Consider the following 144,179-nt stretch of genomic DNA (forward strand, 5'->3'; position numbering starts at 1 on the left):
AAATTTACATTTTAGCGGTTACGTTGGTGTCGTCGTCAGATAACAAAGTAAAACCAATGGAGCAGCTCGCCAAATTGGTTGCAAGCCCACCGGAGTTTCTTTCTGTCTGACTGCTGCGCGTCTTTTGGAGACTGTTGTTGGGCTTTTAACCATTTGCGGATAATATCCATCTTAAAGCAGTATAGCTAAGCGAAAACTCATCCAGTTTAAAAAAAGTGCGGTAACTGTTGAGTGCATAGTTGAGCGGCTACACTGACGTAGGCTACGTCACGTACGTGTCGTACGTAGCCTCGTGATAGGCTGTTGCAGTGTAGCTAGATTCCCATCAATAAAACAAAATCACACCATTGTTTTTTATATTTTTAATGTTTTAATTATAAAGAATACATCATTAATGCAACACAAAATTAGCAACATTAATAATTTAAAATGACAATATTTTTTTAAATACTGGGGGGGGCACAAGCGTCCTTGAGGGTGGGCCCGGCCCCCTAAGGCCCGCCCATAGCGACGGGTGTGATGCTATTTTAAGGGCGAATGCTTGACCATAATGTATAGCGTGCACAATGCGCATACACTTTGCTTATCTAATCTACACAGATGCAACAGTTATTTTTGCAAATCATAAATTGTTACACTAAAGAATATTAATACAAGAGATAAGGGAAATCATAGTGGTGAGCATTGTGGTGATAGTTTTTACTTATTGTGTGGCTGCGTTAAAAAATTCTCATGCAAATAACGATTAAAATATTTTCATAAGTTTGTTGTGTGGCTGTATTACGTTTATTTTATGTAAATAATAATTAAAATGTTTTCATAAGAAACCTTAATGTATATGAACTTGATTTGTAAGAGTATTTTGGGGTTGGACCTTGCTTGCGTTTCTTGGGTCCGATTTCAAAGCCCCCAAACCCTTTCAGCGGTGAGGGTGGACGCAGCGATGTCCTCTGCTGGCGTCTGTGTAGAGGTAGATCCACCTCCCGTTACACGGCGTGCCCGATTTATGCTGGCAAGCTTGGGATTCCACCGTCTCCTGACATCATTGTAGTGCTTGGCGCAATGATGGGGATGCCAGCTGATGAGACTGTGGCTATTTCCTCTCACGCCTGTTTAACCAACGCTGATTTGGGCGGGTTTCTCCTATCCCCATAGACCAATTTAGAGTAGACGTCACAGTTACGTCACTGCAAGCTGCGCGCGCAATGCGGTTGCAGAAAAACGGTGGAAATGAATTAGACACGAGTGAAAAGAGCAAGATAACTCACTGGAAAATGTCCGGTTGTGCTGTTAAGTGTCAGAATAAGAATGCCAAAAAAGATGGCTTTCATTTTTATAGAATACCATCGTCAAATACATCATTTGAAGATAAACGTAGGTGTTTATGATTACAATAAGCCCTTAAACGGACAGAATGGAGCAAGGAAATCATCTGGAAATCTTTTAATAATTAGAATAGAAAATAAGTAGAGAAGATGTCCGGTGTTCTTTCGAAGTCTGTTCCCTCCATGTGTTTCTTATAGCGTTTTTATCATGTTACAATTATAATTTATTAAGGAAGAAATAATAAAAACTGTAAAATTATGAAATATTTAATAAACGCTATTATATATAATACATGATAGTATTGCTTTTACATGTACTTTAGCGATTCAGACTGTAAAAATATTTGATTTAGCAAAAAAGAACAATACATATACATTACATACATGCATATCAGTAGCCAAGCCATTAAAACTTTTGATCTATCTAAAAAAATAAACGTAATGTGATTAAAACGCTATAAGAAACATTGCACTAAAGGGAAACATAAAGGAATCAGACTTCGACAGAACACCGGATCCATAAAAATCACGGTTTAATGCTAAAACACTTCACAACCCTACTGCGGAGCAGTCACTTTCTGCAACCAGTTTGGCTCCGCCCACAAAAAACGTCATCTCTGTTTGCAAACACGAAATTGGTCTATACAAAACAACTTATCTGTCTTTGAATGCTCTTAAAAGAACGGGGGTCTCCTCGGATGTAAACCGCTCCTGGTGTACGCCTGGTAAATCCGTCATAATAATAGCAACCCGCCATGGAACTTGCGCCCTTGCGTTTAAAGGGAATGTTGGATAGCGTTCTGATTGGTTTATTTGACGTTACGCCCAAACCACACCTATGAATAATGAACCTACTTCAGACCAACCCCTTATTGATTTGCGCCCGGCGCAAGAGTTATTTCTCACGCCAGGAAAATAGCAACAGCGCCCAAGATCCGCCCACAAACTCACTTGCGCTTTGCGCTCCGTACTTGCGTTTCAGATCGTTAAAATAGGGCCCTAAGTGTTCATTTGTAGCAGAGAGGTGTGTGTTGATTGTGTAAAAAATTATTTATCTAACTTTAATATTTTTTTGAATGATAGAGCCAAAGTCAAAATGCGTTAGCATGTGCCTCGCTCTCCCCTACTTTCTACAAAAACCTTTGTTGGTAATGAATGCTTCAAGATGCCTCCTGTATGGAGAAACCTCCACACAAACAGTCTTCAAATCTTAAAGGTTCTGTGGGCGTCTTTTATGAACTCTGACCTTTAGTTCTTTCCATAGATTTTCAATTAGATTCAAGTTTGGGCCATCCAGCTTTATTTTAATTCTCTGAAACCAGTTGAGAGTTTCCTGGCTTTGTTTTTGAGTTAGGGTTTTCCCATTATGAGATGTTTCTTGGTTATGAGACACTATTTTATAGGCCATGAATCTTATTCCATCCTTTCAAAGATGGGGGTTTGTCACTGATCCAGGATATCAATATAATTTTCCTAGCGGTGAAGGATAGTATATTAAACAGCCGCTTGTTAAATTTACTTGACATACCAAGAATGAGAAACAAGGGGTCTTGCTGCAGCTTTAAATAAAAATATTTACTATATGATGAACAATTTTTGACCTTAAAGTGCCCGTATTATGAAAAACTCACTTTTTCTGGGTTTTGGGGTGTTCATTTGTGTCTCTGATGCTCCCACACGCATACAAACTTGGAAAAAAATCCATCCATGCTGTTTGGAGTGAGATACAGGTTTCTGAATGTCCTCTGCCTTGAGTCTCAGATTGCGCTAGTTAAAACTCAGCTCCGTTGTGACGCAACAAACCGTTTCGTCACATTCAGTTTTAATTTTCCCGCCCACCACCCCACTCGCAGGTCTCCACCCACTAGGTAGCTAGAGAGCACAGAGCAGTCACACCCTCTATGCTGTTTTCATGTCTCACGGAAATAACAGCAATTTGGATATTATCAGAGCCATGGATATGGCTCAGGATATTATGGATTATACTCCCGCCTACTTTTAAAAGCAAAGTTTTAACGCTTGGTTATTGGACCCGGAGTAATCTTATATACAGTGTGTTACCGAAATGTGATGTAAACAACAGACTATCACAGACTATCACAGACTATAACAGACGGTCTATGTATCTATATTTCACGGATTATACGCATTTGTGGACAAAAATGGTAATTGAATGTATTTTATTGGACTTTCATGGATCATTCACACATCTGAAACACACACTGGATTCGATTCGCGATCGTTGTATCAACAAAAAAAGGTAAGAAGTCACGTTATATTTTGCATGTTGTCATCTTCGGTCACAAAATACAACATTAGAGCATCTATATCTCAAAACAGAGATCATACATTGATGCTAATCCCATAAATTATACCTTTTAAATGTATAGTGATGTTAAAATTGTTTAAGTTAGGCTATATAGATATTTTTGCAGGCTAGATAGTTTGCTGCGTGGTTTCGAAAGTTAAAAAAAATATTTAACGGCTTTATTTTACAATTCTACAAGAACTAAGTAATAGTGCTTTGCCAAACTAAAAGTGTTTTGCCAAACTAACCGAGACCGGGCCTTACCGCCCCGGCTTTTCTGACGAGGCTAACCCCCGAGCCTCTAATAACTGTTACGGTCCGGACCTCCCGCTAGCTTTTAGCAATTAGCACGCGGTCCACAAGCAGTATACATCCCCCGCCGGGTCTTCATTTCTGTAATTTGTGAAAATAATGCGTTTGAAAATGTTTTATAACGGGAATATGTTAGCATTGTCCTGGGAAAACGAGTTTATTGTTGAAACTGCTACATCACAATTTACGCTGGAATCTTTGTGTGTCATGATGAGTTTGACACACCGAGACCGGGCCTTACCGCCCCGGCTTTTCTGACGAGGCTAACCCCCAAGCCTCTAATAACTGTAACGGTCCGGACCTCCCGCTAGCTTCTAGCAATTAGCACGCGGTCCACAAGCAGTATACATCCCCCGCCGGGTCTTAATTTCTGTAATTTGCGAAAATAATGCGTTTGAAAAAATTTTATAACTGGAATATGTTAGTATTGTCCAGGGAAAATGCGTTTATTGTGAAACTCCTACATTACAATTTACTCTGGAATCATTGTGTGTCATGAGTTTCTTCTCCTGTAGTGTAACGTTACTTATTAGTTATACTTTTCTGCTTGATTAGTCTGTTGGCAACATAAACCGTTAATAATAATAATATATAAATAATAACACAGTATGGTCTGTACTGCTCACGATATCACTATGCACGCGCACATGACGTTAGTAGTGGGGCGTGATCAAAGGAGCAGCAGCTCATAAATATGTAAGACTAGCTCAAAACGGCACAATCTGAACTGCCCTGAAACAGAGGCTACTAGAGACGGGTAACAATCTTTTCCTACAAGCTATTTCGAGCAAACAACTTTTGAAACATGCTTTATGGAACTCATACACCTATTTAACTTATGGAAAAGCAGTCATAATATGGGCACTTTAATTACAGAACAGGTCCAGATACAATATGTATAATCTCCCTGTGCATTATAAAAACAAGAGATCTGCCTGAATGACAGTGGGATTCTTAAGAGGATATTTTCAATGCCTGACATGAAGGGGTTAGTGATCAGATTAGTATTTTAAAAATATTATTCCTAATTTTGAGAAATTTGAAAAATTAGATCCGGGGAGTTTATACTTAGTAACCAGTTCTTCAAAAGCTATTAAAGAACCTTCATCCAACCAGGTCTGCATACCCCATACGTTTGCATACCCCATACAAATTTTAACGCCAGAGTTTGAGAGGCGGGGCATAAACTCTGAGTTATTATAAATGGGGGCCAGCATGGAGGACATCCCAGCCCTACCTTTGATCTTGCGTATACTGGACCAGGCCTTCCATGTGTTAATTACAATCATATTCTCACAAACTGACTTAAAGGAGCGGTGAATCAAATACTCAATTTTAACTTGATACTTTGTTATATAAGGGGTCATCATAGTTAAATGAACATTCTGCAAGTTTCAAAACTGAAAACGTCCGTGCTACTGAAATGTAACAGTTTTTGGCACCAAGCCAGTTTTACAACAAAGTGTGGAATTCGGAGAAGTATGACGTCAAAGTAGAATTGAAGCACCTCCCCATAGCCAAATACAAGGACCACTTTTGTAGCCCCGCCCACAGCTTCGCGTGACACAAGTGTGTCTCAATCAGTAAACATGTCTTTAAAGATTGCCAAATGAAACCAAAATGACTTTTAAATAAATTTTTTCTGATAGACTTTTATTTTGACGCAGTGATCTGTTATGATAGAGTAACCATGGTAACGAAGTCTTGGGTTGTGGAAGAACTGCGTGGGAACAACACAGAAGCTGAATACTTTAATTCGGAGGCTCGGAAAATAACATTAGGAATGCGTGGATAAAGGTTGTTTTTGAAGAGTTTCAGCTCGCGTGGGGAGTGTTTGATTACCTTGTGTACTGTGTGGATTCACTTGTAAAGAAGCAAGTCGATGCTGGATTTGCAGAGAGACTGTGATTTAAAGCACCACTAATATTGGATCTGACGAAAATGACACAGCAAGTAAGACATTTTACTTTATTTAAGTTACTGCGTTTCACTATTGCTTTGTTAGAAGAGATCGCTTGATATGTCCTGTTGTAACATCCGTGTCTAAACATGTATGTTTGACTGTTTTAATTTACTAAAAACATTAAACGATTAATAAAGGTGCAACACTTAAGAATACGACTGTAATTTAACTGTAGAAATATGCAAAGGTAGTGATAAGGAAGGACTTATCAGCCGCAATTTAGATTATGATGCCCGCTTACTGTGTTGTATACGGGAATTTAGGCAAGTTGCGCTTGAACGGTCAAACACTCAACAAAGCTTTTTTATCATATAACTGTGGTATGTAACGTTACGTGTATCTAAGAGCAACCTCACAAGCACAATAGAAATATACAACATTATTGATAAGAGCTTATCAGCCGCAGTTTATAATTTGATGCACGCTTACTGTGTTGTATACGGTAGTTTAGTCACGTCGAGTTTAAAGTTTTGTTTCTACTTTACTATACGTATTGTCATTTAAGTGTATCATCTTTAGCACCCAGAATCTTTTGTGGTTCAAACATATATGTGTTCGGCTGCTATTTTCACACATTAATGTTTTTATAACATTTCCCCACATGTAATGACGGGGAATGAAGCCGTCCAATCATAGCAGTGGGTGTTTACGTCCAGGTCTTCAATGCGGCCCGCCCCTTCAAACGAAGCTTTTCTCCGGAGAGCCACTAATCCATGTTACAAAATAGCCTATTACTTATTGTTTTGATGTTTTTGAATGTAAAAACCACGCGAACATCATAAGTAGACCTCAGACAACAGTATAAAACAATAAAATCGACAAATTCACCGCCCCTTTAAATATATTCTTACAAATAACAGAATTTGTAGGATTGCCTTTTTTATTACTGACTGTGTTGGCTTTCCATGCCTTTTTGCGCCTCCTTTTCTTCGGGTGTCCAATACTTTAGCCTTTGTAATTTTAGATAATTACATTGGCCCTCATTTATCATTCTTGCGTAGAAATGATGTATATGTTGGTGTAAGATTCTGCTTACACTCCTCTCACCGCCTGATTTATGAAATTCAGGTGTACACTATGCCCTTCATAAATGCCGCGGCTGAAAACGATCGTCATTACAATAACACGCCAATATAAATTCAAGTCTCCGCTTTCCCCACACCCTAATTTTATGCCATGGACACACGGAAGATGGCAAAAAAGATAAGCCAGGGAAGTGGAAAGAAACAAAATTGTTTTATTTGGGAGACTAAAGAGTGGGATTAAAACACATTAATAATTGCATGACAATTTGTAATATTCTTCTTATTATTATTATTACTATTAATGACGCTTATATTTAGAAGAATAATTATTTATTATTATTATTATTTACTGTTGCCTACATCTATGGTTCGGTTAAGGTTTTTTTTTATAATATTTTAAAATGGTGTAGTAACTTTTGTAGCGTGTTGTTCTGTATTTACATACAGTTGTTTGTTAGCTATATCTTAGATCCAGTTTGATATGGAGCTTCGGATATAATTCAAATTAAAAATTTGTTTCCACGACATCCATATGTTTTACTAGGCTAATTCATAATTTGAAGTAATAATATTTGTAATAGTAATTATGAAATATTATAATAATTCATTTCCAGAAACAAACTGTTGAATATTGAGAACAAATTCTAAATTTATGGCCATACTTTAGACTAAATAAGAAAAAGAATTGTTAATTTGTGCCCATAGTGTAGCATAAAAGAAAATTCGTGGCCATGATTTTGTTGGCATGTCATCATGATCAGATTCACGGCTGCATTCAACACAAGCATCTTACCTTACCTATTCATGTCCTTTATTTATCATCGAATATTTGCTAACTCTTACAGTCTCTCCGCACTCCATTTCAATTTATTCTCCCTGCTCAATCTTAACTTAGATTTGTACTTTACATTTATAAGGCTTGAATTCCATAACTTATTGCTAGACATTTTCACAGATTCTCGAACTAGCAAATTTTCAAAGTGCATTCTGGGTTGAGCGAGTGGTGCTGAGCGTAAGGAGCGAGCGGAGCGGAATTTTCGGAAAGGCGCTCTGCGCTCTGATGGTAATATTAAAGGCGCTCAATGCTACGCTCCCCCTAAGCTCCGTTCACATGCTCTGCCCTGAAACGTCAGGTAAAGCGCACAGGCTCTCAACTGAAGGAATACATATGCCTACAAATCAAATGCTTTGGTAAAGTCACACAAATTAAACATTGAAGTACATGTTGAATAAAAATAAACACTGATGTTTATAATTACTATGTTGTTGTTTTACAGTGGATCATAATACATCATTTCTTTTAGTTTGTCAGTGCGTTTTGTGGTGTTAGGAATTGTTTTTCTGCGCATTTCCGCAATTAAAACGTGCGTACACCACCTCCTGATTTGGCGTAGGATTTGAGCGTGCTGTACGCCAACGTCCATATTGATAACTCTCAAAGTCACCATGGTTTTGGGTGTACGCCAGGTGTATGCTGGAAGTTTGGTGTACGCACTTTTGATAAATGAGGGCCATTGTCATTTACTCTCACAGTGTCCCTAAATGTGAGCAATCAGGCAAACATCAACAACCCAGCCAGCAGTACATTTACAATGGTCAAATATATTTAGTCTGACATCCCCTTACACATGAGCATAGTAATTTTACAGTATTTACATATTGTCTGCCATGCAGTCAAGTATAACATGTAAATCAAAATGCTATATAAACTTAAGAGTGCCAGTGTCCAATGGAAGTAACTTCTATTTGAATGATCTTGTGACGTAGGCCTTTTTTATGCTGGAGACAAAGAAACTGCAAAACAGAAGTGACATTTTACTAGGTTAAAATATCTAATAACTGGAGATAGGCTTTATTTTACATTATTTTATTATATACACACAATATAATAAAATACACATCTGATGTAGTTTGTTTCCCTTAAACGCGTTTAACCTTTTTAGTAGTAAATACTGTAGAAAGTACTTTAGTACTATGGGAGTAATGAAATACTTTTAATATTCTGTGAAAATTAGTTTAGCTCCAGATAATTAGCAGTAATTATTTTTAAATGCTTAAATTACATAAACTCTGATCTTTGCATTATTCTGACTTATCAGACACAATATTTTCATTTCTTAGCAGGCATCATGTTATTTTGCTTGTGCCTTGTTCTCTTGCTTGTAAGAAGAAGCATATGTGCATATGCCATTGTTTATATATATATATATATATATATATATATATATATATATATATGGTGTCTACAGGAGCAGAGAAGAATGTAGACTGTTGTCTACAATTGACTGTCCTGTTGTGGAGTGTGGTAGGTAAATGCCCCAATGACCAAACAGACGAGGAAGAGGATAAAATATAACAATCTTTATTAAATATTTGAAAGGTAAGGGGAAAAAGGGGAGGGATTCTTAAAAGGTGAGTACGGAGACTTGGAATGTACACTGGGCACTTGGCTTTGGGCGTACAGGTGAGTATACAGGGAGGTACACTGGGCACTCGGCTTTAGGCGTACAGGTGAGTATACAGGGCGTTACACTGGGCTCTTGGCTTTGGGCGTACAGGTGAGTATACAGAAAGGTACACTGGGCTCTTGGCTTTGGGTGTACAGGTGAGTATACAGAAAGGTACACTGGGCTCTTGGCTTTGGGTGTACAGGTGAGTATACAGGGAGGTACACTGGGCTCTTGGCTTTGGGCATACAGGTGAGTATACAGGGAGCTACACTGGGCTCTTGGCTTTGGGCTACTTCAGTGAATATGTAGGGAGAGATACAACACCTCTTGACTTCGAACAGATGTACAGATGGAGGGACAGGCCGAGGCTGCTGCACGTTGGGCCTAACACGGCCACAGATGAAATCCTGAATGGTGGGTAAGATGGACTAGGACACCACACCAGATGATGTACTGTACGAGTGGGCCGGTCGCTTCCCTTTCCTCTCTTCCAACAACGGGACAGGAGATCTAGACCAGGGCGGGAAACTGCAAACACTCAACAGGCGTAAAATCATACACCGAGACAGCACATGTACTTTTCTTCCACACAGAAGCCAATTAAAGCTCTCCCTCCTTCAAATACTCCACACAATATTCACAGCAATACTCTTACTTCTTACAGTTGGCACGCCACCACTAGGTGGGAGAAGGGATTACGAGTCACAGTCGGGTTGTATAATAGATGTATCAGTCGTCCACCGACACCAGCTCACTTCCTTCAATCCAGGGCTCTCCTCTTCGGCCTAGTGAATGATCGCTGACAACATTGACACAGCACAACACCACAATTCTTCAAGTGTACACACGTCAAAAGACTCACCCACGGCACGCCACACACACTCACGGTGAATTAAGGTCTGATCACCACGTTGGGCCGGGAATTGTTCCTGAACAGCAGAAAGGGGTTGATACAGAGGATGACCAAATGGAGACGTCACATCCACGACTTGTAACCACACTCTTTCCTTTTCGTAGCTAGCTTTGGCTCGCCCACCACTCCTTTCTATGGGTGGGGCCGTATACACGCTGAGCGAGCGCTTAGGAAATGCACTAGGACACACAGTTAGCAAGCGATGTCACTGGCAAAACAACTACTCCACATACTCACAGTTTGTCGACTCTCGACGTTTCCCTCTCTCTTCCAGAGGAATAGCGTATACAAGATTGTTAGTAGCACACTCCCTCCTTCCTTCCAATGTTTTACACAATGACTCCTCAATATCCACAATCTCTTCGAAGTAAACAGCACAGGTCAACACAATTACTTCAGCAGGAATTTCCTAGATACTTAGCTTTGTTTTCATTCAGCTCAATCCTCCACTTTGTCTTCACTCAGTCTGCAATCTCCACAATAATACGCCTCTCCAACACACCAAACACTTCCGTCTCCCCCACAACGCTTGCTGGAATAAACTTCCTCTTCCTGTTTTCCTAATGCTCTATTTATACTCCTTCTCTTCTCAGAACTGCCCAATCGCCACGCTTAATAAGCCCTGCTGGACAGCGGCAAAGCTGCGGCGTGAATCCTCTGCTCGTAGATGGAGATAAGCAGTCTGTAATGTGATGGATAAAGCAGAGGACAGCAGTTGATGCGTGTGGCGATAATCCAAAGCTTCCAGGTAGCAGAGAGCACAGATGAACTGGGGAAATAACTACAAACAGACTAGATAAACTTCTAAAGCAAGACAGGACAGGGCAAGAATCTAGACGAGCTAGAAACGGGCGAGCACATACAAAGACGGACTTGCAATGAGACACAAAACACGCAGGGATTACATAGCAAACCGATAGGCCAACAAAATGAGGGGCAGCTGTGAAGTGACGCAGATGAAAGAAATAACACTAATGACACACGTGAGAGAGACGCGCACGTGTGAAGCTGTCAAAACAGGACACAAACACAAAACACAGGGAAACCAAAACATAGCAGCCGGTAAAACTAAAATCATGACAGGACCCCCACACGACCGGTCCAAGGGAGGGGTCACCTCGTCGCCGACGGAAGTCCTCAATCAGGTCAAGGTCCAAGATGTCCCGTGCCGGTACCCAACACCTCTCCTCCGGACCATAGCCCTCCCAATCCACTAAATACTGAAAACCCCTGCCCCGACGACGCACATCTAATAGGGATTTAACAGTGAAAACAGTGGCACCGTCCAAAAGCTGCGGGTGGGAGGGGTGGGAGCAGATAGGACAGGGTTAAGAGGAGAAAAAAACACAGGCTTCAGTTTAGACACATGAAAAACTGGGTGGACCCGACAGAGAGCAGGAGGCAATCTGAGCTTAACCTTCACAGGATTAATAACCTTAACAATGCTGTATGGCCCAAGGAAGCGAGGTGCCAGCTTACGAGATGGCCCTCGGAGAGGCAGATCCTTGGAAGAAAGCCATACCTTCTGCCCACAGATAAAGCGGGGCGCAGGTCTACGGTGACGATCAGCCGCGGCTTTGGTCTGTCTAGAAGTTTAGAGTAAAGTATTTCTAGCCCTCCTCCAGGTGCGTCTGCAACGTCGAACGCAGGCTAGCGCAGACGGAGACGCCACATCGGGTTCTTGAGCTGGGAAAAGAGGAGAATGGAAACCAATGGAAGCCTCAAACGGGGACATGTTAAGGGATGATACAGGGAGAGAGTTATGTGCATATTCTACCCAGGGTAACTGTTGGCACCAGGAGCTCAGATATTGAGATGTCAGACAGCGGAGCGCATGACCAAGATCCTGGTTAGCCCTTTCACATTGCCCGTTGGTCTGTGGGTGATAACCTGAAGACAAGCTGGCTGTGGAGCCGATCTGTCTACAGAACTCTTGCCAAAAACGGGAAATAAACTGAGGACCCCATCAGAAACTACGTCAGAAGGCAGACCATGTAAACGAAAGACGTGCTCTATCATAATCTGAGCCGTTTCCTTGGCAGAGGGAAGTTTGGGCAGAGGGACAAAATGAGCCCCTTTAGAGAAGCGGTCGACAATGGTCAAAATGACAGTGTTACCTCTAGAACTGGGTAAATTGGTAACAAAATCAATGGCTATGTGAGACCAAGGACGGGAAGGAACAGATAAGGGCTTAAGGAGATCAACTGCGGCTTGATGAGAGGCCTTATTACAGGCACAAACCTGACAGGCTAACACAAACTGTCTGACATCGGGGCCCATAGAGGGCCACCAAAACCGCTGACGGACGACAGCCAGCAATCTCCGAACCCCAGGATGACAAACTAATCTGGACTCGTGGCCCCACCGGATGACCTCGGAACGGAGCGATTCCGGAACCCAAAGTCGGCCCGCCGGGCACCCCTCTGGCACTTCCCCCTCCCGTCCGGCCTCCCTCACTCACTGTTTGAGGATGGTTTCGTCTCTAACGGTGCTGGAGACCTCGAACAAGCGAGAGAGGGCAACAGGTTTAGTGGTTTTGGAGCCAGGCCGGTATGAGAGGATGAAGTTGAATCTGTCAAAGAAGAGTGCCCAAAGAGCCTGACGAGATGTTAACCTCCTGGCTGAACGGATATATTCTAGATTCTTGTGATCCGTCCAGACCAGGAAGGGTTCAGAGGTCCTCTCCAGCCAGTGACGCCACTCGCCCAAAGCCAGTCTGACGGCCCGCAGCTCCCGATTCCCTATGTCGTAGTTTCGCTCTGCTGGGTTAAGCCGGTGTGTTTACTGAACACCTGACCGATGTCGCCATACTCCGCCGGGACCCCAGTCAAATCGGCCGCCGAATCCTGAGGGAGAGAAGAGACAGAACCCGAAACAGCAGAACCAAGACAAGACACATGACAAGACTGAGACCAAGCTAAAATAATATTGTGTTGCCAATCAATGTGGAGATTGTGCTGTGCCAACCATGCATGCCCTAAAATGATGGGAAAGAGAGAGGCATGCAGGATGTACAACACAATCTCCTCATGATGATTGCCGGAAATAAAAAGACGTACAGGGGGAGTGCAGTGAGTGATCTGTGCCATCTGCTGACCTCTGATGGACCAGACATCCAGGGGAGCCTCGAGAGGGACAGCAGGAATGCCTCAAGCACGAGTCAGATCCTCACTTATAAAGTTGCCCTCAGCGCCCGAGTCGAGTAACACCGTGGTGGGATGATCGAGACCAGCGAAGGACAGCGTGACAGGAAGTTGAGTGCATGAACCCCCTGGTTCACCGATGGGCGGAGCCTTTTACCGGGCAGAGTTTGGCAGAAGTGTCCCGGCTTACCGCAGAAGAGGCAGAGGGAATTCTGAAGGCGACGCTCTCTCTCTCTCTCTCTCTCTCTCTCTGCAATAATCACATCCTACCCAGCTGCATGGGCTCACTCTCCGCGGGCAAAGGATTAGTGGACTGACTGGACTGGGTGGCCTCGCTCAAAAAGGCCCGGTGACGGAGAGAACGGCGCTGGTCGCGGAACAGCGTCCGGGCTTCAACCCTCAGCCCAAGCTCGATGATGCCGTCAAGAGAGTGAGGCAGGTCGTGGGTCGCTATCTCATCTTGAATTTTGTCACTAAGGCTTTTAAGGAACTGCACCCGGAGTGCTGCCTCGTTCCAGCTGCAGGCAGCTGCCAAGGTCTTAAACTGGATGGAATAGTCCGTCACCGAGCTCGCTCCCTGGCGCGGCGGCATCCCCGCGAACGGAACGTTCGAAGAACTTCACCATTTCCTCCCGGAACTCCTCAAATGACTGGCAGCATGGATCCTGGGCGTCCCAAACAGCGGTGCCCCACTGGCGCGCTCTCCCCACCAGCAGGTTGATAACATAGGCAACTCGGGTGCGCTCAGTCGCGTAGCGGCGAGGCTGGAGAGCAAGCACCAGCGAGCACTGGGACAGGAACGCCTGACAGGAAAAAGGATCGCCATCGTAAGGTGGAGGGTTGGCAGCATGGGGCTCCGTATCAGGGAAGTGACGAGTCCGGTCGAGGCTTGAAGAGAGCTCGTTAATGCGAGCGGACAAATCTTCCACCTCCTGGGCTGTGGTGGTGAGCTGAGCAGTGTGTTGGCCCAGCCAGGCTCCCTGCTGCGCGAGTGCTGAACAGACAGAATCTGCATCTGCGGGATCCATGATGGCAAGTCCGTTCTGTTAGGCAGTGAAACACACAGAGAGATCCCAGTGCAGATGAACAGAAAATTTTATTGAAATAATAATGAAGTTAAAGTCAGTAGCACGTCTGGGCGCAAAGGCCACTCCGAGGCAGACGGCAAAAGGCGGAGAGCACACACACACTGGGCTAAGAGAGAACCTCACTCGTCCGGGCTCCGGCCACACAAGGGCAGAACACACAGCAAGGGAATCCGCAACTCGCCTGGGCACAACGCCACACTCAGCAGGCGAGAGGTGTAATCCTAAAGCGGGCAGAGAGAGAGAGAGAGCGTGAGAGGTGCTGAGTGCTGACAGGAGAAGCTGGACAGCTCCCGAGGCGCAGGATCGCCCTGCTGGACAGCGGCAAAGCCGCGGCGTGAATCCTCTGCTCGTAGATGGAGATAAGCAGTCTTTAATGTGATGGATAAAGCAGAGGACAGCAGATGATGCATGAGGCGATAATCCAAAGCTTCCGGGTAGCAGAGAGCACAGATCAACTGGGGAAATAACTACAAACAGACTAGATAAACTTCTAAAGCAAGACAGGACAGGACAAGAATCTAGATGAGCTAGAAACGGGCGAGCACATACAAAGACGGACTTGCAATGAGACACAAAACATGCAGGGATTAAAGAGCAAGCCGATAGGCCAACAAAATGAGGGGCAGCAGTGAAGTGACGCAGGTGAAAGAAATAACACTAATGACACCCGTGAGAGATGGCGCACGTGTGAAGCTGTCAAAACAGGACACAAAACACAGGGAAACCAAAACATTGCAGCCGGTAAAACCGAAATCATGACAGAACCACTGTCGTTAGATAAAACTCAGTCAAAAACACAAGTGATAGGCCAATGGCTGTTTGCAAAATGATAGTGATGAAGGTGATAGCACTGCAATAAAATACCGTGTGGGCAGATTTATTAGGTAGCTACGTCAATCATTTGATCACAGTTTTTATGATACATCTTTTACTAATTCCATATCAATAATATAATTCATCTTAATAACAACCATTATTTTGTAAATAATAATTTATAAGTAATATATTATTGTTAATGATGGCTGGAGAAAAACACCTTATATTCAGGTGTGCAGATTTATTAAGCAAGTTTTCTTTTACAGGTAAAATGGGCAAAAATATGTTTAACACACATTGGAAATTCATTATTAAGAAATAATAATCCATAAGAAAGACACCATGCTATAGAAATTGCAAAATTGAGGCGTGACCAGACAAGAAATCCTGATTGGGGCAGCAGGGTCACAAAAATAGAATTAAAGGAAAAGATGTATACAAAAATGTATGGTAGTTATTAAAGGACAAGTTCGGTATTTTAGACTTAAAGCCCTGTTTTCAGATTGTTTATGGTGAAATAGAATGGTTTTGACTGAATAGAATAGAATTTCGACATTTGCGGCTGCCCTGAGAATTTTAGCGTGTTTGTGTTTCAGCTCAGACCTCTACAATGGGTTCACACAAAAATCGCTCCAAAAGACGCATTCCAACAGGTTTTATCATAGTTTTTACCAACTCAATTGACTTGTATTAGATGTCCTGTGAGGTACGGTATTACTCCGTGCCGGGAAATTTGTTTCTATTCTTGCAATTGGCAAAGGCGGATTAGCGCCACCACCTGGGCTGGAGTGTTTTTTATTCAAGCTCTAAGCGGAAGAATGTACGGGTGTGAGGCGTTTGGAAAAATAGGTCCACAAGTTAACAACGAATGCTAAAACAGCTGTTGGAAAGCATCTTTTGCAGCGATTTTTGTGTGAGCATATCAGTGAACACCCCTGACCACTCGGTGAGTTTCACGTCTTTGTAAACGAAAGTTTAATGCATTTTAGGAAGGATTGTTCCAGTGCACCATTAAACCCATTGTAGAGGTGTGAGATGAAACACAAACACGCGAAAATTCTCAGGGCAGCCGCAAATGTCGAAATTTCAGTCAAAACCATTCTATTTCACCATAAACAATCTGAAAACAAGGCTTTAAGTCTAAAATACCGAACTTGTCCTTTAAAGGTGCAGTGTGTAATTTTTAGAAGGATCTCTTGACAGAAATGCAAAATAATATACAAAACTAAATTATCAGGAGTGTATAAAGACCTTTCATAATGAACCGTTATGTTTTTATTACCTTAGAATGAGACGTTTTATCTACATACACAGAGGGTCCCCTTACATGGAAGCCGCCATTTTGTGCAGCCATTCAGAAGCCCTTAACGGACAAACTTTTTACTTAGTTGTCTTCAACGATGACATGTTTGTCCGGTGGCATCTGCCTTAGCTTCTCTTATGTGTTTCAAAAGCAAGAGGTGAGCAGTGGACTGAGCCGTTGGTTGCAATTCGCAACCTCACCACTAGATGCCGCTAAAATTTACACACTGCACCTTTAAGATTGCTGAGTTTTGGAATTGGTAAAAGATGTTCAGAAAAAAAGTGATCAAAATATTCTGCATACACTGAAATGGGACTTATGGCTCTGCTGGGAGACTGCGACTTCATTGTAACATTTATCAGTTCTCAGTGTTATCATAAGGTGGTCAATTGGTTAGTTTAAACATTTTGCACACTGGCTAAAACAATTAGCAGATTTTTAAAAACCTGCAAAGCCTTTAACAGTACTTGCATTTATTGTATGTCACATGTCAGCTCTTATACTTTTGTACTTTATCATAATATGGTTTTAAGGTTGCACAAAGATGGGTGGTATTTGTGATATTATGTAGTGGGCCGGTCTGGGCCAAAATGCCAGGGCCGATTTTTTGGTCCCAGACAAGCCCTGGTCAGGTTACATTAATATATAGCATTTTTTATTACTATATGATTCACTTTATAAGACACCTCTCAAATACATACATATTCCTGTGAGATCAGATTAGAAAGTCACACTTCTAAATATAAAGTAAAACCAATCCCATCTCCTGGCAATTCGTACATATTTTACATTGGTACGACCACATGTATTAATTGGTACGACCACATTCATACATTGTATGATTTGCCTTGACCCCTGTGAAATTATTGGGGTTAGGGGTTGGGTTTCATTATTGTTTTTTCATGATAATTGTATAACAAATTCATACGAATTAGTAAACTTGTAAAACAAATACTGTACAAATTCTTGTGAAATCAGGTTACACTTGCAGGTTTACATTTTTAACGTTTAACTAAATTAAATTGAATCACAACATAAAACCCAAAGTAACAATTAAATTATTTCATATTTTTCATGAGATGACTTTTATTTTTAAATATGAATTTGTTGGAATAAACATTGGATAGATAATTAGAAATATAAATATAGATAATTTCTCAAGTTCTAACAATATTTCTGTCATGCATATGTTGCCTACATGTACACACCTCTCAAGACATTTTAATTTGGTAAACAAAACATACTACAGAACCAAACACAATCAAGCAATTTCAACATTGAGAATTTGATTATTAATTATTATTAAAGGTAACTATTGCATAAATTCTAAATAAAAAAATGCCACAAAACATAATTTAATGCCTTTATTAAATTCATTTATTTATGTTTTGCAGATAAGCAAGAACTCTAGAACTGACATCCTTAAGATGTAAACGGAAAATTTGATTTGGATGATAGAGGTGGAGCAAAAAAGGAAAGGTGAGTCCTGCAAGTTTAAATTAAATCACCTGCAATAGATAATCCCACACACCATCATGAAGACAAAGATGTTGACCAAAAGGAGTGACATTTTACAAGGTAACAAAATCTAAAATTAAATCACTGGCTTTAATTTATTACTTATTATAATTTTTTATCCTTGTTATACGTTGCTCTACTGCTTTATTCTAAATGGCCAGAATGCTTTTATGTTTATTTGTGATAACAAATGCCTGAACATATATTTTTCTTCTTATTACACGACTACTTGCCACATGGGTAAACATATGGAAACTAAATATTATAACTGAAGTACAATACAGTCATGTTTTGCTACTGAAAGACATTTGTCCCAGTGACTTAAAACCAAGCTTTAAGTCACGGATCACAAATAAATACATTTGATTAGAATGAGGTGTATACTAAACATGTTTACAAGTGTCAGCAACAGTATTTTATTACCAATTAATTTTTTTTCCACACATTTGGATTTTACCTCTAGTGCTCCAAACAACTAAATCACAGACTTAGCATTTATAGATGGGTTAAATTTTTCAAACTAAGTTTGTAGTGTCAGCCTCTAAGTGTAGTTCACATACTGAGAAAATTTTGTCCATAAGTCGGTTTGGTTAAATGTAAATGCCGAGATTAACTTTGTCTGCTGAGTCATTTGAGAGGAGGAGCAAAGAGGGCAGGTGATTCCCAGTTTAAATAAAAACATTTGCAAATTTTATTTTGCGGGTGGCACCAGCTGTGCGTAAACCTGGTCTTAAGACTACACTGGACTTAAAATGTGCTTCATGTAGCGCCCGTCTGTGACTTAATCTTATGTCTAGTCAAAGGTAGGCGTAAGTATAAAGTCTTGACCTGTTTCTATGGCAAAAATAAAAAAATAATCAAAATTTTAGCGAGCAGTTTGCTTTCATGAGGCTTTTTATTCATGCCCAAGCCATAATAGGGACAATATTAAAGCTGCAACCAGCGATGGAAGGGCCCTCGCACATATGTGCACCGCCACCTGATGGCCTTAGGAAAAACAGTGAAAAGTGTGGATATAAATTGTAGTGTGTAAATTTATGTGGATATTCTAATAAGACTGACCAAATATGATGTTGATATTGTTAAATCTCTTAGAGCAGTGAATCAGTGTTTCCTGCTGCATCTAGGTGGCACTATCACTGTATCTGTATTTTGCTATGTTGATGTTATCAGGCGGGGACCCTTATTAACCATGTGAAGTATGTGGCAGGTCAGACAGTGTATGCCTGAATTACAACAACATCCAGTTTCATGGTGAAACATCAAACTTTGCCAGGCTGCCACAGACACGCCCTTTCACAAAAAGTCAAGACCTTTGCAATTTATCATCACAAAGTCCTTAAGATCTGTCTGACCAAATAACATGATGAAATAATTACATTTCTTTGAGCAGTAAATCACAGTGTAAAACCTTACATTTCCTGCTGCCAGCAGGTGGCGCTATGACTGTCTCTGAATATTGCCATGTTGATGTGTTCAGGCCAGGACACTTATCAAACATGTGAAGCATGGGTCAGATTGGACGGTTTAAGCCTGAGTTAGAACAACTTTCTGTTTTATGGCGACAAGCAAAAATTTGGCAGGCCGCCACGGACACACCCTCCAACGAAAAGTCAAGATCTTCGCAATTTAGCATCGCAAAGGCCTTTAGATGACACAGACCAAATATGGTTTTAATATAATGAAATCTGTAGGAGGAGTTTGTTAAAGTACAAAGCCCAGAAATGGCAAAATTTGCACTCAAGCTGCTGAGAAAATTCAAAATAGCTGACTTCCTCTGGGGTTTAGAACTTGCTTCAAGAGACTTTTTTGTAGGTCTTGGGGTGATACATGATCCCATCACATTTCGTATTTTTACATTTACCGTAGCGGGAGGGCTGCTCTCTAAAGTTTTTGTAGGTGGCCCTATAGATCCATTCTTACACCTCTGGTTCTGAAGCCTATTTCAAAAATTTTTTTTAGAAGTGTGCAACATTTCATGACTTTTTGAGCTTGTTTAGGCTGTCAAAAATGCAATTCATTTAGCGATACTTTGCGAGGCCGCAACAGACATGCCCTTTAACGAAAAGTCATGGTCATCTCTATTTATCATCACAAAAGGTCTTTAGATTAGACTGATGAACAGTGTTGGTGAAGTTACTTTGAAAAAGTAGTGTTTGCTCGTTACTCGTTACTTTTTAAAAAAGTAATCCATTACTTTACTTAGTTACCGCCTTTGGAAATAACTTTTTACGTAACTCGTTACTTTTACGTTACTTTTATGTTGCCTGAAATTGGGCAGAACCCAATATCTGTTTCTAAATGTGTAGGCCTAAATAAAGTTATACTATGGAGGACATAACAGGTATTTCTTTTGTGCTCTTTATTATAAAAAAGTATCAATAAGTTCCTTAGGAACAACATGGTAACCTCAAAATGAGTCATATGTCTCAAAATAAATGTATCTGAAAGTCTGTTTCTTCTGGGGGTAAGCACAAGACCTACCAGGCTGAACAGCCTTTCCACCAGTGCACTGGATACTGCAGGGCGGCCCTGGCCAATTTGCTGCCCTAGGCAAGATTTCACCTGGTGCCCTTTAGAATCACAGAAACACAATTGTGTTCCAATCATTTTGTTCATAACTTACACAGAAACAAATTGCACAGCTTTGTCTTGTTTTTCTTTATTTTGAAAATATTTTGGAAACACACACAAACACACGAACACATACACACAATACCCTGTTACTCAGGCATTTGATCTTGACATTGTTAAAATCTTGTCTTTTTTACATGTTTTAACACTGTACATTTAACTTAAAATATTTAATTGTGTACAAGAAAACAGCTCTTATTAATGAATTATTAGTAGCATGTTGTAGTGTCTCGGGAGATTGTGCTTATTGTTAAATAGCTTTGTGGCTACTGCACTGGAGCGGCAGTTTAAAATATAAACCCAGAATTCAGCGAACGTCAAGAACAAGAAAAAAACAATAAGGCCAAGACGCGGGATTTAAATTACGTTACACGGACCATGTATAAATTTCAATGTTTCTGGACAGAAATACCAACTTTGTCTGGTATTAATAAGCTGCACATTGGAGTGCTGGCTGCTCCCCGCGGTGCTGAAGACGCGTGATGGCACATATACACAGATATCTACAGTATGTGCAATCTATCGGAAAGTGGAGGAGTTGGGTTAGTAAAATAACGAAATTACAGCTTTTAAATAGAAGAAAAAAAGTTTTTTTTGTAAAGAGATATATTTTTTTAAGTTTAAAAGTGCAGAACTCTTCTCAAGGGGAAGAAAGCTATACTTTTCCCCTTACGTGCAACCTATAGGAAAGCCCAGATGAGTTAGTTGGGTTAGTAAAATATTGAAATTATAGATTTAAGTACAAAATAGTATTTATTAGGGGTGTAACGGTTCGTGTATTCGAACCGGACCGTTTCGGTTCAGGGCTTTCGGCACGGTGCGCACGTGCACCGAAAGTATTTTGTGTGCGCCTGTGCGGAACATCATACGTGCGTTTCCGCACGAACATATTAAGTGGCGGAAGTCTCCGCGTTCAGCGCAAGTCTTCTGTCAAACATATAACATAATTCGGCCCGCAGAAAGATTTTTATTTACTTAGTTGTATATCCGTTTGATTATTGATGTAAACGTTTACGTGTCGTATCTAAAAGCGCATGTTAAACGCGTGTCAACGCGCTGCTTTGTTCTTTCAAAAGTGCGTGAGAGGATGCACGTCTTTCGTTGCTACGCATTCATGAGACGCGCTTTCTGTGACAGCAAGAATAAGGAATGCGTGATCAGATTTTTCATCTGCATATCACGTCAATCATATCATTGTCACAATGCGATCAGCTGGTCGGGACAGAGAAGAGCTGCGGGCTTACTCAGCTGTTACTCAGCTGCGGAGGGGTTCGTAAGTAAAGTCACAGCTTACATTGATGACACAAGCAAAGATTAGGAGAAACGTGCAAAAGATCAAAGATGGCTATGTATGCAGCTCACTAATCTCAAAATGAGTGTATAATAAGTATATCATCATGTTGCTTGCTATGCAGTTACACATAGAGCAGTAATATTATTTTTATACAGAGATGGTACATAGCCAATTCAATTCTGTGAGTTAAACAATCCAAAATAAATCAAAACAGAAAATTTTTAGTGGCAAAAATGTAGGCTAATAGTTCATAAATGTATTCAGGAATTGAATTTGTTAGTTCAAGGTTTTAGTAGAAAAAGTTTAAGAGAAGGTTAAGATAAGAGTTACCTTCTGTTATAAAATAATGTAAAAAATAACTTTGCAGTAGTATTTTATTTATTATTTTTTCATTTTATATATATTTTATACTTTAATAAAGTGTTTAAAAAAGTGTAAACAAATTGTAAAAAAAGTTTAAAGTAATAAACAACCTGCAGTTTAATGTTTGCATTTCTCCCTTACTGTACCGAAAATGAACCGAACCGTGGCTTCAAAACCGGGGTTCGCACCGAACCGTGATTTTTGCGTACCGTTACACCCCTAGTATTTATATAAAGAGAAATATTGAAATAGAAAGTGCAGAACTCTTCTTAAGTGGAAGTAATAAAGTAAAATAACGAATAATAATTATATAATAACGAATAACAGTTTCCAATAGGTTGCACGTAAATATCTGTGCTGCCACCAGTACTCCGTGCGAGCGCGTCTTCAGCACCGCGGCCAGCACTCCAATGCGCAGCTTATTAATACCAAACAAAGTGAACAAGTTGGTATTTCTGTGCAGAAACATTGAAATTTAAACATGGTCTGTGTAACATTATGTAAATTCCGCGTCTCTGTCTGATTGTTGTTTCCGTTTTCTTGTTCTTGACGTTCGCTGAATTCTGAGTTTATATTTTAAACTGCCGCTTCAGTGCAGTATAGCCACAGAGCTATTTAACAAGCACGATCTTCCGAGATACTATGCTAAGATACAATTAATACAAAACGAAATTCACTTCAAACGGAGTGGGTAGACATGATTTTGACCACTTTATTAAGTTTGTTTTCATAGAAACCTTTCTCTAAAGTGAATTTCGTTTTGTATTAATTGTATCTTAATTTCAATCAATGTTTTATCAACCAATTGCTTGAATTTAATAAATAAGAAATAAACAAAAGAAAACGATTTAGTTTTATATTTATGTTTAAAAAAATGTATTTCATTTAAACATAAATATGAAGCTGAATCATTTTCTTTAATTTATTTCTTATTTATTAAAATCAGGCAATTGGTTGATAAAACATTGATTAAAATTAAGATGCCTCCATCCCTCAAAAGTTAGCGTCAGCTGCTTCTTGCTTGCCATGATTTCTTTGCAGACTGATACGAGCCTCTGTCATGTGTGTGGACCTTGTGACTATTGCGCAAGCGCGCAGATGGCAGTGTCGGTGTCAAATCTAACCAAAAGTAACATTGCGCTGAATTGGAAAATGAACTACGTTACGTTACCAAATTTTCAGTAGTAAAGCGTTACACACAACACTGCTGATGAAATATGATGATGATTTGATTAAATCTCTAAGAGCAGTAAATAACGGCGTAAAACATGGCAATTCCTGCTACCTCTAGGTGGCGCTATGACAATAACTGAAAATTGTCATGTTGATGTGTTCAGGCCAAGACTCTTATCAAACATGTGAAGCATGGGGCAGATTGGACAATGTATGCCTTAGTTATAACAACTTCCTCTTTCATGCGAAAACGTTGAAATTTGTCAGGCCGCCACGGACACACCCTCCAACGAAAAGTCAAAAGCTCTGCAATTTAACATCGCAAAGGCCTTTAGATAATACTGACCAAATATGATGATGATCTGATTAAATTTCTAGGAAGAGTTCATTAAAGTATGAAGCCTGGAAATGGCAAAATTTGCACAGAAATCACAGCGAAAATTCAAAATGGCCGACTTCCTGTGGGGTTTAGAGCTTGGTTCCAAGGGACTTTTTTGTAGGTCTTGAGGTGACCCTACCAAATTTCTTATCTGTACGTTTTTCGTAGCGGGAGAGCTGTTCTCTTGAAATTTTGCATGTGGCACTATCGAGTCATTTCTACATGCCCACTTCTGACGCCTATACCACATGTAAATTTACGTCACTTCTGACGCGTGTGTAAAGTTTCATGAGTTTTTGAGCATGTTTAGGCCCTCAAAAATGCAATTAATTTTGGAGAAAAAAAAGAAAAGAGAAACTGATAAAAAACAATAGGGCTTTCTGGCCTGCTCCTCAGTGGTCGGGCCCTAATTAAAACACTTTTTAGTGTTGGTTCCTTCTTTGAAATGTAAACGATGCATGCAAATCTGATCCACGCGTCAGTTCGTACAGTCTAAATTGTTCACAGCTCCATGCACAGAGGGTAGATGCCAGGCGTACATTTGTCTAAATGGGTCTTAAAGCAACACCAAAGAGTTTTGGCTCTTTGCTCCCCCTACAGGTTAGAAGCGTAATTGTCCATTACCCACTGTCATAAATACTGAGGCATAGCTGGCTCTGATTGGATTGTAGGTCTGCCGTAAAGCAAGTTTTTGTAGTATTCACTCGGACTACAGGACCACTACCCGACGTTTGGAAACTTATTTAGTGCGGTTTTGGCCGATAGAGGGCTGCAAAGCGAATGTGAAAGTGCTGTTCACCCTGTTTAGAGTGGATGAATGACTGAAGCTGTTCTGGAAGCGTTATTTTAAGGTAAAAAAAAACTCTTTGGTGTTGCTTTAAAGTCGCTTGATGTAAGTTGACAACACTGCTTCAGCCAATCTCTTTTTAAGCAAGTAAACCCCACTCACTGATTAACATTGAATTTGCATACCGAATTTGAAGTTAAAAATTAAAATAAATAAATAAAAGACAACATAAAATTAAAACTGAACTTTGCATTTTAATTTTGTCCCTATTATTGCTTGGGCATGAATAAAAAGCCTTTAAAAAATTTATTTACAGATTCCATTTCAAGCTTGCCTTTTTATTTTGTTATTGTCAGTCTTGCCTTATAAGATTATATGGAAAATGAAATGTCACATCATCAATTTAATTTAGTTTTTTTAATTTGGCCGGAATGATTCATCAGGTTGAATGTAATCACATAATTTAATGTAATGTTTTAATTTTTATTTTAGCATTTAATTTTCAAATGTGGGACATATTTTGCAATTACATTTTTTTATTTTATCATTTAATTAATTAATTTAAAAAAGTCCAAAAATACCTTCCATAGAGGGAGAGCGCATAGGCAAAAATGTGAAAGGAGGGAAAGCTTTCTATTTTTATTTACTAGCTGGCAACATTAAATGTAAGTTTATAACCATAGTAATGCGAATGGAGTCTCAATAGCACTGCATTTAAATGCAAACGTGGGGACTTGCATCGTCTACGCTGAGTGATGCTGCTTCTATTGTAGTTTCATATGGTGCAAATAATAAACAAAACTTCCAGTGCAACGCTTTCATTTTTTCCAAGGCACGTCCAGACCGCATCAAGTTAAAAACATCTCAACTTTTCAGAATGCGGCAAGCACACCGCAGGTCATGTGACAAATACCTAAACTTCTAGTATTTTCCACATGTTTTTAGGCGCGACATGTGAACGGACCCTTATAGGGGCTATTTTATGGGATGTTTTTACTATAATTGTTTAAAGAGCCAGAGTAAGATGACGATTTTAAGCATCCTATCACTGTTTATAAGTCCCGGACAACAGGTTTAAATGCATGCAAGGTCAAAAAACACTGTAATCTTCTTAAAGTATAAATAAAAAATTACCCCATTTCTCAGAGATCCCCAAATGATTCGTGTGAAGTTGTTCAACGACTGCCTAAACCCCACCTTTCAGTAGCCTACTCTTCTCTGATTGGTCAACTGACAGAGTTTCTGGAAAGACCACAGATCAGTGGCACAGACCAACAATAGTGCAACATGTATTGACCTAGTGCTAACATGATTTACTTAGAAGACATTATCGACATCAATACATATCATTCATCATGAATCCAAACAATAAAAACGACGATAGAAACAAACGATTTTACACTCATTTAAGCATTTATGTAATAGGAAAACCGTAAGTGCAGCATAAGCCGCTTGCTATCGTGACTCTGACAGTATATAGAGTTTAAACAACGACATCATTCATCATTAATCCAAGCAGTAAAAAGGACAATAGAAACTAACATTTTACACTCATTTAGGCATTTATGTAAACTAACCGGGTCATGGCAAAACCATAAGTGAGCATGCGTTACGTTAACCGCTTGCTATTGTGAGTCTGACAGTATATATAGAGTTTAAACAACGATATCATTCATCATTAATCCAAGCAATAAAAATGACAATAGACATTTTACACTCATTTAAGCAAGTATGTAGCTATAATCATACTTACAGGTTGTGGTTAGGAGACGCATGTTGTTCCAAATAAAGTGGGTACTGAACCATCTTTCATTGTTAAACGTCTAAATCCCTCCGTTAAAAATTAATTTTAACCACTGATTCTTTACAGCCAGACACCTTTAGTATATCCCTCCTTGAAAAAGTCTCCTTTGGTAGTGAAAACAACACAAACTGAAAACACAGCGTGATATGTTGATTACACACTAACTAGCTGTGAGCAGGTCATAGTTTTCGTTTCTCCCGCGGACAAGTGATTAGTATCTTCTGTGACTTGGAAGCGTTTGTGTGACGTGGAAAATGCCAGACAGGAGATCCAATCCATATAACGACTCGTTTCAGCGATTCAGAGTTGACTCCCTATATCAGAAGCCAATAACTTTATATATCGTGCACTTTTTGGTTCAACTACTTTGCACATTTTTTACATTGATGGACAGCTACATGACACACTGCAATACGGGTCAGTTTCGATTTTGAATCTTTGTGGCTCTTTAATGTTTTTGTGTTTTATTATTACGTATGTAATAATGTGATACATTTTCTGATTTATATAAGTTACTGTTGTAGAGATTAGTAGTTATTTTCCTGTGAGTTAAATAATGCTGAAGAGACCATACTGTAAGTGCACACTAGGGGTTTAACGGTTCTCTCTCTGTAAAAATCCGAACTGTGCCGTTCAACCCCCTTTGATCGCTAAGCATTTAAACGTGTTTCATCCACAATTAATGTTTTGGGGAAGTATCAAATACAGCTGAAGCTCTGCTAACCAGTAACCACTACATGTACTGTACTATAGAAACAGATCGCCTGTGTCTTATGTCCTTTACAGTAGAGTAGAGCTGTACAGTCAACTGTGCTGTATGTCAATAATTTAGAGAGTTTGCACGTGACAACCAGATAACATCATTAATTCACTGTCTGGCTGCACACAGCAAAGTACTTAGTTACTTATTCATTTAGTAAGTTAAGTTTCTTAAGTGTAAGTTAAGTGTCTTTCTCAGGGACACAATGGTGTTAGAGTGGTTTCAAACCCAGGTCTCTCACACCAAAGGTGTGTGTCTTATCCACTGCGCCATCACATACAAAGTTATTCAAACACAATTAGCCTTTCGCCGAGCCCCGCCCCCCTTAGTTACTGTTGCTACTTCCGACAAACAAATGACCAGCCGACAGATTGCCATGACGGAAAGCGATATACCCGTGCGTGTCAGTGACCTTTTTTGGAGCAATACCTCCGCGATTTCCTCCAGATCGAGGCAAAAGGGGTTACAGTATGCAGTGGAGGGATATATTCAAAATATAAAAATACGCAATGAAGGAGACACGGCTACTATCGAGGCTAATGCTTACCGGTCTCAAGCAAAAAATTAGAAACCACATGACCGGTAACTCAAATGCAACCAGCACAGCCTTGTGGACCAGTCACTGCCGGGTAAGTTCTCTTTCATATGGTACGGTCTATTAATGTCTATTGCGAGTAGCTTTTATGTTCAAATACAAGGGTATGTTAGCTAGCTAAACCTACATGTGTTTCAAAGCTAACTAACATTTCTGTTGTTTTGAGGATAGCCGTTTTGAGAATCATAATGTTTTATTTCCTTTGGTGATAACCAGAATTCACAAATAGGAAACTGCTTTGGCTTAAAAGTTGCAGGACAGATAATATAATAAATAAAATGTATAATATAATAAAATTGCACAGCATTTACGGGATTGGGAAACTCAGGGGTAGGTTTTCCGTTCATAAAATGCTACATGAAAGATAAAAACAAATTATTTAAAGTTGATTGTTGTAAGGATTTTGTAAAGGACGAACCCAGATGCAGACAGCGGATGAAGTTGATAGATAATTTATTAAACTAATAAACAAGAAAACAAAAACCCACGAGGGGGCAAAACAGATCAAATGAACAAGACACTAAACGGACACTAAACTAGACAAGATATAAATACACTAAACTACACAATTAACAAGACAAGATTACACAAGGCACAAAAATACTATTTGATATAAACTTACAGGAAACAGGACTGGAACAAGAGAGAGACAAAACGCACGTGTAAAGAACATCAAACACAAGGACTTTAAATAGGGACAAAATAAATTACATACACCTGGAAATCATCACAAGTAAGGGATCGGGGAAAAAGTGACGAGACCCGGGAAATGCGTGGTCAGAATAAACCAATACTAAAACCACGCATTTCCCACATAAAACAAGATACTGCCAGGACCCCATCACACAGATTAGAAATAATTCAAGACATGATTCTGACAGGATCCTGACAGTACCCCCCCCTTAAGGAGCGGCTACCAGACGCTCCTCAGGGGGACACTAAACTCTGGACAAAACCGACTGACAGACAGAGAACAACCAAGAAAACATAACAAATAACATTAAGGGGAGACAAGACAAAATTACAAGCGGGTTGGGGTGAGATAACAAAAATAATAAACAAGGGAGGGGGGGGTGGGGGAACAAAAGAGTTCAAAGGTGGTGGTCCAGGGTGGGAGGGTGGGAAAGGAGTCCTGGGAGAAGCAGATGGAGTCCGTGGAGGTCTGGGAGGCTTGGCAGAGTTCTTGGAGGGAATAACAGAGGGTGACAGTACAAAAGGTGACAGGGCAGGAATAGAGGGTTGCAGGGGAACAGGGGCTAACATAGGAGGTGCTGCGGACAGCTGGAAAGCCGAGACGGGGAAGGCTGCAGCCGGCTGTGCCTGCGCGGGCTGCGCAGACGGCTGAGCTGACGGCTGTGGCTGCGCGGGCTGCGCAGACGGCTGAGCTGTCGGCTGTGGCTGCGCAGACGGCTGAGCTGACGGCTGTGGCTGCGCAGACGGCTGAGCTGACGGCTGCGCAGACGGCTGAGCTGACGGCTGTGGCTGCGCGGGCTGTGGCTGCGCGGGCTGCGCTGACGGCTGTGGCTGCGCGGGCTGCGCTGACGGCTGTGGCTGCGCGGGCTGCGCTGACGGCAGTGGCTGCGCTGACGGCAGTGGCTGCGCTGACGGCAGTGGCTGCGCTGACGGCAGTGGCTGCGCGGGCTGCGCTGACGGCTGAGCTGACGGCTGTGGCTGCGCCGACGGCTTAGCTGACGGCTGTGGCTGCGCGGGTTGCGCCGACGGCTGTGGCTGCGCCGACGGTGTGGGCCCAGGAGAAGACGGAGAACAGGAAGCTCCCTTCCTCCTCTTCTTTCTCCTCGGTCGCGGAGCAGAGAGTGCCGAAGGAGCTGTGGCGGGCAGGACAGACTCTGAGGAGGACCCCCCGGACGCCGACTCCCAGGAGATCCTCCTCTCACGCTTCCCACGGAGCGACACTGGTGGGGGGGAACTCTCTGGGATCGAAGGGGGAAGACTCTGGTCGCCAAAGGCCAACACTCCCAAGGCTCGACCCTCCGGGATGGATGACAGCAGGGCGGGGTGAGTGACTCTGGTGGAACCCCTGGACTCCTCCCGGTTCATTGTGAACCGGAGCTGATCCACAAAGCCCAGGGGTTTGAGCAACCTCATTTCTGAGGGAGTGAGAGGTTCGTTGAGGCAGCGGTTGAAGATGGTCTTTAATTCTGCCTCATCGAACCCGGAGTGTCTAGCCATCGCGTGGAAAATAAGGGCGAAGGATCGGACATCATCCTCCCCCTGTCGGAGGCTGAAAAGTTTATGAGCCTGCTGACTCCTTTGGGCGCCTGGTGAAGCAATCATCCTGGTCTGCTGGGTTCTGTGTTGACACGTGCGTTCTGTAAGGATTTTGTAAAGGACGAACCCAGATGCAGACAGCGGATGAAGTTGATAGATAATTTATTAAACTAATAAACAAGAAAACAAAAACCCACGAGGGGGCAAAACAGATCAAATGAACAAGACACTAAACGGACACTAAACTAGACAAGATATAAATACACTAAACTACACAATTAACAAGACAAGATTACACAAGGCACAAAAATACTATTTGATATAAACTTACAGGAAACAGGACTGGAACAAGAGAGAGACAAAACGCACGTGTAAAGAACATCAAACACAAGGACTTTAAATAGGGACAAAATAAATTACATACACCTGGAAATCATCACAAGTAAGGGATCGGGGAAAAAGTGACGAGACCCGGGAAATGCGTGGTCAGAATAAACCAATACTAAAACGTCTCGGTTACGGATGTAACCCTCGTTCCCTGAAGGAGGGAACGGAGACGTCACGTCGTGACCGACGAATTGGGAACTCGCTTAGAGAGACCAATCTGCTTCGTATACTACTAAAACGCCAATGAACTTGGCATTGAGATATTTGCATAATGCTGGCGCCGCCCCGCCAGGTGCCTTTATAAGCAGCAGGTGCAAATAGGGAAATTAGCTTCTTTTCGCTGAGAAAGCCGGGAAAATGAGACCGGCCGATAAACAGCAGGTGGCAGCACCTGTGGCGACGGGACGTGACGTCTCCGTTCCCTCCTTCAGGGAACGAGGGTTACATCCGTAACCGAGACGTTCCCTTTCAGTCGGTCACTACGACGTCACGTCGTGACCGACGAATTGGGAATCCCTACCAAAACGCCACTAGGGGCTGACCTCTTCCAGTGTCTGCGTAAAGCCCTCCGGTTCCACTTAAGGAGGAGAAGATAGGTTTTAAGGCAGAAGGCCGGGCACTAGATGTTCCTTTAACCCCACAGAAGTGCCAGCGACTGGGAAGCGCCCTACCTGAGCGGGATAGGAACGCTGCGGAAGCCACCGCCCGTCTTAAGGGCTAATGGTGGGCGAAGTCAACCGTAGTTGAGGAATAAAGACAGCCGTGACTGTGTAAGCAAAGCAGTGCTCTGCTAAGGGAAACGTGGGCTGGTAGGATTAACCCCACGGAAAAATACTCACAAAGGAACCCGGTGGGACACAATGTGGAGCCCGAGCCAGACACGTAGGTTCGCGAGGATACAGCTAGTGAAAGGCTGACAGCCAATGCTCCGCAACAAAGGCTGCCAAGGCAGCGGAGGAAGAACAATTCAAACCATTACGCATTTTTGTTCTGAAGGCCTTCCATACTGACACAGTTATGAAGCATCAGTTGGAGGCTGCAAGCCGACGTGCGAGACTGCTCTCCGTGCTCCCCCTGATGAGGAAAGAACACGAGAGGATACAGGCTCGATACGAACACTGTAAAATCTAGTGAACGTATTAGGTGTCGCCCAACCAGCAGCTCTACAGATGTCTGTTAGCGAGGAACCACGAGCTAAAGCCCAAGATGAGGCAACACTCCGTGTGGAGTGCGCTCTCAAATTAAAGGGGCAAGGAATACCCTGAAGATTATAAGCCAGGGCGATAGTATCAACTATCCAATGAGACATCCTCTGCTTAGTGACAGCTTTCCCTTTCTGCTGGCCACCATAACAAACAAAGAGCTGGTCTGAGGTCCTGAGGCTTTGCGTGCGATCCACGTAGAGTCGCAGTGCGCGTACGGGGCACAACAAAGCCATGGTTGGGTCTGCGTCCTCCGGGGGCAGCTCACCACCTTATCTCTGAAGGGAGTGGTGGGAACTTTGGGCACGTAGCCTGGTCTGGGTCTCAGTGAGACAGCAGGACCAAACTAAAAGCACGAATCGTCAACAGAGAATGCATGTAAATCCCCTACTCTCTTCATGGAGGCCAATGCTATCAGGGTCAGAGTTTTCATTGATAAAAACATCAGACTCGTAGACTGCAAAGGCTCAAAAGGGAGACCTGAAGGCTTCAGCACCATGGACAGGTCTCAGGAGGAAAGAGGGAGGGCGCGAGGGGTTTAGCCTGCGAGCGCCTCTTAAAATGAAATAATTAAATCATGCCGGCCAACTGATCTGCCGTTTATAAGAGAGTGATGAGCAGAAATAGCGGCGATATCAACTTTAATGGCGGAGGGACAGCCTACCATCTAACCTATGTTAAAGATATAAAAGCACAATGTTAATGGGCATTCTCTGGGGTCCTCGCGTTGCGAAGAGCACCGGGTGACGAAAAAGGTTTCTTTAAACGCGTAAGCCCGTCTTGTGGACGGTGCTCGAACCGCGTCGATGGTGTTAGATACCGCTTGCGATAAATCACCTAAACCTTGCGCGCGCTCAACGACCATACATGGAAATCCCACAGGTCGGGGCGCGGGTGCCATAATGTGCCCCTTCCTAAAGAAAGAAAGTCTTTCCTCAGGGGAAATCGTCAGGGAGGGGCTGTCGCGAGGAGCATTAACTCTGAAAACCAATCCAGTACGGGGCGACTAATAAAAGGCTCTCCTCGTCCTGCCTGACTTTGCACAGTGTCTGCGCAATAAAGCTCACTGGAAGGAATGCGTATTTACGCACCCCCCGCGGCCAGCTGTGTGCCAACGCATCCACGCCGAGGCTGCCCTCGGTTAGTGAATAAAATAGGCGACAGTGGGTATCGTCCGGCGACGCAAACAGATCTATCTACGCACAACCGAACTTCTTCCAAATTAGCTGGACCGTCTGGAGGTGGAGTCGCCATTCGCCGGGGGCGCAGCTCGGGAAGCGCGTCTGCCGCTGTATTAAGCGAACCCGGGATGTAAATGGCACGAAGGGACCTCAGATGCTTCTGACTCCAAAGGAGGAGATGACGAGCGAGATGCGACAGGTGACGAGAGCGCAAAACCGCCTTAACGGTAAATAACGCAACAGTCGCAATGTTATTGGTGTCGGCTAATACATCCTTCCCTCGCATCTCCATAGCGGAGCGTACAAGTCCCAGATATACAGCGCACCGCTCGCGGCAGTTGGGGTGCTATGCACACCCCTGAGACTGCAAGCCCGTCATACGTGGCTGATCATCCCGTGCTGAGGGCATTGCAATATACAGAATGCCAGGAGACCCCTCAGGGGCATATCTTCTATCGGAAATGCCGGGTCTACCACAGGGAAAAATTTAAATGACACGCAGGTGCAATGTTTACACGGTGTATGTCGGTGTGCCACGCTCTCCTCGAGACTCGATCGTAAGCCAAAGCTGAAGCGGTCTCATATGAAGCAGCTCAGGCGGCGTCACAACCGCAGCATGCTGTCATATGTCCAGGAGCTTCTGAAATTGTTTCAGAGGGACCGCGTACTTCCCTCGAATTAAACCGAGGCAAGTCAGAACTGACTGGTTGCGCGCTCTTGTTAAACACGTCAATTAGTCGACCGAGTCTTATTTCCATACTGAGAAAAAGGATCCTCTGCACGGGGCAAAGTTGCTCTTTCCCAGTCGACCTGAAGACTTAAACGAGCGAGATGCCAAAGCATTAACTCTCTGTGTTCGCGCACGTCTGCCAAGAACGGGCTATTATAAGTCGACGTAGAAAAAAGCAGAATGCGAACAACGCTCTCTCTCTGACATTTTAATGCCGTGACTAGCACATGGAGACACAGAGAGAGAGAGACAGCTCGAATGGTGTACTTCGTATTAATATGCCCACCCCACGACGCAGAGCGAAAAACGGTCTAAAGCGAGGGGAGATGGACACATAAAGTACACGTCTACAGGTCTAAGGCTGCAAACCGATCTGAATATTGAAATACGAGCCTCGGCGTTATCATCCAAAAAGAACACCTTCGTAGAGCCGGTGCGTAAATCAAATCGATCGTAACCCGCCGCGTATTTTGGGTACTATGAGATAAAGGCTGGAAAAACCCTATCATCATCATCTCGGTAAGAGGGACCGGCTCGAACATCCTTCGCCAACAGGATATCGACTTTTGCACGCAGTACATGTGCATCGGACGCTTTCACTACAGTGAAACGAAAGCCCGAAATTTTGGGGTGTGCCGGATTCGTAACCGAGGCGGATCGTGCGTAAAACCCAACGAAACGAAAATAATTCAAGACATGATTCTGACAGGATCCTGACAATTGTTAGGGCGCTATTTTCGACTTTGTCATAAACTGACGAAAAATAAAGTTGGGGAGCTGAAAGTCCTAACACAACAGCAGCTAATGTAGCTAGCGTTAGCTAACATGTTAACTAATGTTGGCAAAATAACTTATTAAATTATCTTAGAGAGTAGGTTAACATTCTGGCAATTATATTGATGGTAATCATAACTTTGTTCCAGTTTGTGTTCTTGCTTCTAGTTAGTAGATTTAGACCACACTGCAACTAGTTAGCTTTAAGCCTTACCTTTGTGCAGACGTATTTATGCTTCGTAAATGTTCGACACATTTAACTGGATGGGGCAGTCCACACTGTTTTATCCATTGTATGCACTGCTCACAAGCGCTGCGGGCATGAATGTTTGTCGGACGTGCTCGCATAGTAACGGTTGCTGTGATGTGTGATTGGACAATGGCCGTTTTGGGGGAGGGGCCGGCGAAAGGTCAATTGCGGGAAAATGACACGTATGGTCACCCTTACTACAAACTCTGACCTCAGCTTTAGACAAACTAATGGAATATATATATTTTTTATTTGCAGGCATCATGCTATTCTTCTTGTGCCTCACGCTTTTGCTTGGTAAGAGGAAACCAAGACATGCACAACACTCCTGTCACCAATATCTGCTCCTGAAAAATTCTCAGATCCATACAATTATTTTATGCAAAATTATATGTTTTGACATGATTTCCTGTAAATACACAGATTTTAAAAAAGGTCCCCAAGTTGAAGCTCAAGTTGTGAGGTTGGTTAATGGGAGTAGCAGCTGTTCAGGAAGAGTGGAGGTTCTTCATGATGGTCAATGGGGAACAGTGTGTGATGATGACTGGTATCTATCAGTTGCTGAATTGGTGTGTATAGAATTGGATTGTGGAGATGCTATAGACGCAGAGTCTAATGCTTATTTTGGAGAAGGATCGGGACCTATATGGATGGATGAAATAAACTGTGTTGGCAATGAATCATCACTGGTAGACTGTGGAATTTTAGGGTGGGGAATACACGACTGTGAACATAATGAAGACGCTGGAGTCACTTGTAAAGGTAAATGTAAACTTAATACAAATTGTACAGTATGGAAGTTTTTTTTTTTTTTGCAAATTTAAAAATAAGTCATTAATTAAATTATAAAATAAAATTGCAAAATATGTCCAAAATCTTAAAATTAAATGCTAAAATAAAAATTTTAACATTAAATTAAATGATTTCATTTTCAAGGTTATAATGCATCTTTCATGTCAAATTGAAATGCAATTGATGATTTGACTTTTTCGTTTTTTAATACAATCTAGAGGCAAGACTAACAATATTAAATGGCTAAATTAAATGCTTAGCATTTATAATCACTGACACTGTTTGTTTGTAGCACTAGCCTTGGTTAGGTTGATGAATGGCATTTCAAATATATGTTTTAGTATAAGTTTATCATTTTTAATTTGTTTCAAACCTTATCATTCCGAACCGGTTTGCTAACACAAAAGAAGACATTTTAAATAAGCTCTTTTTTTTTTCAAAAACAGGGAACGTTTCTCAATATGTGTTCTTGTCTATACTTGTGTTCTTGCGGACTTGGGAAACATCATCAGTTGCTGTCCAAGTACTGTTCTCATTCCAATTTCACATCAAGCCAAGTTCTTGATAATCCTGTTAATCAAGGATGTATGGAGCAGTAATATAGCACAATATTCAAACAATACTCTTTCTGTGTCACTGTAACAGTTGTATTTTAACATAACATTTTGTTTTATTGTAAAAATACATTTAAACAAGAATAGCCAGAGCTGCACATATTGGTTAGACTGAATGACAATCTCAAGTACTCTGCTCTTCCATTTATGTCCTTGCATCCTCAAGAATTCAGAGTTCCCGAGTCTGAACTTGCCAAGTGGGAATTCCAAAGGATGCAAGTCCAAACTTGGTGTTCTTGGTTTTGAGAAACGGACAGTGATTTATGATCTAATTGTAGATCATTCATTTTGAAAATCTCCCCTTTGACTACAGCCAAAAAATCTCATACACCATCGCAAATTTCTAAATTGTCATGTTGATTTGTCATTGTATAGAACAGAGCTATGAAGTTTTTCGAATGTCGGTTTTTGTGTTCTTCTTTGAAACAACATGAGAGTGATTAAATAATGACAGAGTTGACAAGAACATTTGAGCAGTTTTAATAACATATCATGTATTCATGTTTAGCTCCTGTTAGGTTGAATGGCAGTAACTCGTGTTCTGGACGTGTGGAGGTTCTTCATAATGGAACATGGGGAACAGTGTGTACAGATTATTGGGACTCTACTGATGCTGCAGTGGTGTGTAAAGAGGTCGGATGCCCAACCGGTGCTGAAGTAACAAGAAATTCATTTGGACCTGGTGTGGGAACAATATGGATGGATAATGTTCAATGTACAGGGACTGAATTATCACTGAAGGATTGCACATTTAATGGATGGGGAATAAACAACTGTTATCATTCATATGATGCCGGAGTCATCTGTCGAGGTAGGATAGATATTGTTTTCTATTTGGTCAACCTCTGCCTAACAGCTCAAGTGACTGCTTAGAATATTTGTGATGGCATACAAACAATGTTTCTGTTTCTATGGTGTGTAGACTGATCTGTTATCCGATCTACAGGAGAAAATTGTAAATATATTTTCAGTGTGCTGTGAATTTGCTCTTATGTTCATTTCTTATATTTACATCTCATTTCCATATCACACGATACTCGTTGCAATTAACATGCAATAGCAAGGCAATGGCAACACATATTATTAAGTAAGGAAGTCATGACCTGAATATTCAGCAGGGTTCATATGTTCTCTCATAACATTACATATGACAATAAAATAGTGTTGCGCCACTCGAACATTGCATATCTTTTGCACGTCTGAAAACCTTTTAACAACAACTTTCTCCGACCCAACTTTGACTTTGTATATTCATCCAGAGATGAAGCGTTAACCCGACAATAGATCTTGTGCGCTTGCGCAAACATTTTGTCGGGATTATATGAAATGCGCATGTGAAGTAACATTTGAATTAGATTGCAACATTTAGGGTGCAGGTACACTGCACTTTTGTAATCTGCAATCAGATCAAATTCAGTTACACTGATGAATTATGGTTTTCATTCATTCTCCTTTAGATGTTAGACTGGTAGATGGAGATAATCTGTGTTCTGGAAGAGTGGAGGTTTTATACAATGGTCAATGGGGAACTGTCTGTGATGCTGGCTGGGACTTAACAGATGCTGCAGTGGTGTGTAATAGCATGGGTTGTGGGTCTCCTATAGCAGCAGAGACCGGAGCATTCTTTGGGCAGGGTTCAGGACCTGTGTGGCTGGGTGATGTAGGTTGTTCTGGAAATGAGCCAACAGTGACCAATTGTTCATCAAATGCATTAGGGACAAGCACCTGCAGCCATGGACAAGATGCTGGAGTCATCTGCAACCGTAAGCTTAAAAACCTTGGACAAATATTGCTTGTTATTCAAACTAAACAAATATAAATGCTGTCATTATTTATTTGCCCTTGTTTGCTAACACAAATGAAGACATTTTGAAGAGTATTTTCCAAATTTATGACCTAATAATGAAAAAAAATCTTATTCACATCTCACATTTTTAAACTGGCATGTTGGTTTTAATTATATTATTAAGAAACTACATAATTTTTTTGTGTTCCACAGACAAAATTACAGCATACTGTACAATAATGTAAATAATTACATCGTGGACAAGAACATTTGAGCATTTTTAATAACATGTCTTTTGTTCATGGTTAGCTCCTATTAGGTTAGTGAATGGTGATAACTCATGTTCTGGACGAGTGGAGGTTCTTCGTGATGGATTATGGGGAACAGTGTGTTTAGATTACTGGGGTACTGATGATGCTGCAGTGGCATGTAAAGAGGTCGGATGTCCAACTGGTGGAGAAGTGACAAGAAATTCATATGGACCTGGTGTGGGACCAATATGGATGGATAATGTTCATTGTACGGGGACTGAATTGTCACTAAGAGGGTGCAGATTTAATGGATGGGGAATAAATGACTGTTATCATTCATATGATGCTGGAGTCATCTGTCGAGGTAGGATAGATACTGTTTTTTATTTTGGATCTAATTGCAACATTTATAGTGCATGTACACATACTTTCGTAATCTGCAATCAGGTTTAATTTAGTCAGACTGATGAAATTTGGTGCATTTAAACATAACCATTGACCATCTACTTAAGTTTTTCATTTACTACCCTTTAGATATTAGACTGGTAGATGGAGATAATCTGTGTTCTGGAAGAGTGGAGGTCTTATACAATGATCAGTGGGGAACTGTCTGTGATGCTGGCTGGGATTTGACTGATGCAGCAGTGGTGTGCGAAAGCATGGGTTGTGGGACTCCAATAGCAGCAAAGGTCGGGGCTTTCTTTGGGCAGGGTTCAGGATCTGTGTGGCTAGATGATGTGAGTTGTTCTGGGAATGAGCCAACAGTGAAAAATTGTCTATCGAAGGCAATAGGAACAAGCAGCTGTAGCCATGGACAAGATGCTGGAGTCGTCTGTAACCGTAAGCTTGATAACCTTTGACAAATATTGCTTATAATTAAAAAAATATATAAATGCTGTCATTATTTAATGAGGTAAAATAAGTATCGAACACATTACAGTGTTTTTGTAAATATATTTCCAAAGGTGTTATTAGGGGCCAAGCCCGCAGGGCGGTAGGCCACTATTGCAATTGATGGTTTTCTTATTATTAGGGGTCAAGCACCGAAGGTGCTGAGACACCTATTGGAATTGTTAGTATTATTAGGGGTCAAGCACCGAAGGTGCTGAGACACCTATTGGAATTGTACTTTTTTCTTCTTCTTAGCCATTGGTGCCTATGGCAGCCCTATGAACCGTACATAGGAAAATGATGAAATTTGGCACAGTTATAGAGGTGGTCCTGAAAAGTCAAGTGACCAAAAATTGGGTCTCTAGCATTAACTCTATAGCGCCACCAGCAGTGCAAAAATTCAATGTTCAAATGGTTATAACTCATGATCCATTTGCTCTATGAAAATTCTACTTAGTACACGTGATTGCTCTCCTCATGCTTATTGTTTTTAATACCTTACAGTAAGACTCCACCCATTACAGTAGCGGCCATTTTGAAATGTACAGTATTTCGTTTTTTCGCTACTCCTCCTTCAAATTTGGTTCAATTCTTATGAGATTTGGCACATGTGATCTTTGGAGTGAGCCGCATAGAAATGACTGAACAGAATTTTGATATTTTTCTTTATTTAAAAGTAATTCATGCGTGAACTTAACGAGATTGACGCAAAATTGGTTCTGAAGCTGTATCTCGGTCATTCTTTGATCAATCGAGATGAAATTTGGTACGCTTCATGTCGACCATGAAATGGGGGTCCATGCCAAATTTGGTGACAGCGCCACCTATGGGTCATGAGATAGGAAAAAAGGCTATTTTTGCGCATAACTTCTGAATCGTTTGTCAGAAAATTATGATCTTGGTGTCTACGGATTCCTTACCTCATGCCGCATCTGTCGATGTGTATTATGCCGGGTTTGACCGAACCGCCTGTCCGCCATTTTGAAATTTGTCATAAATTGTTATAACTTTTGAAGTATTGGATATATTGGCGCAAAAATCGGTAGGAAGCTTCGGCATGATGTCCTGATTGTATCTGGGAAGTCAGAATACAGCGCCACCTAGGGGTTATAAACTATAACAGTTCTTATAGAACTGCTCATAACTTCTGAATACTTTGTCGGATATTAATTTTCTTTGTGAAATTGTATTCACTGGTTTATGCCGATTGCAACGATACCTCGTTTGTCATTTTCCATCATTCTGTTCATGTGTTATTGTAAGGCATATGGTAAATGATTTTTTCGCTACTCCTTTTACAAATTTTGTTTATTTTATGCCAGGTTCTGCTCGTATAATGTTTGGAGCAATCCGCACAGAAATGACTGAACAGATTTTTCTTGCACCTAGGAATTTTTTTGAGAAAAACCTCTGTAAAGTTGATCGTCCCTGTGATGTTGTCTATTTGTCATAGTTAATTACTTTATATTACATTTTATAGCGTTACTCTACGGAATGTTCTTCTTGTCTTCAATCTCACTTGAGCTTTTTGATTCTCATATACATTGTATTTCTGTGATTTCTGCTCTGCGGTGTCATTTCTACATCTTTGGTGATTGGCATATGTCAATGCTTGCATTTCTGTAATCTCTTTCCTGCTGCCCCTTGAGCTGTGTCTGCTGAGTGGCGCATCCACTAAGTCGTATGCATAGAGATCCTGAGTTCATGGGTTCGAATCCCACCTGAGGCAGGTGTTAATTTCTTCTATTAAAGTTTTGTTCTTTCCCACCTATTCTTCTTGACCTGTCTGTAGTTCACATATGTTCTATTTTTGCCATGTTTTCTGTTGCTGCTCTGCACTGCGGTGGTTCTGCTCTGTCATTGCAACGCTTTGGGTACTTGCTGCGCTTTGTGTTCTTGATGCACCTTGGGTGGTCAGTGAGCATTGGGTTATTGATACCTTCTATGTTGCTTGCTGTGCTTTGGGTGCTCATTGCGCTAAAGGTGCTTGGCCCCGAATCGCTGCTTGCAGCTATATTTAGGGGCCAAGCACCTATGGTGCTGTGGCACCTATTGTTTCTGTTAGTATTATTATTCTTCTTAATCTTCCCCAATGGGAGTCTATGGCAGCCCTATGAACCGTACATAGGAAAATGATGAAATTTGGCACAGTTGTAGTGGTGGTCATAAATAGTCATTTGGCCAAAAATGGGGTCTCTAGCAGTAACTCTATAGCGCCACCATCATCTCAAAAATTCAATGTTCAAATGGTTATAACTCATGATCCATTTGCTCTATGAAAATTCTACTTAGTACACGTGATTGCTCTCCTCATGCTTATTGTTTTTAATACCTTACAGTAAGACTCCACCCATTACAGTATCGGCCATTTTGAAATGTACAGTATTTCGTTTTTTCGCTACTCCTCCTTCAAATTTGGTTCAATTCTTATGAGATTTGGCACATGTGATCTTTGGAGTGAGCCGCATAGAAATGACTGAACAGAATTTTGATATTTTTCTTTATTCAAAAGTAATTAATGCGTGAACTTAACGAGATTGACGCAAAATTGGTTCTGAGGCTGTATCTCGGTCATTCTTTGATCAATCGAGATGAAATTTGGTACGCTTCATGTCGACCATGAACTGGGGGTCCATGCCAAATTTGGTGACAGCGCCACCTATGGGTCATGAGATAGTAAAAAAGGCTATTTTTGCGCATAACTTCTGAATCGTTTGTCAGAAAATTATGATCTTGGTGTCTACGGATTCCTCGCCTCATGCCGCATCTGTCGATGTGTATTATGCCGTGATTGACCTAACCGTCTGTCTGCCAATTTGAAATTTGTGATAAATTGCTATAACTTTTGAAGTATCGGATATATCGGCGCAAAAATCGGTAGGGAGCTTCGGGGTGATGTACTGAGGGTACCTGGGAAACTAGAGTACAGCGCCACCACGGGTTATAAACTATAACAGTTCTTATCGAATTGCTTATAACTTCTGAATTCTTTGGCATGTAAGCTCTTTTCTGCTGCTCCTTGAGCTGTGTCTACTGAGTGGCGCTTCTGTTAAGTCGTATGCATAGAGATCTTGAGTTCTTGGGTTCAAATCCCACCTGAGGCAGGTGTTAATTTCTTCTATTAAAGTTTTGTTCTTTCCCACCTATTCTTCTTGACCTGTCTGTAGTTCACATATGTTCTATTCTTGCCATGTTTTCTGTTGCTGCTCTGCACTGCGGTGGTTCTGCTCTGTAATTGCAACGCTTTGGGTACTTGCTGCGCTTTGTGTTCTTGATGCACCTTGGGTGGTCAATTCGCCCTGGTTGATTGATAGGTTGTATGTTTCTTGCTGTGCTTCGGGTGCTCATTGCGCTGATGGTGCTTGGCCCCGAATCGCTGCTTGCAGCTATATTTATTATTATTATCGTCCCATGGGAGTCTATGGCAGCCCTATGAACCGTACATAGGAAAATGATGAAATTTGGCACAGTTGTAGAGGTGGTCATAAATAGTCATGTGACCAAAAATGGGGTCTCTAGCAATAACTCTATAGCGCCACCAGCAGTGCAAAAAATCAATGTTCAAACTGTTATAAATAGTGAACCATTTGATCTATGAAAATTCTACTTAGTACACGTGATTGCTCTCATCCCGCTTATTGAATTTGATACTTTACAGTAAGACTCCACCCATTACAGTAACGGCCATTTTGAAATGTACAGTATTTAGTTTTTTCGCTACTCCTCCTTCAAATGTGGTTCAATTCTTATGAGATTTGGCACAGGTGATCTTTGGAGTGAGCCGCATAGAAATGACTGAACAGAATTTTGATATTTATCTTTGTTCAAAAGTAATAAATGCGCAAACTTAACGAGGTTGACGCAAAAATGGTTCTGAAGCTGTAGCTCGGTCATTCTTTGATCAATTGAAATGAAATTTGGTACACTTCATGTCGACCATGAACTTGGGGTCCATGCCAAATTTGGTGACAGCGCCACCTATGGGTAATGAGATAGGAAAATAGGCTATTTTTGCCCATAACTTCTGAACTGTTTGTCAGAAAATTATGATCTTGATGTCTATGGACTGCTTACCTCATGCCGCATCTGTCGATGTGTATTATGCCGGGTTTGACCAAACCGCCTGTCCGCCATTTTGAAATTTGATATAAATTGTTATATTTTTTGAACTATTGGACATATCTGCGCAAAAATTGATAAGGAGCTTTGACATGATATCCTGAAGGTACCTGAGAAGTCAGAATACAGCGCCACCTAGGGTTTATAAACTAATTTGACATATGTTAATCCTTGTAGCTTTCTAATCTCTTTTCTGCTGCCTCATGAGCTGTGTCATCTGAGTGGCGCATCAAGTTAATCATATGTATTGAGATTCTGAGTTCCTGGGTTTGAATCCCACCTGAGTCAGGTATTTTGTTCTTCCTCATCAGTTCTTCTCAACCTGTCTGTAGTTCAAATGTGTTCTATTTTTCCATGTTTGCTGTTTTTGCTCTGCATTGTGGTGGTTCTTGCTGTGCTTTCTGTGCTTTGTGTGCTTTGTGTGCATGCTGTACTTTGGGAGTTTGCTGTGCTTTGTGTGCTGGTTGTGCTTTGTGTGCTTACTGTGCTTTGTGTGCTTGCTGTGCTTTGTGAGCTTGCTGTGCTTTGTGAGTTTGCTGTGCTTTGTGAGCTTGCTGTGCTTTGTGAGCTTGCTGTGCTTTGTGTGCTTGCTGTGCTTTGTGAGTTTGCTGTGCTTTGTGAGCTTGCTGTGCTTTGTGAGCTTGCTGTGCTTTGTGTGCTTGCTGTGCTTTGTGAGTTTGCTATGCTTTGTGAGATTACTGTGCTTTGTGTGCTTGCTGTGCTTTGCGTGCTTGCTGTGCTTTGTGTGCTTGCTGTGCTTTGTGTGCTTGCTGTGCTTTGCGAGTTTGATGTGCTTTGTGTAATTGCTGTGCTTTGTGTGCTTGCTGTGCATTGTGAGCTTGCTGTGCTTTGTGTGCTTGCTGTGCATTGTGAGCTTGCTGTGCTTTGTGTGCTTGCTGTGCTTTGTGTGCTTTGTGTGCTTGCTGTGCTTTGTGAGCTTGCTGTGCTTTGTGTGCCTGCTGTGATTTGTGTAATTGCTGTGCTTTGTGTACTTGCTGTGCATTGTGAATTTGCTGTGCTTTGTGTGCTTGCTGTGCTGTGTGTGCATTGCGCCGAAGGTGCTTGACCCCGTGTTGCTGCTTGCAGCTATATTTATTATTATTATTAGGGGTCAAGCACCGAAGGTGCTGAGACACCTATTGCAATTGTTAGTATTATTATTATTATTATTCTTACTCTTGTCCAATGGGAGTCTATGGCAGCCCTATGAACCGTAAGTAGTAGAGTGATGAAATTTGGCACAGTTGTAGTGGTGGTCCTAAAAAGTCATGTGACCAAAAATGGGGTCTCTAGCAGTAACTCTATAGCGCCACCAGCAGTGCAAAAATTCAATGTTCAAACTGTTATAATTGGTGAACCATTTGATCTATGAAAATTCTACTTAGTACACGTGATTGCTCTCATCCCACTTATTGAATTTGATACTTTACAGTAAGACTCCACCCATTACAGTAGCGGCCATTTTGAAATGTACAGTATTTCGTTTTTTCGCTACTCCTCCTTCAAATTTGGTTCAATTCTTATGAGATTTGGCACATGTGATCTTTGGAGTGAGCCGCATAGAAATGACTGAACAGAATTTTGATATTTTTCTTTATTTAAAAGTAATTCATGCGTGAACTTAACGAGATTGACGCAAAATTGGTTCTGAAGCTGTATCTCGGTCATTCTTTGATCAATCGAGATGAAATTTGGTACGCTTCATGTCGACCATGAAATGGGGGTCCATGCCAAATTTGGTGACAGCGCCACCTATGGGTCATGAGATAGTAAAAAAGGCTATTTTTGCGCATAACTTCTGAATCGTTTGTCAGAAAATTATGATCTTGGTGTCTACGGATTCCTTACCTCATGCCGCATCTGTCGATGTGTATTATGCCGGGTTTGACCGAACCGCCTGTCCGCCATTTTGAAATTTGTCATAAATTGTTATAACTTTTGAAGTATTGGATATATTGGCGCAAAAATCGGTAGTAAGCTTTGGCATGATGTCCTGATTGTATCTGGGAAGTCAGAATACAGCGCCACCTAGGGGTTATAAACTATAACAGTTCTTATAGAACTGCTCATAACTTCTGAATACTTTGTCGGATATTAATTTTCTTTGTGAAATTGTATTCACTGGTTTATGCCGATTGCAACGATACCTCGTTTGTCATTTTCCATCATTCTGTTCATGTGTTATTGTAAGGCATATGGTAAATGATTTTTTCGCTACTCCTTTTACAAATTTTGTTTATTTTATGCCAGGTTCTGCTCGTATAATGTTTGGAGCAATCCGCACAGAAATGACTGAACAGATTTTTCTTGCACCTAGGAATTTTTTGAGAAAAACCTCTGTAAAGTTGATCGTCCCTGTGATGTTGTCTATTTGTCATAGTTAATTACTTTATATTACATTTTATAGCGTTACTCTACGGAATGTTCTTCTTGTCTTCAATCTCACTTGAGCTTTTTGATTCTCATATACATTGTATTTCTGTGATTTCTGCTCTGCGGTGTCATTTCTACATCTTTGGTGATTGGCATATGTCAATGCTTGCATTTCTGTAATCTCTTTCCTGCTGCCCCTTGAGCTGTGTCTGCTGAGTGGTGCATCCATTAAGTCGTATGCATAGAGATCCTGAGTTCATGGGTTCGAATCCCACCTGAGGCAGGTGTTAATTTCTTCTATTAAAGTTTTGTTCTTTCCCACCTATTCTTCTTGACCTGTCTGTAGTTTACATATGTTCTATTTTTGCCATGTTTTCTGTTGCTGCTCTGCACTGCGGTGGTTCTGCTCTGTCATTGCAACGCTTTGGGTACTTGCTGTGCTTTGTGTTCTTGATGCACCTTGGGTGGTCAGTGAGCATTGGGTGATTGATACCTTCTATGTTGCTTGCTGTGCTTTGGGTGCTCATTGCGCTAAAGGTGCTTGGCCCCGAATCGCTGCTTGCAGCTATATTTTTATTATTATTATTATTATTTTTCCCCAACGGGAGTCTATGGCAGCCCTATGAACCGTACATAGGAAAATGATGAAATTTGGCACAGATGTAGAGGTGGTCATAAATAGTAATGTGACTAAAAATGGGGTCTTTATCAGTAACTCTATAGCGCCACCAGTAGTCCAAAAATTCAATGTTCTAACTGTTATAAGTGGTGAACCATTTGATCTATGAAAATTCTACATAGTACACGTGATTGCTCTCATCCCGCTTATTGAATTTGATACTTTACAGTAAGACTCAACCCATTACAGTAGCGGCCATTTTGAAATGTACAGTATTTCGTTTTTTCGCTACTCCTCCTTCAAATGTGGTTCAATTCTTATGAAATTTGGCACAGATGATCTTTGGAGTGAGCCGCATAGAAATGACCGAACAGAATTTTGATATTTATCTTTGTTCAAAAGTAATAAATGCGCAAACTTAACGAGGTTGACGCAAAAATGGTTCTGAAGCTGTAGCTCAGTCATTCTTTGATCAATTGAAATGAAATTTGGTACACATCATGTGGACCATGATCTTGGGGTCCATGCCAAATTTGGTGACAGCGCCACCTATGGGTCATGAGATAATAAAATAGGCTATTTTTGCCCATAACTTCTGAACTGCTTGTCAGAAAATTATGATCTTGATGTCTATGGATTGCTTACCTCATGCCGCATCTGTCGATGTGTATTATGCCGGGTTTGACCGAACCACCTGTCTGCCATTTTGAAATTTAACATAAATTGTTATATTTTTTGAACTATTTGACATATCCGCACAAAAATTGGTAAAGAGCTTTGACATGATGTCCTGAAGTTACCTGGGAAGTCAGAGTACAGCGCCACCTAGGGGTTATAAACTATTACAATTCTTATTGATATTATACTGTTATCTCTTTCTGCTGCCCAATGAACCGTGTCAACTGAGTGGCGCATCTAGTTAATCGTATGCATTGAGATTCTGAGATCCTGGGTTCGAATCCCACATGAGTCACGTATTTTGTTCTTCCTCATCAATTCTTTTAAACCTGTCTGTAGTTCACATGTGTTCTATTTTTCCATGTTTGCTGTTGTTGCTCTGCATTGTGGTGGTTCTGCTCTATGATTCCTGAGCCTTGCGTTTTTGATGCAATTTATGGTGCTTGCTGTGCTTTGTGAGCTTGCTGTGCTTTGTGTGCTTGCTGTGCTTTGTGAGCTTGCTGTGCTTTGTGAGCTTACTGTGCTTTGTGTGCTTGCTGTGCTTTGTGAGCTTGCTGTGCTTTGTGTGCTTGCTGTGCTTTGTGAGCTTGCTGTGCTTTGTGAGCTTGCTGTGCTTTGTGTGCTTGCTGTGCTTTGTGAGCTTGCTATGCTTTGTGTACTTGCTGTGCTTTGTGTGCTTGCTGTGCTTTGTGTGCTTGCTGTGCTTTGTGTGCTTGCTGTGCTTTGTGAGCTTGCTGTGCTTTGTGTGCCTGCTGTGATTTGTGTAATTAATGTGCTTTGTGTGCTTGCTGTGCTTTGTGAGCTTGATATGCTTTGTGTGCTTGCTTTGCTTTGTGTGCTTGCTGTGCTTTGTGTGCTTGCTGTGCTTTGTGAGCTTGCTGTGCTTTGTGTGCTTGCTGTGCTTTGTGAGCTTGCTGTGCTTTGTGTGCCTGCTGTGATTTGTGTAATTGCTGTGCTTTGTGTGCTTGCTGTGCTTTGTGAGCTTGCTGTGCTTTGTGTGCTTGCTGTGCTTTGTGAGCTTGCTATGCTTTGTGGGCTTGCTGTGCTTTGTGTGCTTGCTGTGCTTTGTGAGCTTGCTGTGCTTTGTGTGCTTGCTGTGCTTTGTGAGCTTGCTGTGCTTTGTGAGCTTGCTGTGCTTTGTGTGCTTGCTGTGCTTTGTGAGCTTGCTATGCTTTGTGTGCTTGCTGTGCTTTGTGTGCTTTGTGTGCTTGCTGTGCTTTGTGTGCTTGCTGTGCTTTGTGAGCTTGCTGTGCTTTGTGTGCCTGCTGTGATTTGTGTAATTAATGTGCTTTGTGTGCTTGCTGTGCTTTGTGAGCTTGCTATGCTTTGTGTGCTTGCTGTGCTTTGTGTGCTTGCTGTGCTTTGTGAGTTTGCTGTGCTTTGTGTGCTGGTTGTGCTTTGTGAGCTTGCTGTGCTTTGTGAGCTTGCTGTGCTTTGTGTGCTTGCTGTGCTTTGTGAGCTTGCTATGCTTTGTGTGCTTGCTGTGCTTTGTGTGCTTGCTGTGTTTTGTGAGCTTGCTGTGTTTTGTGTGCTTGCTGTGCTTTGTGAGCTTGCTGTGCTTTGTGTGCTTGCTGTGTTTTGTGAGCTTGCTGTGCTTTGTGTGCCTGCTGTGCTTTGTGTAATTTCTGTGCTTTGTGTGCTTGCTGTGCTTTGTGTGCTTGCTGTGCTTTGTGTAATTGCTGTGCTTTGTGTGCTTGCTGTGCTTTGTGAGCTTGCTGTGCTTTGTGTGCTTGCTGTGAGCTTGCTGTGCTTTGTGAGCTTGCTGTGCTTTGTGTGCTTGCTGTGCTTTGTGAGCTTGCTGTGCTTTGTGTGCTTGCTGTGCTTTGTGTGCTTGCTGTGCTTTGTGTGCTTGCTGTGCTTGGTGAGCTTGCTGTGCTTTGTGTGCCTGCTGTGATTTGTGTAATTGCTGTGCTTTGTGTGCATGCTGTGCATTGTGAGCTTGCTGTGCTTTGTGTGCTTGCTGTGCTTTGTGTGCTTGCTGTGCTTTGTGAGCTTGCTGTGCTTTGTGTGCCTGCTGTGATTTGTGTAATTGCTCTGCTTTGTGTGCTTGCTGTGCATTGTGAGCTTGCCGTGCTTTGTGTGCTTGCTGTGCTGTGTGTGCATTGCGCCGAAGGTGCTTGACCCCGTGTTGCTGCTTGCAGCTATATTTAGGGGTCAAGCACCGAAGGTGCTGAGACACCTATTGTTATTGTTAGTATTATTATTATTATTATTATTATTTTTCCCCAATGGGAGTCTATGGCAGCCCTATGAACCGTACATAGGAAAATGATGAAATGTGGCACAGTTGTAGAGGTGATCATAAATAGTCATGTGACCAAAAATGGGGTGTCTAGCAGTAACTCTATAGCGCCACCATCATCTCAAAAATTCAATGTTCAAACTGTTATAACTGGTGAACCATTTGATCTATGAAAATTCTACTTAGTACACGTGAATGCTCTCCTCATGCTTATTGTTTTTAATACCTTACAGTAAGACTCCACCCATTACAGTATCGGCCATTTTGAAATGTACAGTATTTCGTTTTTTCGCTACTCCTCCTTCAAACGTGGTTCAATTCTTATGAAATTTGGCACAGATGATCTTTGGAGTGAGCCGCATAGGAATGACCGAACAGAATTTTGATATTTATCTTTGTTCAAAAGTAATAAATGTGCAAACTTAACGAGGTTGACGCAAAAATGGTTCTGAAGCTGTAGCTCGGTCATTCTTTGATCAATTGAAATGAAATTTGGTACACTTCATGTCGACCATGAACTTGGGGTCCATGCCAAATTTGGTGACAGCGCCACCTATGGGTCATGAGATAATAAAATAGGCTATTTTTGCCCATAACTTCTGAACTGTTTGTCAGAAAATCATGATCTTGATGTCTATGGATTGCTTACCTCATGGCGCATCTGTTGCTGTGAATTATGCCGGGTTTGACCAAACCGCCTGTCCGCCATTTTGAAATTTGACATAAATTGTTATATTATTTGAACTATTGGACATATCTGCGCAAAAATTGATAAGGAGCTTTGACATGATATCCTGAAGGTGCCTGAGAAGTCAGAATACAGCGCCACCTAGGGTTTATAAACTAATTTGACATATGTTAATCCTTGTAGCTCTCTAATCTCTTTTCTGCTGCCTCATGAGCTGTGTCATCTGAGTGGCGCATCAAGTTAATCATATGTATTGAGATTCTGAGTTCCTGGGTTTGAATCCCACCTGAGTCAGGTATTTTGTTCTTCCTCATCAGTTCTTCTCAACCTGTCTGTAGTTCAAATGTGTTCTATTTTTCCATGTTTGCTGTTGTTGCTCTGCATTGTGGTGGTTCTTGCTGTGCTTTCTGTGCTTTGTGTGCTTTGTGTGCTTGCTGTGCTTTGGGAGTTTGCTGTGCTTTGTGTGCTGGTTGTGCTTTGTGAGCTTGCTGTGCTTGCTGTGCTTTGTGTGCTTGCAGTGCTTTTTTTGTTGCTATGCTTTGTGTGCTTGCTGTGCTTTGTGTGCTTACTGTGCTTTGTGTGCTTGCTGTGCTTTGTGTGCTTGCTGTGCTTTGTGAGCTTGCTGTGCTTTGTGAGCTTACTGTGCTTTGTGAGTTTGCTGTGCTTTGTGAGCTTGCTGTGCTTTGTGAGCTTGCTGTGCTTTGTGTGCTTGCTGTGCTTTGTGAGTTTGCTGTGCTTTGTGAGCTTGCTGTGCTTTGTGAGCTTGCTGTGCTTTGTGTGCTTGCTGTGCTTTGTGTGCTTGCTGTGCTTTGGGAGTTTGCTGTGCTTTGTGTGCTGGTTGTGCTTTGTGAGCTTGCTGTGCTTTGTGAGCTTGCTGTGCTTTGTGTGCTTGCAGTGCTTTTTTTGTTGCTATGCTTTGTGTGCTTGCTGTGCTTTGTGTGCTTACTGTGCTTTGTGTGCTTGCTGTGCTTTGTGAGCTTGCTGTGCTTTGTGAGTTTGCTGTGCTTTGTGAGCTTGCTGTGCTTTGTGAGCTTGCTGTGCTTTGTGTGCTTGCTGCGCTTTGTGAGTTTGCTGTGCTTTGTGAGCTTGCTGTGCTTTGTGAGCTTGCTGTGCTTTGTGTGCTTGCTGTGCTTTGTGAGTTTGCTGTGCTTTGTGAGATTACTGTGCTTTGTGTGCTTGCTGTGCTTTGCGTGCTTGCTGTGCTTTGCGTGCTTGCTGTGCTTTGTGAGCTTGCTGTGCTTTGTGTAATTGCTGTGCTTTGTGTGCTTGCTGTGCATTGTGAGCTTGCTGTGCTTTGTGTGCTTGCTGTGCATTGTGAGCTTGCTGTGCTTTGTGTGCTTGCTGTGCTTTGTGTGCTTGCTGTGCTTTTTGTGCTTGCTGTGCTTTGTGAGCTTGCTGTGCTTTGTGTGCCTGCTGTGATTTGTGTAATTGCTGTGCTTTGTGTGCTTGCTGTGCATTGTGAACTTGCTGTGCTTTGTGTGCTTGCTGTGCATTGTGAACTTGCTGTGCTTTGTGTGCTTGCTGTGCTGTGTGTGCATTGCGCCGAAGGTGCTTGACCCCGTGTCGCTGCTTGCAGCTATATTGTGGTCATTGTTTCTGTTAGTAAACTTTTCTTCTTCCCCAATGGGAGTCTATGGCAGCCCTATGAACCGTATGTAGGAAAATGATGAAATTTGGCACAGTTGTAGTGGTGGTTATAAATAGTCATGTGACCAAAAATGGGGTCTCTAGTACTAACTCTATAGCGCCACCAGCAGTGCAAAAATTCAATGTTCAAATGGTTATAACTTCTGATCCGCTTGATCTATGAAAATTCTACTTAGTAAACGTGATTGCTCTCCTCATGCTTGTTGTTTTTAATACCTTACAGTAAAACTCCACCCATTACAGTAGCGTTCATTTTGAAATGTACAGTATTCCATTTTTTCGCTACTCCTCCTTCAAATGTGGTTCAATTCTTATGAGATTTGGCACAGATGATCTTTGGAGTAAGCCGCATAGAAATGACTGAACAGAATTTTGATATTTATCTTTGTTCAAAAGTAATAAATGCGCAAACTTAGCGAGGTTGACGCAAAAATGGTTCTGAAGCTGTAGCTCAGTCATTCTTTGATCAATTGAAATGAAATTTGGTACACTTCATGTGGACCATGAACTTGGGGTCCATGCCAAATTTGGTGACAGCGCCACCTATGGGTCATGAGATAATAAAATAGGCTATTTTTGCCCATAATTGGTGAACCATTTGATCTATGAAAATTCCACTTAGTACACGTGATTGCTCTCATCGCGCTTATTGAATTTGATACTTTACAGTAAGACTCCACCCATTACAGTAGCGGCCATTTTGAAATGTACAGTATTTCGTTTTTTTGCTACTCCTCCTTCAAATGTGGTTCAATTCTGATGAGATTTGGCACAGATGATCTTTGGAGAAAGCCGCATAAAAATGACCGAACAGAATTTTGATATTTATCTTTGTTCAAAAGTAATAAATGCGCAAACTTAACGAGGTTGACGCAAAAATGGTTCTGAAGCTGTAGCTCGGTCATTCCTTGATCAATAAAAATGAAATTTGGTACACTTCATGTGGACCATGAACTTGGGGTCGATGCCAAATTTGGTGACAGCGCCACCTATGGGTCATGAGATAATAAAATAGGCTTTTTTTGCCCATAACTTCTCAACTGTTTGTCAGAAAATTATGATCTTGATGTCTATGGATTGCTTACCTCATGCCGCATCTGTAGATGTGTATTATGCCGGGTTTGACCGAACCTCTTGTCCGCCATTTTGAAATTTCACATAAATTGTTATATTTTTTGAACTATTGGACATATCTGCGCAAAAATTGGTAAGGAGCTTCGACATGATGTCCTAAAGGTACGTGGGTAGTCAGAGCACAGCGCCACCTAGGGGTAATAAACTATGACAGTTCTTATGGAACTGCTTATAACTTCTGAATACTTTGTCTGATATACATTTTCTTTGTGAAATTGGATTCACTGGTTTATGCCGATTGCAACGATACCTGGTTTGTCATTTTCCACATTATGTTCATGTGTTATTGTAAGGCATATGGTAAATGATTTTTTCGCTACTCCTTTTACAAATTTTGTGTATTTTATGTCAGGTTCTGCTCGTATAATGTATGGAGCAATCCGCACAGATGTGACCGAACAGATTTTTGATATTCTGTTCTCTTTCTTAGAAATACCACTCTAAAGTTTAGCGTGCCTGTGACGTTGTCTATTTGTCATAGTAATAAATTAATGTGACTGTATATTACGTTGTATAGCATCAATATACAGAATGATCTGCTTGTCTTCAATCTCACTTGAGCTCATGTACATTGTATTTCTGTTATTTCTGCTTCTGCTGTGTCTTTCCTGCATCTTTGGTGATTGACATATGTTAATCCTTTCAGCTCTCTAATCTCTTGTCTGCTGCCTCATGTACTGTGTCAACTGAGTGGCTCATCTGGTTAACCACATGCATTGAGATTCTGAGTTCCTGTGTTCGAATCCCACCCGAGTCATGACGTTTTGTTCTTCCTCATCAATTCTTCTCAACCTGTCTGTAGTTCACATGTGTTCTATTTTTCCATGTTTGCTGTTGTTGCTCTGCATTGTGGTGGTTCTTGCTGTGCTTTGTGTGCTTGCTGTGCTTTGTGTGCTTGCTGTGCTTTGGGAGTTTGCTGTGCTTTGTGTGCTGGTTGTGCTTTGTGAGCTTGCTGTGCTTTGTGTGCTTGCTGTGCTGTGTGTGCATTGCGCCGAAGGTGCTTGACCCCGTGTTGCTGCTTGCAGCTATATTTATTATTAGGGGTCAAGCACCGAAGGTGCTGAGACACCTATTGTAATTGTTAGTATTATTATTAGGGGTCAAGCACCGAAGGTGCTGAGACACCTATTGGAATTGTTAGTATTATTATTATTATTATCGTCCCATGGGAGTCTATGGCAGCCCTATGAACCGTACATAGGAAAATGATGAAATTTGGCACAGTTGTAGAGGTGGTCATAAATAGTCATGTGACCAAAAATGGGGTCTCTAGCAATAACTCTATAGCGCCACCAGCAGTGCAAAAAATCAATGTTCAAACTGTTATAAATAGTGAACCATTTGATCTATGAAAATTCTACTTAGTACACGTGATTGCTCTCATCCCGCTTATTGAATTTGATACTTTACAGTAAGACTCCACCCATTACAGTAACGGCCATTTTGAAATGTACAGTATTTAGTTTTTTCGCTACTCCTCCTTCAAATGTGGTTCAATTCTTATGAGATTTGGCACAGGTGATCTTTGGAGTGAGCCGCATAGAAATGACTGAACAGAATTTTGATATTTATCTTTGTTCAAAAGTAATAAATGCGCAAACTTAACGAGGTTGACGCAAAAATGGTTCTGAAGCTGTAGCTCGGTCATTCTTTGATCAATTGAAATGAAATTTGGTACACTTCATGTGGACCATGAACTTGGGGTCCATGCCAAATTTGGTGACAGCGCCACCTATGGGTAATGAGATAGGAAAATAGGCTATTTTTGCCCATAACTTCTGAACTGTTTGTCAGAAAATTATGATCTTGATGTCTATGGATTGCTTACCTCATGCCGCATCTGTCGATGTGTATTATGCCGGGTTTGACCAAACCGCCTGTCCGCCATTTTGAAATTTGATATAAATTGTTATATTTTTTGAACTATTGGACATATCTGCGCAAAAATTGATAAGGAGCTTTGACATGATATCCTGAAGGTACCTGAGAAGTCAGAATACAGCGCCACCTAGGGTTTATAAACTAATTTGACATATGTTAATCCTTGTAGCTTTCTAATCTCTTTTCTGCTGCCTCATGAGCTGTGTCATCTGAGTGGCGCATCAAGTTAATCATATGTATTGAGATTCTGAGTTCCTGGGTTTGAATCCCACCTGAGTCAGGTATTTTGTTCTTCCTCATCAGTTCTTCTCAACCTGTCTGTAGTTCAAATGTGTTCTATTTTTCCATGTTTGCTGTTTTTGCTCTGCATTGTGGTGGTTCTTGCTGTGCTTTGTGTGCTTTGTGTGCATGCTGTACTTTGGGAGTTTGCTGTGCTTTGTGTGCTGGTTGTGCTTTGTGTGCTTACTGTGCTTTGTGTGCTTGCTGTGCTTTGTGAGCTTGCTGTGCTTTGTGAGTTTGCTGTGCTTTGTGAGCTTGCTGTGCTTTGTGAGCTTGCTGTGCTTTGTGTGCTTGCTGTGCTTTGTGAGTTTGCTGTGCTTTGTGAGCTTGCTGTGCTTTGTGAGCTTGCTGTGCTTTGTGTGCTTGCTGTGCTTTGTGAGTTTGCTATGCTTTGTGAGATTACTGTGCTTTGTGTGCTTGCTGTGCTTTGCGTGCTTGCTGTGCTTTGTGTGCTTGCTGTGCTTTGCGAGTTTGATGTGCTTTGTGTAATTGCTGTGCTTTGTGTGCTTGCTGTGCATTGTGAGCTTGCTGTGCTTTGTGTGCTTGCTGTGCATTGTGAGCTTGCTGTGCTTTGTGTGCTTGCTGTGCTTTGTGTGCTTGCTGTGCTTTGTGTGCTTGCTGTGCTTTGTGAGCTTGCTGTGCTTTGTGTGCCTGCTGTGATTTGTGTAATTGCTGTGCTTTGTGTACTTGCTGTGCATTGTGAATTTGCTGTGCTTTGTGTGCTTGCTGTGCTGTGTGTGCATTGCGCCGAAGGTGCTTGACCCCGTGTTGCTGCTTGCAGCTATATTTATTATTATTATTATTATTTTTCCCCAATGGGAGTCTATGGCAGCCCTATGAACCGTACATAGGAAAATGATGAAATTTGGCACAGATGTAGAGGTGGTCATAAATAGTCATGTGACCAAAAATGGGGTCTTTAGCAGTAACTCTATAGCGCCACCAGTAGTCCAAAAATTCAATGTTCAAACTGTTATAACTGGTGAACCATTTGATCTATGAAAATTCTACTTAGTACACGTGATTGCTCTCATCCCGCTTATTGAATTTGATACTTTACAGTAAAACTCCCCCCATTACAGTAACGGCCATTTTGAAATGTACAGTATTTTGTTTTTTCGCTACTCCTCCTTCAAATGTGGTTAAATTCTTATGAGATTTGGCACAGGTGATCTTTGGAGTGAGCCGCATAGAAATGACCGAACAGAATTTTGATATTCATCTTTGTTCAAAAGTAATAAATGCGCAAACTTAACGAGGTTGACAAAAAAATGGTTCTGAAGCTGTAGCTCGGTCATTCTTTGATCAATTGAAATGAAATTTGGTACACTTCATGTTGACCATGAACTTGGGGTCCATGCCAAATTTGGTGACAGCGCCACCTATGGGTCATGAGATAATAAAATAGGCTATTTTTGCCCATAACTTCTGAACTGTTTGTCAGAAAATTATGATCTTGATGTCTATGGATTGCTTACCTCATGCCGCATCTGTCGATGTGTATTATGCTGGGTTTGACCAAACCGCCTGTCCGCCATTTTGAAATTTGACATAAATTGTTATATTTTTTGAACTATTGGACATATCTGCGCAAAAATTGATAAGGAGCTTTGAGATGATATCCTGAAGGTACCTGAGAAGTCAGAATACAGCGCCACCTAGGGTTTATAAACTAATTTGACATATGTTAATCCTTGTAGCTTTCTAATCTCTTTTCTGCTGCCTCATGAGCTGTGTCATCTGAGTGGCGCATCAAGTTAATCATATGTATTGAGATTCTGAGTTCCTGGGTTTGAATTCCACCTGAGTCAGGTATTTTGTTCTTCCTTATCAGTTCTTCTCAACCTGTCTGTAGTTCAAATGTGTTCTATTTTTCCGTGTTTGCTGTTGTTGCTCTGCATTGTGGTGGTTCTTGCTGTGCTTTCTGTGCTTTGTGTGCTTTGTGTGCATGCTGTACTTTGGGAGTTTGCTGTGCTTTGTGTGCTGGTTGTGCTTTGTGAGCTTGCTGTGCTTTGTGAGCTTGCTGTGCTTTGTGTGCTTGCAGTGCTTTTTTTGTTGCTATGCTTTGTGTGCTTGCTGTGCTTTGTGTGCTTACTGTGCTTTGTGTGCTTGCTGTGCTTTGTGAGCTTGCTGTGCTTTGTGAGCTTGCTGTGCTTTGTGAGTTTGCTGTGCTTTGTGAGTTTGCTGTGCTTTGTGAGCTTGCTGTGCTTTGTGAGCTTGCTGTGCTTTGTGTGCTTGCTGTGCTTTGTGAGCTTGCTGTGCTTTGTGAGCTTGCTGTGCTTTGTGTGCTTGCTGTGCTTTGTGAGTTTGCTATGCTTTGTGAGATTACTGTGCTTTGTGTGCTTGCTGTGCTTTGCGTGCTTGCTGTGCTTTGTGTGCTTGCTGTGCTTTGCGAGCTTGCTGTGCTTTGTGTAATTGCTGTGCTTTGTGTGCTTGCTGTGCATTGTGAGCTTGCTGTGCTTTGTGTGCTTGCTGTGCATTGTGAGCTTGCTGTGCTTTGTGTGCTTGCTGTGCTTTGTGTGCTTGCAGTGCTTTGTGTGCTTGCTGTGCTTTGTGAGCTTGCTGTGCTTTGTGTGCCTGCTGTGATTTGTGTAATTGCTGTGCTTTGTGTGCTTGCTGTGCATTGTGAATTTGCTGTGCTTTGTGTGCTTGCTGTGCTGTGTGTGCATTGCGCCGAAGGTGCTTGACCCCGTGTTGCTGCTTGCAGCTATATTTAGGGGTCAAGCACCGAAGGTGCTGAGACACCTATTGGAATTGTTAGTATTATTAGGGGTCAAGCACCGAAGGTGCTGAGACACCTATTGGAATTGTTAGTATTATTATTATTATTATCGTCCCATGGGAGTCTATGGCAGCCCTATGAACCGTACATAGGAAAATGATGAAATTTGGCACAGTTGTAGAGGTGGTCATAAATAGTCATGTGACCAAAAATGGGGTCTCTAGCAATAACTCTATAGCGCCACCAGCAGTGCAAAAAATCAATGTTCAAACTGTTATAAATAGTGAACCATTTGATCTATGAAAATTCTACTTAGTACACGTGATTGCTCTCATCCCGCTTATTGAATTTGATACTTTACAGTAAGACTCCACCCATTACAGTAACGGCCATTTTGAAATGTACAGTATTTAGTTTTTTCGCTACTCCTCCTTCAAATGTGGTTCAATTCTTATGAGATTTGGCACAGGTGATCTTTGGAGTGAGCCGCATAGAAATGACTGAACAGAATTTTGATATTTATCTTTGTTCAAAAGTAATAAATGCGCAAACTTAACGAGGTTGACGCAAAAATGGTTCTGAAGCTGTAGCTCGGTCATTCTTTGATCAATTGAAATGAAATTTGGTACACTTCATGTCGACCATGAACTTGGGGTCCATGCCAAATTTGGTGACAGCGCCACCTATGGGTAATGAGATAGGAAAATAGGCTATTTTTGCCCATAACTTCTGAACTGTTTGTCAGAAAATTATGATCTTGATGTCTATGGATTGCTTACCTCATGCCGCATCTGTCGATGTGTATTATGCCGGGTTTGACCAAACCGCCTGTCCGCCATTTTGAAATTTGATATAAATTGTTATATTTTTTGAACTATTGGACATATCTGCGCAAAAATTGATAAGGAGCTTTGACATGATATCCTGAAGGTACCTGAGAAGTCAGAAAACAGCGCCACCTAGGGTTTATAAACTAATTTGACATATGTTAATCCTTGTAGCTTTCTAATCTCTTTTCTGCTGCCTCATGAGCTGTGTCATCTGAGTGGCGCATCAAGTTAATCATATGTATTGAGATTCTGAGTTCCTGGGTTTGAATCCCACCTGAGTCAGGTATTTTGTTCTTCCTCATCAGTTCTTCTCAACCTGTCTGTAGTTCAAATGTGTTCTATTTTTCCATGTTTGCTGTTTTTGCTCTGCATTGTGGTGGTTCTTGCTGTGCTTTGTGTGCTTTGTGTGCATGCTGTACTTTGGGAGTTTGCTGTGCTTTGTGTGCTGGTTGTGCTTTGTGTGCTTACTGTGCTTTGTGTGCTTGCTGTGCTTTGTGAGCTTGCTGTGCTTTGTGAGTTTGCTGTGCTTTGTGAGCTTGCTGTGCTTTGTGAGCTTGCTGTGCTTTGTGTGCTTGCTGTGCTTTGTGAGTTTGCTGTGCTTTGTGAGCTTGCTGTGCTTTGTGAGCTTGCTGTGCTTTGTGTGCTTGCTGTGCTTTGTGAGTTTGCTATGCTTTGTGAGATTACTGTGCTTTGTGTGCTTGCTGTGCTTTGCGTGCTTGCTGTGCTTTGTGTGCTTGCTGTGCTTTGCGAGTTTGATGTGCTTTGTGTAATTGCTGTGCTTTGTGTGCTTGCTGTGCATTGTGAGCTTGCTGTGCTTTGTGTGCTTGCTGTGCATTGTGAGCTTGCTGTGCTTTGTGTGCTTGCTGTGCTTTGTGTGCTTGCTGTGCTTTGTGTGCTTGCTGTGCTTTGTGAGCTTGCTGTGCTTTGTGTGCCTGCTGTGATTTGTGTAATTGCTGTGCTTTGTGTACTTGCTGTGCATTGTGAATTTGCTGTGCTTTGTGTGCTTGCTGTGCTGTGTGTGCATTGCGCCGAAGGTGCTTGACCCCGTGTTGCTGCTTGCAGCTATATTGGTCATTGTTTCTGTTAGTAAATTTTTCTTCTTCCCCAATGGGAGTCTATGGCAGCCCTATGAACCGTATGTAGGAAAATGATGAAATTTGGCACAGTTGTAGTGGTGGTCATAAATAGTCATTTGGCCAAAAATGGGGTCTCTAGCAGTAACTCTATAGCGCCACCATCATCTCAAAAATTCAATATTCAAATGGTTATAACTCGTGATCCATTAGATCTATGAAAATTCAATTTAGTACATGTGATTGCTCTCATCTCGCTTAATAAATTTGATATTTTACAGTAAGACTCCAACCATTACAGTAGCGTCCATTTTGAAATGTACAGTATTTCGATTTTTCGCTACTCCTCCTTCAAATTTGGTTCAATTTTTATGAGATTTGGCACAGGTGAACTTTGGAGTGAGCCGCATAGAAATGACCGAACAGAATTTTTATATTTTTCTTTGTTCAAAAGTAATAAATGCGTGAACTTAACGAGATTGACGCAAAATTGGTTCTGAAGCTGTAGCTCGGTAATTCTTTGATCAATTGAAATGAAATTTGGTACACTTCATGTGGACCATGAACTTGGGGTCCATGCCAAATTTGGTGATAGCGCCACCTATGGGTCATGAGATATAAAAAAAGGCTCTTTTTGCCCATAACTACTGAATTGTTTGTCAGAAAATTATGAACTTGATGTCTATGGATAGCTTACCTCATGCCGCATCTGTTGATGTGAATTAACCGCCTGTCCGCCATTTTGAAATTTCACATAAATTGTTATATTTTTTGAACTATTGGACATATCCGTGCAAAAAATGGTAAGGAGCTTTGACATGATGTCCTGAAGGTACCTGGGAAGTCAGACTACAGCGCCACCTAGGGGTTATAAACTATAACAGTTCTTATTGAACTGCTTATAACTTCTGAATACTTTGTCTGATATACATTTTCTTTGTGAAATTGAATTCACTGTTTTATGCCGATCGCAACGATACCTCGTTTGTCATTTTCCAACATTATGTTCATGTGTTTTTGTAAGGTATATGGTAAATGATTTTTTCGCTACTCCTTTTACAAATTTTGTGTATTTTATGTCAGGTTCTGCTCGTATAATGTTTGGAGCAATCCGCACAGATGTGACCGAACAGATTTTTGATATTCTGTTCTCTTTCTTAGAAATACCACTCCAAAGTTTACCGTGCCTGTGACGTTGTCTATTTGTCATAGTAATAAATTAATGTGACTGTATATTACATTGTATAGCATCACTATACAGAATGATCTGCTTGTCTTCAATCTCACTTGAGCTCATGTACATTTTATTTCTGTTAATTCTGCTTCAGCTGTGTCTTTCCTGCATCTTTGGTGATTGACATATGTTAATCCTTTCAGCTCTCTAATCTCTTGTCTGCTGCCTCATGAACTGTATCAACTGAGTGGCGTATCTAGTTAATCGTATGCATTGAGATTCTGAGTTCCTGGGTTCGAATCCCACCTGAGTCATGAGGTTTTGTTCTTCCTCATCAATTCTTCTCAACCTGTCTGTAGTTCACATGTGTTCTATTTTTCCATGTTTGCTGTTGTTGCTCTGCATTGTTGTGGTTCTTGCTGTGCTTTGTGAGCTTGCTGTGCTTTGTGAGCTTGCTGTGCTTTGTGTGGCTGCTGTGATTTGTGTAATTGCTGTGCTTTGTGTGCTTGCTGTGCATTGTGAGCTTGCTGTGCTTTGTGTGCTTGCTGTGCTGTGTGTGCATTGCGCCGAAGGTGCTTGACCCCGTGTTGCTGCTTGCAGCTATATTTATTATTATTATTCTGCTTCTTCTTCTTCTTCTTAGCCATAGGCGTCTATGACAGCCCTATGAACCGTACATAGGAAAATGATGAAATTTGGCACAGTTGTAGTGGTGGTCTTAAAAAGTCATGTGACCAAAAATGGGGTCTCTAGTACTAACTCTATAGCGCCACCAGCAGTGCAAAAATTCAATGTTCAAAGGGTTATAACTTCTGACCCGCTTGATCTATGAAAATTCTACTTAGTACACGTGATTGCTCTCCTCATGCTTGTTGCTTTTAATACCTTACAGTAAAACTCCACCCATTACAGTAGCGGCCATTTTGAAATGTACAGTATTTCGTTTTTTCGCTACTCCTCCTTCAAATGTGGTTCAATTCTTATGAAATTTGGCACAGATGATCTTTGGAGTGAGCCGCATAGAAATGACCGAACAGAATTTTGATATTTATCTTTGTTCAAAAGTAATAAATGCGCAAACTTAACGAGGTTGACGCAAAAATGGTTCTGAAGCTGTAGCTCAGTCATTCTTTGATCAATTGAAATGAAATTTGGTACACTTCATGTGGACCATGATCTTGGGGTCCATGCCAAATTTGGTGACAGCGCCACCTATGGGTCATGAGATAATAAAATAGGCTATTTTTGCCCATAACTTCTGAACTGCTTGTCAGAAAATTATGATCTTGATGTCTATGGATTGCTTACCTCATGCCGCATCTGTCAATGTGTATTATGCCGGGTTTGACCGAACCACCTGTCCGCCATTTTGAAATTTGACATAAATTGTTATATTTTTTGAACTATTGGACATATCTGCGCAAAAATTGATAAGGAGCTTTGACATGATATCCTGAAGGTACCTGAGAAGTCAGAATACAGCGCCACCTAGGGTTTATAAACTAATTTGACATATGTTAATCCTTGTAGCTTTCTAATCTCTTTTCTGCTGCCTCATGAGCTGTGTCATCTGAGTGGCGCATCAAGTTAATCATATGTATTGAGATTCTGAGTTCCTGGGTTTGAATCCCACCTGAGTCAGGTATTTTGTTCTTCCTCATCAGTTCTTCTCAACCTGTCTGTAGTTCAAATGTGTTCTATTTTTCCATGTTTGCTGTTGTTGCTCTGCATTGTGGTGGTTCTTGCTGTGCTTTCTGTGCTTTGTGTGCTTTGTGTGCATGCTGTACTTTGGGAGTTTGCTGTGCTTTGTGTGCTGGTTGTGCTTTGTGAGCTTGCTGTGCTTTGTGAGCTTGCTGTGCTTTGTGTGCTTGCAGTGCTTTTTTTGTTGCTATGCTTTGTGTGCTTGCTGTGCTTTGTGTGCTTACTGTGCTTTGTGTGCTTGCTGTGCTTTGTGAGCTTGCTGTGCTTTGTGAGCTTGCTGTGCTTTGTGAGCTTGCTGTGCTTTGTGAGCTTGCTGTGCTTTGTGAGCTTGCTGTGCCTTGTGTGCTTGCTGTGCTTTGTGAGTTTGCTGTGCTTTGTGAGCTTGCTGTGCTTTGTGAGCTTGCTGTGCTTTGTGTGCTTGCTGTGCTTTGTGAGTTTGCTATGCTTTGTGAGATTACTGTGCTTTGTGTGCTTGCTGTGCTTTGCGTGCTTGCTGTGCTTTGTGTGCTTGCTGTGCTTTGCGAGCTTGCTGTGCTTTGTGTAATTGCTGTGCTTTGTGTGCTTGCTGTGCATTGTGAGCTTGCTGTGCTTTGTGTGCTTGCTGTGCATTGTGAGCTTGCTGTGCTTTGTGTGCTTGCTTTGCTTTGTGTGCTTGCTGTGCTTTAAGAGCTTGCTGTGCTTTGTGTGCCTGCTGTGATTTGTGTAATTGCTGTGCTTTGTGTGCTTGCTGTGCATTGTGAATTTGCTGTGCTTTGTGTGCTTGCTGTGCTGTGTGTGCATTGCGCCGAAGGTGCTTGACCCCGTGTTGCTGCTTGCAGCTATATTTAGGGGTCAAGCACCGAAGGTGCTGAGACACCTATTGGAATTGTACTTTTTTCTTCTTCTTAGCCATTGGTGTCTATGGCAGCCCTATGAACCGTATGTAGGAAAATGATGAAATTTGGCACAGTTGTAGTGGTGGTCATAAATAGTCATTTGGCCAAAAATGGGGTCTCTAGCAGTAACTCTATAGCGCCACCATCATCTCAAAAATTCAATGTTCAAATGGTTATAACTCATGATCCATTTGCTCTATGAAAATTCTACTTAGTACACGTGATTGCTCTCCTCATGCTTATTGTTTTTAATACCTTACAGTAAGACTCCACCCATTACAGTAGCGGCCATTTTGAAATGTACCGTATTTCGTTTTTTCGCTACTCCTCCTTCAAATTTGGTTCAATTCTTATGAGATTTGGCACATGTGATCTTTGGAGTGAGCCGCATAGAAATGACTGAACAGAATTTTGATATTTTTCTTTATTTAAAAGTAATTAATGCGTGAACTTAACGAGATTGACGCAAAATTGGTTCTGAAGCTGTATCTCGGTCATTCTTTGATCAATCGAGATGAAATTTGGTACGCTTCATGTCGACCATGAAATGGGGGTCCATGCCAAATTTGGTGACACCGCCACCTATGGGTCATGAGATAGTAAAAAAGGTTATTTTTGCGCATAACTTCTGAATCGTTTGTCAGAAAATTATGATCTTGGTGTCTACGGATTCCTTACCTCATGCCGCATCTGTCGATGTGTATTATGCCGGGTTTGACCGAACCGCCTGTCCGCCATTTTGAAATTTGTCATAAATTGTTATAACTTTTGAAGTATTGGATATATTGGCGCAAAAATCGGTAGGAAGCTTTGGCATGATGTCCTGATTGTATCTGGGAAGTCAGAATACAGCGCCACCTAGGGGTTATAAACTATAACAGTTCTTATAGAACTGCTCATAACTTCTGAATACTTTGTCGTATATTAATTTTCTTTGTGAAATTGTATTCACTGGTTTATGCCGATTGCAACGATACCTCGTTTGTCATTTTCCATCATTCTGTTCATGTGTTATTGTAAGGCATATGGTAAATGATTTTTTCGCTACTCCTTTTACAAATTTTGTTTATTTTATGCCAGGTTCTGTTCGTTTAATGTTTGGAGCAATCCGCACAGAAATGACTGAACAGATTTTTCTTGCACCTAGGAATTTTTTTGAGAAAAACCTCTGTAAAGTTGATCGTCCCTGTGATGTTGTCTATTTGTCATAGTTAATTACTTTATATTACATTTTATAGCGTTACTCTACGGAATGTTTTTCTTGTCTTCAATCTCACTTGAGCTTTTTGATTCTCATATACATTGTATTTCTGTGATTTCTGCTCTGCGGTGTCATTTCTACATCTTTGGTGATTGGCATATGTCAATGCTTGCATTTCTGTAATCTCTTTCCTGCTGCCCCTTGAGCTGTGTCTGCTGAGTGGCGCATCCACTAAGTTGTCTGCATAGAGATCCTGAGTTCATGGGTTCGAATCCCACCTGAGGCAGGTGTTAATTTCTTCCATTAAAGTTTTGTTCTTTCCCACCTATTCTTCTTGACCTGTCTGTAGTTCACATATGTTCTATTTTTGCCATGTTTTCTGTTGCTGCTCTGCACTGCGGTGGTTTTGCTCTGTCATTGCAACGCTTTGGGTACTTGCTGCGCTTTGTGTTCTTGATGCACCTTGGGTGGTCAGTGAGCATTGGGTTATTGATACCTTCTATGTTGCTTGCTGTGCTTTGGGTGCTCATTGCGCTAAAGGTGCTTGGCCCCGAATCGCTGCTTGCAGCTATATTTGTTAGTATTATTAGGGGCCAAGCACCTATGGTGCTGTGGCACCTATTGTTTCTGTTAGTATTATTATTCTTCTTAATCTTCCCCAATGGGAGTCTATGGCAGCCCTATGAACCGTATATAGGAAAATGATGAAATTTGGCACAGTTGTAGTGGTGGTCATAAATAGTCATTTGGCCAAAAATGGGGTCTCTAGCAGTAACTCTATAGCGCCACCATCATCTCAAAAATTCAATGTTCAAATGGTTATAACTCATGATCCATTTGCTCTATGAAAATTCTACTTAGTACACGTGATTGCTCTCCTCATGCTTGTTGTTTTTAATACCTTACAGTAAGACTCCACCCATTACAGTAGCGGCCATTTTGAAATGTACAGTATTTTGTTTTTTCGCTACTCCTCCTTCAAATTTGGTTCAATTCTCATGAGATTTGGCACATGTGATCTTTGGAGTGAGCCGCATAGAAATGACTGAACAGAATTTTGATATTTTTCTTTATTTAAAAGTAATTAATGCGTGAACTTAACGAGATCGACGCAAAATTGGTTCTGAAGCTGTATCTCGGTCATTCTTTGATCAATCGAGATGAAATTTGGTACGCTTCATGTCGACCATGAAATGGGGGTCCATGCCAAATTTGGTGACAGCGCCACCTATGGGTCATGAGATAGGAAAAAAGGCTATTTTTGCGCATAACTTCTGAATCGTTTGTCAGAAAATTATGATCTTGGTGTCTACGGATTCCTTGGCTCATGCCGCATCTGTCGATGTGTATTATGCCGGGATTGACCGAACCGTCTGTCCGCCATTTTGAAATTTGTGATAATTTGCTATAACTTTTGAAGTATCGGATATATCGGCGCAAACATCGGTAGGGAGCTTCGGCATGATGTCCTGAGGAAATCAGAGTACAGCGCCACCTAGGGGTTATAAACTATAACAGTTCTTATCGAATTGCTTATAACTTCTGAATTCTTTGGCATGTAAGCTCTTTTCTGCTGACCCTTGAGCTGTGTCTACTGAGTGGCGCATCTGTTAAGTCGTATGCATAGAGATCCTGAGTTCATGGGTTTGAATCCAGCCTGAGGCAGGTGTTAATTTCTTCTATTAAAGTTTTGTTCTTTCCCACCTATTCTTCCTGACCTGTCTGTAGTTCACATATGTTCTATTTTTGTCATGTTTTCTGTTGCTGCTCTGCACTGCAGTGGTTCTGATCTGTGATTGCTACGTTTTGGGTACTTGCTGCGCCTTGTGTTTTTGATTGGGTGCTCAATGCGCATTGGGTGATTGATACCTTCTATGTTGTTTGCTGTGCTTTGGGTGCTCATTTCGCTAAATCTGCTTGGCCCCGAATCGCTGCTTGCAGCTATATTTATTATTCTGCTTCTTCTTCTTCTTCTTAGCCATAGGCGTCTATGGCAGCCCTATGAACCGTACATAGGAAAATGATGAAATTTGGCACAGTTGTAGTGGTGGTCTTAAAAAGTCATGTGACCAAAAATGGAGTCTCTAGTACTAACTCTATAGCGCCACCAGCAGTGCAAAAATTCAATGTTCAAAGGGTTATAACTTCTGATCCGCTTGATCTATGAAAATTCTACTTAGTACACGTGATTGCTCTCCTCATGCTTGTTGCTTTTAATACCTTACAGTAAAACTCCACCCATTACAGTAGCGGCCATTTTGAAATGTACAGTATTCAATTTTTTCGCTACTCCTCCTTCAAATGTTGTTCAATTCTTATGAGATTTGGCACAGATGATCTTTGGAGTAAGCCGCATAGAAATGACTGAACAGAATTTTGATATTTATCTTTGTTCAAAAGTAATAAATGCGCAAACTTAACGAGGTTGACGCAAAAATGGTTCTGAAGCTGTAGCTCAGTCATTCTTTGATCAATTGAAATGAAATTTGGTACACTTCATGTGGACCATGAACTTGGGGTCCATGCCAAATTTGGTGACAGCGCCACCTATGGGTCATGAGATAATAAAATAGGCTATTTTTGCCCATAACTTCTGAACTGTTTGTCAGAAAATTATGATCTTGATGTCTATGGATTGCTTACCTCATGCCGCATCTGTCGATGTGTATTATGCCGGGTTTGACCGAACCGCCTGTCCGCCATTTTGAAATTTCACATAATTTGTTATATTTTTTGAACTATTGGACATATCCGCGCAAAAATTAGTAAGGAGCTTCGACATGATGTCCTGAAGGTACCTGGGAAGTCAGAGTACAGCGCCACCTTGGGGTTATAAACTATAACAGTTCTTATGGAACTGCTTATAACTTCTGAATACTTTGTCTGATATTAATTTCTTTGTGAAATTGTATTCACTGGTTTATGCCGATTGCAACGATACCTCGTTTGTCATTTTCCAACATTCTGTTCATGTATTATTGTAAAGCATATGGTAAATTATTTTTTCGCTACTCCTTTTAGAAATTTTGTTTATTTTATGCCAGGTTCTGCTTGTATAATGTTTGGAGCAATCCGCACAGAAATGACTGAACAGATTTTTGATATTCTGTTCTCTTTCTAAGAAATACCACTCCAAAGTTGACCGTGCCTGTGACGTTGTCTATTTGTCATAGTAAATTAATGTGACTGTATATTACATGGTATAGCATTACTATACAGAATGATCTTCTTGTCTTCAATCTCACTTGAGCTTTTTGATTCTCATATACATTGTATTTCTGTTAGTTCTGCGCTGCACTGTCAGTTCTGCATCTTTGGTGATTGGCAAATGTCAATCCTTGCAGCACCTAAGCTGTTTTTTGCTGCCCTTTGAGCTGTGTTAGCTGAGTTGCGCATCTGGTTAACCACATGCCATGAGATTCTGAGGTCATGGGTTCAAATCCCATGTGCGGTGATATTTTGTCTTAACTTTTTTCTCACTTAAGTTTTGTGATTTTCATACTATACATTGTATTTCAGTTATTTGTGCTCTCTGTTGTCATTTCTGCACTTTTGGTAATTGCTGGATATCAATGTTTACAGCTCTAAATCTCTATTCTATAGCTTGGACACACCAACTCAGTGATTTTATCGTTTACTCAGTGGCGCATACGGTAAGCTCCATGCTTTGGGAACCTGAGGTCATGGGTTCAAATCCCAGCTCTTACTTTCACTTATTGAGATTTCCTTTTGCGTTTCCTTTAACACGTTCTTCTCGACCTGTCTGGTTTTCCACACGTGTTATATTTTTGCCATCTTTACTGTTGTTGCTCCGCACTGCAGTGGTCCTGCTCTGCATTTGCTTTGCTTCGGGTTCGGGCTCTGTATTGTGTGCTTTCTGCGCTTAGCACATTTGCTGTGTCGTGTGGTTTTTGCTGTGCTTTGGGTGGTCATTGCGCTGAAGGTGCTTGGCCCCGCAATTGCTGCTTGCAGCTATATTTATTATTATTATTATTCTGCTTCTTCTTCTTCTTAGCCATAGGCGTCTATGGCAGCCCTATGAACCGTACATAGGAAAATGATGAAATTTGGCACAGTTGTAGGGGTGGTCTTAAAAAGTCATATGACCAAAAATGGGGTCTCTAGTACTAACTCTATAGCGCCACCAGCAGTGCAAAAATTCAATGTTCAAAGGGTTATAACTTCTGATCCGCTTGATCTATGAAAATTCTACTTAGTACACGTGATTGCTCTCCTCATGCTTGTTGCTTTTAATACCTTACAGTAAAACTCCACCCATTACAGTAGCGGCCATTTTGAAATGTACAGTATTCCATTTTTTCGCTACTCCTCCTTCAAATGTTGTTCAATTCTTATGAGATTTGGCACAGATGATCTTTGGAGTAAGCCGCATAGAAATGACTGAACAGAATTTTGATATTTATCTTTGTTCAAAAGTAATAAATGCGCAAACTTAACAAGGTTGACGCAAAAATGGTCATGAAGCTGTAGCTCAGTCATTCTTTGATCAATTGAAATCAAATTTGCTACACTTCATGTGGACCATGAACTGTGGGTCCATGCCAAATTTGGTGACAGCGCCACCTATGGGTCATGAGATATGAAAAAAGGCTATTTTTGCCCATAACTTCTGAACTGTTTGTCAGAAAATTATGATCTTGATGTCTATGAATTGCTTACCTCATGCCGCATCTGTCGATGTGAGTTATGCCGGCTTTGACCGAATCGCCTGTCCGCCATTTTGAAATTTGTGATAATTTGCTTTAACTTTTGAAGTATCGGATATATCGGGGCAAAAATCGGTAGGGAGCTTCGGCATGATGTCCTGAGGAAATCAGAGAATAGCGCCACCTAGGGGTTATAAACTATAACAGTTCTTATAGAACTGCTTATAACTTCTGAATTCTTTGTATGGCATGTACGCTCTTTTCTGCTGCTCCTTGAGCTGTGTCTACTGAGTGGCACATCTGTCTAAGTCGTATGCATAGAGATCCTGAGTTCATGGGTTTGAATCCAGCCTGAGGCAGGTGTTAGTTTTTTTCTATTAAAGTTTTGTTCTTTCCCACCTTTTCTTCTTGACCTGTCTGTAGTTCACATATGTTCTATTTTTGCCATGTTTTCTGTTGCTGCTCTGCACTGCGGTGGTTCTGCTCTGTCATTGCAACGCTTTGGGTACTTGCTGCGCTTTGTGTTCTTGATGCACCTTGGGTGGTCAGTGAGCATTGGGTTATTGATACCTTCTATGTTGCTTGCTGTGCTTTGGGTGCTCATTGCGCTAAAGGTGCTTGGCCCCGAATCGCTGCTTGCAGCTATATTTAGGGGTCAAGCACCGAAGGTGCTGAGACACCTATTGGAATTGTACTTTTTTCTTCTTCTTAGCCATTGGTGCCTATGGCAGCCCTATGAACCGTACATAGGAAAATGATGAAATTTGGCACAGTTATAGAGGTGGTCCTGAAAAGTCAAGTGACCAAAAATGGGGTCTCTAGCATTAACTCTATAGCGCCACCAGCAGTGCAAAAATTCAATTTTCAAATGGTTATAACTGCTGATCCGCTTGATCTATGAAAATTCTACTTAGTACACGTGATTGCTCTCCTCATGCTTGTTGTTTTTAATTCTTTACAGTAAAACTCCACCCATTACAGTAGTGGCCATTTTGAAATGTACAGTATGCCGTTTATTCGCTACTCCTCCTTCAAATTTGGTTCAATTGTTATGAATTTTAGCACAGGTAATCTTTGGAGTGAGCCGCACAGAAATGACCGAACAGAATTTTGATATTTATCTTTGTTTAAAAGTAATAAATACGCAAACTTAACGAGGTTGACGCAAAAATGGTTCTGAAGCTGTAGCTCGGTCATTCTTTGATCAATTGAAATGAAATTTGGTACACTTAATGTGGACCATGAACTTGGGGTTCATGCCAAATTTGGTGACAGCGCCACCTATGGGTCATGAGATATGAAAATAGGCTATTTTTGCCCATAACTTCTGAACTGTTTGTCAGAAAATTATGATCTTGATGTCTATGGATTGCTTACCCCCTGCCGCATCTGTCGATGTGTATTTTGCCGGGTTTGACCGAACCGCCTGTCCGCCATTTTGAAATTTCACATAATTTGTTATATTTTTTGAACTATTGGACATATCCGCGCAAAAATTAGTAAGGAGCTTCGACATGATGTCCTGAAAGTACATGGGAAGTCAGAGTACAGCGCCACCTAGGGGTTATAAACTATAACAGTTCTTATGGAACTGCTTATAACTTCTGAATACTTTGTCTGATATTAATTTCTTTGTGAAATTGTATTCACTGGTTTATGCCGATTGCAACGATACCTTGTTTGTCATTTTCCAACATTCTATTCATGTGTTATTGTAAGGCATATGGTAAATGATCTTTCCGCTACTCCTTTTACAAATTTTGTTTATTTTATGCCAGGTTCTGCTCGTATAATGTTTGGAGCAATCCGCACAGGAATGACTGAACAGATTTTTCTGGCACCTAGGCATTTTTTTGAGAAATACCTCTGTAAAGTTGATCGTGCCTGTGATGTTGTCTATTTGTCATAGTTAATTACTGTATATTACATTTTATAGCGTTGCTCTACAGAATGTTTTTCTTGTCTTCAATCTCACTTGAGCTTTTTGATTCTCATATACATTGTATTTCTGTTATTTCTGCTCTGAGGTGTCATTTCTACATCTTTGGTAATTGGCATATGTCAATCCTTGCATCTCTCTAATCTCTTTTCTGCTGTCCCTTGAACTGTGTCAACTAAGTGGCGTGGCGAGTAAGGCACACGCAATGAGAATCTGAGTTATTGGGTTTGAATCCCGCCTGAGGCAAGTGTTCATCTCTTCTATTACATTTTGTTCTTTCTCACCTATTCTTCTTGACCTGTCTGTAGTTCACATATGTTCTGTTTTTGCCATGTTTTCGGTTGCTTCTCGGCACCGCAGTGGTTCTGCTCTTTGATTGCTACGCTTTGGGTTCTTTGCAGCGTCTTGTATTCTTGATGCACCTTGGGTGCTCAATGCGCCCTGGGTGATTGATACGTTGTATGTTTCTTGCTGTGTTTTGTGTGCTTGCTGTGCTTTGTGTGCTTGTTCTGCTGGCTGTGCTTTGTGTGCTTGGTGAGCTTGCTGTGTTTTGTGTGCTTGCTGTGCTTGCTTTGGGTGCTCATTATTGCGCTGAAGGTGCTTGACCCCGTGTTGCTGCTTGCAGCTATATTGGTCATTGTTTCTGTTAGTAAATTTTTCTTCTTCCCCAATGGGAGTCTATGGCAGCCCTATGAACCGTACATAGGAAAATGATGAAATTTGGCACAGTTGTAGTGGTGGTCTTAAAAAGTCATGTGACCAAAAATGGGGTCTCTAGTACTAACTCTATAGCGCCACCAGCAGTTCAAAAATTCAATGTTCAAAGGGTTATAACTTCTGATCCGCTTGATCTATGAAAATTCTACTTAGTACACGTGATTGCTCTCCTCATGCTTGTTGATTTTAATACCTTACAGTAAAACTCCACCCATTACAGTAGCGGCCATTTTGAAATGTACAGTATTCCATTTTTTCGCTACTCCTCCTTCAAATGTTGTTCAATTCTTTTGAGATTTGGCACAGATGATCTTTGGAGTAAGCCGCATAGAAATGACTGAACAGAATTTTGATATTTATCTTTGTTCAAAAGTAATAAATGCGCAAACTTAACGAGGTTGACGCAAAAATGGTTCTGAAGCTGTAGCTCAGTCATTCTTTGATCAATTGAAATGAAATTTGGTACACTTCATGTGGACCATGAACTTGGGGTCCATGCCAAATTTGGTGACAGCGCCACCTATGGGTCATGAGATAATAAAATAGGCTATTTTTGCCCATAACTTCTGAACTGTTTGTCAGAAAATTATGATCTTGATGTCTATGGATTGCTTACCTCATGCCGCATCTGTCGATGTGTATTATGCCGGGTTTGACCGAACCGCCTATCCGCCATTTTGAAATTTCACATAATTTGTAATATTTTTTGAACTATTGGACATATCCGCGCAAAAATTAGTAAGGAGCTTCGACATGATGTCCTGAAGGTACCTGGGAACTCAGAGTACAGCGCCACCTAGGGGTTATAAACTATAACAGTTCTCATGGAACTGCTTATAACTTCTGAATACTTTGTCTGATATTAATTTCTTTGTGAATTTGTATTCACTGGTTTATGCCGATTGCAACGATGCCTCGTTTGTCATTTTCCAACATTCTGTTCATGTGTTATTGTAAAGCATATGGTAGATTATTTTTTCGCTACTCTTTTTACAAATGTTGTTTATTTTATGCCAGGTACTGCTCGTATAATGTTTGGAGCAATCCGCACAGAAATGACCGAACAGATTTTTGATATTCTGTTCTCTTTCTTAGAAATACCACTCCAAAGTTGACCGTGCCTGTGACGTTGTCTATTTGTCATAGTAAATTAATGTGACTGTATATTACATTGTATAGCATTACTATACAGAATGATGTTCTTGTCTTCAATCTCATTTGAGCTTTTTGATTCCCATATACATTGTATTTCTGATAGTTCTGCTCTGCACTGTCAGTTCTGCATCTGTGTTGATTGGCACATGTCAATCCTTGAAGCACCTAAGCTGTTTTTTGCTGCCCTTTGAGCTGTGTTAGCTGAGTTGCGCATCTGGTTAACCACATGCCATGAGATTCTGAGGTCATGGGTTCAAATCCCATGTGCAGTGATATTTTGTCTTAACTTTTTTCTCACTTAAGTTTTGTGATTTTTATACAATACATTGTATTTCAGTTATTTGTGCTCTCTGTTGTCATTTCTGCACGTTTGGTAATTGCTGGATATCAATGTTTACAGCTCTAAATCTCTATTCTATAGCTTGGACACACCAACTCAGTGGTTTAATCGTTTACTCAGTGGCGCTTGTGGTAACTGTTGTGCTTTGGGAACCTGAGTTCATGGGTTTGAATCCCATGTGCAGTGGTTTTTGTCTTAACTTTTTTCTCACTTAAGTTTTGTGATTTTTATACAATACATTGTATTTCAGTTATTTGTGCTCTCTGTTGTCATTTCTGCACGTTTGGTAATTGCTGGATATCAATGTTTACAGCTCTAAATCTCTATTCTATAGCTTGGACACACCAACTCAGTGGTTTAATCGTTAACTCAGTGGCGCATGCGGTTAGTGCGTTGCTTTGGGAACCTGAGGTCATGGGTTCGAATCCCAGCTCTTACTTTCACTTATTGAGATTTCCTTTTGTGTTCCCTTTAACACGTTCTTCTCGACCTGTCTGGTTTTCCACACGTGTTATATTTTTGCCATCTTTACTGTTGTTGCTCCGCACTGCAGTGGTTCTGCTCTGCATTTGCTTTGCTTCGGGTTCGGGCTCTGTATTGCGCGCTTTCTGCGCTTTGCGCATTTGCTGCGTCGTGTGGTTTTTGCTGTGCTTTGGGTGCTCATTGCGCTGAAGGTGCTTGACCCCGCAATTGCTGCTTGCAGCTATATTTAGGGGTCAAGCACCGAAGGTGCTGAGACACCTATTGTAATTGTTAGTATTATTATTATTATTATTAGGGGTCAAGCACCGAAGGTGCTGAGACACCTATTGGAATTGTTAGTATTATTAGGGGTCAAGCACCGAAGGTGCTGAGACACCTATTGCAATTGTTAGTATTATTATTATTATTCTTACTCTTGTCCAATGGGAGTCTATGGCAGCCCTATGAACCGTAAGTAGTAGAGTGATGAAATTTGGCACAGTTGTAGTGGTGGTCCTAAAAAGTCATGTGACCAAAAATGGGGTCTCTAGCAGTAACTCTATAGCGCCACCAGCAGTGCAAAAATTCAATGTTCAAACTGTTATAATTGGTGAACCATTTGATCTATGAAAATTCTATTTAGTACACGTGATTGCTCTCATCCCACTTATTGAATTTGATACTTTACAGTAAGACTCCACCCATTACAGTAGCGGCCATTTTGAAATGTACAGTATTTTGTTTTTTCGCTACTCCTCCTTCAAATTTGGTTCAATTCTTATGAGATTTGGCACATGTGATCTTTGGAGTGAGCCGCATAGAAATGACTGAACAGAATTTTGATATTTTTCTTTATTTAAAAGTAATTCATGCGTGAACTTAACGAGATTGACGCAAAATTGGTTCTGAAGCTGTATCTCGGTCATTCTTTGATCAATCGAGATGAAATTTGGTACGCTTCATGTCGACCATGAAATGGGGGTCCATGCCAAATTTGGTGACAGCGCCACCTATGGGTCATGAGATAGTAAAAAAGGCTATTTTTGCGCATAACTTCTGAATCGTTTGTCAGAAAATTATGATCTTGGTGTCTACGGATTCCTTACCTCATGCCGCATCTGTCGATGTGTATTATGCCGGGTTTGACCGAACCGCCTGTCCGCCATTTTGAAATTTGTCATAAATTGTTATAACTTTTGAAGTATTGGATATATTGGCGCAAAAATCGGTAGTAAGCTTTGGCATGATGTCCTGATTGTATCTGGGAAGTCAGAATACAGCGCCACCTAGGGGTTATAAACTATAACAGTTCTTATAGAACTGCTCATAACTTCTGAATACTTTGTCGGATATTAATTTTCTTTGTGAAATTGTATTCACTGGTTTATGCCGATTGCAACGATACCTCGTTTGTCATTTTCCATCATTCTGTTCATGTGTTATTGTAAGGCATATGGTAAATGATTTTTTCGCTACTCCTTTTACAAATTTTGTTTATTTTATGCCAGGTTCTGCTCGTATAATGTTTGGAGCAATCCGCACAGAAATGACTGAACAGATTTTTCTTGCACCTAGGAATTTTTTGAGAAAAACCTCTGTAAAGTTGATCGTCCCTGTGATGTTGTCTATTTGTCATAGTTAATTACTTTATATTACATTTTATAGCGTTACTCTACGGAATGTTCTTCTTGTCTTCAATCTCACTTGAGCTTTTTGATTCTCATATACATTGTATTTTTGTGATTTCTGCTCTGCGGTGTCATTTCTACATCTTTGGTGATTGGCATATGTCAATGCTTGCATTTCTGTAATCTCTTTCCTGCTGCCCCTTGAGCTGTGTCTGCTGAGTGGCGCATCCATTAAGTCGTATGCATAGAGATCCTGAGTTCATGGGTTCGAATCCCACCTGAGGCAGGTGTTAATTTCTTCTATTAAAGTTTTGTTCTTTCCCACCTATTCTTCTTGACCTGTCTGTAGTTCACATATGTTCTATTTTTGCCATGTTTTCTGTTGCTGCTCTGCACTGCGGTGGTTCTGCTCTGTCATTGCAACGCTTTGGGTACTTGCTGCGCTTTGTGTTCTTGATGCACCTTGGGTGGTCAGTGAGCATTGGGTGATTGATACCTTCTATGTTGCTTGCTGTGCTTTGGGTGCTCATTGCGCTAAAGGTGCTTGGCCCCGAATCGCTGCTTGCAGCTATATTTAGGGGTCAAGCACCGAAGGTGCTGAGACACCTATTGCAATTGTTAGGGGTCAAGCACCGAAGGTGCTGAGACACCTATTGTAATTGTTAGTATTATTATTAGGGGCCAAGCACCTATGGTGCTGTGGCACCTATTGTTTCTGTTAGTATTATTATTCTTCTTAATCTTCCCCAATGGGAGTCTATGGCAGCCCTATGAACCGTATATAGGAAAATGATGAAATTTGGCACAGTTGTAGTGGTGGTCATAAATAGTCATTTGGCCAAAAATGGGGTCTCTAGCAGTAACTCTATAGCGCCACCATCATCTCAAAAATTCAATGTTCAAATGGTTATAACTCATGATCCATTTGCTCTATGAAAATTCTACTTAGTACACGTGATTGCTCTCCTCATGCTTGTTGTTTTTAATACCTTACAGTAAGACTCCACCCATTACAGTAGCGGCCATTTTGAAATGTACAGTATTTTGTTTTTTCGCTACTCCTCCTTCAAATTTGGTTCAATTCTCATGAGATTTGGCACATGTGATCTTTGGAGTGAGCCGCATAGAAATGACTGAACAGAATTTTGATATTTTTCTTTATTTAAAAGTAATTAATGCGTGAACTTAACGAGATCGACGCAAAATTGGTTCTGAAGCTGTATCTCGGTCATTCTTTGATCAATCGAGATGAAATTTGGTACGCTTCATGTCGACCATGAAATGGGGGTCCATGCCAAATTTGGTGACAGCGCCACCTATGGGTCATGAGATAGGAAAAAAGGCTATTTTTGCGCATAACTTCTGAATCGTTTGTCAGAAAATTATGATCTTGGTGTCTACGGATTCCTTGGCTCATGCCGCATCTGTCGATGTGTATTATGCCGGGATTGACCGAACCGTCTGTCCGCCATTTTGAAATTTGTGATAATTTGCTATAACTTTTGAAGTATCGGATATATCGGCGCAAACATCGGTAGGGAGCTTCGGCATGATGTCCTGAGGAAATCAGAGTACAGCGCCACCTAGGGGTTATAAACTATAACAGTTCTTATCGAATTGCTTATAACTTCTGAATTCTTTGGCATGTAAGCTCTTTTCTGCTGACCCTTGAGCTGTGTCTACTGAGTGGCGCATCTGTTAAGTCGTATGCATAGAGATCCTGAGTTCATGGGTTTGAATCCAGCCTGAGGCAGGTGTTAATTTCTTCTATTAAAGTTTTGTTCTTTCCCACCTATTCTTCCTGACCTGTCTGTAGTTCACATATGTTCTATTTTTGTCATGTTTTCTGTTGCTGCTCTGCACTGCAGTGGTTCTGATCTGTGATTGCTACGTTTTGGGTACTTGCTGCGCCTTGTGTTTTTGATTGGGTGCTCAATGCGCATTGGGTGATTGATACCTTCTATGTTGTTTGCTGTGCTTTGGGTGCTCATTTCGCTAAATCTGCTTGGCCCCGAATCGCTGCTTGCAGCTATATTTATTATTATTATTATTATTTTTCCCCAATGGGAGTCTATGGCAGCCCTATGAACCGTACATAGGAAAATGATGAAATTTGGCACAGTTGTAGAGGTGGTCATAAATAGTCATGTGACCAAAAATGGGGTCTTTAGCAGTAACTCTATAGCGCCACCAGTAGTCCAAAAATTCAATGTTCAAACTGTTATAACTGGTGAACCATTTGATCTATGAAAATTCTACTTAGTACACGTGATTGCTCTCATCCCGCTTATTGAATTTGATACTTTACAGTAAGACTCCACCCATTACAGTAGCGGCCATTTTGAAATGTACAGTATTTCGTTTTTTCGCTACTCCTCCTTCAAATGCAGTTCAATTCTTATGAGATTTGGCACAGATGATCTTTGGAGTGAGCCGCATAGAAATGACCGAACAGAATTTTGATATTTATCTTTGTTCAAAAGTAATAAATGCGCAAACTTAACGAGGTTGACGCAAAAATGGTTCTGAAGCTGTAGCTCAGTCATTCTTTGATCAATTGAAATGAAATTTGGTGCACTTCATGTGAACCATGAACTTGGGGTCCATGCCAAATTTGGTGACAGCGCCACCTATGGGTCATGAGATATGAAAATAGGCTATTTTTGCCCATAACTTCTGAACTGTTTGTCAGAAAATTATTATCTTGATGTCGATGGATTGCTTACCTCATGCCGCATCTGTCGATGTGAATTATGCCGGGTTTGACCAAACCGCCTGTCCGCCATTTTGAAATTTCACATAAATTATTATATTTTTTGAACTATTGGACATATCTGTGCAAAAATTGATAAGGAGCTTTGACATGATATCCTGAAGGTACCTGAGAAGTCAGAGTACAGCGCCACCTAGGGTTTATAAACTAATTTGACATATGTTAATCCTTGTAGCTTTCTAATCTCTTTTCTGCTGCCTCATGAGCTGTGTCATCTGAGTGGCGCATCAAGTTAATCATATGTATTGAGATTCTGAGTTCCTGGGTTTGAATCCCACCTGAGTCAGGTATTTTGTTCTTCCTCATCAGTTCTTCTCAACCTGTCTGTAGTTCAAATGTGTTCTATTTTTCCATGTTTGCTGTTGTTGCTCTGCATTGTGGTGGTTCTTGCTGTGCTTTCTGTGCTTTGTGTGCTTTGTGTGCCTGCTGTGCTTTGGGAGTTTGCTGTGCTTTGTGTGCTGGTTGTGCTTTGTGAGCTTGCTGTGCTTTGTGAGCTTGCTGTGCTTGCTGTGCTTTGTGTGCTTGCAGTGCTTTTTTTGTTGCTATGCTTTGTGTGCTTGCTGTGCTTTGTGTGCTTACTGTGCTTTGTGTGCTTGCTGTGCTTTGTGAGCTTGCTGTGCTTTGTGAGTTTGCTGTGCTTTGTGAGCTTGCTGTGCTTTGTGAGCTTGCTGTGCTTTGTGTGCTTGCTGCGCTTTGTGAGTTTGCTGTGCTTTGTGAGCTTGCTGTGCTTTGTGAGCTTGCTGTGCTTTGTGTGCTTGCTGTGCTTTGTGAGTTTGCTGTGCTTTGTGAGATTACTGTGCTTTGTGTGCTTGCTGTGCTTTGCGTGCTTGCTGTGCTTTGTGTGCTTGCTGTGCTTTGTGAGCTTGCTGTGCTTTGTGTAATTGCTGTGCTTTGTGTGCTTGCTGTGCATTGTGAGCTTGCTGTGCTTTGTGTGCTTGCTGTGCATTGTGAGCTTGCTGTGCTTTGTGTGCTTGCTGTGCTTTGTGTGCTTGCTGTGCTTTTTGTGCTTGCTGTGCTTTGTGAGCTTGCTGTGCTTTGTGTGCCTGCTGTGATTTGTGTAATTGCTGTGCTTTGTGTGCTTGCTGTGCATTGTGAACTTGCTGTGCTTTGTGAGCTTACTGTGATTTGTGTGCTTGCTGTCCTTTGTGAGCTTGCTGTGCTTTGTGTGCTTGCTGTGCTTTGTGAGCTTGCTGTGCTTTGTGAGCTTGCTGTGCTTTGTGTGCTTGCTGTGCTTTGTGAGCTTGCTATGCTTTGTGTACTTGCTGTGCTTTGTGTGCTTGCTGTGCTTTGTGTGCTTGCTGTGCTTTGTGTGCTTGCTGTGCTTTGTGAGCTTGCTGTGCTTTGAGTGCCTGCTGTGATTTGTGTAATTAATGTGCTTTGTGTGCTTGCTGTGCTTTGTGAGCTTGCTATGCTTTGTGTGCTTGCTGTGCTTTGTGTGCTTGCTGTGCTTTGTGTGCTTGCTGTGCTTTGTGAGCTTGCTGTGCTTTGTGTGCTTGCTGTGCTTTGTGAGCTTACTGTGCTTTGTGTGCCTGCTGTGATTTGTGTAATTGCTGTGCTTTGTGTGCTTGGTGTGCATTGTGAGCTTGCTGTGCTTGCTGTGCTTTGTGTGCTTGCTGTGCTTTGTGAGCTTGCTGTGCATTGTGTGCCTGCTGTGATTTGTGTAATTGCTGTGCTTTGTGTGCTTGCTGTGCTTTGTGTGCCTGCTGTGCTTTGTGTGCTTGCTGTGCTTTGTGAGCTTGCTGTGCTTTGTATGCCTGTTGTGATTTGTGTAATTGATGTGCTTTGAGTGCCTGCTGTGATTTGTGTAATTAATGTGCTTTGTGTGCTTGCTGTGCTTTGTGAGCTTGCTATGCTTTGTGTGCTTGCTGTGCTTTGTGTGCTTGCTGTGCTTTGTGTGCTTGCTGTGCTTTGTGAGCTTGCTGTGCTTTGTGTGCTTGCTGTGCTTTGTGAGCTTACTGTGCTTTGTGTGCCTGCTGTGATTTGTGTAATTGCTTTGCTTTGTGTGCTTGGTGTGCATTGTGAGCTTGCTGTGCTTGCTGTGCTTTGTGTGCTTGCTGTGCTTTGTGAGCTTGCTGTGCATTGTGTGCCTGCTGTGATTTGTGTAATTGCTGTGCTTTGTGTGCCTGCTGTGCTTTGTGTGCTTGCTGTGCTTTGTGAGCTTGCTGTGCTTTGTATGCCTGTTGTGATTTGTGTAATTGATGTGCTTTGTGTGCTTGCTGTGCTTTGTGAGCTTGCTATGCTTTGTTTGCTTGCTGTGCTTTGTGTGCTTGCTGTGGTTTGTGTGCTTGCTGTGCTTTGTGGGCTTGCTGTGCTTTGTGTGCTTGCTGTGGTTTGTGTGCTTGCTGTGCTTTGTGAGCTTGCTGTGCATTGTGAGCTTGCTGTGCTTTGTGTGCTTGCTGTGCTTGTGTGCTTGCTGTGCTTTGTGTGCTTGCTGTGCTTTGTGAGCTTGCTGTGCTTTGTGTGCCTGCTGTGATTTGTGTAATTGCTGTGCTTTGTGTGCTTGCTGTGCATTGTGAACTTGCTGTGCTTTGTGTGCTTGCTGTGCTGTGTGTGCATTGCGCCGAAGGTGCTTGACCCCGTGTTGCTGCTTGCAGCTATATTTAGGGGTCAAGCACCGAAGGTGCTGAGACACCTATTGGAATTGTACTTTTTTCTTCTTCTTAGCCATTGGTGTCTATGGCAGCCCTATGAACCGTATGTAGGAAAATGATGAAATTTGGCACAGTTGTAGTGGTGGTCATAAATAGTCATGTGGCCAAAAATGGGGTCTCTAGCAGTAACTCTATAGCGCCACCATCATCTCAAAAATTCAATGTTCAAATGGTTATAACTCATGATCCATTTGCTCTATGAAAATTCTACTTAGTACACGTGATTGCTCTCCTCATGCTTATTGTTTTTAATACCTTACAGTAAGACTCCACCCATTACAGTAGCGGCCATTTTGAAATGTACAGTATTTCGTTTTTTCGCTACTCCTCCTTCAAATTTGGTTCAATTCTTATGAGATTTGGCACATGTGATCTTTGGAGTGAGCCGCATAGAAATGACTGAACAGAATTTTGATATTTTTCTTTATTTAAAAGTAATTAATGCGTGAACTTAACGAGATTGACGCAAAATTGGTTCTGAAGCTGTATCTCGGTCATTCTTTGATCAATCGAGATGAAATTTGGTACGCTTCATGTCGACCATGAACTGGGGGTCCATGCCAAATTTGGTGACAGCGCCACCTATGGGTCATGAGATAGTAAAAAAGGCTATTTTTGCGCATAACTTCTGAATCGTTTGTCAGAAAATTATGATATTGGTGTCTACGGATTCCTTACCTCATGCCGCATCTGTCGATGTGTATTATGCCGGGTTTGACCGAACCGCCTGTCCGCCATTTTGAAATTTGTCATAAATTGTTATAACTTTTGAAGTATTGGATATATTGGCGCAAAAATCGGTAGGAAGCTTTGGCATGATGTCCTGATTGTATCTGGGAAGTCAGAATACAGCGCCACCTAGGGGTTATAAACTATAACAGTTCTTATAGAACTGCTCATAACTTCTGAATACTTTGTCGGATATTAATTTTCTTTGTGAAATTGTATTCACTGGTTTATGCCGATTGCAACGATACCTCGTTTGTCATTTTCCATCATTCTGTTCATGTGTTATTGTAAGGCATATGGTAAATGATTTTTTCGCTACTCCTTTTACAAATTTTGTTTATTTTATGCCAGGTTCTGCTCGTATAATGTTTGGAGCAATCCGCACAGAAATGACTGAACAGATTTTTCTTGCACCTAGGAATTTTTTTGAGAAAAACCTCTGTAAAGTTGATCGTCCCTGTGATGTTGTCTATTTGTCATAGTTAATTACTTTATATTACATTTTATAGCGTTACTCTACGGAATGTTCTTCTTGTCTTCAATCTCACTTGAGCTTTTTGATTCTCATATACATTGTATTTCTGTGATTTCTGCTCTGCGGTGTCATTTCTACATCTTTGGTGATTGGCATATGTCAATGCTTGCATTTCTGTAATCTCTTTCCTGCTCCCCCTTGAGCTGTGTCTGCTGAGTGGCGCATCCACTAAGTCGTATGCATAGAGATCCTGAGTTCATGGGTTCGAATCCCACCTGAGGCAGGTGTTAATTTCTTCTATTAAAGTTTTGTTCTTTCCCACCTATTCTTCTTGACCTGTCTGTAGTTCACATATGTTCTATTTTTGCCATATTTTCTGTTGCTGCTCTGCACTGCGGTGGTTCTGCTCTGTCATTGCAACGCTTTGGGTACTTGCTGCGCTTTGTGTTCTTGATGCACCTTGGGTGGTCAGTGAGCATTGGGTTATTGATACCTTCTATGTTGCTTGCTGTGCTTTGGGTGCTCATTGCGCTAAAGGTGCTTGGCCCCGAATCGCTGCTTGCAGCTATATTTATTATTATTCTGCTTCTTCTTCTTCTTCTTAGCCATAGGCGTCTATGGCAGCCCTATGAACCGTACATAGGAAAATGATGAAATTTGGCACAGTTGTAGTGGTGGTCTTAAAAAGTCATGTGACCAAAAATGGGGTCTCTAGTACTAACTCTATAGCGCCACCAGCAGTTCAAAAATTCAATGTTCAAAGGGTTATAACTTCTGATCCGCTTGATCTATGAAAATTCTACTTAGTACACGTGATTGCTCTCCTCATGCTTGTTGATTTTAATACCTTACAGTAAAACTCCACCCATTACAGTAGCGGCCATTTTGAAATGTACAGTATTCCATTTTTTCGCTACTCCTCCTTCAAATGTTGTTCAATTCTTATGAGATTTGGCACAGATGATCTTTGGAGTAAGCCGCATAGAAATGACTGAACAGAATTTTGATATTTATCTTTGTTCAAAAGTAATAAATGCGCAAACTTAACGAGGTTGACGCAAAAATGGTTCTGAAGCTGTAGCTCAGTCATTCTTTGATCAATTGAAATGAAATTTGGTACACTTCATGTGGACCATGAACTTGGGGTCCATGCCAAATTTGGTGACAGCGCCACCTATGGGTCATGAGATAATAAAATAGGCTATTTTTGCCCATAACTTCTGAACTGTTTGTCAGAAAATTATGATCTTGATGTCTATGGATTGCTTACCTCATGCCGCATCTGTCGATGTGTATTATGCCGGGTTTGACCGAACCGCCTGTCCGCCATTTTGAAATTTCACATAATTTGTTATATTTTTTGAACTATTGGACATATCCGCGCAAAAATTAGTAAGGAGCTTCGACATGATGTCCTGAAGGTACCTGGGAAGTCAGAGTACAGCGCCACCTAGGGGTTATAAACTATAACAGTTCTCATGGAACTGCTTATAACTTCTGAATACTTTGTCTGATATTAATTTCTTTGTGAAATTGTTTTCACTGGTTTATGCCGATTGCAACGATGCCTCGTTTGTCATTTTCCAACATTCTGTTCATGTGTTATTGTAAAGCATATGGTAGATTATTTTTTCGCTACTCCTTTTACAAATGTTGTTTATTTTATGCCAGGTACTGCTCGTATAATGTTTGGAGCAATCCGCACAGAAATGACCGAACAGATTTTTGATATTCTGTTCTCTTTCTTAGAAATACCACTCCAAAGTTGACCGTGCCTGTGACGTTGTCTATTTGTCATAGTAAATTAATGTGACTGTATATTACATTGTATAGCATTACTATACAGAATGATGTTCTTGTCTTCAATCTCATTTGAGCTTTTTGATTCCCATATACATTGTATTTCTGATAGTTCTGCTCTGCACTGTCAGTTCTGCATCTGTGTTGATTGGCACACGTCAATCCTTGAAGCACCTAAGCTGTTTTTTGCTGCCCTTTGAGCTGTGTTAGCTGAGTTGCGCATCTGGTTAACCACATGCCATGAGATTCTGAGGTCATGGGTTCAAACCCCATGTGCAGTGATATTTTGTCTTAACTTTTTTCTCACTTAAGTTTTGTGATTTTCATACAATACATTGTATTTCAGTTATTTGTGCTCTCTGTTGTTATTTCTGCACGTTTGGTAATTGCTGGATATCAATGTTTACAGCTCTAAATCTCTATTCTATAGCTTGGACACACCAACTCAGTGGTTTAATCGTTTACTCAGTGGCGCATGCGGTTAGTGCGTTGCTTTGGGAACCTGAGGTCATGGGTTCGAATCCCAGCTCTTACTTTCACTTATTGAGATTTCCTTTTGTGTTCCCTTTAACACGTTCTTCTCGACCTGTCTGGTTTTCCACACGTGTTATATTTTTGCCATCTTTACTGTTGTTGCTCCGCACTGCAGTGGTTCTGCTCTGCATTTGCTTTGCTTCGGGTTCGGGCTCTGTATTGCGCGCTTTCTGCGCTTTGCGCATTTGCTGCGTCGTGTGGTTTTTGCTGTGCTTTGGGTGCTCATTGCGCTGAAGGTGCTTGACCCCGCAATTGCTGCTTGCAGCTATATTTAGTATTATTATTATTATTCTTACTCTTGTCCAATGGGAGTCTATGGCAGCCCTATGAACCGTAAGTAGTAGAGTGATGAAATTTGGCACAGTTGTAGTGGTGGTCCTAAAAAGTCATGTGACCAAAAATGGGGTCTCTAGCAGTAACTCTATAGCGCCACCAGCAGTGCAAAAATTCAATGTTCAAACTGTTATAATTGGTGAACCATTTGATCTATGAAAATTCTACTTAGTACACGTGATTGCTCTCATCCCACTTATTGAATTTGATACTTTACAGTAAGACTCCACCCATTACAGTAGCGGCCATTTTGAAATGTACAGTATTTCGTTTTTTCGCTACTCCTCCTTCAAATTTGGTTCAATTCTTATGAGATTTGGCACATGTGATCTTTGGAGTGAGCCGCATAGAAATGACTGAACAGAATTTTGATATTTTTCTTTATTTAAAAGTAATTCATGCGTGAACTTAACGAGATTGACGCAAAATTGGTTCTGAAGCTGTATCTCGGTCATTCTTTGATCAATCGAGATGAAATTTGGTACGCTTCATGTCGACCATGAAATGGGGGTCCATGCCAAATTTGGTGACAGCGCCACCTATGGGTCATGAGATAGTAAAAAAGGCTATTTTTGCGCATAACTTCTGAATCGTTTGTCAGAAAATTATGATCTTGGTGTCTACGGATTCCTTACCTCATGCCGCATCTGTCGATGTGTATTATGCCGGGTTTGACCGAACCGCCTGTCCGCCATTTTGAAATTTGTCATAAATTGTTATAACTTTTGAAGTATTGGATATATTGGCGCAAAAATCGGTAGTAAGCTTTGGCATGATGTCCTGATTGTATCTGGGAAGTCAGAATACAGCGCCACCTAGGGGTTATAAACTATAACAGTTCTTATAGAACTGCTCATAACTTCTGAATACTTTGTCGGATATTAATTTTCTTTGTGAAATTGTATTCACTGGTTTATGCCGATTGCAACGATACCTCGTTTGTCATTTTCCATCATTCTGTTCATGTGTTATTGTAAGGCATATGGTAAATGATTTTTTCGCTACTCCTTTTACAAATTTTGTTTATTTTATGCCAGGTTCTGCTCGTATAATGTTTGGAGCAATCCGCACAGAAATGACTGAACAGATTTTTCTTGCACCTAGGAATTTTTTGAGAAAAACCTCTGTAAAGTTGATCGTCCCTGTGATGTTGTCTATTTGTCATAGTTAATTACTTTATATTACATTTTATAGCGTTACTCTACGGAATGTTCTTCTTGTCTTCAATCTCACTTGAGCTTTTTGATTCTCATATACATTGTATTTTTGTGATTTCTGCTCTGCGGTGTCATTTCTACATCTTTGGTGATTGGCATATGTCAATGCTTGCATTTCTGTAATCTCTTTCCTGCTGCCCCTTGAGCTGTGTCTGCTGAGTGGCGCATCCATTAAGTCGTATGCATAGAGATCCTGAGTTCATGGGTTCGAATCCCACCTGAGGCAGGTGTTAATTTCTTCTATTAAAGTTTTGTTCTTTCCCACCTATTCTTCTTGACCTGTCTGTAGTTCACATATGTTCTATTTTTGCCATGTTTTCTGTTGCTGCTCTGCACTGCGGTGGTTCTGCTCTGTCATTGCAACGCTTTGGGTACTTGCTGCGCTTTGTGTTCTTGATGCACCTTGGGTGGTCAGTGAGCATTGGGTGATTGATACCTTCTATGTTGCTTGCTGTGCTTTGGGTGCTCATTGCGCTAAAGGTGCTTGGCCCCGAATCGCTGCTTGCAGCTATATTTATTATTATTATCGTCCCATGGGAGTCTATGGCAGCCCTATGAACCGTACATAGGAAAATGATGAAATTTGGCACAGTTGTAGTGGTGGTCTTAAAAAGTCATGTGACCAAAAATGGGGTCTCTAGCAATAACTCTATAGCGCCACCAGCAGTGCAAAAAATCAATGTTCAAACTGTTATAAATAGTGAACCATTTGATCTATGAAAATTCTACTTAGTACACGTGATTGCTCTCATCCCGCTTATTGAATTTGATACTTTACAGTAAGACTCCACCCATTACAGTAACGGCCATTTTGAAATGTACAGTATTTAGTTTTTTCGCTACTCCTCCTTCAAATGTGGTTCAATTCTTATGAGATTTGGCACAGGTGATCTTTGGAGTGAGCCGCATAGAAATGACTGAACAGAATTTTGATATTTATCTTTGTTCAAAAGTAATAAATGCGCATACTTAACGAGGTTGACGCAAAAATGGTTCTGAAGCTGTAGCTTGGTCATTCTTTGATCAATTGAAATGAAATTTGGTACACTTCATGTGGACCATGAACTTGGGGTTCATGCCAAATTTGGTGACAGCGCCACCTATGGGTAATGAGATAGGAAAATAGGCTATTTTTGCCCATAACTTCTGAACTGTTTGTCAGAAAATTATGATCTTGATGTCTATGGATTGCTTACCTCATGCCGCATCTGTCGATATGTATTATGCCGGGTTTGACCAAACCACCTGTCCGCCATTTTGAAATTTCACATAAATTGTTATATTATTTGAACTATTCGAGATATCCGCGCAAAAATTGGTAAGAAACTTTGACATGATGTCCTGAAGTTACCTGGGAAGTCAGAGTACAGCGCCACCTATGGGTTATAAACTATAACAATTCTTATTGATATTATACTGTTATCTCTTTTCTGCTGCCCAATGAACCGTGTCAACTGAGTGGCGCACCTAGTTAATCGTATGCATTGAGATTCTGAGATCCTGGGTTCGAATCCCACCTGAGTCAGGTATTTTGTTCTTCCTCATCAATTCTTCTAAACCTGTCTGTAGTTCACATGTGTTCTATTTTTCCATGTTTGCTGTTGTTGCTCTGCATTGTGGTGGTTCTGCTCTATGATTCCTGAGCCTTGCGTTTTTGATGAAATTTATGGTGCTTGCTGTGCTTTGTGTGCTTGCTGTGCTTTGTGTGCTTGCTGTGCTTTGTGAGCTTGCTGTGCTTTGTGAGCTTACTGTGCTTTGTGTGCTTGCTGTGCTTTGTGAGCTTGCTGTGCTTTGTGTGCTTGCTGTGCTTTGTGAGCTTGCTGTGCTTTGTGAGCTTGCTGTGCTTTGTGTGCTTGCTGTGCTTTGTGAGCTTGCTATGCTTTGTGTACTTGCTGTGCTTTGTGTGCTTGCTGTGCTTTGTGTGCTTGCTGTGCTTTGTGTGCTTGCTGTGCTTTGTGAGCTTGCTGTGCTTTGAGTGCCTGCTGTGATTTGTGTAATTAATGTGCTTTGTGTGCTTGCTGTGCTTTGTGAGCTTGCTATGCTTTGTGTGCTTGCTGTGCTTTGTGTGCTTGCTGTGCTTTGTGTGCTTGCTGTGCTTTGTGAGCTTGCTGTGCTTTGTGTGCTTGCTGTGCTTTGTGAGCTTACTGTGCTTTGTGTGCCTGCTGTGATTTGTGTAATTGCTGTGCTTTGTGTGCTTGGTGTGCATTGTGAGCTTGCTGTGCTTTGTGTGCTTGCTGTGCTTTGTGTGCTTGCTGTGCTTTGTGAGCTTGCTGTGCCTGCTGTGATTTGTGTAATTGCTGTGCTTTGTGTGCTTGCTGTGCTTTGTGTGCCTGCTGTGCTTTGTGTGCTTGCTGTGCTTTGTGAGCTTGCTGTGCTTTGTATGCCTGTTGTGATTTGTGTAATTGATGTGCTTTGTGTGCTTGCTGTGCTTTGTGAGCTTGCTATGCTTTGTTTGCTTGCTGTGCTTTGTGTGCTTGCTGTGCTTTGTGTGCTTGATGTGCTTTGTGAGCTTGCTGTGCTTTGTGAGCTTGCTGTGCTTTGTGTGCTTGCTGTGCTTTGTGAGCTTGCTGTGCTTTGTGGGCTTGCTGTGCTTTGTGTGCTTGCTGTGGTTTGTGTGCTTGCTGTGCTTTGTGAGCTTGCTGTGCTTTGTGTGCCTGCTGTGATTTGTGTAATTGCTGTGCTTGTGTGCTTGCTGTGCATTGTGAGCTTGCTGTGCTTTGTGTGCTTGCTGTGCTTTGTGTGCTTGCTGTGCTTTGTGAGCTTGCTGTGCTTTGTGTGCCTGCTGTGATTTGTGTAATTGCTCTGCTTTGTGAGCTTGCCGTGCTTTGTGTGCTTGCTGTGCTGTGTGTGCATTGCGCCGAAGGTGCTTGACCCCGTGTTGCTGCTTGCAGCTATATTTATTATTAGGGGTCAAGCACCGAAGGTGCTGAGACACCTATTGGAATTGTTAGTATTATTATTATTATTATCGTCCCATGGGAGTCTATGGCAGCCCTATGAACCGTACATAGGAAAATGATGAAATTTGGCACAGTTGTAGAGGTGGTCATAAATAGTCATGTGACCAAAAATGGGGTCTCTAGCAATAACTCTATAGCGCCACCAGCAGTGCAAAAAATCAATGTTCAAACTGTTATAAATAGTGAACCATTTGATCTATGAAAATTCTACTTAGTACACGTGATTGCTCTCATCCCGCTTATTGAATTTGATACTTTACAGTAAGACTCCACCCATTACAGTAACGGCCATTTTGAAATGTACAGTATTTAGTTTTTTCGCTACTCCTCCTTCAAATGTGGTTCAATTCTTATGAGATTTGGCACAGGTGATCTTTGGAGTGAGCCGCATAGAAATGACTGAACAGAATTTTGATATTTATCTTTGTTCAAAAGTAATAAATGCGCAAACTTAACGAGGTTGACGCAAAAATGGTTCTGAAGCTGTAGCTCGGTCATTCTTTGATCAATTGAAATGAAATTTGGTACACTTCATGTCGACCATGAACTTGGGGTCCATGCCAAATTTGGTGACAGCGCCACCTATGGGTAATGAGATAGGAAAATAGGCTATTTTTGCCCATAACTTCTGAACTGTTTGTCAGAAAATTATGATCTTGATGTCTATGGATTGCTTACCTCATGCCGCATCTGTCGATGTGTATTATGCCGGGTTTGACCAAACCGCCTGTCCGCCATTTTGAAATTTGATATAAATTGTTATATTTTTTGAACTATTGGACATATCTGCGCAAAAATTGATAAGGAGCTTTGACATGATATCCTGAAGGTACCTGAGAAGTCAGAATACAGCGCCACCTAGGGTTTATAAACTAATTTGACATATGTTAATCCTTGTAGCTTTCTAATCTCTTTTCTGCTGCCTCATGAGCTGTGTCATCTGAGTGGCGCATCAAGTTAATCATATGTATTGAGATTCTGAGTTCCTGGGTTTGAATCCCACCTGAGTCAGGTATTTTATTCTTCCTCATCAGTTCTTCTCAACCTGTCTGTAGTTCAAATGTGTTCTATTTTTCCATGTTTGCTGTTTTTGCTCTGCATTGTGGTGGTTCTTGCTGTGCTTTCTGTGCTTTGTGTGCTTTGTGTGCATGCTGTACTTTGGGAGTTTGCTGTGCTTTGTGTGCTGGTTGTGCTTTGTGTGCTTACTGTGCTTTGTGTGCTTGCTGTGCTTTGTGAGCTTGCTGTGCTTTGTGAGTTTGCTGTGCTTTGTGAGCTTGCTGTGCTTTGTGAGCTTGCTGTGCTTTGTGTGCTTGCTGTGCTTTGTGAGTTTGCTGTGCTTTGTGAGCTTGCTGTGCTTTGTGAGCTTGCTGTGCTTTGTGTGCTTGCTGTGCTTTGTGAGTTTGCTATGCTTTGTGAGATTACTGTGCTTTGTGTGCTTGCTGTGCTTTGCGTGCTTGCTGTGCTTTGTGTGCTTGCTGTGCTTTGCGAGTTTGATGTGCTTTGTGTAATTGCTGTGCTTTGTGTGCTTGCTGTGCATTGTGAGCTTGCTGTGCTTTGTGTGCTTGCTGTGCATTGTGAGCTTGCTGTGCTTTGTGTGCTTGCTGTGCTTTGTGTGCTTGCTGTGCTTTGTGTGCTTGCTGTGCTTTGTGAGCTTGCTGTGCTTTGTGTGCCTGCTGTGATTTGTGTAATTGCTGTGCTTTGTGTACTTGCTGTGCATTGTGAATTTGCTGTGCTTTGTGTGCTTGCTGTGCTGTGTGTGCATTGCGCCGAAGGTGCTTGACCCCGTGTTGCTGCTTGCAGCTATATTTATTATTATTATTATTTTTCCCCAATGGGAGTCTATGGCAGCCCTATGAACCGTACATAGGAAAATGATGAAATTTGGCACAGTTGTAGAGGTGGTCATAAATAGTCATGTGACCAAAAATGGGGTCTTTAGCAGTAACTCTATAGCGCCACCAGTAGTCCAAAAATTCAATGTTCAAACTGTTATAACTGGTGAACCATTTGATCTATGAAAATTCTACTTAGTACACGTGATTGCTCTCATCCTGCTTATTGAATTTGATACTTTACAGTAAGACTCCACCCATTACAGTAGCGGCCATTTTGAAATGTACAGTATTTCGTTTTTTCGCTACTCCTTCTTCAAACGTGGTTCAATTCTTATGAGATTTGGCACAGATGATCTTTGGAGTGATCCGCACAGAATTGACCGAACAGAATTTTTATAATTATTTTTGTTCAAAAGTAATAAATGCGCAAACTTATCAAGGTTGACGCAAAAATGGTTCTGAAGCTGTAGCTCGGTCATTCTTTGATCAATTGAAATAAAATTTGGTACACTTAATGTTGACCATGAACCTGGGGTCCATGCCAAATTTGGTGACAGCGCCACCTATGGGTCATGAGATTTAAAAAAATGATATTTTTGCCCATAACTACTGAACTGTTTGTCAGAAAATTATGAACTTGCTGTCTATGGATAGCTTGCCTCATGCCGCATCTGTCAATGTGTATTATGCCAGGTTTGACTAAACCGCCTGTCCGCCATTTTGAAATTTGACATAAATTGTTATATTTTTTGAACTATTGGACATATCTGCGCAAAAATTGATAAGGAGCTTTGACATGATATCCTGAAGGTACCTGAGAAGTCAGAATACAGCGCCACCTAGGGTTTATAAACTAATTTGACATATGTTAATCCTTGTAGCTTTCTAATCTCTTTTCTGCTGCCTCATGAGCTGTGTCATCTGAGTGGCGCATCAAGTTAATCATATGTATTGAGATTCTGAGTTCCTGGGTTTGAATCCCACCTGAGTCAGGTATTTTGTTCTTCCTCATCAGTTCTTCTCAACCTGTCTGTAGTTCAAATGTGTTCTATTTTTCCATGTTTGCTGTTGTTGCTCTGCATTGTGGTGGTTCTTGCTGTGCTTTCTGTGCTTTGTGTGCTTTGTGTGCTTGCTGTGCTTTGGGAGTTTGCTGTGCTTTGTGTGCTGGTTGTGCTTTGTGAGCTTGCTGTGCTTTGTGAGCTTGCTGTGCTTGCTGTGCTTTGTGTGCTTGCAGTGCTTTTTTTGTTGCTATGCTTTGTGTGCTTGCTGTGCTTTGTGTGCTTACTGTGCTTTGTGTGCTTGCTGTGCTTTGTGAGCTTGCTGTGCTTTGTGAGCTTGCTGTGCTTTGTGAGCTTGCTGTGCTTTGTGTGCTTGCTGCGCTTTGTGAGTTTGCTGTGCTTTGTGAGCTTGCTGTGCTTTGTGAGCTTGCTGTGCTTTGTGTGCTTGCTGTGCTTTGTGAGTTTGCTGTGCTTTGTGAGATTACTGTGCTTTGTGTGCTTGCTGTGCTTTGTGTGCTTGCTGTGCTTTGTGAGCTTGCTGTGCTTTGTGAGCTTGCTGTGCTTTGTGAGCTTGCTGTGCTTTGTGTGCTTGCTGCGCTTTGTGAGTTTGCTGTGCTTTGTGAGCTTGCTGTGCTTTGCGTGCTTGATGTGCTTTGTGTGCTTGCTGTGCATTGTGAGCTTGCTGTGCTTTGTGTGCTTGCTGTGCTTTGTGTGCTTGCTGTGCTTTGTGTGCTTGCTGTGCTTTGTGAGCTTGCTGTGCTTTGTGTGCCTGCTGTGATTTGTGTAATTGCTGTGCTTTGTGTGCTTGCTGTGCATTGTGAACTTGCTGTGCTTTGTGTGCTTGCTGTGCTGTGTGTGCATTGCGCCGAAGGTGCTTGACCCCGTGTTGCTGCTTGCAGCTATATTTATTATTATTATTATTATATTTCTTCTTCCCCAATGGGAGTCTATGGCAGCCCTATGAACCGTACATAGGAAAATGAAAAAAATTTGCCACACTTGTAGTGGTGGTCCTAAATAGTTATGTGACCAAATATGGGGTCTCTAGCATTAACTCTATAGCGCCACCAACACTTCAAAAATTCAATATTCAAATGGTTATAACTCTAGAATAATTTGATCAACAAAAATTCTACTTAGTACATCTGATTGCTCTCCTCACGCTCATTACAATGAACACCTTACATTAAGACTCCACCCATTACAGTAGCGGCCATTTTGAAAAGTACAGTATTTTGTTTTTTCGCTACTACTTTTGCAGCGTTCATTGCATTGTTACGCAATTTGGCACAGATAATCTTTGGACCGAGGTGCATAGAAATGACCGAACAGAATTTTGATTTTTATCTTTGTTCAAAAGTTATAAATGCGTACATTTATCGATGTCGACCCAAAATTCGTTCTGAGTCATTATCTCGGTCATTCTTTGATCAATTGAAATAAAACTTGGTACCCTTCATAAGGACCATGAACTGGGGTACCATGTCAAATTTGAGGACAGCGCCACCTATGGGTCATGAGATATGAAAAATGGCTATTTTTGCCCATAACTTTTGAAATGTTTGATAGAAAATTATGCTCTTGGTGTCTATGGATTCCTTGGCTCATGACAAATCTGTCGATATATATTATGCCAGAAATTACCAAACCGCCTGTCCACCATTTTGAATTTTGTCATATATTGTGATAACTATTATTCGATATAATGTATCGGCACAAAAATCGGTAGGGAGCATCGGTATGATGTCCTGAAGGTACCTGGGAAATCTGAAAACAGCGCCACCTAGGGTTTATAAACTATATAAAACAGCCTATAACTTCTAAAAACTTTGTCCGATATTCATTTTCTTTGTGAATTTTTATTCACTGGTTTCTGTCGATTGCAACGATATCTCATTTGTCAGTTTCCAACATTCTGTTAATATTTTATTACATAGCATATGTGAAGTAGTTTTTTCGCTACTACTTTTGCAAATTAAGTCTATTTTATGCCGGGCTCTGCTCACATAAACTTTAGAGCAATCCGCATAGAAATGACCAAACACATTTTTTATATTCTCTGCCATTCCCGAGAAATACCTCTCCAAAGTTGACTGTCCCTGTGACATTGTCTCTTTGTCATATTAAATTATTATGACCGTATTATAACATGTTGTACATTCCTATACAACATGTTTTTCTTGACTTAAACTTTAACTGTTCTCACTTAAACTATCTGATTCTCATATAAATTGTAATTTTGTTATTTCTGCTCTGCAATGTCATGTCTGCATCTTCCTTGATTGTGCCATTTGAATGTTTGCAGCTCTGAAAACCTTGGCTAGCTACACTGCCTGTGTAGCGCAGTCTACTAAACGCATGCATCAAAACTCAGAGGTTGAGGGTTCGAATCCCACCTGATGCATGTGTTATGTTTTACTAATAAGATTTTGTTTGGAGTTAATTCTCACCTATTATTCTTAACCAGTCTGTTTTCCATGTTCTGCACTGCTTGTCATAATTTGGTTGCCAATCGCCACCACCATTTCAAAAATGCAGTAGCAGCCATTTTGAAAAGTACAGTATTCAGTTTTTTTGCTACTACTTTTGCAGTGTTTCTTGAATTGTTACACAATTTGGCTCAAATTTTCTTTGGACGGAGCCGCAGAGAAATGACCGAACAGAATTTTGATTTTTATCTTTGTTCAAAAGTTATAAATGCGTACATTTAACGATGTCGACCCAAAATTCGTTCTGAGTCATTATCTCGGTCATTCTTTGATCAATTGAAATGAAACTTGGTACCCTTCATAAGGACCATGAACTGGGGTACCATGCCAAATTTGAGGACAGCGCCACCTATGGGTCATGAGATATGAAAAATGGCTATTTTTGCCCATAACTATTGAAATGTTTGATAGAAAATTATGATCTTGGTGTCTATGGATTCCTTGGCTCATGACAAATCTGTCGATATATATTATGCCAGAAATTACCAAACCGCCTGTACACTATTTTGAATTTTGTTTTAAATTGGGATAACTATTATTCTATATAATGTATCGGCACAAAAATCGGTAGGAAGCATTGGTATGATGTCCTGAAGGTACCTGGGAAATCTGAAGACAGCGCCACCTAGGGTTCATAAACTATATAAAACAGCCCATAACTTCTGAAAACTTTGTCTGATATTCATTTTCTTTGTGAATTTTTATTCACTGGTTTATGTCGATTGCAACGATATCTCATTTGTCAGTTTTCAACATTCTGTTCATGTCTTATTTCATAGCATATGTGAAGTAGTTTTTTCGCTACTACTTTTGCAAATTAAGTCTATTTTATGCCAGGCTCTGCTCACATAAACTTTGGAGCAATCCGCACAGAAATGACCAAACACATTTTTGATATTCTCTGCCATTCCCGAGAAATACCTGTCCAAAGTTGACTGTCCCTGTGACATTGTCTCATTAAAATTATTATGACTGTATTATAACATGTTGTGCATTCCTATACAACATGTTTTTCTTGACTTAAACTTTAACTGTTCTCACTTAAACTATCTGATTCTCATATAAATTGTAATTTTGTTATTTCTGCTCTCCAATGTCATGTCTGCACCGTCCTTGATTGGGCCATTTGAATGTTTGCAGCTCTGAAAACCTTGGCTAGCTACACTGCCTGTGTAGCGCAGTCTACTAAACGCATGCATCAAAACTCAGAGGTTGAGGGTTCGAATCCCGTCTGATGCATGTGTTATGTTTTTCTATTAATATTTGTTTTGAGTTTATTCTCACCTATTATTCTCAACCAGTCTGTTTTCCATGTTCTGCACGGCTTGCAGTAATTTGGTGGCCAAGCATCATCACCAGTTCAAATATGCAGTAGCGGCCATTTTGAAAAGTACAGTATTCAGTTTTTTTGCTACTACTTTTGCAGTGTTTGTTGAATTGTTACACAATTTGGCTCAGATTATCTTTGGACCGAGCCACATAGAAATGACCAAACATAATTTTGATATTTATCTTTGTTCAAAAGTAATACATTTGTCAACAGGAATAACTTTTAAACCATTTAATCAACTAAACTTCTATGGAGAATATTTGATGGGGTAATCTATGCCTTCCCAGTAGCTCAACCAAATGCGTGATGGGCATGAAATCCAGAGGTTGCGGGTTCAAATCCACCATACGGCGGCAATCAAAATGGTTGACAAATTTGTGTCATGTAGAGTCAAATGTTCGAACAGGTTTGACTACCTACAGGGGTTTTAAAAAATATTCTCTTCTTGAGAAAAATCTCTCCACACCTGAACATACACATTGTCACTTCAGCAATCTAACTTAAGCAGCTGTCTGTATGTATGTCTCCCCTGTAGCTCAACCAGATGAGTGACAGGCATGACACCTGGAGATCATGGGTTCAAATCCTGGCTAGGGCAGCAATTGAAGTCTCTTACTTTAGAGTCAAAAGCTTCAATTCATTATTTGTATTTTACTTTATTATTTTAACAGGTATTATTTCGTTTGTGCTCTTTTGGTTTAAGTCTCATGTGTAACATGTATGATGCTTTAGTGGTTCAATTGTTTTCTAGGTCAGCATTGGACTAATCGGTCCTTCTTTCCACATGCACATAAATATTATACTTCAAAATTTTTATTTTTTCATTATGTTCATTCTCATCTCTGAGTCCTGTGTGCTGATAGTTCCCATACATATCTGCTACATTGCATTCTTCAATTGCATGTCCTTTCAGCTTCGTTGCGTGTTGCAGGACCATTGTTGCTTGGCCCCGTATCGCTGTCTACAGCTATATTTCACATTAAATTTTCACCAGATCTTGGTAACAAACCATGCAATCCATACATGCAAAGCAATCAAACCATAGATTTCCATAAATTAAGTTATGTGTTATCATGTAAAATGACACAGGTAAAATAATTGGACCCCGAAGAAAACAAAGTGCAAAAAGACATGGAAAGCCAAGACAGTCAGTAATATTAAAGGAATCCTACCCCTTGAACAACTGGTTCAGTCCCAACTGATGGCCTATAAAATAATGTCTCATTACCAAGAAACATCTCATGATGGGTAAACCCTAACCCAAACAGACAGCCATGGAAACTCATTTGGTTTCAGAGAAAGAAAATTAAGATACTAGAATGGCCAAGACTTAAGTCCAATTGAAAATCTATGGAAATAACTAAAGATCAGAGTTCATAGAAGAGGCCCACAGAAAGGCTTAATTGTACAAAGTATTAATAAATTTCAGTAAGCGTGTTCAATACTTTTTCCTTGTGTCATGTTATACACTACTTAATTTATGGACATCTATGGTTTGATTTCTTTGAACGTGTGAATTCCCTGGGTTGTAACCAATATCTGGTGATACCTTTAGAAATATGTTAACTGAGAAAATTATGTGTGGGAAAATGAAAATGGCCCATAAATCTAATTTACCCATGGGTGTCGGAACCATTATACTGTACATGGGTGGGACAAGACCTACCCAGGTTTTAAAACTAATGATTTGGACCCACTCACTTTTTCTCTAATTTAGCTGGTCTGTTCACTTGTCGAGTGCCATCAGTCAAATCCATTCCCCTTGAGGAATGGTCTAATAATCCACTCCACTTGGCCCATTTAGAGTCCATATCATTTAAACTCCATTTCTTTCCTTATCTACTTTCGCCTACTGCATTCCTGTGATGCAACAAAGTAAAAAAAGTTTTTAGGCTGTTAAAGCAATTGTTTGATTAAAAGACACCACAATACAAGAAAATTATATCCAGTAAATGTTTTGGACCCACCCACATTTCTTAGGCTTCCAATGCCCGTGCATTTACCATCCCACATTTTTAAACTGGCATGTGGATGTTGAATTTTTTAAAGTCCTTTTTTTGTGTTCCACAGACAAAACTACAGCGTACTGCGTACATTTATGAAACAGCATTAGTCCGCATGAGTAACCAATGAAAGAGTTGACAAGAACATTTTGGCATTTTTAATAACTTTTATTCATGTTTAGCCTCTGTTAGGTTGGTGAATGGCAGTAACTTATGTTCTGGACGAGTGGAAGTTCTTCATGATGGAATATGGGGAACAGTGTGTCAGGATTACTTTGGTACTTATGATGCTGCAGTGGTGTGTAAAGAGGTTGGATGTCCAACTGGTGGTGAACCAAAAAGATATACTTACTTTGGACCAGGTGTTGGAACAATATGGATGGATAATGTTCATTGTACAGGAAGTGAATTGTTACTAAGAGGGTGCAGATTTCGTGGATGGGGAATAAACGACTGTGATCATTCAAATGATGCTGGAGTCATCTGTCGAGGTAGGATAGATACTGTGTTTTTTGACAGTCTGTGCTCTACCCTTCATCTGACTGCTTAGGATATTTGTAATTGCATACAAAAATTATCCTTTTAGGATAAACTCAGATTATCCAAACAAAACCGTATCTGAACGCATTTAACCCCCAAAGACTGGTTTGTTTGCCTTTTTTAATTGCTTTGTAATGTGGCTGGTTGCGAAAAAGTCATTAACTTAATCTGCTTTCGTATAAACCTTTTGATGCATGCAGCACGGATACGTGAATGTCTGTGTGGCACAAGCAATAGATCGACTGAGTCACTGCATCCCAATCAAAAAAAGTCCCCAAACTTAAAGTGATAGTCAAAAAATAAAATTACCCCATGATTTACTGAACCTCAAGCCATCAAGATACATATGTCCATCCTTTTTTATACGCACACATTTAGGTATTTCCAATATTTACATCAGATGTATATGGTGTCTGGCTGACTGCGCATGCGTCAAACGTCTGTGTACACGTACAAGTCAAATAAACTATACTTTGCAAGGCCGTACACGTAAAAAACGAGACTATACTCTGGACTTTAGACTCCTCTGCATTCGGAAAAGAGTATCAGCGTAGCGTGTGCACTTTTTATAGTAAAGTATGACGAGAACGAAGACACAGAGCAGGGAGCAAAACAACCCTCAACAAGCATTTGTTGTACGTCACTATGAGTGCTTAGGCCTACACTATGCTGATACTCTCTTCTGAATGCAGAGGAGTCTAAGATGGCAGCATAAGAACCATATTACAGCCTTCGAAACCTTGCCATCAAACCAGCGTTAGCATATTTACCTACAGTATATAAACTTCAAATTCTTGTGGTTGCTTGAAATATACATTGTTTACGCTTTCAGAGCTAAAGTTGCAGTGTGAAGTATAGTTTTTAGTTTTTGTTGTGGACTTGGCTGCAAGGGTGCCTAACACATAGGCTTGACAATGACATTACTTAGCATGTAAAAACATAGTAAGTCTAATGATGCTAACTGATGCCCTTTTATGGCACTTTTCCATTGCATAGTACCCCACGGTTTGGTTTAGTTTGGGTCGGGTTAGCTTACTTTTGGGAGCTTTTCCATTGGGTGCAGTACGTAGGACCCGATACTTTTTTTCATACCACCTCGATTGGGGTTCCAAGCGACCCAAGCTGATACCAAAGTGACGCGAAAACACTGTAGGTCACTGATTGGTCTGAGGGATCATCACTGCAGCGTCATTGCTATAATGTAGATTAGCTTTACCTGTGCTAGGCTAGCTTGCGCTGTCTCAAGCAAACATGTTGTCATCTGTTCTCTGCTATAAGTTCCCAAACTCACAAACAAACATCCACAGGTTAAGAACCAGTGACACCATAACAGTTTTTTCCAAACTTGCAGTTTGTGGCGGAACATTCGCGACAAGCACGTCAGCATTATATATGCTTAAATGCAACTTCAATTAGGCTCAGCGGAGCGCCGTCAACTGACGCCGCGGTATTTGAATAGAAACTGTCATGTGAGACTGAGGTAACGTTAGTGATAAACGCGATATGCAAACATCTATTTGTGTTGGCCAATTTTAATTTTGTGGCGGACTGAGAAATAATACATGTATGGGAATGTACAACTCTCTCACTTGTAAGATGTCACAGCAGTAGGAAGTGCAAATATAACGACACGCCTATAATCCCTCCCACTGCGAAGTGATACTAAACTCGATGGAAAAGCTAACCACGCCAAAGTGAGGTGAGCTGACCCGACCCAAACTAAACTAAACCGTGGGGTACTATGCAATGGAAAAGCACCATTAGATAGTTTTGGGACACCTGCCTTTATATATGCACATGAACCTGAATGACATCCTATTCTTAATCCCAAAACTGTTCCCACAAAGTTGGGAGCGTGAAATTGGCCAAAATCCCTGCTGAAAAAAACAATAAAACCATTAAAGAAAATTCTAATGGTTTCCATTAATATACCAATAGGAACCATTAGCTTTTACCATTAAAACCACTACACTGGCCATATTCCATTAGAACCAATAAAATTCCCAATAAAACCATTAGAATTTTCTGTAATGGTTGTATTGTTTTTTCAGCAGGGATGTCTTGGTATGATAAAGCATTTAAAGGTCCTTTCACTGGAAGTGATCAGAACACCTAAATTCAATGATTTGGAGGGTTGTCCCAATTCTTTTGGCAATATAGTGTATGTTTTAGCATAATCTCGTCAAATACACACAATAAAAAGCCTTTCTTTCCTAGTATAATATAAATTTGTGAAAAAAAACCTTTTAAAATATTTAAATAAGTTGAAGGTAGTTTTATGCAAGCATGCACTCTAAAAATGGCTGAGTTATTTGTATCCCATGTTGGGTAAATAATAGGGATGTCAATTTATGCAATGTCCCAATTTTTCGATGATCGTTCAAATGAACGATCAATAAATCGAATAATCGTTAACAGTAATAGTGCAATAAGCCTTTACTGTGGTGGCATATAGCCAATGACATAAAAGTGTGCGTAAAAACGTCAGCTTCCTCACGCAAATTAAAAGATTTTATTCTGTCTAAATAACATGCTAGTTGGATTGTAAAATAAGTCAATGTAGTTGGTGTTAAGATAAAATGATCAATTTTAACTTATCTTATAATTAAACATAATGACTAATAGACATCGTGTATAACTTCGCCTCACATGGGCACTCTGCAAGAGAGTCAAAATACAAGTCTTATTATCATCAAGTGTTATTTTTCTAGTTGTTCATCTCACTTTACAAGCCGTTGATACAACGTTTGTTGTAATTATATCCATGAAGCACACAAAGGGTACTTTTCCCATAGTCACCTCAGCTTAGACCTGCGGCGTACTTTCAGCAAAGATAATGTTTCTGAATGTGTATATATGTTTTTTGTAAATGTTTATACTTTATTACAATACATAAAAGGATTTGAAGCAGTGAAACACATTTATTCAGTTCTTTTGGGTTTACAAATAATAATTTGTTGTATATGCACCATATATGAAACCTGTTTGATTTATTGAATGTTCTGTGTTCTGTACAACAAAATTATAGTTAGTAGTTCCCTCCTTATAAACAGATATATAACCAATATTTTTACAAGTTGGGGTAGTGGTTATAACATACTGTATGGCAGTGGTTCTCAACTCCGTTCCTGGAGGCCCACTGCTCTGCACATTTTGTATGTTTCTCTCATCTGACAAACTCAGTTCAGTTCATAGGGATCTCTACTAATGAGCTGATGATTTGGATCAGGTGTGTTGAATAAGGGAGACATACAAAATGTGAAGAGCAGTGGGCCTCCAGAAATAACATTGAAAACCACTGCTGTGGAGATGGCAACCTTACATTAGAAAATACCCAACGGTTAACTTGGCTAGTGTGTAGTGCCTCAAGTCAGTCAATAATGATAAGTGATATATGTTGCGGATGTTCAGAGTGTAAAGACAGTCAGTTACAGTTTACATTTTCTTGCTAGAATATAAGAATACATTTCAATCTTTCATTAAAATGGCTTTTGGTCTCCTTCCCTGTGTCAAGCAACGTTAGCAGCGTTGCTATGCTAAGCTTGCAGGCTTCCCCGAAGAGGGTCTTTGCTTTCAGTATCCTAACTGTATTTGCATTTTCTGTATCGGACCCTATCAAATCCACTGCGGATGGCATTTTGTTGCATTAGCAGCCAGCCTCATCTCGATTGACGTTAAAAAACCCAGGTGTGTTTGACATCAAGCATTGTTGTGGTTATAGATAGTTTAACTTCTGCTCTCTCACTTCATTTTTTTTCTCTGGCTGTATGTGTTTTACGCAGGCACCGTACCCAGGTCCAAGATTTTGCTTATTCGACAATCGTTAAGTTTATTGATTTAATTCTTATCGACAATTCATAGAAGATCGATAAATATTGAACAGAAGTCTCGGCTACAGTTGAAGACTACCGTTTGTCCGTTTAGAACAAGTATGTCTCACTCAAAGTATAATTCAAATCGTTGACTATTAAATGTGCATAGATGTGTGGTTAATATAATGCACACACACGCACAGTCTATAAAACCTCCTTTGATTTGAATCAATTATACTTATTTAAACTACAACTATTTACAATCTTCAGCCGATCTCCATTCTCATTATCATTTACCCGCTCAATTCTCTGACACTTCGCGGACTCTAGCAGAAAGTTTTGGAACAGTCCATTAGGCCCTGAATGACAGGGGTCACCGGAATAGTCCATTTATTAAAGGTGACACTTTTCTACAGTTAAAATTGACCCCTATGCTGGGTTGTTTTAACCCAACTGCTGGGTTATTATAACCAGTGGTGTAGTCTACGTGATACGCAGGTATACGCCGTATACCCACTAGAAATTGTCAAGGATTTCCGTATACCCACTAAAAATAGCGTGAGGATGCGTAACAGCATGGTTTTGTGACATTTTTAAAGTTTAGTCATAATATAGATGTGAAGCATTGACCATTAGCATGCTACACTTGCTACTTTAGCGAGTTGAAATACATATTAGGCTATATACTTCATGCCGAACTGCGCGATCCGATCGGCGTATGAATTTCTATGAAATCAGATTACTATAGTGACGCGAAAGTAACTGGGGAGCAGACTGGCGAGTGACAGCAAAGTACCGCGAGAGAGACTCCAGTTATCACATGGAGAAATCTGCTTTGACTCGCTCTCGCGGTACTTTGACATCACCAAGAGGTCTGCTTAGCGCCAAATGAAGTCGAACCTGCAGTGTAGCTGCTCACGCGACACTGTAAACAAACAGTCCAGAGAAGTGAACGAGTGCTGCAACATAAAATCCATAGAGTTTACAACGCACATGTGAGTAAACAACATTTAAATCAAGTCACTGGCCCCCCCAGTGGCCCCCCCAAACAGAATGAGATTTTTAAAAAAAAAATTTTTTTTTTTGAGATTTTTAGATTGAAATAATAGTAGTAATATGTATTCATTAAAATGTACACTAAAAGCTATGTAAAAAAATAAAATACATTTGTATAATGTGTTAAATAGAATACAACCTTAACCCCTCCCCTCTCCTTTACCCGCGATTACGCGCAGCCGCACTACCATCCATGTGACGTACACGTGACGTCCTGTTCGCTCCTGTTCAGCCATTGCATGCATTACAGAAGAAACTCACAAACTAGTAAGTAAAACTCAGTTAATTCTAGGTTATATAAAGCATATTGTTTCAACTTAGATAATCACTGTCAGGGTTTAAATTGGGCTGGGGCCACCCGGGGCTAAACCCCGGCACCAGAGACGTCATGCCCATTCAAACTGACCCTCGGTTTTTGAGCCAACTGGATTTTGCATGCAACCTCAAAATCAAAGAAGCATCCATTAATCTGTTACTTGTCTTTTAATCTGTTTAATATGCGCAATATTATCAATTCTGTGCTGCATCATTGTCACTTTCACTTGTCATTTTTGCCGCTTTGATCGTGTTAAATTTCTTTATTCTGGCGTCATCAGCGTCGGAGCGCGCTCACAAGCTTTGCTGTTGCATTTGGCTATCTGAGGAATTAAAACGTCTAATGCTGCATTTACACCGACCGCGGTAAGGGCGTGAAGCGCGAGTGATTTCAATGTTAAGTCAATGTGAAGACGCGTTGACGCGCGTCAAGAGGTCCCGCGGCGCGGAAGAGGCGTTCGGCGCGGCGCGGAAGACGCGTTTCCGCCTCTTTCGCGCGTGAAGCTCGGGCGAAAGGCGCGAATTGAGCGTTGTGCGCGGTACGCGCGGTAAGCGCGAATGGTGCTTTTTGTGCATCTAGCGGTTCACGCGAATTTGCGGCTGACGCCCGAGTTGAAAAATTTGAACTTTGGCGGAATTTCGCGCCGCGTTAACCAATCAGGAGCCTGCTTGCTGCTGTGGTGGCAGCCCCGCCCGGAGTCACTCACTCAACCACGGCTTGATATTGTCCATAAGCAGACACCCGGAGCTATACGACACAAGTTCTTATTTCTATAGAGGAGACAGGAATAAAAAGGACCTCGCTTGGAAGAGTGTCAGTGAGGACATTGGGCAACCTGGTAATTGTAATACACACTTCACTTTTGAGTCACGTGACGTTTATCGACCCGTGTCGTTTATTTTCCCCATAGTAAGGTTACCAAATACAAACTGGTAACTCTCTCGATAAATGCACAATCAACATCAGTCATTTTGCAAAAAGACAACCGCATAGCACTTGCCCCTCCCACAAGAAGCGGAGTTTGCCTCTGACGCGCGTCAAATGCTTGGTTTTTCCGCGCGTCTACTCCGCTCTACACGCGCGAATGCATCCAAATTGTTCAAGCGGCAAACCACGCGCGGTAGACGCGATTTTGACGCCCAAACCGCGTTTGGTGTAAACTCAGCATAAGAAACGCTTACAACATTTCCAAACCCCAGGACAGTAATGTGCTGTTAACCTCCTCTGTGTAGAAAATGTATAGTTTAAAATGTGACCGTCTGGACTTTATATTAGTAGAGATTTCTAGATTTATCTTCTTGGCACAACGCCAAAGTTCGCCAGAGTTCACGGGGGCGCAGAATCACACATGCTCACATACGAGGTAACATTTAATAAAAAAGTCTGTTACTCTAATAATTTTATCTAAACATATTGTTTCAAATCGTTATTGAACATTAAAATCAATCACGTGGCTATAGCTTATGTCATTTTCGTTGTTTATGTACTTTATGGATTTATAATTACATTAATTTCATAGGATTATGCAGTTGTTTTGCAAAATGCATTAATGACACAATTAGAAGTCATTAAACAAAACGTAAATAAACAAAACATGCCATTTCAGATGTAAATATGATGCCAATATGTCAATAATCCGATTGAATAGTATTTGATATAAAAGTTAGTCAACACTTTTGTTTTGGAGGTTTTTGCATGAAGGCTGGGGCGCTTAGCTTGTTACAAATGTAAGTGCCATAGAAAAGACTGAAGAATCTATAATATTTCGTTTGATGTCTGTGTATGCACACATTTCTGTGAGCTGTGCGCACTGTGCCCCCTTAAAAAATGGTGCATGACGCCCGTGCCCGGCACATAGGCTGAAGGTCTCGCTCTACTCTTGCCAGTGTACCCGCTGCACTTGTGCATGTGCACTCACTGCCTGCGGTGCCGCGAAGGGAATAATGTGTTTCCATTCATTATGGGGCATACTCACCAAACGCAAGTTCAACGATTTGCGAGAGTAGATTACATACAAAGTCAATGCAAAGACGCAATCAGACAGACGCGTCCTCGCAAGGGGCGATGCGAAATGCCAATGACGCGAATTGGGCTGCGCAATTGCCGAAAACACGCGCTTTTCCCTTCAAACGCGTCTTTGTGTGTATGTGTATGTGTGTGTGTGTGTGTGAGAGAGAGAGAGAGAGAGAGACAGAGAGAGACAGAGAGAGAGACAGAGACAGAGAGAGAGGTAAGATTGGTGCCCACGTCGAGAAAACTTTATAGAAGACTAGAAACGTGTTAAGGACTAAAGTATGTCACTTTAATTACAGTATGTTAACTGGATAACACTGGATATAACTCATTGTAATAAAATAATGTATTTTAAATACACAAATCAAACGATGATCGGTCGATACTCATCTTTGATGGATTAATACTATTCCACCATCTGATCTTTAAATTATTTGTATTTGTCTCTAGTAAATCATATACTAGTAATAAATAAGAACAACTATACAATAGCATTAAAAGCAATGGGAAAACTGTTGACCATTAGATTCAGGCATAATAATTTTTTTAATTGTGCCACCCTAAGATTTGTACTGGCCCCTTTGTGCCCCCCCATGAAAACAATCCTGGGGGCGCCACTGATCTGGAGGTAAGGCTCCAAATGCAATAAAATAAGCCCTTGATAATATCCTGATGGTTTTTAACTGCAATTCAGTTCTCTGCATGTTTGCTTGTGCTTCACAGTGTTAAACTTCCCTTCTCTGTGTTCATTTATATATCTACGTTCAAGATGTATATGATCTTAAACTTCTGTTTGGTTTGGGTGTCTAATATTAGGCTACATGATGGTCTTGTAATAATAATTATGTATAAGCCTATTTTCATTTTTAGACAATGCTTATATTATATGCAAAAATAAGCTTTTATATCAATGACTATGCAAATTAGAGTTAATTCATGGTCATCTTAAATGTGTATTCATTAAAAACATTTACACCATTAAATTACACATGGTAATGTTATCGATAGTTGTCAGATAATAGCTATTGAAAGAATTGAATATTTTTTCTCCTTTAATGCATGTTTTAGCCACAGATTGAAGATTTATTTAATTTTAATTAACAGTTAACTTTTGTCCCTGAGTTAGATGTTGATTAACACTAAACCAGTCTAAAAATCAGTCCAGTTTCCCCAGCTGTAAACCCATTGGCTGTTAAAGTCTTTTTTTCTTATAATAAACTGACATGTTGATAACACATTCAGTTTATGTGTTTATGAGTACACTTTCAGAATGCTCTTAGTTACAAGAATAACTATACTGTATGCATCTGTGAGTGTGGTGGTGCTTATGAGGTGTCGCGCTAGGACGAGTGAGCATAAGGGTGAGAGGGAAAAATCACAGTATACTTACTACACAAATCTAGACTACACCACTGATTATAACCCATGGTTGTATAACAATAATTTTCGAATATTCCAATTTTGTCAAACTTCTTGTATTGTGGTGTCCAACAATAACCTAGCAATTTTTAGAGTGTGTTGGATGGAGTGTAACTGATTGTTTTAAACTATCATGATGGCAGTGTGCATTATTTTGTGTATTCAAATGTAATCTTGTAACTGTTATAGGGTTTTTATGAATATGGCTGGTTTATCGCTGTCTTTTTTGTCAGTACAGTTGTACTGTGCATTCAGCAGGTTGTTTCAGGGGCATGAAGTATTGTTAGTAGGCTCCTACATACAACAATGCATCAATAAAAAAAATGGCTTTACAGAAAATCTGAAATAAAGTAATATTTTTTTTTCTTGTTTGTAGATAAGCAGAGTTATAAGATATGCAAAAATGGCAAGAATGACTTGGACACATTGACATATACTTATGGTTTTCATTCACTCTTCTTTAGATGTAAAACTAGTATATGGAGATAATCTGTGTTCTGGAAGAGTGGAGGTTTTATATAATGATGAATGGGGAACCGTCTGTGATGCTGGCTGGGATTTAACAGATGCTGCAGTGGTGTGTAAGAGCATGGGTTGTGGGACTCCTATAGCAGCAGAGACTGGAGCTTTCTTTGGGCAGGGTTTAGGACCCGTGTGGCTGGATGATCTGATATGTTCTGGGAATGAGCCATCACTAAAAAATTGTCTATCGAAGGCATTAGGAACAAGCACCTGTAGCCATGAACAAGATGCTGGAGTCATCTGTCGAGGTAGGTTAAAATAATCTTTCTTTAAAAAAAGATATCATAATAATACAAGACAATGATACTGTATGTGAATCAGTAATATATATACAGTATATTATTTATATAAAATTAAATATAAAAATATTTCCTGCAGATATAAAGCTGGTAGGTGGTACAAGTCCATGTGATGGCAGACTTCAGGTTCTTTATGATGATCACTGGGGTTCAGTGTGTCACACTGGCTGGGGTCTGGATGAAGCTGCAGTTGTGTGTAAAGAGCTGGGCTGTGGTGCAACTGGAGAGCCAGTGTCATATGTGGGTCCTTTTGTTGGGCCTATATGGATGAGTAATATTGCATGTACTGGAAATGAGTTAACAGTGCGAAACTGTTCATTTACTGGATGGGGTTTGAGCAGTTGCATGAATGGACTTTATGCAGGAGTTATTTGCAACAGTAAGATCATTTTTGAAACTTTTTCTCTAATTTACAGTTAAATTGTTAGTTCATCCTAAAATGATCAAAGCCTGCAAGTGATACCAAATGTGTTCAGGTCTGGGCTTCATACAGACCAGTCAAGCTTTTCCACACTTGACAGAATCATAAATTTCTTTATAAACCTTGGTTTGTGCATACCCAGCAAGCAGTAGCAATCATTTCACCGTCTAGGTTAACTATAGACCCGATACAGACGGGTTATGATTAACCCACTTCTAGACAAAATAAACCTGAATGTTGTTGTTGTCACGGATTTGCCAGGTCCTTCCACTCACACCCCTCAGTTTCACAGATCACAATCAACTGAGTTTTGATTTTCTGCACCTGTCACCCCTCATCAAGACTGCACTACTTATACCAGCCACAAACACACAGACACCGTACGGTCTTGTCGAACGCTAACCACTGTTACGTACGATATATACCTGACTCACTATCTCTGTATATCTTTCAGAAACTTCCCTGGTCATCATCATCATCGTCATCATTTGGATTACCTCTCCCCCAGTGTGTCTGTGGCTCTCACCAGGATTCCCTCACTATTCAACATCACTCTTCCATCATTCATATATTCATCAATAAACTCTGTTCAAGTTTATTACATCTGTCTTCATTGTCTTCTGTCGCTGACACAAGACCGGACCAACTAACAATACATGTCTCAACAGGATGCATTCCAGAGCCTTGTGGACACAATACGAGCAGAATTGCTACAGACACCCCAGACCACTGCAACTCATCAGGCTACCGTACCCACAGTTCCCATGGCCAATTCAAATCCGTTCTCTGGTGAGGTGCATGAGTGCAAAGGATTTCTTTTACAATGCAAACTAATCTTTGAGATGCAACCCCCACAGACCGTAGTAAAATCGCTTTCATGTTATCTCTACTCACCGGCAAAGCGCTTCGTTGGCAGTTTCCATCCGAAAACAAAATGGTTCAGTCCTCCAGTCCTATCGTGCCTTCAGTGAACACTTTCAAGAAGTTTTTGGATTTCCAGAAGGTGATAACTCGGTCTGTGATGAACTTTACAATATAAAGCAAGGTAAAGAGTCGGCAGTGGAATTCTCTCTGCGGTTTCACACACTAGCTGCCGCTAGTGGCTGGGAAGAACGAGCACTGATAACAACTTATTGTAACAGCCTAAAAGCAGATCTTCATCTACAGCTAGCAGCTTTTGATGACAGCATTGGGCTTGAACGCTTTATTCACCGATTCGGAAAGAAAATCGTATGCTTGCATGTAATCCTCCTCAGTTTGCACTCAATCACCCTCCAGAGCCGCCCTCTCCAGGACCAGAACCCATGCAGTTAGATTCCACTCGCATCCCACTGTCAGAGCGGCAACGACGTATCACAGAAGGGTTATGTTTGTACTGTGCCAGTAAGGGACATCTCATTCTGAATGCCCCATCCGTCCACCCAGGGCTTTGGTGAGTACGGTTCAACCAGAGATACATATTTACACTCCTCTAACTACTAAAGTCAAGTTATCCTATCGCAACTTCTCCCTTGTAGTGTCTGCCCTCCTCGACTCCGGGTCGGCAGGGAATTTCATCTCCTCCCTGCTATGCCAACAGTTCAACATCAAGAAGGAATCCATCGAGCAAAAATTTATGTTATAATCAGTCACTGGAAAACCCCTTAACCGCTCATCCATCAAACATCAATCTGGGGAGATCACCCTGACAGTGGGAATCCTGCACCAGGAGAAGATCAAATTTCTGGTCCTGGAGAATTCCACCGCAGGCGTGATTCTTGGACGACCATGGCTGATTAAACATCATCCCAAGCTCTCTTGGGACACAGAAGAAATAAAACGCTGGAGTGATCCCTGTTTCCCACACTGTTTTCCTGAGATCCCTAAACCTCATCATCATCATCTTGAAAATCTCAGATATGCAGCACCACTATTGAAAGCCTTTAAGATAACGTATCCGTGTCTATTCCTCCAGGATACTCAGAGTACGAGGACGTCTTCTTTCCCAAAAGAGCTTCGTTCCAGCAGCATTAGAACAGCTTCGAGGTGCTAAAATCTTCACAAAATTGGATTTACAAAGTAGGGATGCACCGATACTGGTATCGGCCTCGATACCACATTTTCTAAAGTACTCGTTAAAAGTCCCCCGATATCGGGAGTCGATACCACGGTCTGAGAAATGTCTATGTTTGAGCGGCGTGTAAGGGGTTAATGCCTCTTGTGTTGTCCAAAGAGGCAGAGTTTACAACAAACTGGAAAACTAGTCCCTTGTTTTTTTTTTTAAATTATACGACTAAAGCTGTTACCTGTAAATTTAAATCATGTTTTTTTAAGTACTCGGTATCGGTATTGGCAAGTACTGAAATGCAAGTACTCGTATTCAAAAAATGTGGTATCGGTGCATCCCTATAACAAAGTGCCTATAATTTAATCCGAATCCGAGCTGGTGATGAATGGAAGACCGTCTTTGTGACCCCTACTGGACACTGGGAATATTTGGTCATGCCATATGGGCTGGTAAACCCCAGCTTCTGTGTTTCAAGAATTCATGCACACTATTTTCAGAGATCTTCATTGTTTTGTAATTGTCTACATTGACGATATTTTAATCTATTCCAGTGATCCAGTTATCCATGTACAACACGTGACTTCGTCAACACTCACTGTTCATCAAAGCTGAGAAATGTGAGTTTCATTAATCTGAGATTTAATTCCTAGAATATGATGTATTAGGTCACAGAGTGAGTATGGACGAAGGAAAGGTAGCAGCCATCAAGAACTGGCCACAACCTAATATGGTAAAGAATACTGGTACTGGTCATCCGGGCGCCCAACAAACCCTCTCGCTGCTTAAACATCGCTTCTAGTGGTCCAAAATGGCAGAAGACATTAGAAGGTTCATGAGGGGGTGTAAGGAGTGCGCGATGGCAAAAACCCCAATGTATCTACCCCATGGAAAACTTCATCCTCTTCCTGTCCCTCATCGTCCATGGTCACATCTTGGAGTGGATTTCCCCACAAACCTCCCCTTGTCGCAAGGTAACAGCTGCGTATTCGTAGTGGTGGATCGCTTTTCAAAGATGTTGCGATTTATACCTCTGAAAGGTTTACCTACAGCTATGGAATCTGCAGAACTCTTGTTCCAGAATGTCTGCAGATACTTTGGCCTCCCAGAAGACATTGTTTCGGACAGAGGTCCTCAATTCATCTCAAGAGTGTGGAAAGCATTCTTTAAACTCCTTGATGTGACTGGAAGTCTCTCATCTGGATATCATCCTCAAACCAATGGACAGACGGAACGGAAGATCCAGGAGGTGAGTCGCTTCCTCCGAACCTTCTGCCATAACCACCAGAACTCTCTGAGCCAGTTTCTACCCTGGGCAGAGTACGCACAGAACTCATTACCTCAACAAGCTACAGGTCTCACTCCATTCCAGTGCGTACTCTGCTATCAGCCGCCCATGTTTCCCTGGTCTGAAGAACCCTGCGAGGTTCCATCTGTGCAGCACTGGTTCCAAGAGAGCGAGATGGTCTGGGACTCAGCTCATCACCATCTACAATCCGCCCTCCGTCGTCATCAACAGCCTGCAGATGCCAGACGAACCCCTACACCAAACTTCCAGGTGGGAAATAAAGTCTGGTTATCCACTCAAAACATCCAATTACCCTGTAAAAAGCTGAGTCCCAGATACATCAGCCCTTTCACCATCATCAAGGAGGTCAATCCGGTAGCCTTTCAAGTCCGTCTCCCAGCACACTACCGATCCACCCAGTTTTCCACGTTTCTCATTTGAAACCTTTTCACTCACCTGTCACCTTTTCTGTTCCCTCCACAGGACCTGGTGAAGAAGCCCCCCCATCTCGACGAGGATTAAACCATCTACACGGTCAGGCAACTCTTAGACTCCAGATGTCGAGGTGGGCAGCTTGAATATCTTGTGGATTGGGAAGGATATGGACCGGAAGAGAGATCTTGGGTTCCACGTGATGACATCCTTGACCCAGAACTCCTACATGAATTCCATCAAGCTCATCCTGACAAACCAGCTCCCAGACCCAGAGGCCGCCCTCCTCGGCGTCCAGGACCACAGAGGTCCTCAGGAGCAGACCCTCGGGGGGGGGGGGGTTGTACTGTAACGGATTTGCCAGGTCCTTCCACTCACACCCCTCAGTTTCACCGATCACAATCACCTGAGTTTTGATTTGCCGCACCTGGCACTATATCTCTATATCTTTCAGAAACTTCCCTGGTCATCATCGTCTTCATTTGGATTACCTTTTCCCCAGTGTGTCTGTGGCTCTAACCAGGATTCCCTTACTCGCCAACATCACTCTTCTATCATTCATATATTCATCAATAAACTCTGTTCAATTTTGTTAAATCTGTCTCCGTTGTCTTCTGTCGCTGACAGTTGTATTTGCCAAAATAACTGGTAAAATGTATAAAGTCAGTAATTACAAGGCATTTGGCTTAATTTATTTGTTTCAGTTTAGGAGGGCTATGGTTGGACGTCTGTTAAATTTTCACTAAAAGCACAAACTTTGCCCTGTTTTGCCAGAGGTGTGTTTTAAAAGCAAAATTGCTTACTAGGAAGAAACACTGTCATGCCGTTATAGAAAATGGTTCTTTTCCAAACTGTTGCGATCAAATTAGATGCACACAATTCTACCTGTTCATTAAAAGGAGTCGTCCCAATACTTTTATAGTGTATATGGCACCAGTTATTTTATAATTCATTGGCATCCTTTTGAAGCTTGAGAAGAGGGGTCACCATCCACTTCATATGTTACCCTAAATTCTAAACATCATAAAAAATGCATTTTGGTTCAGAAGATCTGAGAATGCCATCAGCAAATAATAACAGGGATTTTCATTTTAGGATAAAGTCAAGAACTGTATATGGCTTTTTGTTGCTTTTCCTGGCAAATAAGAAATAAGTTTTTGTTTTCTTGCTCTAAAGTGCCTTTTATTTTACAGAAATTGTGAAAAAAGGTGTGGTGAGGATTGTGGTTACAGTTGACCCTGGCATTGATGTCAGTGACCCAAATATCTTAAAGAAGCTTTTGGACAAGGTGGATTTTTTTACTAATTATCTAAGTATACTGACCACTTTTTTTCTTTTAGAGAGGAAAGACCAGACACAACGTAAAATTGTTTTTATTTCTTAGACAGAGAAACTTTGTAAATAGTCTAAATACATATAGAATAAGTGTCATAATATAATATATGAGGATTCATGCTTGTGAGTTTTTTTTATTAATTTGATAGATAAGCAAAGTGGGAAAAAGTCAAGGAGATTATTTGGCAAACTGGAAAACACAACCTGATGGGAAGGTATTTCAGGAAATACCAACATTGCAGGTACATGTTGCTTTCTATTTATGCATACATACACTCTAAAAAAATGCTGGGTTGTTTTAACCAAATGTTGGGTCAAATATACAAATTTTCTGGGTTAATTTGATTCCAGCTGCTGTACTCGTCCCTTTTTGACACAACGCTGTTTGAAATAACCCAGCATTTTTTTAGAGCGGATTTATTTATTTACACACGTTCATTATTTAATATTACAATATAACAATATTGTATTGTTTTCACAGGTCAGAACTGAATGCAATAGAGAACAATAATCTCAAGCTACTATAATGATATGATGGTAATCTATTTATGCTCACTTGTCTGTACCATATACAGATATAACTCGTTTTAAAAACTAATTGTATATAATATAAATAAAAGCATAAACTTTATTGATGCAAAATCAGCAAGGAGGTGACTTTTAATGTAGATATACGGAAAATATTTTGCCTTATAACTACTCATTAGATACTAGTAAGTATTATTTAACACTAGTATTTATATATTAGATACTAGTATCTTTTACAATAGTTACTAGTAACATTTTTAATCTTACTAGTCACAATTGTTTTTTACCTGTCATATGTAATGACTAGTCAAAATGGCCACTGTAGAGTAAAATTAAAAATCTTACTAGTAAAATAAATTATCTTACTAGTTTCTATTAAAAAAGTAATAGTGTCTAATGAAAAAGAACTAGTATCTAATGAATAGATACTAGTATTTATTTAATAAGTCACTGATTCTTGAAACTTTTGCAAAACATGTCCCACTAAGAAAAGTGCTAATTCTGTTGGAAATTATTAACATTTTCATGAAGAAAAAGAATCAATGTTATAATCAGGGGGTCCTTTGCACATATGTAAGGTTCATTTATAGGCTTATTTTTAGCTTTTATTAATTAAATGATAAAATGCTGGCACATTGCTTATAAAATCAGCTGTTCTCGGTTAAGAGATAATCATTTCAACTTGATTAAAAAAGCCAAAAGTAATAATTGAATTGAATAATATATTTACCACATGAAAGGGTACATTGTAATATATATTAAAAACTACAAACAGTGAGTTTTGAACAATATTTACTATTATTTTGTGATTGCTCAAAATGTGTCCCACATATTCCACACCACTGTAAGATATTTATAAAAAGCAATGAAATCAAACAACTACAGGGTCAACTGCATTCCTGAGGACCCCATTTTCAAACCTTCAGCTCTACTGCATGCTTCAAGATCACTCAAGCTCCTGTATGTTTGCTATTTTCTCTTAAACTTGTTCATATTTTTGGACACTACTACTGTGACAACCATAACATGTCAACACCGTCATCTTTGTATAAAAAATATTAGATTAGATTATGAAATAAATGTATCATTTTTAAGAAGAGGTCTGAAGTAGCTAGCAACAGAGGGGAAACAAGATGGCACAATGTGAACAACTCATCTATTTCATGTGAAAGAGTAGGTTTTTGTCACCACCGTCAGATGTCACCACCGTCAGGTTTTCTGTCTTTTCTTTAAGGTTTTATGTATTTTAGGAAGTTATGATTTGATATTTGTTCATCATAGTGCTCAGGATTGTTATTTTTTGGACCAAACATTTACATAAAGTTTAAGCAAGAAGCCATTGACTTGAGTGGTATACATTTTGGAATTGTATGTTGTAATGAGGCCACTGTCACCACCGTCAGATTAGTGTCAAATAAACGTTGTATGAGTAATAACTGGAAAAACGCCTATTTTATGAAAAATACAAAAAACAGGGGATGTTGCACCGGTAAATTGCTCAAAAGCCAAGACCTTGGTCTATAATGATATACCTTCAGATTTTGTAATTTAACTAACTTTTTTTCAAAATTTAAACCTGTTTTATCCAAATTCTCAAGAATCACTGAAGTACTAATATCTAATGAATAAGTACTAGTATCTAACAAAGAAGCAGTAGTATCTAATGTTTATGTAGTGACTATTGGAATACATAGACTTTAACAGCTCACTTGATCAAATAGCCTGCGCACGCATTTAGGCAACAGAAGTGGTGTTATTCCCCATTGGTTCTAACATGTTAGCAACTCAGAAAGTTTATTAAAACGGTTTCCCAGCATCAAAATGTCTGGTTGTTGCGTTTGGTTGCACTAATATAATATACTTATATACGTATATATATATGTATCTGGCAACTTTAATTTTGGCCATCTGCTAACGTCTTCTATCCAATTCACTATAGTACACGGATCTGGTAGCTGTGTTGAAAAAGTTGATAAAGTTAACTTTTTAAAATAACTTTCTCTGTCTGTGTTGCTTCACTGCTGATTATTGCCATACTTCCGTTGCCTAAATGCGTGCGCATACGTTGCCACGTCATCATTGTGTACAAACAGTAAAAGGGTCTATACTATTCAGAATTTAATAGTTGATATCTGAATGACGGATCTTCATAGAAATCAATGGGAACATTTTGAAATTGGTTACTAGTAGCAATGGAATAATTACTAGTCACTATTCCAATAAGTACTAGTATCTAATGAATAAGCACTAGTATTTATTTAATATTTACTAGTATCTATTTAATAAATACTAGTATCTAATAAACAAGCACTAGTATCAAATGTTTAGGTACTAGTAACTAAAAAATAAGAACTAGTAACAAAAAAATAGATACTAGGAAATGTAAATGAAAAAAATGTCAAAACGGCTTGCCATAAACACCTGCACTTATGTCAGTGTTTCACAACTCCACTCCTCAGCCCCCCCCTTCTCCCAGAATGTTTTGGATGTTTTAGGTAGGATGTTTGGGTGCATGGCGAGGACTGGAGTTTGGCAAGTATTTTTTTGTATCTAGGTAAAAGAAGTTCTATATGTTAACAAAGTTATATGTGACCCTTTCTGTGCATATACCCAGCTAAAGCATTTATTTTGTGATTTCATAGACAAGGTCATTTGTCAGCTTATGTGTTTTACTATAATTATTGTGCTAATATGTTAAAGAAAACTCTTAATTGTAAAAGAAAATTATTTTTGTATTTTAAACTATAGACACCAATCCCTTACAACAATAATACTACTGCTTGTTTTATCCAAGACGTCATTTGATAGTTTAACAGATTTTTTGTTTCATATTATGAAATTTACAATACGCAAATACTGTAATGCAATGAATTATCTGCACAATATTTGCACTTAGAATAAAAAATACTAGGAAAATGTAAAAATAATCTAATATAAACCATCAGTGAATGATAAAGTAATGTAATATGACTGTGTAAATATAAGCTTATGTCATTGTGCATTCAATAAAAAGAGAATTAAGTTCAGTCATTTCTCAAATCAAGTGTGTTTATTATCACTAGGCAGTATATGAAATTTCAATATTCAATCAAATAATCAATTTTCAACCACTTTTTGAAACAACACAGTTTAAAGTGTTTTGCTAGACCAGTAAGGAGGGCATTACAAAGTCAAGCTTGCTATAGTTATAAAAGCAGACATTCATCTCTCTGTGATTGTTTAGAAAGAGAAAATGTGTAACTTTAGTAATGTTCTTCCCATGATAAAATCATTTTAATAAATAATGAAATTGTTTGTCTATACAGATATGATAAAACAATATAAAACACTTAAAACTTAGTCAAAAGTTTTTTTCAATATTATTTACTTCTTAAAATAACAGTCACTATACTATAATGTGTTCTAAAAACCTGATTGAAACATTATTATGTCACAGCTACACCGTTGTAACTCAGACCAAAGTCCTTTAAAGGAAGTCCCGTTTAATCCCAAATTTTTTCTTGGAATTTGAATACATGCAATTTACTCCTTAGACCTCCCTTACACATAAAATGTATGCCTTCTTTGATTTTATGTTGGTTAAGTTAGTGAAATATTAGGTTTTATACTCGGTCACAATAGTGACCAGTGGGAAACAGCATAGTCGGACTTCATTCAAATTCAATTAGACATATTTACATTAAAAACAGTGTGTTATACTACAGGTCACAATTGTGACCATTAAAAAATCCTCAAAATATATCTGTAGTAGACCCCACCTACAAAATTTGATAGTTCTATTTGTTAATTAAGATGTTTTACTTCTTTTTGTAGTAGTTTGAGGTAGACATCTTCTTCTAGATGTGCAAGCAGGAAGTAAACTGATCTGGTAATGTGACCTTTCACGCTAGTCACATGACATTGATACATTAATCAAGACAATCTATTTTTTCATTTAAAAGTTTATTTTCTTGCCCAGAGCCAACAGCTTTCAAAAATAAGAAAAAGACACGGTCACAATTGTGACCGGTGGGATTAAACGGGGAAGTCGCATCACAGTGTTCCTATATTTGCAACGCCTCAAAGGCTGTGTTCCACTCCACATTTGTATGCCCTTCTCTCGCAAACCTTCCTCAGTCTTGTTAACTTGGATATGTGTCATTACTTACACTGCACAAGCCTACTACCGGAGGAACACTTGAAATGGGTTTAAATGGAACACACTAACCCCTTGATATTTCTAAATATACAAAAAATTGCCAAAAATACGATAAAAATTGTCTTGGCTTGCTTACAGAAAACTTTACAACTATTAACATTATGTGCGAGAAGTGCTTTCTTTATTTGGTGGTGTAGTTCCCTGACACCCAATCCCTGACACCAGGGCATCCACCAAAAGTTTTCGCCTCGGTGTGCATGCAGATGTGTAAAGAGAGTGCAACACAAACCATTATGTGAGAAAATGGACCGTAAAAAAACAAAGGCGGTGGAGAAATACTTGGAGAAAGCAAAAAAGGGATAGTTAACCCAAAAACTTACTTTAAATTATGGAATTTGAATTTGCATCAAACATTGCACATATGGACATGAACATGTAAATGACATACAGAAATGTGTTGCCATTTTACATTTTGCATTGCCATATTGTATATAACATTCTAAACATGGTAATGAGACTAAGCCAGGGATGCTAATGTTGACGCTGCAGAAAACACAACACTCAATCAAAAAGCCCAAATGTTTAAAGGTCACGTTCTTCCAGATCCCATTTTTAAACCCTAGTTAGTGTGTAATGCTGCTATAATAGCATAAATAATACCTGTAAAATGATAAAGCTCAAAGTTCACTGTCAGGCGATATATTTTCTTTATAGAATTCATCTTTAAAAGCCTACAACGAACGGCCGGTTTGGACTACAGCCCTCTATTTCCTGCTTTAATGAAGTCAGTAAAAATTTTTTTTTATTTTTACTAAACTCCGTCAGTCACCAGCTTTGGCTTAAATGGCTCTGCTAAGCTAAGCTGCTGTCAAATCACAACACACTAAACAAACTACACAATCAGAACTCGTTACGTATTTCTGAAGGAGGGACTTCAAAGAACAATGAAGACATCAGACTGTTTTGAGGACAGTGAACACAGCTCTATACAGATAAGTAAATTGTGTGAAAAATACAGTGTTTTTTTTAGACGTGAAACATGAACACATGTTATATTGCGCACTGTAGTAGTAGTATTTTGAATTTCCTTTAAAGAGCACCTATTTCAATGCTAAAAACAACATTATTTTATGTATTTGGTATAATGCAATGTGATTGCATGATTAAAAAAATATTTTCCAAATACTGTAAATTTTTGTAGCTCCAGGTTTCACTCTCTTCCTAAAATGCACAGATTTGAAAAGCTCTGTGTCCCTGATTGGCCAGCTAATCTGTATGTTGTGATTGGCCTCTGACGTCAGCTGGAAATGTGACGCTCCTTACCATGTTTGAAAGATTCGGTTGCTAACAGGAGTTAATTTACAGGCTGTAAGTCCGAAGCGGAGGGATTATGATAATATATTGGTCTTGTCTACATCACCAATCTCAGGAAATAAACTATTGCCTACAATCCATGTGTTTGTTGTAGTCCAAGAAAAGAGATTTACATTGGAGATGATAACTTGCGTCATCGTTTACTTTGGGGTTTGTACCTTTTGGGATTATAATGTTGAAGGAAATGTAAACATAATGAAGTGGTATATTTATGTAAATTACCATTTATGTAATAAATCAATACCGTTTGGCTGCATGCAGGAGTGCTCATTGAAATCATGTGACTATTTCAACTCACAGAATATTCAAACTGTCATTTTGAGGTCAAGCCTGTAAGATGTTCATATAATGTGTGTCTAATTTGTTTACAGAGGCACGAGATGAGCTCAGTCAGGTGATAACAAGTATTGTTAATCAATTGAAACTTGAGTAATTTGAGTGTAACTGGGTGTGAGGAATGAAGAATTCACTCTCAGTTTTTACCACACCACCATAAATTATTCACGAGTTCACACTTACAAATAATTCTGAACAGGGTTATTAATATGCGTATTTGGCGTGCTGTCCGAGGAGAGGGCTCCGAGCTCGTTAATGGCCTGAGCCCGGAGCGCCTCCTGGCGGGGAGAGGGTTCCGGGCTCGGCCTTAGGCCCGAACCCAGAATAATCCCCCCTGTTCTGGTTAGTAAGGTGACTAGGCAAATCGTGCGGAGAAGGGGAGGTGGAGGGATGCTGAAACTATCAAGGAATGAGGGCGAGTTGATTTTCAGTCTATATAGGTTTCTGTTGATGCCGATCAGGTGAAGACCCGATTGCTGATTGTCGACAGCTGGTCATAGTTACAAGGTAATTAGGTTGATTATTTGAACATGCTCCTCCCGAACTTTGTTAATAAAACATCATTTCACGAGTTCACACTTACAAATAATTCTGAACAGGGTTATTAATATGCGTATTTGGCGTGCTGTCCGAGGAGAGGGCTCCGAGCTCGTTAATGGCCTGAGCCCGGAGCGCCTCCTGGCGGGGAGAGGGTTCCGGGCTCGGCCTTAGGCCCGAACCCAGAATAATCCCCCAAAAGATCGCAATACTGGCATCGGACAGCAGCCAGGAACAGTGTAGGTGCCCCCCAAAAAAAACGGAATGTGAAATGGCGGTAAACGGGGCTCCTTCGGGAGCAGGGGGAACATCACTGCTGCGGCAGTGGCGAATTTGTGAAATTTAGGGCTCCTGCAGGAGCAGTACAGACATCACTGCTGCGGCAGTTGAGAAATTGTGAAAATTAGAGCTCTTGCGGGAGCAGAGGAAACATCACTGCTGCGGCAGTGGAGAAATTTTGAAAATTAGGGCTCCTGCGGGAGCAGAGGAAACATCACTGCTGCGGCAGTGGAGAGTTTGTGAAAGGTAGGGCTCCTGCGGGAGCAGTACAGACATCACTGCTGCGGCAGTGGAGAAATTGTGAAAAATGGGGCTCCTGCGGGAGCAGAGGAAACATCACTGCTGTGGCAGTGGAGAATTTGTGAAATGTAGGGCTCCTGCGGGAGCAGAGGAGACAGTACAATGATGGCAGTAGAGATTAGTGGAAAGCAGGGCTCCTGCGGGAGCAGAGGAAATGGCACCGCTGTGAAAATAGGGTTCCTGCGAGGGCAGGGGAAACATCACTGCTGCGGCAGTGGAGGAAAATTGTGAAAAGCAGGGCTCCTGCGGGAGCAGAGGAAACATCACTGCTGTGATTGTGGAGGTTAGTGAAAGTGGTGCTCCTGCGGAGCAGAGGAAACAACATTGCTGCGGCGGTGGAGAGACAGGCATCTGCAGGAGGCAGGGGAAACATCACTGCTGCGGCAGTGGAAAAGGGCTCCTGCGGGAGCAGAGGGAAACATCACTGCGTAGGCAGTGGAGGTTAGTGAAAGCAGGGCTCCAGTGGGAGCAGAGGAAACAACACCGCTGCGGCGGTGGGAAACAGGGCTCCTGCGGGAGCAGAGGAAACGTCACTGCTGCGGCAGTGGAGAGTAGGGCTTCTGCGGAAGCAGGGGAAACATCACTGCTATTGCAGTGGGGATTAGTAAAAGCAGGGCTCCTGCGGGAGCAGAGAAAATGACACCGCTGCAGCAATGGAGAACAGATCTCCTGCGGGAGATGGTAACAACATCACTACTGCGGCAGTGGATTTTAGTAAAAAGCTGGCTCCTGCGGGAGCAGTGGGAAAGTCAAAGCTGTGGCACTTGAGAGAGTCTAATAGTTTGTGTTGTCCTGGAGCTGGTGGGATCCGCTGATGAAGGTTTGTTGGGTTTTTCTGATGTGGGAGTGGTTAAATGTGATAGCAAAGGAAAACATCACTGCTGTGGCGGTGGAGAAATTGTGGAAGGGAGGGCTCCTGTGGGAGCAGAGGGAAACCACTTCCATAGCAGTGGAGGTTAGTAGAGTGCAGGGAAAAAGGGGGGGGGGGCGCTCCTGCGGGACCAGAGGAAACATTACTGCTGCGGCAGTGGATAAAGTCTGATAGTTTATGTGGTCCTGGAGCTGTTGGGATGGAGCTGGTGGGATCCACTGATGAAGGTTCGTTGAGCTTCTCTGATGTTGGAGCGATTCAATCGAATGTAGGTTTTGGAGAAGAGGTCTGCTGGGAAGCCAGATAGGAGTAGGACAGATTTAAAGTGTTTTGGAACCGGAAGCATGTAACCCGGCGATTTGAGTCATCTGTGAAGAGTGGGTTTGATGTGGATCTAGCCTGGGAGTCGCTGGAATGTAGATATGCTAGGAGAGTCTGGTATGGTTGAATTGGTGTTTGGAAGTTGAAGATTTAAATGGAATGGCCTTTTCTCATTTGGTCCGTCTTGCTTTGTTTGATGGAATAAGAAATGGTATCATTGTCCAGAAGTGGTAGATCTGAAACTGTTGGGTGATTATTTGGATTGAAGTTGCAAGTGATGGCCAGAATGAACATTGCGTAGAGTATGAGGGAAGTGTTAGTGGAGTGGAAATCTCGACCAAGGGTGGAGATGCATACGGTGAGTATTTCTAAGGTTACTGGGTGTCTTGCCATAGGACGGGTGGGCTCTTTGGATTCCTAACGAGCGTGGATGTCTGGGTGCTAGCTATTACTGGAAAGGGTGAGCCAAAAAGAAGTTTGTGGAAAATTTTGGATTCCACTTAGGTATCCTTTAATGGAGCTGGCTTTGAGGTTCTTGTGGTGATTGAGGTAGGATGAATGAGATGGTGAGTAGGGACAAAATCAGGAAAAACAGGTTGTAAGAAGAGTAGAAGGTCTTGAAGCTCCTTCAAGGGGCTGGGTAGGTTTGTAGGATTCTGGGGGATACAGCTTGGAGGATGGTATCTAAAGAGGCATTTGAGGTGGGGGTTTCAAGAGAAGATGCACTGGTTCCAATTTCCTTGGCTAATTCAGAATTTCAGTTTTACTTTAATTGTGACATGCTGAAACATGCTTTGGCCGATTCCAATTTTATTTCTAAGAACTATGATTGATGGCAATAGGTTACAAACAAAATCTGCTTCTTTAATAGAACATTATTTATCAATAAATAATTTATTTAATATTGCACTTTCATCCATGTTGAATTAAATGACATGATCTTTTATTTAAAAAAAATCTCAAATAAAGTGCTCTTAAGTTTAGTCAGGCTCAGTGACGTTATTTATCAGCCGCATTAAATGTCCAAATATCAGTTGGACGGCTGTGGTTAGAAGTATAGTTCCTAGTTAGTATAACATGTAGACTTGGGTAGATCATGCTTTTAAACAAATAAGAAAGCAGCATGCAGTGATTTCTATATCCGTAATCTAAATATAAACAAAGTTTTAGGTTGTAAACAGAATTGAAGCGCTGTTTTTGGAAAACTGCGCGGAACTACGAGATTTAAGACCCTGGGGAATCCCTGGAATGAGTGACGTAGAAGGAAACTTGCGAATGAAAGACGAATCTTGGATTTAAACAACAGAGAACTAAAACGTGACAACAAACGCTTTAGATGTGATGTATGTAGTTTACAGCAATAAGAGGAAATTAAATCGATCTGAACAGATTAATTTGTCTTGACATCATTTACTTTATTGTTGAGCCAACATAGTTCAGCGACGGATGTGCAACAAAGTTGCTATGTTTTCGGGAAATAGTCATGACAAGCCAGCTGGCCTCTCCAACTATGCACGGTATGATGGTTTAGCAGCGCGTTATGCCGTTGGTTGGGAAAAGCACCCCTGAGCAGGGTACGCACACGAGCCAGCGGAACAACATCTATGTGTGTCACCTGCAGATGCGGGGCAGGAATCAATATGGGCTCGGGTTGTGTTCCTTATGTAAAACGATTGCGTTTCCCAGTATGGAATTAAATTAATGTAGCTGTTGGATAACAGGAGCTGCTTCCACTGCCAATGTGCATGTGGCTTTGAAGTTGTTTCTTGCGCAACTGGCAACATGATGTAAGTTACGAATGAATGTTTGCTGTGTATGTCATACCGGTTTGATTTATAATTATAAGAAAACAAGGGAGAAAAGCTAGAGGCGTCTGGGCATATGCTGCTAGCGGAGGCAGCCTCGTGCTCGAGCCCGATGGTGGAGACACAGGCAGGGGAAAGGGTTAGAAATTAGACTGAAAGGTCTGTGAAAGCAGGGCTATAACACCGCTGGCGGAAACATGCTTGAGCTGGATGGGAAACCTGTATCGCTGGGATGTGTTGCATCGTGCAGTGAATGGCAGGCTGCTTTGCGGCGATCTTTGGAGCGAAAAAATGATTGAGGCTTGGTGGCAGAATCTTGATCACAACCTGGACAGGCTGAAGGCCTGCTGGTGCGGTCTGACGAAACCGCTGTTGCGAGGATAGAAAACCTTTTGGTGAGTAGAGATGTAGCTTTGTGATCTTTCCTTGTTTAGTTTGTGGCTTTGCGGCGGGGTGTGGATTTTGTAGATGGAAGAGTTGGTTGGAGAGAAATATGAAGATTGTGGAACCTCTTAGAGAAGATGTTGGCGTTGGTTGATGTTTGTCTTAAGTTTAAGCAATGTTCAATTCATGCTGAAACTATCAAGGAATGAGGGCGAGTTGATTTTCAGTCTATATAGGTTTCTGTTGATGCCGATCAGGTGAAGACCTGATTGCTGATTGTCGACAGCTGGTCATAGTTACAAGGTAATTAGGTTGATTATTTGAACATGCTCCTCCCGAACTTTGTTAATAAAACATCATACTGTGAACTGTGGGGTTATAAAAGCACTAGAGTGGATTGAAGAGACAGGACAAGAGACGGTGCTAATTTGCACTGACTCCGCAGCAGTGCTGAGCAGTATACAGTCATATAGATCCTGTAGAATGGATCTAATAAATGAATTGTATATATGTTTATATAGGCTGGAGCAGAGAGGTGTATCTGTATGTTTCATGTGGATTCCAGCTCATGTGGGGATATGGGGCAATGAAAAGGCAGATGGTCTAGCCAAAAGCCTCTAGAGAGACCAGACCAACAGGTCAGTATTAAGTTTGGGAGGGGGGAGGTAAAAGTTTTTATTAGAAGAGCCCTGATGAAGAAGTGGCAGACCCAGTGGAGTTTAAGTTCCAAAGGGAGGCACATGTATAATATCCACGCAGAGGTTGGGAGAGAAGCTAAAGTGGGAGGAGGCAGAAGGGATGAAGTTGTTATTGCTAGGCTTAGAATTGGGCATACACTGCTGAATAGCACTCAGTGTAGGGTTGGTAGAGTAGAGACAGGATATTGCATGTGGTGTCCAGATCAAGAGGAGACGGTGAAGCATGTATTGCTTGTTTGTCCTAAATATCAGAATCACAGGGAGCAGTGGAAAGATCAATTACAAAGAGCAGGATGCTCAGATTTTAGTTTGGCTGCAGTTCTGGGACCTGGAGTAAAGTCAGGGGAACTGATTAGATTCCTTAAGAGTGCAGGGTTGTATGTGAGAATATGAGTTATTTTTTTTTTATTTTTTTTTATTTTTTTTATTTTTTTTTTTCAGTATGTATATGTGTGTGTGTGAATATTTCCCCTTTAAATACTTGGAAATATTTCAAAGAATGGACGTCTTAACCTGCATTGCAATGCATTGACCTGTGGGTGGCGGTATGCACCAGTAGGTGTAACCCGCCATAAAAATTAAAGAAGAAGAAGAAGAAGAACTGTGGGGTTTGTGTTTTTAATTTGGTCAGAGTACATTATAGCACTTTCAATCGTATGCATGTGAATGCTGTGGGCATGATTGTGTATTTAGGATGTTTATGTAAATATAATGTAAATCTTAAGTTTCTGCATTCATCAAATCTGACATTTGATTTGAATTTCAAATATTCTCGCTAATTGAGGAAGTTTGTGATGCTGACCCATCAAGTATGATTCGATTGACAGTTTATTATGAACTGCAATTTAATATCTAGCCTTGCATTTCAATTATAGATGGGTTGAAATTTTCTTAAGTGTTGGACTGTAAATGCATCCCATTAAAGGTATAGCATGGTCGTCAAAAGCATATATGTACATTTAAGAGGAGGAGGAGCAGCGAGGACAAGTCCAAATAAAAACATCTGCACATCATCTTCATAAATACTTGATGCTGAAGACGAAGAAGGTACAGAAGAGGAGTAACGTTTTAGCAGGTAAATAAATCTAATGTCAAGTGAATATTGAATAATTGAAGATGGGCTTAATTTCATAATATGTTATTTTGTTTTGCTTTTTTATTTAAAAAGTTTATATGGGTTGCAGTACAGTTTTTGATTCTGAAAATTTGCAGAAATGACTTTCAAATCAAAATTCAAATCAAATTCAATTCAATTTCAAACAGTAGGACCTAGACATTTACTTTTTCTTATTTAACTGTAAAAAATAAATATGTGTAATTTGTATTTCAGGCACAATGTTATACTTTTTGTGGCTCATTCTCCTGTTAAGTAAGAAAACCCTTTTTATATTTCATTATTAAGAAGCTATACTTTTGCCGTTTTTTTTTTAAGATTCCTAGTGAATGCTCATGCTGAATACTGAAATCTATCAGAATCGGTGTGTTATCTATGCTGTCTTTGACATGTTATGTAAATACACACAGATTTTAGAAATTCTCAAGCTGAATATCCTGTGAGGTTGGTTAATGGCATTGACTCATGCTCAGGACGAGTGGAGGTTCTTCATAATGGTCAATGGGGAACAGTGTGTGATGATGACTGGGACTCTACTGATACTGCAGTGGTGTGTAGAGAACTAGGCTGTGGAAATGTCCTACAGGTGAAAAGTGTTGCATATTTTGGAGAAGGTACAGGACAAATATGGATGGATAATGTAGGGTGTCATGGCACTGAGTTCTCACTGATAAACTGTGGCAGTGCAGGGTGGGGGATACACGACTGTAAACATTGGGAAGATGCTGGAGTCATTTGTCAAGGTAAATATAAGCTAAATGCATTTGCTTAACAAAAAGAACCAAAGAGACAAGCACATAATGACAGCCATTTGTCATCCCTGACACTGTTTGTTTGTAAGCTTCTGTTAGGTTAGTTAATGGCTTCAACCCTTGTTCTGGACGAGTGGAGGTTCTTCATGATGGTCAGTGGGGAACAGTGTGCGATAACGGCTGGGATCTATCAGACGCTTCAGTGGTGTGTAGAGAAGTGGGCTGTGCAGATGCTATAGAGGCAAATATTGGTGCTTATTTTGGAACAGGTTCTGGACAAATATGGATGGATGTTGCGCTCTGAACTGGGAGTGAGACTTTATTGGAGAGTTGTGAATCAACAAAATGGGGAATACAAAACTGTACCCATTCAAAAGATGCTGGCGTCACCTGTAACCGTGAGCCAAAATTCCTTGGATAAATATTGCATGTAGTTCACCCACACATAAAAACTTTTTTTTCCTCTAAACCTGTTTGCTAACACAAAAGAGACATTAAAAAAAAATCTTTAGGTGACTCTATTCAAATGACGGTCATTTATTCCTAATGGTCTTTCATCATGGAAAATCTTCCGGTTGACTACAGTCTAGAAATCTCTTAGACATCCCACATTGGTGTGAGTTAGGGGATATATAGGGGTGTGACAATAAATCATGCAATTATCTTGCTTTGCCTCTCAATAAATTGTGACCAATCACGGAAAGTAGGGACACAAGTAGGATCTGGTGCATTTTGAGTTATTCACAGATTCTGAAAGTGTAGTTTCACATGGAAATCTGATAATATTTGGAGAAGTTGTTACCAGTGTTGGGGTTACTCATCACAAGTAACTTGCATTACGTAATAATATTACTTTTCTGAAGTAACGAGTAAAGTAACGCATTACTTTATAAATGTACACATTAATATTTGATTTACTTTTTTAAAAAGTAATGCGAGTTACTTTTCAGTTTAATTAATTTGATTAAAAATAATGTACTGAATTAAACTGTACTTATACCACAGGCCTGTTGAATGCTTTATTCTGATTGGCTTAGAAATGTTCCATGGGTGTTGATTATTTTTCTGTAAACCAAACACCTAACCTGTGAAATGTCTTAAAAATAGGCACCAGAGCGATGTTTCTGGTAACCATGGTATAAGAGGAATAATTGATTCTGGTCCTATGAATTATAAGAAACTAATGCACACCTGCGGTGTTGGGTGTGCATTATTTTCTAATAATTCAACGGCCCTTCGTCAATTATTTCTTACATATTAACGTAGAATTACACACACTATGCGTCGCAGCTGAGTGGGAACAGTTTAAGTCAGAAACGGAGATGGCAGGACAGAGCTTGACATTTTTGTGACAGAAATATGCAATTTCTGAATGCAGAACTTCTCTGTCATAAAAAACACCTGCAAAGCCTGAAAAAGATCAAGCCTCAGACAAGTAAGAAAAAGTAATGCAAAAGTAACTTAAAAGTAATTTAAGGGTTACTTTCCATAAGATGTAATATTGTAATGCATTACTTTTAAAAGTAACTTTCCCCAACACTGGTTGTGACCATTTGAAGTTAGGCACTCAAAAAAGCTCAAATGGGAGATACCGGCCTTTAAAGTTTGTGCCGTATTCACCTTTGTCTGCTGCTGGTAGTGACAATAAGGCTCATTTACATCTCATTTAGATAAGCCATACCCCCTGTAAAGCTCCCCCTGTGCTTTACAGCTTTACAGTGGGGAGCTTTACAAGGTGTATGGCATAGGTCAAAAAGGTCAGGAAAATTTCCCATCAAAAAAAAAAAGTTTGCAAACAGGTAATATATAAATAAATGTCTCTTAGCATCTACCACTAAAACTGTATAGGCAACTCTTATGTACACTGAATAAAAAATAAGAAACTCTCTTATACTGTATGTTCACAATTATTATCTCTAATGAAAGAGTGCATAATCCTATCATTGTAATTGTAAAATAAGGAAACAACACACTATTAGCTATTAATGTTTATTTATTAAATATTTCAAACAAGCATACAATTTCTAAAATAAAAATGTCTTATAAAAAAGTAATTTGTTTAAATGTAAAAAGAAAGGGGACGTGACGTCTCCGTTCCCTTCCTTCAGGGAACGAGGGTTACATATTTAACCGAGACGTTGCCTTTCAGTCTGTCACTACGACATCACGTCGTGAATATGGTGAATGTGTTAGGTGTCGCTCAACCAGCAGCTCTGCAAATATCTGTCAGTGAGAAATCCCCAAGAAGATGCAACACTTCTGGTAGAGTGAGGCTTCAAATTAAAGGGACATGGGGTGCCCTGCATTTGATAAGCAAGGGCACTAGTGTCCCCAATCCAGTGGGACATCCTTTTCTTGGCGACGTGCTTCCCCTTTCTGCTGACCACAGTAACAGACGAAGAGCTGCTCTGAGGTCCTGAAGCTTTGCGTTCCGTAGACGTACAACTGCAGTGCACGTACAGGACATAACAAAGCCATGGCTGAGTCTGCCTCCTCTGGGGGCAGCACTTGCAGGCTCACCACCTGATCTCCAAAAGGAGGGGTTGGAACCTTGGGCATGTAGCCATGCCGCTGACTTAGTGTTATGCTGGAGTCAGCAGCCCTGAACTGCAGGCATGGAGGTCCCCACCCTTTTAACAGAGGCCAATGCAATCAGGATCAGAGTTTTCATTGAGAGAAACTTGATAATCACTGACTGCAAAGGCTCAAAGGGAGGGACTTGCAGGGCTTTTAGCACCATGGAAAGGAAGGAATAGAAGGGGGCCGCAAGGGGTTTAGCAACTTAAAAACCTAATAAACCAGGTCATGCTGACCACTGACTACTGTTTATCGGGGTATGGTGAGCGGATATCACAACAATGTCTACTTTAATGGTGGAGGGGGACAGCCTCCTCTCCACCCGATGTTGAAGAGAAGAGAGCACAATGCTGATTGGGCATTCTCTGGGGTTTTCTCGTTGAAAAGTCACCACTCGACAAACAGGTTTCATTTTAGCTTGTAAGCGTGTCTGGTGGATGGTACTCACACTGCAGCAATGGTGTTAAATACCGATTGCAGTAAATCACTTGACCATAATGTGCCCCCTCCCTAAGAAAGAAGGTCCTTCCTCAGGAGAGTCCGCCAGAGGGGGCTGTCACGAGGAGCGTAAGTTCGGGGAACCAGTTTCTGGTGGTCCATTAAGGAGCGACTGGTAAAAATGCGCTCCTCGTCCTCTCTGACTTTGCACAGTGTCTCTGCAAAAAGGCTTACTGGGGGAAACACATATTTGCGTAGACCCCACGGCCAGCTGTGTGCCAATGCATCCACACAGAGTGAACCCTTGGTTAGTGAATAAAATAGGCAACAATGGGTTGTCTCTGCGAGGGCATCCAGATCTATCTGTGACCCGCCAAAACATTTCCAAAAAGGCTGGAACAACTGGGGGTGGAGTCGCAGGTGAACAGCACAAAGAGACCTCAGTTTCTTCTGACTGCAGCTGAGGAAAGATGCGACAGGTGATGAGAGCGAGGGGAATTAATGACAAGACCAGTATACCCGTGGGGGGCAGTGGAGCGGAGGTGATCGTCAGTGTGTGCGCTTTGGCTACACGGATAGAGGCATTGTGTGGTGCAGCACTCACCTGGCTCCGCTGATGGGTGATAGGGCAGATGGGACTGGGATGCGGGGTACCAAAGCTGCTCGACACACCCTCTGGTGATAAAGGAAGCGGATGATTGCAGTTTTTGAGACGGGTTGTAGCTCTTTTTGTGGTTTTCTGGGTGCCAGCTGAAAATTGATGAATTGGCGCTTTAGTAGCTTTAGTAGCTTTTCGAAGTAGATTGGTCCCACAAAGCATGTTCCTAATACGTCGGTCATAACGTGACATCGTAGTAACCGACTCAAAGGGAACTAAAATTGTATGAAAAGAGCTACATAAAGATTTTAAAAACGTTTCTTTTCAAGTTACACAAAGAAAAGATAAGAGGTTATGTCTTTGAAACAACATGAGGATGAGTAAATTATAGAATTTTGAAGAACATTTTAGCATTTTTGATAACTAGTCTTTTATTCATATTTAGCTCCTGTTAGGTTAGTGAATGGTAATAACTCGTGTTCTGGACGAGTGGAGGTTCTTCATAATGGAACATGGGGAACAGTGTGTACAAATTCATGGGACTCTACTGATGCTGCAGTGGTGTGTAAAGAGTTGGGATGTCCGACCGGTGCTGAAGCAAAAAAATATTCTTACTTTGGACCTGGTGAAGAAACAATATGGATGGGTGATGTTTATTGCACAGGGCCTGAATTGTCACTAAAGGAGTGCAGCCTAAATAGATGGGGACCATCCATTTGTCTCCAAGGAAATGATTCTAGAGTCATCTGTCGAGGTAGGATGATACAGTGTTCTCTTATTAATTACCATTCTTCTTCAGTCCATTAAGGGGAAGACAGAAGAAGATTGAACCCGCTGGTGCATTTTTTCATAGCTTATCAAGATTTATACCACAGGGCTGTTGAATACTTTATTCTGATTGGTTGAGAAATGTTCCATAGGTGTTGATTATTTTTCTGTAAAATGCCCACCAACCTGTCAAATGTCACTCCACTTTGTGTCGTGCCGCATTACCACCTTGGGTGTGCATTATTTTCGAATAATTTAACAACCTACTGTCAATTATTCCTTACAAATTGACTGCTCTACTTTTAAAAAATAGAAAGTGTAATAGTAACATATAACAATAGAAGAATAATTAGAATAAAAATGAATAAAAGAAAAGAATAATTTTTTTTTTACATATACATTAAAACACTACTGGCTTTTTGTTTTGTGTATACATTAAGATGGGAAATAAAGCCAAAAGCTAAAAAATACACAATTTAATAAAATTAGCTTAATACTGAAAAATCTATGATCTTACTATAGTTAAAGTGGGCTATAGTTATTTGTTTAGTAAATACACAATTGTTTCATTATTCTTACATCTGAAACATCTGGTTTACCATTAATACCATAGTAAAATTTTGTAAGGAATGTGTTCATTCATGCAAATGACCTTTCAGCTTTACTTTGTGTTGGGTTAGAGAAGATAACTCCCAGTCACTTCTGTCAATTCAAAAATACACCGATGCAAGTATGCATTACTGTGTTTCGGAAATAGCATGTAGAAAGGCACCAGACTTTCAAGGTACAGTACTTCGATGTCATAGACTAATCGATCTGTGCAGTGCTGCATGCAGTCAAACACACCTGTATTCGTCGTCTGACTTCACCCACCAAACAAGGGCACCTGTGACAGGTCGAGGGGAACACATGTACTGTTTATTGTACTGTTAAATGCATACCTTTATTATTAACATGTTGTCTGTATGACATAAAAAAATGCACTTTTACATGTTGTTTTGTTCACTTAACTTCAGATGTTAGACTTGTAAACGGGGATAATCTGTGTTCTGGAAGAGTGGAGGTTTTACACAATAATCAAAGGGGAACCGTCTGTGATGCTGGCTGGGATTTACCAGATGCTAAAGTGGTGTGTAAACACATGGGTTGTGGGACTCCTATAGCAGCAACAATCGGTGCTTCCTTTGGGCAGGGTTCAGGATCCGTGTGGCTGGATGGTCTGAGATGTACTGGGAATGAGCCAACAGTGAAAAATTGCCCATCAAAGGCATTAGGAACAAGCATCTGTAGCCATGGAAAAGATGCGGGTGTTGTATGTCGAGGTAAGGTCAAATAATAATTTATGACTGAAGAGCTCATTAAGAAATACAATGCATGAAAGAGCTCATACTTTATGTAAAACCATTTTTTTTCTGCAGTTGTGAAGCTGGTTAGTGCCACCAAACCATGTAATGGCAGAGTTCAAGTTCGTTATGATGATCACTGGGGTTCAGTGTGTTACACTGGCTGGGATGATGAAGATGCTACAGTTTTGTGTAAAGAGCTGAACTGTGGTGAAGCTGGAGAGCCAGTGTCATATGTGGGTCCTTTTGTTGAGTCAATATGGATGGATAATGTTGCATGTAGTGGAAATGAGTTGGCATTGCACAACTGTCTGTATACCGGATCGGGTGTGAGCAGCTGTCTGAATGAACTTCACGCAGGAGTTTTTTGCTTCAGTAAGAATAAGCCTGGATTTAAAATTTAAGATTTAAAACTTCCTATAAAGGGGACAGCTTAATTTAGCAGAAAATTTATTACGAATCGCGGAATTCAAGTCTCTTGCTGTCTGGTTTTCTACCTGACTGAATAGATGTTGATATGATAAACCATTCTTAGAGTAATATTTTTGTTTTCATTTTCACAGATCTTGTAAGAAGAGGTGTGGTGAGGATTTCAGTTACAGCTGAGTCAGGCATTGATGTCAATGACCCAACTATCAAGAAGAACCTTTTGGATAAGGTGAGATCAAGGGAAACATTGGTTTCATTGTGTAAATAAAGGATACGTTTACTGTCCCTTTGTCTGCTATACAGGGGAAACTAGAGACAATTATACTTTCATCAACATTTAATGTCCTAAGTCCAAAGGGATGCTCTGATCAATCGGCCGTAGATCAGTATCGGTCGAACATCGCATTAAATGACTCGATCGGTACTCAGTAAATTTGCTGATCTCATGAACCGATCTTTCTGTTTACTTTTGTCATTGTAGGACTCCTGAATGTGAGAATTTTTACAATGAGGTGCTCGTGTGCGACCTGATAAAATTTGGATTCTTTTTTTTTCCTTTTTGTCTATTTTTTATAAGGGGGTACTCCAGTCCTAATATACAGTACAACGTGTCTTCACATTCCCATCAAACAGAGTACCCCTGCCCAGAGGGCCCCACGTAATATACTGGGTATTCTGTTAATAATATCTAGTATTTATTAGTTTTATTCCTAAAACTTTAATGAAAACCACAGAAAAATGCAATTTGGTGAAAAGTTTTTTTAAAGGTGGACCGGAGGCTTGTGATAAAAATAAAGATAAAAAATATTTCCACTAAATGTTGCACAAAACCCTTCCATTACGCTTGCCGAGAACAATGTAAAAAGCACACACAGACAAAATCCGTGTCTTTTTGCGTTATTGTAATAGTAGGGGTGTGACGAGACACTTAATCCACGAGACGAGACGAGACACGAGATTGGGTTCACGAGAACGAGACGAGACGATATTTTTACACTTTTTAAGAAACCCTCGATGATAAAATAAATGAATAAGAAACTGAAATCATGTTATTTTTAAATGTTTTAACTAATCAAGGACTGCCCCTAACAATTATTTTACTAACTGATAATGAAGTAATTTGTTATTTTTGGGTAATAAAAATAGACCCAAGTGAGCAGTAGCCTTTAAAATTACATAATAACGAAGATGCAATAATAATTGGTTCAAATAAAGTATTAAAACCAAGTTACATTAAACAACATTACATTAACAAACACATTACATTTGTGGTCTATAAATAAATAGCATTATGTATATATTATAACAAATGCCTGCAGGGGGCGATAGTAGACTCGTCTCGGATGCTATCTTCACTTTCACTTTCACTTTAGACGGAAAAAAGACGCTTATTTTTTAGCCAAACAATGTTTAAATCCATTTGAATATTTAATATACGTCCATTTCTTTACAATAGAAATGAACATGCAGACATTAAATCATGTAAACTCTGTGATGGTTTAATCTGCTGAGACTTCACATCTGACACTGATCTACAGAAAAACACAACACGTCTCAGACTTCATACAAGCTCCCAAACGAACATTATTGGAAACCCAAACAAAAAAGCAAATGCAGTAAAAGACAGAATATAATGCATGCACTGTAAGAGGCTAATTATACCAACCACGCTTTAAACGCTTGGAAACGCAAGGCGCGACGCACTGCCTTTAAAAAAAAAAGAGCAGTGCGTGTCGACGCGGCTTTTAATATTGCTAGGCAACCACCTAGTCAGCTGTCTTGTCAATCAAATATTGAAGCGTGCGCTCTTTTGCTGTTGACTGTCATATTAGCAGAAACTTTAAAAAGAGGATGCTTGATCTGACCTTGTTTGAGGGTGAGAGGTGCACAAACACGCAGGAGAGAGTGAGCGAGTGGAGTCCGGTTCTTCAAAGCAACAGTAAACTTCCCTCACCACAACGTAAGGCCGCATCTCCCCTCATTCGAGTGGACAATGGAAAGACGCGAATGACGTCGGGCGCTTCTCCGCTCTCAGCGTTCCTTCAAAGGCGCATGCTGCGGCCGCCGGCAAAAACCGCAAGGCGCTCAGCGCGCATAAACAGCGCGCAAACGCTCCATGCCCATAGAATATCATTTAAAAAAGGCGCCTGCAACTGCCTCCTCCGGAGGTCGCATATGCAGGCTGCATACGTCATTAAGGTTTATTTCAGATCATTAACTGAGCATTACATTCGCAAGTCGTGAGCATATTACAACAATTTGCGATTAACTAAATTATTAGTAAACTTTATAATTGTTAGTCTCTAAAAAGACAGTCTTTATGAAGTAAATGCAGTTTAAAAATGCGACCTCCGAAGGATGCAGCCTTTTTTTTGAGAAACGGCCAGAATTTCACCTACACAAGAAATCTTAACACACTTAATCTCGCGATACACATTTAATCTCGCGAGATCTCGTCGCACGAGATCTCGTCACATCCCTATGTAATAGTATACTATAGTTTTACATAACACACTGGAAAGGGGGGAACACATGTCACGATCATTACAGTCCTACCTGCTGTTGATGTGATTTAAAGAAAACATGAGTAGCCTTCTACAATGAATTTTTCTTGAATGTATCTTCATCCTACTAATTTAAGTTTGAGTTGTACATTTGACTGTCTTAATTTTGAATGTTTACTTTAACTGTTTGAACCGACTAATAATACTATTAGAAAAACTGGATAAGCTTTATGTTATTATTTTACTTTTATGCAACAATTTCCTATCTTTATTAATTATTGTATTAGTTACATGATGATTTAAGCAATTGTTCTTAAGTTATGGCTTAATGCCATTATTTTGATGTAATATTTATATAAATACTTAGCCTACATGTTCATGTATTATACAGTATGAGTGTATAATATGGGTGAAGGGGGGGGGGAGATTTAGGCTACATAATTTCTGCAAATAATATATCAAAAGCAACATCTGTGGTATTACTTTATCTAGAAAAAAGTTACAGCCATCCAAGAGCTTACATACCAGCTTGAGGAATCAGTATCGGGCATTGGTATGGGCCGATCATGCCGACAAGAAAGCGGTACTCAATATCGGCTGCAAAAATCCTGATCAGAGCATCACTACTTTTGCAATTATTATCTGAAACTGTTTTTTATACTTTATAAGTTAAAATCTTTCTAAAAATCAAGTAAAAAACCTTTGTGATGACCAAATGAAATAATATTCCTTACATATGACTTCTAAATGACATAAGACAAAAAATTCTAAAGTCCACAATTCTTTTTCTTATGCAGGAAGCTTTCCTTATTTATTGGTGATGTACTAAATGTGCTTCATGCTTTTAAATTTATTATGAGCTTTTCAATTTCACAGATGAAGAGAGTGGTTGAAAGTAAAGGGGATTCTTTTGTAACCTGGAAAACCCAGCCTGATGGGAACATATTCCACAAGGGGGCATGAAAGGATTGTAAACTAAGAGGTTTGTTCTTTCTCTTCATAAAACATTAACCGGCAGTTTCCTGGACAAGTCTTATGCTAGTCCCAGACTAAAATGCATGTTTGAGCTGGCTCAATTTAAAAACCTATTTTCACATAAATAAAGGATGTTGTTTTGTCTCAAGATGCGCACAAGTATTGTTTATTTTGTAAGGTAAGTTTTAAAAAAAACTACCCAAATGTCCTAAAATAACTAAGACCTAGACCCAGATTAATCTAAACCCTGTCTGGGAAACTGCCCCCAAAAGTTTAGATCAAAGCATGAGTTACTAAAGAAAAATTGGTCGTCTTTTGAGTTCTTAAAGCATTTACATATTAGCATGTTATTAATATTAACATATTATTAATATCAGTAAAATTACATTGTTGGGGTAATATTACGTAAAACCCTGTATAATTGGAAACATATTGTTTTCACAGGTCCGTTTTGAATGCAAGAAAGGAAACCTAACGATTTGTAATAATATTCTTTTTGTTCACTTTTGCTTCCCTTTCTCTACTATCATAAATTATCAAAAATATTATATTAAAACTGCATTTATATTCAGGTCTGTGATATGTAAAGCTATCAATTGCTATCAAGTTTAATGATCAGTTACTTTCAGAATCAAACTTTTGTCCTTTCTTTAAAGTGTTTATAAATGTTTTTCTTGTGGTGGTACTACAGTCAGTTTCAGAAATTGTATATTTAGGTTACAACTTTAAAATATACATAATCAAATAAATTAAACAAATATGTAAACAATATCAATAAATGGAAAATAACTGCAGATAAGACTTTAAATTATTTAATGTAATGCCACTGGATGGCAGTGTAAGCTTAACATGCACAGTATAAGAGGAACATGGTGTTTAATTCAGTTTAGATTTTATTGTGTGTACATTTGTATTAAAGCTTTTAAGAGACCACTGCTGTGACCCAATTTAACATCATGATGGTCTTAACTCAAAGATTACTGTGTGAAACGTAATTTGCAAGTAGACTGCAGACCGGAGATGGGCTGTGGCCCTGTACAAGTGTGTGTGTGTGTGTGTGTGTGTGTGTGTGTGTGTGTGTGTGCGTGCGTGCGTGCGTGCGTGCGTGCGTGTGTGTCTGGTAAGGCAAGGCAAGGCAAGGCAAGTTTATTTGTATAGCACATTTCATACACAGAGGTCATTCAAAGTGCTTCACATACAAATGAGAAAACAAAAATCAAAGATACATGAATTTAAAATATCAATTAAAAGAAAATAAATGTGATTTTAATAAAAACTGTTTAAATGTGTGAAAAAGAATAAAACAGGAATAAAAGTATAAAACAGTTAAAATAAGAATAAAAACAAGAGAAATAAAAATAATTAAAATAGTGCATATATAATATAGTGCAATCAGTTCGGATGCAGCATAGTGCTCATTCAGTAAATGCATAGCTAAACAGATGTGTTTTGAGTCTGGATTTGAATGTGACTACTGTTGGAGCACATCTGATCTCCTCTGGAAGCTGGTTCCAGCTGCGACTGGCATAATAGCTAAAAGCTGACTCTCCTTGCTTTGAGTGAACCCTTGGTATTTCTAGCTGATTTGATCCTAATGATCTGAGTGATCTGTTGGGTTTATATTCAATGAGCATATCAGCAATGTATTGAGGTCCTAGTCCACTGAGTGATTTATATACTATTAATAATACTTTAAAATCAATCCTAAATGTAACTGGTAGCCAGTGTAGAGACCTGAGGACTGGTGTGATATGTTCAAAATTTCTGGTTCTGCTCAGAATCCTGGCAGCAGCGTTCTGAATGAGCTGGAGCTGTCTAATGGTCTTTTTGGGAAGGCCAGTGAGGAGGCCATTACAATAATCCACCCTGCTGGTGATGAAAGCATGCACAAGTTTCTCTAAGTCTTGTCTGGAAACAAAGCATCTAATTCTTGCGATATTTTTGAGATGATAGTATGCTGATTTAGTTATTGCTTTGACATGACTACTGAAACTAAGGTCAGACTCCAGAATCACACTAAGATTCCTGACTTGATTATTAGTTGTTTGACCCCTAGTGTCAAGGTATGCATTCACTTTGAGAACTTCATCTTTGTTTCCAAACGCAATGACTTCAGTTTTCTCTTTGTTTAAGTTTTGACACATCCAACTGTTAACTTCATCAATACATTTGCACAGGGAGTCAATGGGGCTGTAGTCATTAGGGGATAGAGCTAAGTAGATCTGAGTGTCGTCTGCATAACTGTGGTAGGCAATTTTGTTCTCTCTCATTATTTTGCTTAGTGGGAGCATATACAGGTTGAACAGGAGTGGCGCAAGGCTCGCATGTCATGGATGTCCACTCAGATTTATGGCCACCTATACTTACATAATAACCTCTCCCTTCTAAGTATGACTTGAACCATTTCAGGACCACCCCAGAAAGCCCGACCCAGTTTTCCAGCCGGTCAAGAAGTATGTTGTGATCGACAGTGTCAAAAGCAGCACTGAAGTCGAGTAGCACCAGCACTGATAGTTTGCCTGTGTCTGTATTGAGGCGAATATCATTTATTATCTTTATGAGCGCTGTCTCTGTACTGTGGTGCGGTCTGAAACCAGATTGAAAAATGTCAAAGGAACCATTAGAAATTAAGAATTTGTTCAGCTGATTGAAAACAACTTTTTCAATGATCTTGCCTATGAAAGGAAGATTTGAGATTGGTCTGTAGTTGCTCAATACAGTGTTATCTAGGTTGCTCTTTTTCAGGAGGGGCTTAACAACTGCAGTTTTGAGGGACTTTGGAAAAGTCCCGGAGATAAGTGATGAATTTACCACTTTTAGGAGATCTGCTTCTAAACAGTTAAAGACAATTTTGAAAAAAGATGTTGGGAGTGTGTCAAGGGCACAGGTTGATGTCTTAAGATGCTGTACTGTTTCTTCCAAAATTTTACCATCAACTGCTTCGAAATCAGACATAGTAACTACTTTCTGATGTTGTGGTCTGATTTGTCTGACCCCGGCGCAGCTCAAGGATGTGCTGATCACCTTTCTGATATTATTGATTTTCTCAGAGAAGAAGTTAGCAAACTCACTGCATTTGCTGTCTGAGAGCATTTCACTTGGAATGTGGCTTGAGGGGGTTGTTAGTCTCTCTATAGTAGCAAAAAGAGTGCGTATGTTATTTATGTTGTCGTTTATAATATTTGAAAAGAAAGTCTGTCTAGCTTTGCCTAGTTCTACACTGAAAGCACGAAGGCTGTCTTTATAGATATTATAATGGACTACAAGTTTTGTCTTCCGCCACATGCGCTCAGCTTTTCCGCATTGTTTCTTCATATTTTGGACCGCTGTTGAGTTTCTCCAAGGTGATTTTTGCCTGCCATTCTTCTTCCTAACTTTTACAGGAGCAATATCATTGATTGCACTCTTAACTTTCGAATTAAAGGAATCAAGGAGAAAATCAACAGAGTCTGCAGATATGCTTGTTGTTGAAGATATAGCCTTCATAAACAGCACACTGGTGTTCTCATTTAAGGATCTCTTTTTGACAGACACAGATCTAGTTTCAATAGTAGGAGAGATTAATATATCAAAGAAAATACATAAATGATCAGACAGTGCTACATCCTTAATAACAATTGATGAAATGTTTACACCCTTACTGATAATTAAATCTAGAGTGTGTCCACGATTGTGTGTGGGTCCATGTACATGTTGAGTCAGATCAAAAGTATTTAAAATAGCTGTGACATCTTTTGCCATACTGCTTTCTGGCTTATCTATGTGAATGTTAAAATCTCCAGCAATAGCAAAATAGTCAAACTCTGAGGAAATCGTTGATAACAGTTCTGTAAAGTCCTCAACAAATGCTGGAGAGTATTTTGGGGGCCTGTAAATAATGATCAGTAAAATGCGTGGGGTACCTTTCAACACAATACCTAGATATTCAAAAGACGGGTAATTCCCAAATGACACTTGCTTACATTGATAGACATCTTTAAAAAGAGCAGCTAGACCTCCACCTCTCCTAGCAGTTCTGCAGACACTCATAAAAGTAAAGTTAGGAGGGGCTGTTTCATTAAGGACTGTTGCACTGTAGCTTTCTTCTAGCCATGTTTCATTTAGAAACATAAAATCCAGGTTGTTTGTGGTTATTAAGTCGCTGACTAGAAGTGATTTATTTTTAAGTGAACAGATATTTAAAAGTGCTAACTTAACACTACAATTTTTTTCCCTAACAGAGATCTTTGTTTGATAAGTCACAGGCAGCGGATTAGATTGATTTGCCACACGATTTGATCTAGCCTTACGATTTCTATCATGTACTAAAACAGAAAAAGAGAAAGATATAAGCACACTGAGTTCCTGCTTTTGTAAACATTTGATAAAAGTATTAGTATTTTCATAGCAGGAACCCGACACACATCACTGAGAGCCGTTATCAGTTGTTTTGGTTCACCTACAGTAGATGGAGGAGGGTGTGCCTTGGGGTTGTGTCAGAGACCGAAGAGCTCTCACAGGACGAGGAGGGGGAACTGGGCCCACTGGCTTTGGTGGTTTGGGGGCTTGCCGTTTTCTGGTTGAAATCTGGGGGCTTGCAGCAATAGAGTGGGATAGTTTAGTTCCAGCATAATCCAGTTCCTCCATTTTTCCAGAGAAGGACAAAAGCGGGGATGCTGGAGAGAGGAATGAGGAATGAGATATCTAGTGAGGAGTCCTGTTTTTCTGATGTGACCGGAGGCTGTGATATGTTGTCCTGGTTTCCTTGGCTGTTTTCCAGAAAGTCGTCCTTGGGTGCTGAATCTTGGAGCCGTTCTAATCTGACGCAGTCTGACTGTGGTGAGCTCTGTGGGCAGGACTCAGCTGAGATTGTGTCCATGAGCAGTGGTTGTTGTGGCTGCATGGTGTTATCTCTGTCCTTGTGGGATATGTCGACGTCATGTCCATTCAGGTGCTGAAAAGAAGTCCTGCGGTCATTCATACTCTGTTCAGGTGTGTGTGTGTCATTCAGGTTGAGTGGATTGGCACACACTGCTGAAGGATGATGAAGGGAGAAATAGATATTGTCCTTTAGCACTCTTGCACCCAGTCTGTTTAGGTGGATGCCATCCTGTTTAAACAGTTGTCTCTGACTCCAGAAAAGATTGAAGTTGTTGATAAAGTTCAGTCATTTTATGTTGCAGGTTTTTTGCAGCCATGTATTAAGTCCAAGCAGACGTGAAAACCTATTTGTTCCTCTTGCAGGAAGTGGTCCACTGATGAACGGCTGAACTTTCACTGTTCTGAGTGTTTCAAAAAGTTTGTTGAAATCCCTCTTAAGGAGTTCAGATTGCTCTTTGTGAATATCATTCTTTCCTACATGAATGACAACTCGATTTACAGTCTTATGTTTTATCAGAATGTTCTGAAGTTCCCTGTTTACATCAGAAACGGTTGCTTGTGGAAGGCAGCACGTAGTTGAGTCCCTGTTGCTAATGTTTCTGATAACTGAGTCACCCAATATCAGAGTTCTGGGCTCGGATGCGCTCTGCGCTGAGTGCCGCTGTCTGCTCGATCTTGAGCGGCAGTTAGCATCAGTGTTAGCTGCTGGCTGATTTGATCGGTGTTCAGTCACATTTATCACATTTGGGGATTTCTCACTCATATTCATTAATACTTCAAATCTGTTCTCAAGATGTATAGGTGGTGGTAGAAAGTCAGTGTTTGCAATCCTTGTTCTAGCTGTATCTGGGGTAGAGGAAGCTATTGCGGCAAAATGTGATGCTCGTGACAGCCTGGTTTCTCAAGTGATTTTGTGTCTTGCTCCCTGTTTGTACCATTGATTAGTATGTTGATCATTAGATTCATGGGACTCACCGGCTGTATGCTGAGGGCGTCCATGATGACGGAGCTCCATTGTGTGTTCTGTATGGTTTGGTAGTCCTGTAAGTAACTTTGTTTCAAGAACAGCAATCCTTTGTAAAAGTCTGTGGCAGTTTGTGCAGCAAGTAGATTGTTGATGAGGCATTTCTTTTTCTTATCCTGTTGAATGAAGGCAGCTGTGTTTTTCCTTCTGTAATGTAAGCTGATGGCGGTGGGAGGCTAGACGGATGAAAAATTCCACTTTTTTGTAATCCTCCAGTCCCGAAAGTTTGTAAATTAATGTTGATGCCAAGCTTTGTTGTTTGAGCACTATGCTGATTTGCCGAAGTTAAAATTATAAGATAAAATATAAAAAGCGATAGAGCAAAGCGCAGAGCAGTAAGCAAAAGCGTCCGAACAGTAGCAGAGCAGGAAGTGGTAGTAGCAGAGCAGGAAGTGGTAATTATCACGTTGTGGGGACCAATTGTCCCCAAAAAGATAGGAATACCAGTGTTTTTGGCACTGAACTTGAATGTCACGGCCGAGCACCACTGGCCTATTTTAGTAATCACACAATAACTTGACAATTTAATTAAAAATGTATATCAATATTCTTATATCAATATTATTTATATACATATTCTCAGTGTTGGGAAAGTTCACTTTCTACATGAACTACTTCAATCCACAGTTTACACATTTTAAAATGAACTAGTTCAGTTCATATTTCAAAATTTTGAACTAGTTCACAGTTCCAAAACTGAACTAATTTTTAGTTCTTTTTTCCCATATTATAAAAAAAAGATTGCCATTTATAGCCTATATAGAACCACAGACAGCAATTATTTAATCAGTTTTAACATTGAAGCTAAATGCGTCAGATTTCATCTTAATATCCAACTTTAAATCCTTATCCAACCAGGGTTTACATAAGCATTGACTGTCTTTTAATTTTTGTATTTGCTTGCACATACCTTGAAAGGCTAGTCGGGTGGGGGTCGCACCCCGGGCAAGAAGCGCTGCGAGGCATTGCGTGTATGACAATTCGCAGGTATCGCACACCGCACGTGCACGTTAAATAGCGTGAGCTTAATCAAAGTCTATTTCAAGATACAGAATAAGCGTTAGCAGCCTATGTTAACAATTTAAGACAAACAGGATGTTATTTAATGTTAAACTATTTGAGTGGCGCAGCAGGAATTTCAGCAGCGTCTGTGTTGTTTTGATTACGCAGTGTTGCCAGATTGGGTGTTTTTTCCGCTACACATTAAAGCCTCTTTACAGTGTGTTTTAGTCGGGTTTTCGCCTGGAAGAATATAGAAATCTGGCACCCTATTGAACGACGTTAAACTGAAAGAGCGTGCCGTTCACAGGCACCAGAATCAACGAGTTCACAGTAACATTCATCAGGCAGTAATACAGTAAATTCAGATCACGTTCAACTTTTGTTCAATGAACTCGTTCAAGCACAACACAGCATATTCTCAAAATATACATATTCTTATTTTGCCTTTACACGGACCACCTGCAGTACCCTCATGGACCACTAGTGGGAATGGCCGGAATATACAGTTTGTACAGTATAAAATGCATTACGTCTATGGAATTCCCCCACAAAACATGGAAACCAGAATGTTTGTGTGTGGGTTTCTAATTTCTAACTGTATGACTTAGGTAGGTTACTGCTCATCCACTACAGGGCCCCGGTAAGAAGTGTGGCAGGACAGTTCAACTCTTTATGTAGCAGATTTGAGTGTTAATATACATAGCAGCATATAAGCATCTAAGCAACATGGCTACAAGGTATTATGTATGCAGTTTTCTTGCAATAAACAGAATAAAATGTACATCGGTGTAGGTCAGCTAACATTAACAGTAACTTGTTACCAAACAAGACAAATAAACATGATAGTTAAATAGTCTGGGACGAAACTGGCCACAAGTAAGCATACGCATTTAAACCATGGTACATAACTCGCCTGTTACAACATAAAAAACATGCACATAATTTGTACAAGCTGAATATTTAAAGCACAGCAATGTAATACCACCGGTGTTATAGGCTTTGTTTACAGGTACATGGTTATTTTGAAAAACGGAGACATTTACCTTCGTTTGCGCCCTTTGGTAACACGTAAATGTAGATTTCGCCTCTGAAACCGATTCTTTCTAAAAACTTTGGCCAAAGTGGATATTTTGAAAACCTTCATTTGCACGCTTGCATGTAAACTGAGACAAACAGATGTTTAGGGGGCCAAAGTAACAGCTCACGCCAGAGCTCGCACCTACGTCAAAAGTGTGATGTATGTTTACATGTGACTGCTACTCTGAATGCTTCCATGATCACATTTATTGTTCGTGCAAACTCGTTTCGTGTGTTTCTATTTGCAAATACAGCTGCTCCATTATGTCGAGGAGCAGAGACGAGTGCTCAGAGGTCAGCAATTTTACGCGTGTTCGACTTCATGGGGCGCTGCAAGAA

The 144,179-nt window shown here is 40.5% G+C and overlaps 2 protein-coding genes across 2 annotated transcripts; both read left to right on the forward strand.

The window, feature by feature from the left end:
- Window positions 1–34,868: 34,868 nt before the first annotated feature.
- LOC135747183 (scavenger receptor cysteine-rich domain-containing protein DMBT1-like) lies at window positions 34,869–98,259 on the forward strand. The gene is made up of 7 exons (XM_065265848.2): window positions 34,869–35,003; window positions 35,130–35,468; window positions 36,621–36,923; window positions 37,570–37,875; window positions 38,208–38,513; window positions 38,684–38,989; window positions 97,494–98,259. The coding sequence occupies exons 1-7, from the start codon at window positions 34,937–34,939 to the stop codon at window positions 97,859–97,861; spliced, it is 1,995 nt and encodes a 664-aa protein (XP_065121920.2). The 5' UTR covers window positions 34,869–34,936; the 3' UTR covers window positions 97,862–98,259.
- An 8,676-nt stretch (window positions 98,260–106,935) lies between these two features.
- Window positions 106,936–114,727, forward strand: LOC141280071 (CD5 antigen-like). The gene is made up of 5 exons (XM_073811734.1): window positions 106,936–107,237; window positions 107,368–107,667; window positions 112,667–112,761; window positions 112,958–113,050; window positions 113,290–114,727. The coding sequence occupies exons 1-5, from the start codon at window positions 107,057–107,059 to the stop codon at window positions 113,317–113,319; spliced, it is 699 nt and encodes a 232-aa protein (XP_073667835.1). The 5' UTR covers window positions 106,936–107,056; the 3' UTR covers window positions 113,320–114,727.
- The last annotated feature ends 29,452 nt before the right edge of the window (window positions 114,728–144,179 follow it).

Source organism: Paramisgurnus dabryanus, chromosome 1 (genome assembly GCF_030506205.2).
Source record: "Paramisgurnus dabryanus chromosome 1, PD_genome_1.1, whole genome shotgun sequence".
NCBI lineage: Eukaryota > Metazoa > Chordata > Actinopteri > Cypriniformes > Cobitidae > Paramisgurnus > Paramisgurnus dabryanus.

Excerpts from the sequence above, each read along its gene's own strand:
- LOC141280071 (XM_073811734.1), top strand. The coding sequence starts at position 107,057 with ATGGGTTGTGGGACTCCTATAGCAGCAGAGACTGGAGCTTTCTTTGGG. Across the intron at positions 107,238-107,367 it reads TGCTGGAGTCATCTGTCGAG|ATATAAAGCTGGTAGGTGGT; the intron begins GTAGGTTAAAAT and ends TATTTCCTGCAG. Across the intron at positions 113,051-113,289 it reads AGGAAATACCAACATTGCAG|GTCAGAACTGAATGCAATAG; the intron begins GTACATGTTGCT and ends TTGTTTTCACAG.
- LOC135747183 (XM_065265848.2), top strand. The coding sequence starts at position 34,937 with ATGGAATATATATATTTTTTATTTGCAGGCATCATGCTATTCTTCTTG. Across the intron at positions 35,004-35,129 it reads GTGCCTCACGCTTTTGCTTG|ATTTTAAAAAAGGTCCCCAA; the intron begins GTAAGAGGAAAC and ends GTAAATACACAG. Across the intron at positions 38,990-97,493 it reads TGCTGGAGTCGTCTGTAACC|CCTCTGTTAGGTTGGTGAAT; the intron begins GTAAGCTTGATA and ends ATTCATGTTTAG.